Below are 130,264 nucleotides of genomic sequence, written 5' to 3'. Positions count from 1 at the left end.
GTTTGGCTATTCCGCCGCGCCTTGGTATCAACGACACCTTCCACGTTTCCCTCTTAAAGCCCGTCTATATGTCCCGGTTTTCTGAGTCATCTGCCGGGACATCGGGTTCGTCCACGGATGAGTACAAGGTGAATGCTATCGTGGGGTGCAAGGTTGTATGTGGCAAAAAATACTATCTGGTGGACTGGAAGGGCCACGGCCCTGAGGACAGAACCTGGAGAGCACATTCGGGCTCCGCTGCTCATTGCAGCCTTTGAGCGTAGCGGGGCCCATGTTAGGAGTCGAGTTCCCACTGCTGCACAGGGGGAATCTTGAACCATGTCTGCTGCGGTCTCTCATTCTGCATCAGCCACAGTGGAGCCTGCTCAGCGGAGACGTTGGTCCCAGCGTCTTGCTCAGTCTCACTCTGTGCAAAGCGTTACTGCTGCTTTTCCAGCTTCTGCCATTGAAGCCAGTGCTGGGCAGCGGCGAGCAGACGCTTTTGGGACTAAGTCCTGCTTTTCTCCTTCTGAGCATGCCCAGGGCAAGATCTCCCATTGGAGGTCGAGGGTCACATGCTCAGATACTGCAGCAGATCCCATTGATCCTCCAGGAAGGTCCTGAAGGTGCTCAACTTCTGTGGCAGCCTCCCATTGGTCCTTCTGGGAAGGTCCTGTACATGCTGCACCTATAAAAGGTTTGCATGGCCGCACGGCCATGCGCTAGTATACACTTGTGTGTTGTGAGTGAAAGTCGCTCATTAATCATCCCCTCCCTTGTGTTTGAATGCTCGCGTAAGGAGGATGATTGTAATCTAGCGCCCGACTTGTAACCAACACTGGTACACAAACAGCGTCTATTGCTGTGACCGCCAGTGCGGCGCCGTGCGCTATCACTGCGCTTTCCAAACCCAAGTCTGGGTGGTTAGTGGGTCCGCCAGTGCGGCATCGCATGCACTCTCATGATATTTAATTATTAGTTTTGTTACGTGCGGTACTGTGGCCCTGTGACGCGACAAGGTTTGCCTAATTCACACAGGGTGAAGCTAACCAGTGTGTATCCTCATTGTACCGCCATATAGTCCGTCATTGCTTAGCAGCAGGTTCCATCTCTGCACGGTGGACCCCGGGCTGCGAACGCACCTTATTCCTTTTCTCTAATTATTTGGTGCGTTCCGCTAGCCCTAACATTTGGCACCACCATTGGGACACCACTGGGACAGAGGCTGTGGTAGTGACCGTAGCCTCTGCCCTCTGATGAAGTCTGGTTTGAGCATCATCCCAGCATGCACTGGGATATCTTAAACTAGAGAGGGAACAGTGGGGAACTTTTAATTAAAATATATAGAACAGAGATGAGATTATGACATAACTGGCAGACATGTAATATTAAGGCCGCTTTCACATTTGCGGTTGTGTCCGCAGCGTTTCTTCCGCAAATATCCGCATGCGTTGTGTATTCCTATCTTTAACATTATCGACGCATGCGTTTTTGTTTGTTCGCGTTTTGCAGCGTTTGACGACGCATGCGTCGTCTAGTCGTTTGCGTCTTGGCGCGGAAATGCAACATGTAGTAATTTTTAGAGGCGTCATTTTGCCGCCTGGAAACGTATGCGGCTGATTGCGCAAGGTTTGCGCCAAAAAAACGCATTGTAGTCTATGTAGACGCATGCGTTTTTCTGCACATGCGTTTGCTTGCGTTTGCCGACGCATGCGTCTTAATTGAAAAAAACATGTCTAGACACTGATAAGCCACCCCCCACATACAAGGTGATAAAGGGAGGGAGTGGACATTTGCAGTTCACTACTCATAAGACTGTCTTGCAGACTAGACGCCTCACAACCTCTCGGAGCAGCAAACAAGCCTCCGAACTATGTGAGTATATCCTATCCAATGCATTTCTTTTCTATAATCTGTGTCTATATGCCCTAATTTCTGTCATTTCTTTCTTTCTGCACACATCAGAATGTCTTCTTCTTCTGATGAGGAAACGCCTGGGCCTGCACAAGGGGAACATGTCAGCGAAGTGAGTATTCACCTCCTCAGATTGGTAAGTATTCACTGTCACATCTACACATATGACAATGAATATTTTCCTTTTTTCAGACCACTTCTTCTACAGCGGAAGAGACTGGGCAGGAGACTGGGCAGGAGACTGGGCAGGAGCAGAGTAGTCACGGTCGGTTGGCACGGCGGCATCGTGTAAGTATACCTGGCTGACTGTTTATTGTATCCTCACTTTACAATTCTTGAATCTTCATTTCTTTCTACTTCTCTCTTTCTTTCCCTTTTGCTTCAGCACCAGTGTTTTTTTAATTTCAATATTCATGCCATTCCTCTGATTCTGTTTTCTGTCTTCCGTATGTGAATGCCTCCAATATTAATGTCCTTTTTGTTTTTAGGTTCCAGAAGGGGATGAGGACCTCATTGAGAATGAACACCTCATCTCCCTGGTCCATGAGCGAGTACCATTGTGGGACACCCGGGATCCACTGCACGCCAACAACGTGACGATCCAGAGGCTTTGGAATGAGGTGGCCACAGCGTTGTGGGATGGCTGGGCCAATGCCAGGGCTCGGGTCCGTTCTGCATTTGGTAAATATCGGAATGCAGTGTGATGTATTCAATACCTTGGCCATGCTCACACAACTGTGTATGATGAGAGAAAGTCATTACTTTTACACAGCACACACAGTTGTGTGACCACGTTCAAAAGACCATTGTCCTAACTATTATGTTTTGTTTTGTCAACAGTGTCAAAAGTCAAAACACGTTGGCGATCGATGAAGGACCGCTTCAACAAGGACCTGCGCCAAGAGAGCCGGCTTCCAAGTGGTTCTGGAGCAAGGATACGGAAATACAAGTACCACCGCATCCTTGCGTTTTTGAGACTGGTCCTTGCACGAAGAACGTAAGTACCGTATTTTCCGGCGTATAAGACGACTTTTTAACCCCTAAAAATTGTCCCAAAAGTCGGGGGTCGTCTTATACGCCAGGTACGGCATGTGCAGGGAGCGATCCTGGATGTTCCCAGGGTCTGAAGGAGAGGAGACTCTCCTTCAGGCCCTGGGATCCATATTCATGTTAAAAATAAAGAATAAAAATAAAAAATATGTACATACTCACCCTTCCGAGAAGCCTGGCTCTCACCGGTGTAAGCGTCTGCCTCCGTTCCTAAGAATTGCAGCGTGGAGGACCTTCGATGACGTCACGGTCAGGTGACTGGTCACATGAGCGGTCACGGACCAATCACAGGCCAGTCACCTGACCGTGACATCATCGAGGGTCCTTCATGCTGCATTTCTTAGGAACGGAGGCAGATGCTTACACCGGTAAGAGCCAGGCTTCTCGGAAGGGTGAGTATATACATATTTTTTATTTTTATTCTTTATTTTTAACATGAATATGGATCCCAGGGCCTGAAGGAGAGTCTCCTCTCCTTCAGACCCTGGGAACCACACGCTGTATAAGATGACTGGGCATATAAGATGACCCCAGTCTTATACAGCGGGCATATCCCAAATTCCATATTTTATATGGAAAAGTTGGGGGTCGTCTTATACGCCCAGTCGTCTTATACACCAGAAAATACGGTATATTGGTTAAAAAAGATTAAAAAAAAGTTTTGTATAATGCTAGCTTTTTTGGGTCACTATTTTGAATCAGTATTTGGAATCTAAAACCATTAGTGATTGATACATGCAGAAGTGGGGTACGTGTTCTTTGAATACTTTTCCTCACATAGTTCCTCTCCAGGTTTTGGCTTACCAATACTGATTTGAAATACAGAGCAAATACTGACAGTGTGACAGCAGCCTACACAACAGATCTATACTCATCAAGTCAGGTGTCAGAAATAATGAATTCAGGATGCCAATGGCTCCTCAATTCATTTTTCCTGGCACTTGTCCTGGTGAGTATACATGTGGCTTGTATAGAGATATGGCTTGTATCGCCTCCATCGTCTCTTCATATTTTACATCAGTTTTTTTAATCCATAACAAGGAGTGGTTGATGCATGCAGAAGTTGAGAATGTGGTTTTATGAAACATTTCTTCCTACTGTTGTACTCCTGGCTTGCAAATTCTGATGTAAAATTCACTCCAAATAGTGCTAGTGTGACCTTCCCTATCTGAATGTTTATATAACTCTTGAGTTATCTTTTTGTAAATGTTTTGTATTATTATTTTTTTTTTTCACAGCACTTGGAGCTCCACTGTTGGCCCAGGTTCTGGAGCGGTCCTTCATCAGTCAGCCACGGACCCGTCCCAGCCATCCTCCAGCGCTGCAGCAAGTGGGCCTGCCACACAACCTGGAGACCAGGAAGCTGGTCCAAAAGGTGTTCCCCTTCCCCAGTCCTCTGCCTCTAGCCAATTTTTTATGGGCTCCTCCCGGCAGCGGCAGAGGGCTGCGGACAGGTCACTCCTGCCCGAGTTTTTGCACTTGAGCTCGGTCTTCCACAAGGGACTCAAGGCGATGGGTGACCGACTGCATACTGCCATTAGTCATATGAGCACACGTATCCAGGAGGTTACCACAGCCCTTGCCCAAGTGAAAGCCGACCTCCAGAGGCCAGCACATCATTTTTTTAATCAGATAGAACAGGGCATGTCGGAACACCTTAGTCCCGAGCTCCAGATTACTGTTATGCAGGCCTGCAATGCTGCTTACGTGCAGGCTATGCAGCAGAGTCGGTATTTTCAGCAGACAGTGGGGGCATTTCCACCAGTGCCCACACTGTCACACTTTACGTCAATGCCGACATCTGCTGCATACCACTGCACGGCCACCTCCATTCCAAACACTGCCGGACCGTATTATAGCACCACCACCATGCCCAGTGCAGTGGGTCAGCCCACCGCCACCACCATGACAACTGCTGCTCCTGCTTGGGCCTCCTCCACTGCCACCACCATGCTGCCGCCACAGGACCCTGGCCTGGCGTTCCCCGTCACCACCACAAGAGTTCCGCCTCAGGACCCTGGCCTGGCGTTCCCCGCCACCACCACAAGAGTTCCGCCGCAGGACCCTGGCCGGGTGTTCCCCGCCACCACAAGACTGCCGTTGCCGGACCCTGCCCTGGCGTTCCCCGCCACCACAAGACTGCCGTTGCCGGACCCCGCCCTGGCGTTCCCCGCCACCACCACAAGACTGCCGTTGCCGGACCCCGCCCTGGCGTTCCCCGCCACCACCACAAGACTGCCGTTGCCGGACCCTGCCCTGGCATTCCCTGCCACCACAACAACTAACCCGCGCCAACCAAAGAAAGGGAAAGGCAAAACAAAGCAAAAAAAACCATAGCTATCCCTCCCCCCTCACCTCCCAATGTGTCTGTAATGTCTGGTTTGTCTCACCCTTCCAGTGTGTCTCAGCCCTCTCATGTGTCTAGCCCAATCCCTGAATTTCCTGACCCCAGCAGTTTTATAGCGCCTTCTCCTGCCACCCCTATGTCGGCTACAATAATTACAATAAGTTAATTTTTTTTGTGTGTGTTTAATAAACCTGTGTTTTGCCCCAATAAGGTTTGGTTAATTGTGTATTTCGTCGCCGTCACCACACACCGTGCGCCAATAACAAAAAATGCGTCGAACACTTTTTTGGGGGACACCTCCAACCTCCAGTACTTACTTAGCAGAACACTGAAGCTTGGTGTGTGTTTGGTTGAGAGATATGAGGTTGACCCCAAAAATAACACTTGTATTTTCTCCAAAAACAGTTCTTTGTTTACTCCGTGACTTTTGGTCGCACACAGAAGACAAAATGGTGGTAATACACAGCACAACTATACTCAACAGGTCGTGTCTTATCAGAAACATTATTTATGACCCCTGACCTGCTGATTTGAGAAATGCATTGTATTACCTCCATTTTATCTTCTTGGTACATACATATATTTAACAGAAAGTGAAGGAACAATGTAAGTCATACATGGCATATCTATACTCACCCGGACAAGTGTCAGGAAAAATGAATTCAAGAGCAATTAGCATCATGAATTCATTAGTTCAGACACCTGACTTGATGACTATAGATCTCTGGTGTAGGCTGCCGTCACACTCTCAGTATTTGCTCAGTATTTTACAGCACTATTTGTAAGCCAAAACCTGGAGTGGAACTATGAGATGAAAATTTCAATAAACACATATGCACCACTAAGCATTTAACTACCACTCCTGGTTTTGGCTTATAAATACTGATGTTAAGTACTGGACAAATACTGCGACACCCAACAGCCATCGTCTATACAGTCTGCGGCAAATAGCTACTGGTGAACCAAGACAGGACGCAATGACGTCAACAACCTAAGCCCAAAAACCCTAAGTGGTTTGTTAAGGAAATAGATAGGAGACATGGTGAAGAAAGTAAAACACAATTATTTTATTAGAAAAAACATTAACTATTTCAAACATAACTTTACAGACCCGAAGCCACCAGTACATTTTACACCATATTGTCCTGCCATGGCACACGCCCAATGTCAGAATAAAAAAAGGCAGCAAATTGGTCCCGCATGTGGCCTACTTCAACTGTTGACTGCAGCGGGTGATGACGGTAATCAGGCAAAGGGTTTGCAACAGGTTCATCAAGTTTTATGGTGGGTCGCTCCTTAGCCAGAATGAAATTGTGGAGAACTACACAGGCTTTAACCACCTCATCCACTGTCTCCATTTTTAGATTTATGGCAGTTGCTAGAATGCGCCATTTGGACACCATAATCCCAAAGGCACACTCTACTGTTCTGCGGGCCCTGGTTAGTCTGTAGTTATAGATCTGTTTTGTGCAGTTCAAGTCCCGACTTGAATAGGGCTTCAGGAGATTTTCACTCATCTGAAAGGCCTCATCCCCAACCATTACAAATGGCAGCTGTGGGCCTTGAGTGTAGGGGAGTGGTCGTGGCTGTGGGAAATTAAAATGTTTGCCATAAACACGTCGGCCCATATCAGAGTTTTTAAAAGTCTGTGAATCGTTGCCACGGCCAAAAGCACCAATGTCCACAGCAATGAAGCGACAGTCCGCCGCATCGGCTATTGCCATGAGAACTACTGAAAAATATTTCTTGTAGTTGAAGAACTGTGATCCCGTTCTGGCTGGTTTGATAATCCGGATGTGCTTCCCATCCACCGCACCCAAACAGTTGGGAAAATCACAGTCCAAAATTTGTCAGCAATATCTTTCCACATGTCCTCCGTGGGTATGGGTATAAATTCCATGACAAGCTCTCTCCAGTTGCTAGAAATCTGTAGAAAGAATAAATAATTTACAAAAATGCCAAAAATACATGTCAGACCTGCAAAAATTATGGCTAGCTTTTGTTTAGAATTATTACGTACCTTAAGGTAACCAGGAGACGTTCCTCTGGTGGAATGGCTCTACGGAGCTGTGTGTCCTGTCTCCGGATGGCTCCTTGGACACGATCAAGCAAATCCTGGAAAGAGTCTTGTGACATCCTTGTATATTCCGGAAATTTGTCCGGGTTCTCATTGAGCTCGCCATACAGGGATATGCACCACGGCTCTCCCGCAGTTCTACAATGGGGTGTTGCCAAAACCGCCTACGCCGTGTCCTTCTCTGTCTTTCCCGGTTTCGGTGTTGCTCCCAAGCAAACGCACACGCCAGAAAAATCTTGATGCTCAGATCCAGTTTGAAGTAAAAGCTATCCATGTGAAGATCCATCATGTCACAGGATACAGGAGCAAAATCTGAAGATTTCAGCTGTCCTAGGGTCTATATATAGATATCCCATAATACACGCCCTCTGTAGTCCCATTGGCTGGTTCTTGTGATCTAGATTTTTCTCCTGTAAATTTTTTCAACATGCGCACAAAAAACGCAAACGCATGGAAAACGCAAATGCATGGAAAACGCAAGCAAAAGCATGTAAACGCAGCGTTTTAATGACGCATGCGGTAACCGTAAGCGGTTTTAAAACGCTGCGTTTACACGCGTTTTCTTGCGTTTTTCGTGTCCTTGCGTTTGCGGATTAAACGCTGCAGATTAAAACGCAAATGTGAAAGTAGCCTAATGCTGCACTCTGATCTATGTGTCCGAGGTTCCTCCACAGGGAGGGCAATCACTGATTGGCTGCAGGGCTCACGTGGCCATCGTGTCCCGCAGCTCCAGGACCGCACGGCGCGGCCGCCTTCTTCTCATCTATTCACTGCCATTCAAGTCTCCCGCCTACATGAGATCACGTGGCTGCGATGGCGTCACTGCTGAGCCGGGTCACATGACCATGATGTCATCAAGTGTCCTTTAAGCCCTGGAAGGCAGCCTGTAGTGCGGTGGCCGCGGCAGCCGGCGGTATGGGCACCTGCTGAGAGGCGGGATCCGAGGGGTTTTGTTTCTTTTTTTTTTTTTCTCCTTTTTTTTCCCCTCCTTTCTCCACTTGTCTTTCTCCGCTGCGGCAGGTGGGACAGAGCAGGAGACCCCGGCAGAGGGGGATGAGGGCGGGCAGCCTGCTGACTGTGAGCGCACACAAAGCCTCCGTGACCGCAGGAGCAGCCGGTGCATTACCCGAGCCGCAGCGCCCGTGAGCCGCTCCGGGGGAAGCAGTCACCGGCGCTCCACAGCCCGGGGAGGCCCCATCGCGGCCTGTGTCTCACCCGCCGCCGGGGACATGCAGCGGTGACCGGCGGGGAAGATGGGAATGCGGAGCCCGCACGGAGGGAGGAGAAGACCCCGCCGCTGCCCGGATCCCACCAGCTCTCATCAGCGCCAGCCTCGGGCGGCTCCTGGGAGCCCGGCTACTGTCACCAGGGGCCCGCAGGGGCCACAGCGCTCTTGTCTCTGAGGACACAGACCTGCATGAGCGGGTGATGGTGGCAGTGTGACCTCCTCTGCTGCTGTGTGACCTCCTCTGCTGCTGTGTGACCTCCTCTGCTGCTGTGTGACCTCCTCTGCTGCTGTGTGACCTCCTCTGCTGCTGTGTGACCTCCTCTGCTGCTGTGTGACCTCCTCTGCTGGGTCCCGTCTGCTTGTCTTTATTTTGGTGATTTGCCCCCACCCCTGAGGCACTTGTTCAATGGAAGTATGTTACCAGCTGCCGGTGCTGCCCCTGGACAGGCCGGTCCCCAAGCACGTCCTGAGCCGCCGCGGTGCCATCAGCTTCAGCTCCAGCTCCGCGCTGTTCGGGTGTCCCAACCCCAGGCAGCTTTCTCAGGTAAGATGGCAGCCGCCCGCCGTACTGGCAGGCCGCTCACTAGGGTCGGTCTCCCTACGCTCGGCTATACGGGCCTGTTGTGTGCAGGTGGGGTCTTGTACCCCCCCATCATCACTCCTTGAGGTTTAGTAAGTTGCTGTTTATGGATCTCATTTAGAGTTGATGCAAATCAATTTGTAGGATCGGGGTCCACCGGCGACCAACGTCCTCTGGACGGGATCCCTGAGGACCACCTCTTACCCAACAGCATCTGCAGCGCTTCTTCTGCATCAACGGCAACAATGGCGCTGCGTAATCGTGGCGCTGCGTACGTCCCCCGTAATCAATGGCGTCTGGGAAGAGCCAGCTCTCGGGGTTCCCGTCACATCGCATTTTCTCATACCTCTCCTTGTACACTGCGACTTCTCTTTGGCTATGTTATGTTTCTTGGAAAGCTGGGTGGCCACCAGACTCCTGAATTTGGCCAGTGAGGCTATGTGCACACGTCAGGATTTTTCATCAGGATTTGTAGCCAAAACCAGGAGTGGAACAATCAGAGGAAAAGTATAATAGAAACATATGCTCCAATTCTGCATTTATCACCCACTCCTGGTTTTGGCTACAAAACCTGATGAAAAAGCCTAACAAAATCCTGACGTGTACACATACCCTCATACAGGTTTTACCTCTTTGGCTTGAAGTTGTAATGGTGGACACACTGGTAATCCAACGTCTCGCTACCTGACCGGGTCTGCGGGCTGTGATGGGCTTCTCCTTGTCTGCGGGCTCTGGTGGGCTTCTCCTTGTCTGCGGGCTCTGGTGGGCTTCGCCTTGTCTGCGGGCCATCCTCTTCCGGCCGCTCTGGTACCAGGTAGCGAGCACTGTTGGATGTTGTCCAGCTCATAGTGGATTGAACTGTTGTCTTGCATCACTGGGGGATTAGTCGCCCCGCACATTACATGTGTACCCGGACTGTCCAAACATCGTGTATGGACCGCACTCTCTTCCTGATGGATGATTTTGGGGAGAAGAGTCGGGCATGTCACATTTCAGCACCCAATCTTTTTGTTTATAGAGGAGATAAGCCACATGAACGCATTGTGCTGGCAGCAAGCAGAGGTTGGAAAACAGGCTATATTATTAGGATCTTCAATACATACATACCTACCTACCTCTGTCCCCATCGGGGCTCACAATTTCAGTTCCCTATTAGTGATAAGCGAATATACTCATTACTCGAGATTTCCCGAGCATGCTCAGGGGTCCTCCGAGTATTTTTTAGTGCTCGGAGATTGAGTTTTTATTGCCGCAGCTGAATGATTTACATCTGTTAGCCAGCATTTAGTACATGTGGGGGTTGCTAGGGAATCCCCACATGTAATCAATATACGGTATACATTGAAATATTTTATAGCACTCGTTCTGTAATGCATTTGTGGAAATCCAGGTCCTGAGACCCCCTGATCGCAGAGACCAAGGTGCAGCTGTGCTCAGATGGTCTGTATTGTAGAAAGTCTCGGGACCTGGATCCCCTCTAATGGGCACTGCTGACCGGGACCCTAAATGTTTAGTTACGGTACTTCCACACACTTCTGCTTATGGTGCCTCCACTACTTTATAGGTATATAGTATACCTTCTAGTGTCATTTGTTTTTGTCCTTTTTTGATATATTCACTATTTTTAAGTGATTTTGTTTTAATCACATTTCCTGTTTGATTCTGTAGTGTAAAGGTACCGTCACACTAAACGATATCGCTAGCGATCCGTGACGTTGCAGCGTCCTCGCTAAGCGATATCGTTTAGTTTGACACGCAGCAGCGATCAGGATCCTGCTGTGATATCGCTGGTCGCTGAATAAAGTCCAGAACTTTATTTGGTCGTCCGATCGCCGTGTATCGTTGTGTTTGACACCAAAAGCAACGATACCAGCGATGTTTTACACTGGTAACCAGGGTAAACATCGGGTTACTAAGCGCAGGGCCGCGCTTAGTAACCCGATGTTTACCCTGGTTACCAGCGTAAAAGTAAAAAAAACAAACAGTACATACTCACCTGCGCGTCCCCCAGCGTCTGCTTCCTGCTCTGACTGAGATCCGGCCCTAAAGTGAAAGTGAAAGCACAGCGGTGACGTCACCGCTGTGCTGTTGGGGCCGGAGCTCAGTCAGTGTCAGGAAGCAGACGCTGGGAGACGCGCAGGTGAGCATGTACTGTTTGTTTTTTTTACTTTTACGCTGGTAACCAGGGTAAACATCGGGTTACTAAGCGCGGCCCTGCGCTTAGCAACCCGATGTTTACCCTGGTTACCAGCGTAAAAGTAAAAAAAACAAACAGTACATACTCACCTGCGCGTCCCCCAGCGTCTGCTTCCTGCTCTGACTGAGATCCGGCCCTAAAGTGAAAGTGAAAGCACAGCGGTGACGTCACCGCTGTGCTGTTGGGGCCGGAGCTCAGTCAGTGTCAGGAAGCAGACGCTGGGGGGACGCGCAGGTGAGCATGTACTGTTTGTTTTTTTTACTTTTACGCTGGTAACCAGGGTAAACATCGGGTTACTAAGCGCGGCCCTGCGCTTAGCAACCCGATGTTTACCCTGGTTACCCGGGGACCTCGGCATCGTTGGTCGCTGGAGAGCGGTCTGTGTGACAGCTCTCCAGCGATCAAACAGCGACGCTGCAGCGATCGGCATCGTTGTCGCTATCGCTGCAGCGTCGCTTAATGTGACGGTACCTTAAAGGCCCCGTCTCACATAGCGATTTACCAACGATCACGACCAGCGATACGACCTGGCCGTGATCGTTGGTAAGTCGTTGTGTGGTCGCTGGGGAGTTGTCACACAGACAGCTCTCTCCAGCGACCAACGATCAGGGGAACGACTTCGGCATCGTTGAAACTGTCTTCAACGATGTCGAAGTCCCCCTGCAGCACCCGGGTAACCAGGGTAAACATCGGGTTACTAAGCGCAGGGCCGCGCTTAGTAACCCGATGTTTACCCTGGTTACCAAAAAAAACAAACAGTACATACTCGCCTTTCGGTGTCCAGGTCCCTTGCCGTCTGCTTCCTGCTCTGACTGAGCCGCCGTACACTGAGAGCAGAGCGCAGCGGTGACGTCAGCGGTGCTGCGCTCTCACTGTACGGCGGCACTCAGAGCAGGAAGCGGACGGCAAGGGACCTGGACACCGAAAGGCGAGTATGTACTGTTTGTTTTTTTTGGTAACCAGGGTAAACATCGGGTTACTAAGCGCGGCCCTGCGCTTAGTAACCCGATGTTTACCCTGGTTATCAGTGAAGACATCGCTGGATCGGTGTCACACACACCGATTCAGCGATGTCAGCGGGACCTCAACGACCAAAAAAAGGTCCAGGCCATTCCGACACGACCAGCGATCTCACAGCAGGGGCCTGATCGCTGGTACGTGTCACACATAGCGAGATCGCTACTGAGGTCGCTGTTGCGTCACAAAACTTGTGACTCAGCAGCGATCTCGCTAGCGATCTCGCTATGTGAGACGGGGCCTTAAGGCTAAGTTCACGTGTCCAGTAGTCCTCCTTTATAACTGATCCAGCAGCGATCAGTTGATAACGGTATGCAGACACAACTTTTTTTGTCTTCCTGGAAACAAAAAATGATTTCAATTGGATGTTTTTCTTTGTTTTTTTGTTTTTTTATAACACTGAAGTCTATGGAAAATGTATGCGTTAAATATACATCCATTTGAGAAGGATCCTTTTTTTCTTTTTTTTTTTTTTTTATTCATAGAGATGGGAAAAATTTTTAACATACTCTTTTACATGGGAACTTTCAAGTAATCATTTGAAACTGATCCAGTAAGCAAAAAAACAGATCCTTGTCAAATGGGAGAACAATGGATGGCTATTTAACGGATCCGTTTTCCATATTATGCAACTGATTGCTGCTTGATCTGTTCTATTTAATGATTATTGGATGTGCGAACACGGCCTAGTCTCTGTGGGCTAATTACATAAAATGGAAAAACCAACAGGTGTCCTGGCATTCTGGTCCTGACTGTTTGCTCAGCTGTCCTCTCACAAAGCTCAGTTACATTTTAATCATTTGGCAAGTAATCTGTATGGAAGTGTTGGGTTCATGCGCCCTGGCTATTTGGTGCAATGTTTTGGTGCCCTTTTTTTTTCTCTTTTTATGACTTGGATCAGATCCAGCAGCTAAGAGTTGTAAAGTTCTTCTTTATTCCCCTCAGTTCCAGTCCAAACTTTGTGGGACATTGGAAAACGAGTCAAGTCCCAACACAGAAGCTACATTGACCTACCTCTTAATCGCCTGCCCGTATTAAAGAGGTTGGCTATTGTATAGATAATGTTAACAAATGTGTTAAAGATGCATACAAGTAACTTTCTTATCTCCTTTTTTCAAGGCCTGCACCACTTTCTATATTTGCAAAGCCATATATCTTGTTTGGCCAGGATTTCCTCTTGTTGGAGGGGCATTTGGCCATACACTACATTACCTCCTCAAATTAAAAGGACTATATTTTCAATGGGTTTGTCTCGTTCTGGTCAAATGGCCTTTCACCTCTAGTTTCTATCAAATGGGTGAGGGTTGACAACCAGCACCACATACATCAGCTGTTTGCAGGTCCTTCGGCGGGTGGACATATACACTGTATGAAGCTGGAAGAATACAGATATGGACACTGTGCTGCTTCATTCTTGGTGTTGCAGCTCAGCTCCCATTCACTTCTGTAGGAGCCTTGCAGAACTCAAGATTGGCCACTACAGAGTGTGTAGCTGCTCTGCGACTTGCAAACGGGTGATTTGGTGAAGGTGGCAGTTGCCAGATCCCCATCATTCTGAAACTTATCACCTATCAAATGAGTAGGTCCTGAACCAACCTCATTTAAAACTTATTTTATTCTATTTTTTTAGGCTTTTTTTTTTTTTTTTTTTAAGTTCTATAGAGCTGCCAGAAAAACAGCCACATCCATGCATGCTGTGTTTTGAAAATGACCCCAGAGACACTAAAGGACTTCCTGGTTTTTTTGTTTTTTTTTTGCTATAATGGATTGTTTAAACTTGTTTATGTTGCCAAAACATGCATCTGTTGTGGGAATCCAATCTAATGGGAGTGCTTCCCTTGATTTATGACTGTCAGAAAACGCAAGCATGCTTTGGTATTTTATTCAGTTAGGAACAAAAGTAGTCTGTTAAAAAAATAAAAAAATATCATGGATCCTTTAAGGCCTCTGCACACGATGCTTATTTAGTGCGGTTCCACAGCGTTTTTTTTCCGCGCAGAAACACTGCAGATCCGCAAAGTGATTTACAGTACAATATAAATCAATAGGAGGAAAAATGCTGTGCTAATGGTGCAGAAAAATCTGCATGAAAAACGCTGCGGATCAAAAGAAGTAGCGTGTCACTTCTTTTGTGCGGATCTGCAGCTTTTCTGCACCCTTCCATTATAGAAATCCGCAGTGGTAAAAAACGCATGAAATCCGCATAAAAAAAACACGTCAAATCTGCACCTGCGTTTTCTGCCAGAAGATGCGGATTTTGTGCAAAAAATTCTTCTGCCCCCCAATCTGCAACGTGTGCACATAGCCTTTAGGCTCTGCACACAGTGCGTTTTTGTGGCTTTTTTTCTGCATGAAAATGGGCCAAAAACGGTATGGTATCCTTATGCTAGCTAATTCAAAGATAGTCCTGAAATGTTGTGCACGTGATCAGTAAATTTCATTTGAGTATTTGCAGTGCATTTTTATTTATTTTTTTAATTAAAGCAGCATGTTAATTTTTTGGGCGTTTCTTCAGCGTTTTTCACCCATTGACTTCAATTGAGTCAGTCAAATCCCCATCAAAAACACAAGTATAAAAATGTTTGTGTATTTGTTGAGTTTTTGTTTGCGTTCTTTACCGGCTTCCTATGGTGTTTCTCACACTGTCATTTGTGTGACAGCGTGAGAAACACCACCACGATGGTTCTTATCGGTGCTAACGCCAGTAAGACCGTCGGTCAGAGCGCTGCGGGGTTATTCTGTCACATGTCAGCGTGATCCCGCAGCTGTGACGCTGTAAAATGCTTACCGCAGGTCAGCAGGCATGGGCTGATGAGTCTACTCCCACCGGGCTACGTCTGTTTTTACTGATAACAGTGACAGCAGGTGCTGCTGATGGGAGACGTAGTCTCATCTGCCGTTGCTGTGCTCACAGTCAAGTAAAATAATTACATACATGTTCACATAAAAAAAATTATACTCACCTAACACTAAATCCCTGATGCCCTAGTCTCTACAAAAAATGTAAAATAATAAACCACTAGAATAGATCACCTGTCCGCCGTAGTGCACGTAATCCAGAGTGTCCCACGGCGATCTCACTTGTAGAACAGTCACATCGGGAGATGTGGCTGCTCTACCTGGCCGCCGGCTATACACTGACAGCAGGTACTCGCTCCCGCAGAGTATCACTGAGCTGCCGTGAGAGAGGTCACCGGAGTTCATCAGCTGCTCTCACTCACAGCACCGCTGCGGGAGAAATTTCTAACGGCAACTCAGTGCTATACACTGCCGGAGCCATTACCTCCTGTCTAGCGTATCGCCGGCTGTCTTTGAGAGTAGTCACATCAGTGACTGCTCTCAGTCATCGGATTGTAATGCGTAATGTTGCATGATCTTCTCTGCGGACAGGTGAAGAATATTGTGGTTTATTTTTGTTGCAGGAGACATTGACGTCAGTGGATTAGGCGTTCGGGGAGTATGGTTTAATTAAGATTCGTTAAAGGAGGCTGTCATCATTTCAAATATAGGACTTTATTGTGGGTTTCTGTGTTTTTATACAATATCACTATGGGGTTACTAATGGATAGGTGTCATATAGACGCCTCTCCATTACTAACCTGTGGGCTTGGTGTCACCTGACAATACAAAGGTGACATCAACCCCACAAATATGAACCCCACTTGCCACCTCTACAGGGCAAGTGGGAAGAGCAATGCCAAGTACCAGATTTGGCCCATCTTATAGATATGCCTCTTCTGGGGTGGCTGAGAGCTGATGTTTTTAGTCTGGGAGGAAGCTAATATTCATGGCCCCTTCCTGGGCTGTTACGCTCAGCCCAAAGCTGTCTGCCTAGCCTTTGCTGGTTAGATTTTTTTTCTTTGTCCCCCTGTAAACTAGCCAGTAAAGGCTAATCAAATGTCTGTGAGCTGATATTAATAGTCTGTGAACCTTAATGACTATTGGCTCCTTCCCAGAATATTAACATCAGCACTCAGCTGTCGGCTTTCCCCTTTGCTGGTTATTAAAATTACGCGAGAGCCCACACAATTTTTCCTTAAAATTTTTTTGTTTTTGTTTTCTTAAAAATTAACAGTTGTGGTTTGGTTATAGCCTATGTATGTTCGTTCTGTTAACGCTCCTACATAGGCTGTTGACAAGGTGTATGTAGGTTTGTGTTTGTGTGTATGTTTGTGTTTACTTATCGACTTAGTAATGAGGGTGTCGGGCTGACACCTTTTTATTACTAAGCCTAGGGCTAGGTGTCAATGACAGCTGCTGACACCAAGCCCTAATCCTATTACCCTGATGCTACTGCATCAGCATGAAAAAGGTGGTGTTGAATGAAGAAATTACATCACAATTTAAAAAAAAAAATAAAAAAAAAAAATCTTTATTTAGCTCAAAAAAAGCCTTCATTGTTCTACAAAAATGCAACAAAACCGTGTGTTTTTGCCGCAGTTTTTTTTTTCCTGCTAAGAGATGCAGGAACCTTGCAGAACTATTTGCAATCAAATGCTCAACGTGCACACAGCCTAAAACTAAAGCCGTGAGAACTGAGCTATTTGGGTATTTAAGAGGAGGAACATGGTACCAGACATCAGTATGTCCTGCATACAAGCAGAAGAGATGTTCTCCTGTGTTGTGCCTATGGAAGGAGAGGCTTCGATCACCCTGCGGTGACTTCCATCGCTCCACTGATTCTCTCTCCTGGACGGGCGGTAGGTGCTGGTGAAGGATCAGTGATGGCTGGGGCACAGGAGGATGGTGCCGAGGGCACAGGTGTCCCTTTTGTTGATGTAATGTTACAACTCACTGTGTAAATAATTGCTCATTTCAGTTCCTTTCGTAAAAGTAATGGTAAATAGTATCTGCATGTGACACGTGGGTGCAGACTGTGACCGCTCATAACTAGCGGTACTTCTAGATCCATATGGGCACAATACTTTATGAGAATACCACATCTGGTTACTTGTTCACAGTGGAATACTAATCATACTGTATAAAATGCTCAGAATTTTCTGTACTCCACATCCACTTTCTGCCAATCAATCATTGCTATGATCAGGGGGTTACCACTGATATATTTTTCTCCGGAGTAATCAAGGAGAATTCGATCAGCTGATAAAGTTATCAAAGTTGAGAAAATTGATGGAAAACCTCCCGATCGATTAAACAAAGTTGTAATATTATCCATACATTGATAGATTAGAAGTCGGAGTAGTAGGTAAACTTGGTGCTGCTGGTTTAATGCTGAAAGAAAGGGGGGAAAAAGCAGGTTTTTAGTGGGATGTGCATATGTGATGGGCATACTGTGGATTTTATAGGATGAAAATCTGCAGCATTACACAATATCAGCACAGTAGATACCACTTAACCGAATGATATATCCGCACTGTTGTTGGAAAAAATCTGGTAGGTCTCCTCACTAAAATTTAACCTGAGACAATTTTAAATCTACCTCGCTTCAATTTTTGGTGCAGATCTGCTACTCATTTGTTGTGCATTTGGAAGTCCAGAGCAGACAATAGGCCACTGCAGAGATCAATTGATCACTTTTCAGAACTGTAAATATTTACCTTGTGGCACCGTGGCCAGTCAGTGGCTTTCACGTGGCCTGTGACCATTGAGACCAGCCATTGGCTATTAATGTGTCGCTGAATTACCGTACTTAGGATTGTTGGGAAATGAGTGTTAGACGCAGTATATCTAGGAATATGCTGTAAATGTGTTCTGTGAGAAATCTCCTTTATGGGTAAGTTATTCCTAATATTGATACTGAACAAGTTGTTTCTTGAGTGCGGGATCCACTCTCGGAGTCACACATTCCACTACAAGTTCATTGCTGTCAGATATTATGCAGGGCTTCTGTGATTTACTGTATGTTCTCTCTAGTATATAACAGTTTATAATGTGTCTAACAAAAATACTCTAAAAGTGGAGGCCCTCTAGATATTCTCTGGGAACATTTGTGGTTGTCACCTGTTCCTAAATCATTTCATTTTAATGCTTTTTTTTTTTTTTTTTTTTAGAATTGAGCAACATGAAATAGTACATTCCTGTTACAAGTCAGTCTCTAGATCAAATAAAGATAAAACAAGAAAGGCACGTTAGCTTTACAACAGATCACATTATTTATAACCATTCATGTAGAACAAACTTTGGCCACTTGTTACAGAGTAGAAGAGTAATTGGGCAGAGGTTCAGTAAGGTGCCAGAAGGATTGGGCCACAAACTGCACCACTTTCTACTTTTATAAAAAAACAACAACTGTGCAACCTCTGTTGTAGACCATAGGGTCATAAGACGCTGTACAATTTATTTATTTTTTTCTGTAATTGGGATATAGAAGGGGGAATCGCTACATTGGGGATGCAAGTGAAATTTTTTTCTTTACTGTGTCCCCTTCTATTTTATCACCATTCAATATCTTTGTTTCATTCTGCCTAATATTTTATTATCTGAGCTAATCTCTCAATGTTTCCTCACGTGTACTCTCAGGCCCCCAAGATCTTTGTCTCCTTCACACTTGTACGCTCCTCACCCAATTACCTCCAAAACGTCTCCTGAATATTCCTCATTCTCTGGAATCTGTGTCCCAACATGTTTGATTACCTGCTAGATTTGGGGTAACGTTTCTCCTTATGGAGAGTGACATTCCAGCTGGCTTGTCAAGGTAAGGAGGCTTATTCGCCGTGCAATGCTCCTCTGGGAAATTAAATATGCAAATTGCCTCTTCTGAGAAAAAGAGGACTTAACTCTATAGCGCCACCTGCACGGCGAATAAGCCTCCTTACCTTGACAAGCCAGCTGGTATGTCACTCTCCATAAGGAGAAACCTTACCCCTTAGACCCCAGTCCAGAGCCTCTCACCTAGCCAAATCCGTTCTCATGCTTCGCACTGACGAGGGCCAACAGCCCGAAACACCGTGTCTGCGAATTGAGATACTGATTTGGCTTTTATCCTAAAGGTACCTTCACACGAAACGACTTTACAAAGAGAACGACAACGATCCGTGACGTTGCAGCGTCCTGGATATCGTTGAGTTTGACACGCAGCAGCGATCTGGATCCTGCTGTGATATCGCTGGTCGTTGATTAAAGTTCAGAACTTTCTTTGGTCGTCAGATCGGCGTGTATCGTCGTGTTTGACAGCAAAAGCAACGATGCCAGCGATGTTAAACATGGAGCTAACGACCTGTGAGAACGATAAGTGCGTCACCGCTACGTCACAGGATTGCTCCTGTGTCGTTCTGGAGCTGCTGTGTTTGACATCTCTACAGCGATGTAAACAGCGATGCTGCAGCGATCGGATCGTTGTCGTTCTCGTTGTAAAGTCGTTTCGTGTGAAGGTACCTTAAGTCATATTGCACGACTCGTTAGAGGGTCTATTGTGACTTGTAGGATCGCTACTTCCAACAGGTGGCGCTGTAGAGTTAAGTCCTCTTTTTCTCAGAAGAGGCAATTTGCACTGCTAGATTTGGAAATTTTAGGGTAAGTTCACACTAGGTGTTTAGATTTTGCTGCAGAAAAAAAAAAAAATCTCTTGGCAGGAAAGAAGCTGCAGAAAAACAGCTTTTGCTTAGTTTTCCTTGCATTTTTGTGTGCAGTTTTTGCAGCGGTTTTGGCATGCTAGATATGTCTCTTGGGCATGCTGATCAAGTTTAATGTTGGGGGAAAAATGTCCTATTCTATAGAATCAGGTTTTTGTCATTAAAAAAAAAAAAAAAAAAAAAAAAAAAATGCAGCAAAACCTGATACCTGAGTTTTTGGGGTGTTTAAACGGATGAAAAACACTGTAAGGGTATGTTTCCACGGTCAGGATGGCCGGCGGTATCGCCGCAGCGGCGAAGCCGCTCGGCGCTAAGCCCCGCCCCCTTTCTGGGACGCGATCATGCCGGATGTGTTAACTCTTCACATCCGGGATGATCGCTCTCTCCCATAGGGCCCTGTGATATGCCTTGCGGGGACGCTGCGTCCCCGCAAGGTGTACGGACATGCTGCGATCTGAAAAGACGCGCAGCATGTCCGGAGTCGCAGGGCCGCCGCGTGCGGGTTTCCACGCATAGTGGAGACGGGATTTCATCAAATCCCCTCCACTATGCTGGAACATCTGGACGCTGCTTGTTTGACGCTGCAGCGTCAAACAAGCAGCGTTTACTGACCGTGGAAACATACCCTAAGGGTATGTGTCCATGGTCAGTTTTGCTTCAGGCTTTGGTCAGGATTTTATGCAAGTAAAATCCTGACCAAAACTGCACCTGAGGTCACTGGCAGGTCACCTGCGGTGTTCCTGCGTGTTTTGCTCATTGTAGCAACATGCTGCGTTTTGAAAAACGCACCGCGCATGCGTTTTCGCGGCAAAAACGCATGCGTTTTTTTAACGCATAGTGGAGTTGGGATTTCATGAAATCCCCTCCACTATGCTGTAACATCTGGACGCTGCGTTTTTGACGCGGAAAAACGCAGCGTTTCCTGAACGTGGAAACATACCCTAAGAAGACACTTGCTCCATTGTGCAAAAAACCATGCAAAGCACAAAATCCTGATGACAAAAAAACCAAGCTGTGTGCATGAGATTTCTGAAATCTCATAGACTTTGCTAGTACTGTAAAGCTGAAAATTTGCATAAAAAAAAAACTGCAAAAACGCCTAGTGTGAACTTAACCTTAGACTGAAATTGAAAACCCACCTCTTCCAGAAAGCTTACAGCCTGCAATGACCACCACTGAAGCTGGTGACACTCCCCAACCTATTGTCTCCTCTACATTACCATGTAGACCAAGGGTGGGCAATTAATTTTCCCTAGGGGCAACATGAGACCATGACTGTTGTGGAGGGCCGAACTAATAGGGTGCAATTAATTCTGCTCAACATTAACATGCTGAAGTCAGTATGCTGACGTCCCCCTACGTACCGCATAAGCCCCATGTAGCCTCCCAATATACTGTATGAGCCTCACTCAGCCCCCTATATACGGTACACACAAATATCCCATCCACATGGGGGGGGACACATACCCACCTTGCTGTCTTTCCCACGGCGCTCTGCCTCTGCTCTCTCCGATGCACTGACTCTCCACGATGAAATGACCTCATCGCGACTGCTGGCTGAGTTTTGTAAACTGGAGCCATCCTCCACCAATGTATCCATGGCTGTCTGCATCCAGATGATGGGGAGATCAGTGACAGTGAGCTACAGATGGACATCAGGCGGGGGAGGGCACATTGCAACCCGTGGGCCACTTGGTCCGTGGCCTGAGCTGGAGCTGCTAGAAGGTTGGATGTGGTCCGTGGGCTGCTCTCTGCCCAGGCTTCCTGTATGTAGACTGTAGGCCAGCGAGGTCAGAGCCTTCTCCTCCTCCTCTGTTCAGTCTCACTGTTGCTCTTTTGATTGTAGTTTATATTTTGTATGTAAACACCTTTTACACATGGTACACTAAAAATAAATTATTCAGAACTCCACAAGAAACATCTGATATCAAACCCATCCAGAATTCACATTGAAAACGCGGGGTTCGATGCAATAAAGCTCTTATACCAGAACTCTGGCATAAACAGGTTTTGAAAAGTTGCAAAATGTTTGTGCTGCTGCACTAAAATTTGTGGCAATCTATCAAACTGTTTGCAATTGGATTGGGATGAGGGTGTGCAACCTTCGCGCATCAAATTAATTTCCTTACGCCATACATCTTACTCCAGTCCCCGACTAGAGTAAGATTTGTGGCGAGGCTACTTTTCAGAGACGCTGGATTCTTTAAGAGGTATTCGCCTCTTAATGAATGAGGAGCGTTAGCCTCCAGCACACCTCATTGTCAAGAAAGGCATGAAGAACACCGTTCTTGATGAATCGGGGGCCACAGTCTCCTCTTGACATATTGTGCCTCTACCACTTAGGCCTTGATCACACGTGAGAGAAACTCGCACGAGTCTCAATCTCAATACCCAGCACTGCCGCCGGCACTCGGGATTTCTTGTATTTCTATACATGCAACTGCATGCTCCAGTCCCGAGTGTCGGCGGCTGTGCCGGCTATTGAGATGCGAGAGACTCGTGCGAGTTTCTCGCATGTGTGATCCCAGCCATAAGCTGAATTTTGAACTAGCAAGTGTTGATTGATCTACGACAAAGTGATCGCCACCTATTTTATGGTCCTATTACACAGGCTGATGCAAACTCTATGGGGCCAAAAGATTATGATCGTTCTTTCCCTAAGCAGCATACACCATTTTCAACAATGCATTCCCTTTTTACATGGGGTTACTTACACTGCATTCTGAATTATTATGCCAGTTGGATTTAAGTGCCATAAAGATGTAAATTTTGTTTTTCAAATTCATGGATCATATTGTGATTTCAGTTATCCGAAGAGCCCTGAGACAGTCTCAAAGACCTGTGATGAGTTCACCAGGTGAACTAGTTAAAGGAAAACTACTTAAAGGGAAGGTGCCACCAGTTTTCTTGTAGTTTGTTTTTTTGTGAAATTAAGCTTAAAATAGTAAATAAAATGTATTAATGCAATGTTTGCACTGTTTGCAAACATTTCTATATGAAAAATATTATATATTTTCTTACAAATATGTATATTGACCACTAGGGGGAGCATTTTCCGTTTTAGACCTCAAGCAGCTATAGTAAGACTTACCAGCTTTACTGTTAGCTGGAAAATTGGGGCAGTAACTGCTGACATCAGCATTTCCCTCCCCTTTTGGGTGGTCTAGTATCCCTGGGGCAGAATGAAGAGCAGCATCACAGGGCAGCGCCGTTTTGTGTGTGACTGACCTGTGATCTGCTATCACCAGCAGTTACTGCATCAGAAACACAGCTACAGAGTTTACAGAAGAGCAGAACACAGTGGGCTCAGCAGCCATCCCCCCTTCCCCCACCTTAATCCCTGTTCTGTCAGCTGCCCTGCTCTTTCTCCAGGTGTCAGCTCCCTGTCTGCAGGCTGTAAACGCAGCTTCTTCCCAGACTGTGTGTGAGGGGGGAGGCGGAGACAGAGCAGGAGAAGCACACAGGGAGGGCAGCGTGTGAGGAGTAGAGGATGTCTGCTCAGAACGTGCAGTGCCTGGACTGGAGTACAGAGGAGCAGGGAGGTAAACCACCCGCACTCCCCACTCTCCATCCTCCCCACTCTCCATCCTCCGGCTCCAGTGCACTTCTGTCCTGTGATAGAGTAAGTGGAGCTGGGCAGATAGCACTGGGCTATAATAAAATGGTGGCCAGTCACACCTACAGCAGTGATTTGTGCAGCCCACAGAGGCGTGCCCAGCTCACTGCTAAAGCAGCTACAATGTGAGATATAGGGTCAGCACCGGTCTATTATCTCCTATGTCCATGGGGTGCCGTAAAATGACACTGATAGTGTCCTGCTACTGCTGTGAAACCAAGATGTCAGCCCCTAGTGCCTTCTTTAAACTCATATAACTCATGAAATATGTTTCACATGCATTTAAAACTTGGTTATAGCAGCATGTTATGCTACATTACAGTGATTTATTAATGATCTACAAACGCGGTACCTTCCCTTTAAGGAATTTTCACATTATTGAGCAGCCACAGGTTTCATGCAATATGAAAGACCTACATGAAGACTGGTTTTAAAACCAGTCTTGTTTACTGATGAGCGCTGTGCAACCCTGGAAGGTCAAGCTGGATGTTTGGTGGATGGCCATCATGCCCCTTGCTGGTTGCGACATTGTCAACAAGGAGGTGGCAGTTGTTTTGGGCCGGAATCATGGGGAAAGAGCCAGTAAGCCCCTTTTAGGGTCCTTGAAGGTGTGAAAGTGACCTCTGCAAAGTGTGTGTGTATGTAATCTATATGTAAAAAGTGCCATCCGTATCCTTTTCATGAATGGCATTGTTCCATATTGATTTGCAAAAAATACCTCTGAGTCATTGGCTGCTATGGGCATAAAAGGAGAGGAACTCCTGGTGTGGCCGCCATCCTTCCCTGACCTCAATCAACCCTATTGAGAACCTGTAATGTCATCAATCAAAACATCCATGAGGGTGGGAGACGGTTCACATTAAGCCAGCAGCTCTAGGAGGCTCTTCTGATGCCCTACAAAGAAATTCAAGCAGAAGCTCTCCAAAAACTCACAAGTTCAATGAATGCAAGAACTGTGAAGGAGAGATCACAGAAGGGGTTCTAAGTTAACATGTAACTTGGCCTGTTAAGATGCTTTTGATTTCAGTAAATATGGCCTTTTAATGCTGCAAATTCAACAGATGATCATTTTCAGTTCTTTACAATCTATGAAATGTTTGGAAACTCTGTGCTCAATAATTTGGAATACTGCATTTTGAGTTTTGTGGTGTTTTTGTTTTGAGCAAAATGTTATTTAAATGTTTGTCCAAAAGTTTGATTTATACTCCACAATTGATGATTTGAACATTATACGGACTCGTTTGCATTGAAAATTTAAGAACATCAGAGGAAAATGGCATTTGCATGATAATTTGGAACTTTGCATAAAATATGTGCTAAATTGTCAAACCTTTCAGCTCGTACTTTGGGTGATAGCTTTTTTTTATTTACCGTATTTTTTTTTTTTTTTATGGGCTAAAGATCAGGTATGGCTGTAAAGGGCGTTGCGTTTACATATACTGTCTTACTAGCACCTGATTCTTCACAGCTTTATAATATTTTTTCCCACAGATGAACATGAAAGCAAATGCACGTTTTAAAATCCAGTTCTGAGGTTGTGAAATGTATAATTAATAAGCTTCTGTAAGAAAGAAACTCTGAAGTACATCATTGTGGGGGAGGACGCCGGTGTCTCTGGTACAGATTTTTCCTGATTGCTGACGCAAGCTCTTATTTTAACATCCCTCTCTTTATTGAAAATTAAAAACATCAAGTATAGAGAGAGCAAAATGTTGGCAGAAATGTGCTAAAACGCCACGTCCCCCTCCCTGTCTGCACGTGTTATTTTAGTCTTTTCATCTGACTGCGTGGATGTCGTCAGCACACAATAGGAGAGCTATAGGAGCATAGTTCTTGTATGATCTAACGGGACCTTCTGTAGTCACTAGCAGACCCATGTACGTTTACCGGAGAGACAATGGCTGCTGAAATATCTGAGTCTGTTCCAGTCATCTGCAGCATATTTGCCTCCTATGAATATAGCCTTTTTTATACAATTACATCTGCTCATTCTGTATAGTACTGGTCAAATGTTAGGACACATCGGTCAATGCAATGGTTTTTTTTTTTTTTTTCCCTTTAAAGTAATGTACAGATTCATATTGAAGGCCGCCAAACTCTATGGCTTGCTGAATAAGCAGGGACCCAAACAAATTCACTCAACGCTCTTGTTGGCTATTTTCCACAAAGACACGGTGGTTGGAACCAAAGATCTCAAATTTGGACTCATCAGACCAAAGCACAGATTTCCACTGGTCTAATGTCCATTCCTTGTGTTCTTTAGCCCAAACAAGTCTCTTCTGCTTGCTGCCTGTCCTGAGCAGCGGTGTCCTGAGCAGCGGTTTCCTAGCAGCTATTTTACCATGAAGGCCTGCTGCACAAAGTCTCCTCTTAACAGTTGTTGTAGAGATGTGTCTGCTGCTAGAACTCTGTGTGGCATTGACCTGGTCTCTAATCTGAGCTGCTGTTAACCTGCGATTTCTGATGCTGGTGACTCGGATAAACTTATCCTCAGAAGCAGAGGTGACTCTTGGTCTTCCTTTCCTGGGGAGGTCCTCATGTGAGCCAGTTTCTTTGTTGCGCTTGATGGTTTATGCCACTGCACTTGGGGACACTTTCAAAGTTTTCCCGATTTTTTTTTTTTTTTTTTTTTTTTTTTTTTTTTTTTTTCCCCCCCCCCCATGTCAAAATTTTTATAAAAAAATTAGAACTCTTGACTGACACACTGACTGACTGCCATGCCTGCATGGGTGAATGTGGTTTTGTGGACCCATTGTGCCACAGGGCCTGTCTTGCCTAGGACTGGTAGATCATGTGTTATCAGCTGTGTATAGAGGTGTTGAGTCTGTGATCCTTCCTCTAAGGACAGGAAGTAGAAGTTTGAAGTCCAGTGGCCAATGTGAAAACTGGTAGGATTGCTAATAAAGATCATAAAACTGGGGGGGGGGGGGGCGGGGAGCATTCCCAAATGTTTTCTAAAAATATTTAACATGAAAAGTTGACTTAAAGGGAACTTGTCACCGGGTTTGGCCAATAAGAGATATGGTCATCACCTTTTAGGGCTGATATATAAGTCCCCAACCCGACCTGCAAGAGAACAAAAATAACTTTTACTATACTCCCCTGTAGGAGTATTCTTGCGATGCCGCGCTCCTGCTTGCTTCGTGTGGATGATGTGTCTCCTCGGCACCGCACTCCGGCGCAGGCGTATTTCTCTGCCTTGTTGAGGGCAGAGCAAAGTACTGCAGTGTGCAGGTACCAGGAAAGATCAAAGAGCCCGGCGCATGCACTGCAGTACTTTGCTCTGCCCTCGACAGACAAGAGAAGTACACCTGCACAGGAGCGCTGTGCCGAGGAGACTGTGGATTTTGAAGGGACACATCATCCACAGGAAGCAAGCAGGGGGACAGGGATTGTAAGATGGGAGGCATCGGACCAAGACCAGCGATGCCCATCGGCCCGGACCGCCCCGCAGGTCAGTATAATAAGTTATTTTTCTTCTCTTGCAGGTCGGGTTGGGGCTGATATTCAGCATTATTATAGAATGCTGTATATCAGCCCTGAAAGGTGATGGCCGTATCTCTTATTAGCCAAACCTGGTGACAGGTTCACTTTAAGCCATTTCTTTTTCTGACTATACATTTCCTTTTTAAAGGGGTTATCCAGTCAAAAATAAGTCTGCAGTCCCTCCTGTCAATGACTGAAGACTTATGAACCCCCAGCGCACTCACTGTGTGATGTGGAGATACGCTGGTTTCTGAGCCAGTAACTGAGGATATGTACGAGTTATACATACACCCGGCCGGAGCCCGGCTAGTGGGCGCAGCCTCCTTCCATACATGTGTATGAAGTGAGGCTGTGGGTGTGGTAGACTAGAGGCCGTGGCCTCGCTCCATACAAGTGTATGGAGGGATGCTGCACCCACTAGATGGGCTCTGGCCGGAAGTGTGTATAATGCATACATCACGGCCATTCCCAACTCCGTACAACCCCTTTTAAGGCCTCGTTCACACATTTAGTTTTTCATCAATATTTGTAAGCCAAACCAGAAGTGGATGAAAATGCAGAAGAGATGACGTACTTCTTTTATACTGTTCCTCTGTTTGCTCCTCTCCTGGTTTTGGCTTCCAAATACTGAGCTATGCAAATTGTCTCTTCAGAGAAGAAGAGGACTAGAAGGATAAATGGTACTTCTTAAATACTGAGCTAAAATGCTGCCCAAATGCTGAATCTGTGAATTTGACCTAAAGGCCCCGTCACACTTAGCGACGCTAAAGCGATCCCGACAACGATACGACCTGTCAGGGATCGTTGCTGCGTCGCTATGTGGTCGCTGGTGAGATGTCAAACAGTGAGATCTTCCCAACGACGCAGCAGCGATGCGGCGACCTGTACAACGATGTCGTTGTGACCCTGTCACATGGCAGCTATTATGACGATTCAGACCTCGATGAGGGACGTCCTGTGTGACGTTGTAGTCAACGAGGTCGTTGGTAAGGTGTCAAACACAGCGATGTGTGCTACCCAGCGGGACCTCAACGATCAAAAAAAGGTCCAGGCCATTCCGACACGACCAGCGATCTCACAGCAGGGGCCTGGTCGCTGCTACGTGTCACACATAGCGAGATCGCTACTGAGGTCGCTGTTGCGTCACAAAACTTGTGACTCAGCAGCGATCTCGCTAGCGACCTCACTTAGTGTGACGGGGGCTTAAGGCTGACTTCCAGCCCAACCCACCTCCCCATATGGATGTGAGTGGAGCCATAATACCGCTTTTACATCAGTGATTGGGGGGTCTGAGCTTTCAATTCAAACAGATTAGGTGATTATCTTGTTGACATCTGTAGGTTGCTACTTTTCACGCAGGGGTATTTCTCATCAGCCTTGGTGAGTGAAACCTAAATGAAGATATGGTAATTAATAACAGAAAGATCTGGACTTGGCACCAATGTTTAAGTAACCTTCAAGAAGTTTAGATTTATATGAAGGCATTGGTTACATGGATCGCTGATTATAGAAAGTGTATAAATATAATCAACCTTGGTGTCCTCAGATATGGAGATCTATGTGTAAAATGTTATATAAGCTGTGGTTGCTATAATACTGGGGGGCGCTGTGAGTGATGCACCTTGCACCTGAATCCTACGATGGACACCAATCAATAACCATAACCACCACCCTTTTATTGTGTAGGTCTCCCCTGTGCCCAAAAGCTACTCTGAACTCTTGATGCATGGACTTCTTCACAAGACATTGTAGTATCCAGCACAAAAGATGGTCGCAGCGGATTCTCCTATTTCTGAGATGGCCATCGCAGTGGCAGAAAGTCTACACCTTGCGCCCCTGCCTTTCTTATCCCACAGCACAGGAAGGTCGGGGACATGTGGTGTACATGCCACCGCTGCAGCCATCTTGGAAGCAGGAGGACCGTAATGCCGATCTGAGCAGAGGTGGATGGAGGGAACCAGGTAGGGTGATGAGACATGATGAATATATAGTCGTTCTTCAGTCCTAGGGTGGAGGGTGCCTTTTGATTCCAGTACAGTAAGAGCTCTTCCTAATGATTTTCAGTTTAATACTAAAATAATAAAGGATACCTATTAAGGAAAATTGTGTATCTATTTCTTGAGATCTTTCACAATAGAATTGTTTTGTAATCCTGTTTCTCCAGGATATGTGGTTATTGGTGCATACATGTCATTATGACCTGGTACATTACTTGACCGCTCCAGTAGGAAGACATTTGTTTAGTGGCTAGTAATTATTGTGTATTTGCATAGCCTTGAGATTGCGTAGAAGCGGTGAGCTAGATCCGCTTCTGTAGTGGTCCGCAGCCCATGATACTGGACACAGCCATTCAATGCTTATGAGATAGGGGGGAAACTAGAGAAACGTGGGAGCATTAGTTGTTGTATCTGCCTAGGAGGCAAGGGTTTCTCCACTGCTCTGTCTGTAGTGGAGACCAAGTAAGGCCACCACTAGCCTCTCAGCTGGTTCCTAAGTGCAAAAAACAAACCCTTTAAAGTGGCTCGTAGTAACACCAAGTATAGGTAGTGTAGTGACTAGTATATCAAGAAAGAAAACCTTCACAGAAAATACTATATCATTAGAAGACTATTCTTTATTAGATGTACGTAAAACAATTAATGGTAAACCCGTACTAAGTAATCCAACAACACAGACATATACTAGAGGTTGACCAACCAGCCACACTTTGAAACTGTTCTAAATCTAGGAATGAATTGTATGTGAATTTTACATCCTGTTTAATGAGCTCTACAGTGAGGCTCTGGATAGGTGCGGCCTGGATGTGACGTCCTCATAATGGCCGCACGTACCAGTATGGAACACCTAGTTCTGCACGTGCACACGGAGTACAGCACCGCTCTGAATTTCGTAGTCTTAGGCACTAGTATTTGGATATTATGATTGCTCTACCTTTGTATGACTGCAAGTGAGGCCGTATATGCTTGTTGTATTAATACGGCTACACATGGTCACTGTTACTATATGGTTCTTACAATAACATTGGTCATGTTCCTTAATTATAGATTTGATCTCTTAGGAATAGCTAGGGACAGTCCTCATTGAGCGGGGGCACCATTATGTTTTTAGGGTGCCAACCTCCGCTGTTAGTAGTGCCTCTAACCAGAGCTGCGGAGTTGGTAAGCCAAACCTCTGACTTCACAGCACGGCCTCACTACTGAGCATGTACATAAAGTGCAGCACAGATTCATCTCCGCTAAAAGCCCAGATCCTTAGATCAGGAACAGAACAGACATTTATAGGACATTTCGTAACTTTCCCAAATTCTTATGAAAAATAATTATAGCACATCCTGCATTGAGCTACTGAACCCAATTTATTATATATTGTTGGAGTTGGTCTCTCAGCACTGAGATCTCATCTCCCGAGATCTTGGTGCCGAGATCTCCATCTGCGCATGCGTCGCCGCCCCCCCCCCCCGGCGGCCATTTTCATGGAGTCCACTGCACCTGAAACCGAGGATCTGCGTGGGGCATTGGCCTTTCACAAAATGTCGGTAGAGCCCCCCGCAGCGGCGCGCCGCAGATCAGAGCACCCCCATGTAACAGCCTGCAGTCTGCAGCATCACCCCACTCCTGCCTCCTCCAGCAGCGACATGGGAACCCGCTTCACCGCAGCCACCATTGCCATTTTAAGCGATAAGATGCATGGATTATAAGAAGCACCACCATTTTATTGAAGAAAAAAAATTCTTTTTTTTCTCCTCAAAATTTGGGGTGCGTCTTATAATCCAAAAATACGATATGTAAAGATCATACAATGTGATTTTTCTGGTTTTTATTTTTAGTATGTCTCTCACAGATGAAGTGTACCTAGGATAACAATTACAGACCTCTCCATTCTTTGTAGGAGGGAAAACATGCAAAATCGTCAGTTTGTCAAATATTTATTTTCTCCACTGTACACTGTAACCCCAGACTACGTAGTTTGTTTTTTTTTTTTTTGGGTGTTGTGTACCAATTGGGGCTGGTCGCTCAGATTTTAGTGTATTTATATGTTGTTGGATTACTTGGTATGGTTTTAAACGTAATCGTTTCAGTGCACATCTAATAATGATGGTTTTCTTAATGGTGTAGAGTTTTCTGCAGATGCTGTCAAAGTGATACGTAGGAGTTTTCTTTTTGTTTTTGTCACTGTAAAGTTTAGTTATAGCAATATAAAGTTTACTGTTAGGCTGCCGTCACACTATCAGGATTTGAACAGTATTTTACATCAGTATTTGTAAGCCAAAACCAGGAGTGGGTGATAAATGCAGAAGTTGTGCATATGTTTCTATTATACTTTTCCTCTATTTTTTCCACTCCTGGTTTTGGCTTACAAATACTGATGTAAAATACTGACCAAATACTGCTAGTGTGACGGCAGCCTTAGATATTAGGGCACATTTTAGTAATGCTGCTGCACGATACACAGGTTCGGTGTGTAATCATGTCAGTATCTCAATGCCTGTTTTCTTTGCAGATAAGTTGGTACTTTTCTTTGCTTCTATTGTGCTATTTGTTGTATCAAACCAATATTTCCTTTTTCGACTTTGCCAGTGCTACAAAGAAACAAGACAAAAAAGTGTTGGTCTTAATGTATATGGCGTTTAACAGTGGTATTCCTCCTCCATCTCTTGATGCAGTAACTGCTCAGGCAGAGAAAGAATGGAGAAGGTGCTGTACATGCCCGGCCACCTCTCTACTTATTCTCTGGCTGGACGAGGCAGCCGGTGGGCCTGGGCCTTATCTATACAGTGGTGGGACCCTTACTTGTGAGTTATGGAAAATTTAAGGGCCATTTCATAACTTGAGTTGGGCAACTGGTGTGGTTGCAGCAATAAATGATACTTATTATTTTGGCAGTTTAATGACTTGGTAATTACACTTTCTTTGGAATTTTAATAAAGAAACTTGATTGGACAATTCCTGGCAGAGAACACAGAAAAAATTGCAAAACAAGTGTATAGACCACAGGCCGTACCATATTACTGACATCTGTCAACACAAATGCAAGGAGGGATGGGTATAGGGTTATACGCTGGAAATTTCCACTGCTTTCGATTTTAATGATATGGTTATGGTGCAATACAGTGTAACACATACTCAGAACAGTATTACTTTACCCACTGAGAGCCAAATGTGAGCTGGAGTAAACACAAAGGTTTCAGACCTGATGATTAGGTGAAACATCCCATTATATGGGGATGTCTAATCTGACATTGTCTTTACAACACTTTGGGTTGCAGTTGATGAAACCAGTTCATTTTGAGACCTTGAGATGCATATGTCAATCTCACTGAAACGGGCAAACTGGGTTGGAAAACTTGCAAGGAAAAGGTAAAAAAACAAAAACACAACTTGGTTTAAAGAGTAATGTTGAAAATGAAGAGAACTAAAAGTACTTCAAAGGTGTATTGAGTTTTAAAGGTAACCTGGCACCTTGCAGAAACACTACCTACTAATATAGGGATAATCTGCAGGTAAATGGCGTATCAACAATTCATGGCTGCCTTACTGGAGTAGCATCTACAGTGAGAAAATTGCACTATATCCCCTGTGCAGTTACTTGCTTCCAGTGATCGGGGCGGGGCAGGGAGCTTTCATAGTCACTGCTCACTATATAACAAGCGCTGTGATTGCTCCCCAAACATTGACAGCATGCTGTACACGTCCGCTGCAGAGCATACTGTCAATCAATGTGCCAGGGAGTGATTACCGATGCCATGATGACGAGAAGCAAGCAGCTGCAGGGAGAATAAGGTTAACTTCATTTTCTACCTGTAGCTGCTGCTCGATTAATGCAACCAGGCATGACTTACCTGCAGAAAACCACTATATCTCTAGATAAATGGTGTTTCTATAGATTACTGGTCCCCTTTTTAATAAGTTATACAACTGAAAAAAAAAATGTTGTTCATGACTGGTCAAAAAAAACCCAGCCTTCTGCTTGTTTTATAAAATGAACAGCACACTGATGAATGTAGGTTACCCGAAAGATGGTAGAACTTCGGGATCTCTATAGCCAGGCTTAGTTTGTGATCTGTACCTATGATCACATGTATGAGAGCTGTAATCACAAACTCTACTAGCCGGACGTGTGGGCCATTCCTGCAGCTCCATTATTTTCTGGCTTGGCTTCATTTACGGCTTATTGTAATCTTGAATTACAATAACTAAATTAGAAAAAACGACCGATGTACGGTTGATTGAATAAATAAAATGAGCAGCCCTGAGAGCGGTCTGCACTAATCTCTTCGGTGTAAGACTTTGACAGCGCCAAGGATCTCTCCTCGCTTTCTGAACATGTTCTGTACCTGTAAAGCTGGGGCCAGAACGACACTCCCTAACTCTTTGCTGTCCGTCTTTTTTTCATTTAAAAAAAACCCAAAGCCGTATATCAAGAAAATTACTTACAATTATTAAAAACTTTACCAGACAATAAGCACAGGCATTATTTAAAGGGGAGCTGTCGTATGGGTTAACGTCTTCTTTGGAGACAAAGACTGAGGTGGATCCAACGTGAAGAAGTCTTTCCTTTTTTATGTTCCCCCTTGAACAGCCTTTCTGCCTCTAAAAACTGCATGAAAAAAATACATCCGGAAGCAGGTGTAATTTCCATACAGCATTGGAGAAATTAAGTATGACAACTTTATATAATTCACAGATGTGCCGGGTATTTGAAGAGTAGCCTCGTGGTAGCCGCTTTCCTTTTTTTTTTTTTTTTTTTTAAGAGGGGGGGGGGGGGGGGGGGAGAGAGAGAGAAGGGTAAGGCTGTGTGCACACTTTCCGGATTTTTCGCCTATAAAAAAACGCATACATATGCATCCCATTTAGAATGCATTCCGCAATTTTTGTGCATATGTTGCGTTTTTTCCCGCGAAAAAACGCATCGCGGTAAAAAACACAGCATGTTCATTAATTTTGCGGATTTCCCACTATATTATTGTTATTGTATTCAGCAATATCCGCAAAAAAAGTGAGAAAAACGTAAAAAATAACGCATGCGGATTTCTTGCAGAAAATGTCCGGTTTTGTTCAGGAAATTTCTGCAAGAAATCCTGACGTGTGCACATAGCCTCATAAGCATGGTCACCTCTACCCCATATAGGTGGCAACTACCTGCATGTCATTTCTTACTGCCATGAGGAAAGCGTTCTGGATATCCCCTTTTAAGAAGTGGCAACATTGTGAAGATGTGCACAGCAATGTCAATGTCTGTGCATTATGCTCATTTTTGCAGCGGATTTCCAGGTGTGTTCCAGGCGGAATAAGGCTTTTAAAAAGACGTATGAAATTAGCCAGAGAAACCTATTTTTTTTTTTTTTTTTTTTTTTTTCAGGTTTTCTACTGCAAAGACACAAGTGTCATTAAAAACACTGATGTGAACATAATGACTACAATGGACACATTATGGCATTTTTTTTTTGTGCTTTGCCATCTCACAACCTGGAATTTCATTTTTGTTTTGTTTTTCAGGGTTTGCATCAGTTCATATAATATACATACAACTGTGAACATTTGTTTTTCTTTTTGCGAAGCAAACAACAACAAATAGTACAAAATAGCTGAAAACTCCAATGTGCATAACTATTCACTCCCCCCAAAGTCAGTAATTTGTATAGCCTCCTTTTGCAGCAATTACAGCTGCAAGTCGTTTTGGATAATTCTCTGAGCTTTGTACATCTTGCCACTGGGATTTTGCCCATTCTGCAAGGCAAAACTGTTCCAGCTCCTTCAAGTTAGATGATTTCCTCTGAAGAATAGCAATGTTAAAGTCTGACCACAGATTGTCAATTGGATTTAGATCTTGGCTTTGACTTGGCCACTCCAAGACTTTACACGTTTCTCCTTAGACCACTCGAGTGCTGCTTTAGCAGTATGCCTTGGGTGGTTGTCTTGTTGGCAAGTGAACCTCTGTCCCAGTCTTGGATCACTGACACACTGAAACAGGTTTTGAGCAAGATTATCAATGTATTTCGCACTATCAATCTTCCCTCTCACTCAGACAATGTTCCTTGTCCTTGCTGCCAAAAAACATCCCCATATCATGATGCTGCCACCACCATGTTTCACTGTGGGCATGGTGTTCTTGTAGTGATGAGTCGTGCTGGTTTGACTCCAGACATAGTGTTTACCTTGGTGGCCAAAAAGTTCAAATTTGGACTCATTTGACCACAGCACCTTCCTCCCCATTTATTTGGGGCATCTCTCATATATTTAATTTATGCCTATAACTTTTTTCTTCACCAATGGATTTGCCTTGTTAGATCAGGGAAGCCTTTCTCTTGTGATTTAGAAATCTAATGTCAATGTCAGTCTAACTAAATGAATCTGTGTGTAGTCCGCTGGAATATAAATGTACTTTGCTGTGCTTGGACATTTACAGGAAACCTTTTTAGCTGTAATTTAAAACAAAAAAAAAATCTTGTCCGATTAGCTTCTGCAGAGCTTCATTACTAGAGGCAGACCAAAAATTGGGGTGGTGCAGAAAGCAGCCCTGTTCTCTAATTCTAGAATTTTGGGTGGTCCACACCAGACAATATTCAACTCCAAAATCTGTATGAGCTACTTGTAGACTTTGTTGTGGATGGTCACCCTTTGCATTGCAAGAGCATCTTAGAAGATGCCAGGTCCTCGGTGCTGGCAATGTTGAGGTCATGGTTGACCCTTTTGGAAAGATATCTAGGTAGCTGTAAAAAGTTTTTGTTTTCTAGTTTTCTGTATTTTTCTGTAATGGACAACAAAGGATTTGGCAGCAGAATTACCTTATCCTAAAATGTGATGGTATCGCCTGCTTACTGCGGCTTTCTCTTTGTTATTAGTTGTTTGCCTTCCAATGTCTTTGTGGTTGCCAAATTCCAGCATATGCTTCTTATTTTCTTGTGCTCTTGTTTGGTCCTTCATAACTTTGTGTAACCCCCCCCTGGAATCAGATGAGTTAATGCTGCCGCTACGTGCGTCTCTATAATCTGCTGCTCCTCAACATTTCTTCTCTGGTTTCTTTCTATTGTCCTTGAAATAATAAAAGTGCGTCAGTAGAGACCCCCCAGCTTGGCATCCTACCCAGAATGGTTCAGGATAATCTGAAGGGCTCATCATTATGAGTTGTGGGGCTTTCTTTATTGTTGAGGAATTTGTGGTGAAATAGAGTTTGGTGCATTGAATAAGTATAGTGTCTGTATGTAGACATGTGCCATGTGCAGGTTTCTGTACAGCCTATTACAATTTATGGTATTCGCCAACTATTCATTAAGATAATCCAGACTGCTCGATGTCAGTTGTACCGAAGTTACATGCAAACATCAATGTTGAGGCCAGTGATTGACTGCAGAGGTCATGTCACTGATATGCAGGACCACAAACTAAGCGTAAGGCCTCAGTCAGGTGATTACTTTTCTTGCATATGAGAAAAACTGCCCTATGAGTTTGGTCAAGGTTTCTTGTGTGGAGAGAAGAATTCTCCATCTTCTCCTTTTGGACAGTATGCAAAAATCAGACTGCACTCAGATGCTGCTTGTGGTGGTGGTGGTTGTTTGTTGTCCCTTTGACTTGAATTGCTGAATTAGAGCTGACCCTCAGATGAAAATGTTAACGTGTCTGATTTTCTGCGGATCACTCTGTCCACAAAAGATCACAGACATGTGAATGGCTCCATAGACTGACAGGTACAAGTGCTATCCAGGAAGTCAACGAATAGCACTCGTATGCGAACATTGGACATCTCAATGAGGCCTAGAGGCAGGAACTACAAAAAGTTTAAAATACAGATCCAATCTAGGCTCCACACGTGTGGGAAATATCATGTGTCTCTCTTGCACGACAGGTGGCACATGGTCACTGTAGGAGCAGCGGAGATTACGTGTGACTTGGCTGGTGTATACCATACACGCCATCTGCCTCCTACTAGAAGGTACTTGTGCACACTTTGCCATTGCACATTAGTTGGGTGTTCTGCATCCATGTTGGGTGCTTATTCTTTGTAAAGGGAACCTGTCACTATATCCGTGCTGCCCGATCTATAGGCACCCTGAATCCCAGCCTGACAGCGCAATGTATAAAGACTGCCGGAAGTTCCTTCCCTCCCCAAACCTGCTGATTGTAAAGCCTTTGGAGAGATCTGTCAAACTACGGCCCAGATTCACCATTGCTTTGGTGCCTGTTTTTTGATTATACCCAATTCACTATTCTATTTACACCTTTTTTTCCAAGTCTATTTGCTCGCTTTCCCCCCCCCCCTATTTCTGCTTTGTGGGTGTAGTCTCTAGCCATTCCAGATGTTTTAACTTGTGGCGTCAAAAGTCGCAAAAACAGTTCAAGACAGGAAGAAAGCCCATTTTTGACTTTGCGCCAATTTGATGAATTTGGCAGCAAAAACAGCAACTAATCACACAAGATGAAAAAAAAAAAGTGACTTAAAAGCCCTGCAATTAATGACTCTGAACCTATGTTTATTTTTTTCTGCAGTGTTTCCGAGAAAGACAGACGTACCTGGCTGCAACCCCACAGGCAGGCCCTAATTCGTGCTGCCCGTGTCCCAGGGTTCCTTTAATTTCTCCCAGAAAAGAGCAGTTGTATGTTATTGTAATGATAAAATCAATATTTTATAACGCTACATGTTTCACTTGTGTACATTACTAGTGCAAATATCTCACCGTTGATAATGAGATAATACTCTTGTGTTTAACCCCGCAATACCAGAGCTGTGTGGCTCCTGCAGTGTAGAGGGTTATTCCCATCACTGAATGTGATCACCGATTCGATGGTCATTTTGTCACCAAGCACTGGGACCCCATCGATGCTGAGAACTGGGGTCTGAAATTAAGTGCAAACTAATATTTTCACCCATTATCAACAGTGGGCCACAGATATTTGCACTAATGTACATAGATGAAACGTGGCATTCTTATCAAATATTGATTTTTGTCCCTACAGTGTTGGGAATAACCTATTTAAAGGGAACCCGTCACCCCCAAAATCGAACGTGAGCTAAGCCCACCGGCATCAGGGGCTTATCTACAGCATTCTGTAATGCTGTAGGTAAGCCCCCGATGTAACCTGAAAGATAAGAAAAAGAGGTTAGATTATACTCACCCAGGGGCAGTCCCAGATCGGTTCTGGTCCGATGGGTGTCGAAGTCCAGTCCGGGGCCTCCCATCTTCTTACGATGACGTCCTCTTCTGGTCTTCATGCTGCAGCTCCGGCGCAGGCGTACTTTATATGCCCTGGTGAGGGCAGAGCAAAGTACTGCAGTGCGCAGGCGCCGGGAAAGGTCAGAGAGGCCCAGCACCTGCGCACTGCGCCGCGACAGAAGCAAGGAGGATGACGACATCACATGAAGATGGGAGGTGCCGGACCTGGGCCCCCCCCCCGGGTTAGTATAATCTAACTTGTTTTTCTTATCTTTCAGGTTACATCTTGGGCTTATCTACAGCATTACAGAATGCTGTAGATAAGCCCCTAATGGCGGTGGCCGCAGCTTATATGCGAAAAATGAGGTGACAGATTCCCTTTAAATGATTACAATACAAGTTATACACAATGGTTTCCTACAGGCTGTGGAGATGGAGATGGTGTCCATTTTGGTGGAGTCTGCATAAAATATATAATTGAGTACAGTAGTACAATGCAGGATGTGCTGTAATTATTTTCATAAGAATTTGGGAAAGTGATGAAATGTCCTATAAATGTCTGTTCTGTTCCTGGTGTAAGGATCCTGTGTTTTTTTTTTTTTTTTTTTTTGCTGATACGAATCTGTTCTGCACTTTATGCACATGCTCAGTAGTGAGGCCGAGCTTTGGAGTTGGGGAAACTGAGGAGTGGGAGGTTTGGTTTACCGACTCCATAGCCCTGGTTTATATATCATTATGCCCAGCTTCTCCTTCTCTATACCATGGTGTCCATAAACTGGGCTGAATGTATGATGTGACAGATTCCCTTTTTCGGCTATGTTCACATTACGCATCTTTTCAGCCTTTTTTTTAATGCAAATTGTCAGTTGCGTTAACCTGAGCTTTCTGAAATCTCATGCACGCAGCTTGTTTTTTTTGCTCTCAGTATTTTGTGACTTGCTTGTTTTTTGCACAATAGAGCATGTCACTCTCATTTTTTTCCAGTGTTTCACCCATTGAAATGGGTGGTGAAATATGGCCACCTCTCCTAACCATGTCCTGAGGATCTGTGCTGCTCATTTGCCACCCTGGACTCCCAGTCAGAGCTGGACTTGCGGCTGTAATACGCATTACTTCTGTCTGAATGAGGCCTAATGTCACATTTTGACCAGCCAGTAATTGGGGAAGGAGCGTTGGTAGGAATGTCCCTTCCTGACTACCGCCTGTATAAATATGGCAGCTATTGCCCTATTTTGAGCAAGGCATTTGTTCGTCAGGTGTGATGATCTTTGAGTAGACTTAGATTATGATATAGCGAATGATTCATTCTATGTGCACTGATCACATTAACTATTGCTCTGGGCGATTTGTTTACGGGCGGCCGGCATCTCTAAGCTGTATAGTGAACAACCATTGATTGACGTGCACATCAGTGTGCGTGTATACAGTTAGGTCCATATATATTTGGACAGAGACATCATTTTTCTAATTTTGGTCATAGACATTACCACAATGAATTTTAAACACAACAATTCAGATGCAGTTGAAGTTCAGACTTTCAGCTTTCATTTGAGGGTATCCACATTAAAATTGGATGAAGGGTTTAGGAGTTTCAGCTCCTTAACATGTGCCACCCTGTTTTTAAAGGGACCAGAAGTAATTGGACAGATTCAATAATTTTAAATAAAATGTTCATTTCTAGTACTTAGTTGAAAACCCTTTGTTGGCAATGACTGCCTGAAGTCTTGAACTCATGGACATCACCAGACGCTGTTTCCTCCTTTTTGATGCTCTGCCAGGCCTTCACTGCGGTGGTTTTCAGTTGCTGTTTGTTTGTGGGCCTTTCTGTCTGAAGTTTAGTCTTTAACAAGTGAAACGCATGCTCAATTGGGTTGAGATCAGGTGACTGACTTGGCCTTTCAAGAATATTCCACTTCTTTGCTTTAATAGACTCCTGGGTTGCTTTGGCTTTATGTTTTGGGTCATTGTCCATCGGTAGTATGAAACGATGACCAATCAGTTTGGCTGCATTTGGCTGGATCTGAGCACACAGTATGGCTCTGAATACCTCAGAATTCATTCGGCTGCTTCTGTCCTGTGTCACATCATCAATAAACACTAGTGACCCAGTGCCACTGGCAGCCATGCATGCCCAAGCCATCACACTGCCTCCACCGTGTTTTACAGATGATGTGGTATGCTTTGGATCATGAGCTGCACCAAGCCTTCGCCATACTTTTCTCTTTCCATCATTCTGGTAGAGGTTGATCTTGGTTTCATCTGTCCAAAGAATGTTCTTCCAGAACTGTGCTGGCTTTTTTAGATGTTTTTTAGCAAAGTCCAGTCTCGCCTTTTTATTCTTGATTCTTATGAGTGGCTTGCACCGTGCAGTGAACCCTCTGTAGTTACTTTCATGCAGTCTTCTCTTTATGGTAGATTTGGATATTGATACGCCGACCTCCGGGAGAGTGTTGGTCACTTGGTTGGCTGTTGTGAAGGGGTTTCTCTTCACCATGGAGATTATTCTGCGATCATCCACCACTGTTGTCTTCCGTGGGCGCCCAGGTCTTTTTGCATTGATGAGTTCACCAGTGCTTTCTTTCTTTCTCAGGATGTACCAAACTGTAGATTTTGCCACTCCTAATATTGTAGCAATTTCTCGGATGGGTTTTTTCTGTTTTCGCAGCTTAAGGATGGCTTGTTTCACCTGCATGGAGAGCTCCTTTGACCGCATGTTTACTTCACAGCAAAACCTTCCAAATGCAAGCACCACACCTCAAATCATCTCCAGGCCTTTTATCTGCTTAATTGAGAATGACATAACAAAGGGATTGCCCACACCTGTCCATGAAATAGCCTTGGAGTCAATTGTCCAATTACTTTTGGTCCCTTTAAAAACAGGGTGGCACATGTTAAAGAGCTGAAACTCCTAAACCCTTCATCCAATTTTAATGTGGATACCCTCAAATGAAAGCTGAAAGTCTGAACTTCAACTGCATCTGAATGGTTTTGTATAAAATTCATTGTGGTAATGTCTATAACCAAAATTAGAAAAATGTTGTGTCTGTCCAAATATATATGGACCTAACTGTATGTATATGCTAGATTAGGACAAGGCATTTATGACTGTAGGAAGGATTCAATGTACGGTACCCTATTTACTTGGAATAGTTGTAATTAAATTTCGATTGCGTTCAATGAGTGACGACAACATTGCAGTAGAACAGATTTGCTACAGCGCTGCCTCCTGTAGGACAGGGTCTGTTCTCGTGAAGATTAATTGGAATTTTCTTCCGTGTTTTTTTTTTTTTTTTTTCTTTAATGTTATGACTGTAGATTATATTTCATTTTCTGTGCAGGATTCTAGAGGCAGCCATCTTGCCCCAGCTTTTAGTGACAATCTTTAAAGATTTCCGTGCGGAATTTTGTGCACCATTAGCACAGCATTTTTTTTTTCCCATTGAGTTACATTGTACTGTAAATCACTTGCGGATCTGCAGCGAATCTGCATGGGGAAAAAAACGCTGCGGATCCGCGGGAAATGCGCAACGTGTGCACATAACATAACTGGTTCACTGGCTCAGAGTGGCCGGACCCTTGGGGATCTGCTTGTTGCAGTGGTCAGACCTGTGGGGATCTGCTTGTTGCATTGGCCGGACCCCTGGGGATCGGCTTGTTGTAGTGGCTGACAGTGGCCGGACCCTTGGGGATCTGCTTGTTGTAGTGGTCAGACCTGTGGGGATCTGCTTGTTGCATTGGCCGGACCCCTGGGGATCGGCTTGTTGTGGTGGCGGGACCCCTGGTGATCTGCTTGTTGCAGTGGCTGACAGTGGCCGGACCCTTGGGGATCTGCTTGTTGCAGTGGACGGACCCCTGGGGATCGGCTTGTTGCAGTGGCTGACAGTGGCTGGACCCCTGGGGATCTGCTTGTTGCATTGGCCGGACCCCTGGGGATCTGCTTGTTGCATTGGCCGGACCCCTGGGGATCGGCTTGTTGTAGTGGCTGAGGTGGCCGGACCCCTGGGGATCAGCTTGTTGCAGTGGCCGGACCCCTGGGGATCGGCTTGTTGCAGTGGCCGGACCCCTGGGGATCGGCTTGTTGTAGTGGCTGAGGTGGCCGGACCCCTGGGGATCGGCTTGTTGCAGTGGCTGACAGTGGCCGGACCCTTGGGGATCTGCTTGTTGCAGTGGACGGACCCCTGGGGATCGGCTTGTTGCAGTGGCTGACAGTGGCCGGACCCCTGGGGATCTGCTTGTTGCAGTGGACGGACCCCTGGGGATCGGCTTGTTGCAGTGGCCAAATTTAAAATTGAGTTTTGAGTCTGTGAGTGAATAGTAATTGGTGCTGTTTTCGCAGTGTTTCTGTTGACTTCTGAAGTGAGTATTCCAGTTGGCCTTGCCTTTGTTTTCACCTTTCACAGTCTAAATGAATAATAACAGGATTGCCCCGATTGTTTGCATAAGGGGGTACATTCACAGTGGCGCACACTGTGCGGATTTGCATGCAGTCGATCTGCTGTTCATTACAGTACCATGCGGAGACTTTACAAACAAACCATGATGCAAAGAAAGTTCAGAGGAAATTGACCTGTAGTGAGGAAATGGCAGAATGTCGATTTCTGGGGCAGACGTCAGCGCGGATGTCAGCCGTTGCAATGCAAGTCCCAACAAACCCCCAGCCTTGTGTATAGTTCCAGCTGCTTTGACGGCTGACAGATGAGGATTTCTCCTGTCCTCGGCTCACAGGAGTAAACATTCGCTGTAGACTTAGTGCAGGGTTGTGTGCGCAAGGTCATCACAGGCCACATCCTATTGTTACTCCATGACTGAGGGTAAATAGTACAACCTAATAGTGTGCTTACTACTGTCCCGATAACGGGTTAATCATTCCTCAGGCCCAACAGCGCCAACACTAATGATGGAACAAAGACGTAATCTGCCGTACGGTTTATTGTGTGATCCTGATATGCAAATATACAGCACAGTAGTTCCAGTCTCCAGCCAGACCTTGTGCTGGCAATAACACACGCCTGTACGAATCCGAGCCGTCGCTAGACGCAGACGTGTGAGGGACCTTAGACGGCTATGCAAAGCTAAGGCAGGCCATCCAAACCCATACAAAGGTCAGCGGATAATACCCATAGAATCTAAAGTCTGTGGGCTACACCTTCCTCGTTCTATGTGCTATTGTAACATGGCAGTAGACATGGGCGAGGTACTCTTCTCTTGTGCCCCAGCAGATTACATGAAGGTGGGGGTCCTGGCTGAGGGTGTGGACTTGTGCTTTGGAAACGCTATGCCCTTGTAGGCCACATGTAACCGATGGCTTGGTTTGGCCAGGACCAGGTCTTTGACCGTTGAGTGAGGGAGACCACCAATCAAAAATAAACTTTCTACTCAATGATCAAGCAATTTTGATTTTTCAGGAGAACTGAGGAGTCAAATCCATTGTCTGATTACGACTACTTGGATTGTGCCTAACAACCTAAAATATTCTGCAGCCGCGATCACTGAGGTAGCACGTGTGTATGGCAGCCTGTAGTGCAGTGTTCTGTGTGTATGGCAGCCTGTAGTGCAGTGTTCTGTGTGTGTGGCAGCCTATAGTGCGGTGTTCTGTGTGTATGGCAGCCTATAGTGCGGTGCTCTGTGTGTGTATGGCAGCCTATAGTGCAGTGTTCTGTGTGTATGGCAGCCTATAGTGCGGTGCTCTGTGTGTATGGCAGCCTGTAGTGCGGTGTTCTGTGTGTATGGCAGCCTATAGTGCGGTGCTCTGTGTGTGTATGGCAGCCTATAGTGCGGTGCTCTGTGTGTGTATGGCAGCCTGTAGTGCAGTGTTCTGTGTGTATGGCAGCCTGTAGTGCAGTGTTCTGTGTGTATGGCAGCCTGTAGTGCAGTGTTCTGTGTGTATGGCAGCCTGTAGTGCAGTGTTCTGTGTGCTGAGGAAGCGTGTGTGTATGGCAGCCTGTAGTGCAGTGTTCTGTGTGTATGGCAGCCTATAGTGCGGTGTTCTGTGTGTATGGCAGCCTGTAGTGCGGTGTTCTGTGTGCTGAGGAAGCGTGTGTGTATGGCAGCCTGTAGTTCAGTGTTCTGTGTATATGGCAGCCTGTAGTGCGGTGTTCTGTGTGTATGGCAGCCTATAGTGCAGTGTTCTGTGTATGGCAGCCTGTAGTGCAGTGTTCTGTGTGTATGGCAGCCTGTAGTGCAGTGTTCTGTGTGTATAGCAGCCTATAGTGCGGTGTTCTGTGTATGGCAGCCTGTAGTGCAGTGTTCTGTGTGTATGGCAGCCTATAGTGCAGTGTTCTGTGTGTATGGCAGCCTGTAGTGCGGTGTTCTGTGTGCTGAGGAAGCGTGTGTGTATGGCAGCCTGTAGTTCAGTGTTCTGTGTGTATGGCAGCCTGTAGTTCAGTGTTCTGTGTGTATGGCAGCCTGTAGTGCAGTGTTCTGTGTGTATAGCAGCCTATAGTGCGGTGTTCTGTGTATGGCAGCCTGTAGTGCAGTGTTCTGTGTGTATGGCAGCCTATAGTGCAGTGTTCTGTGTGTATGGCAGCCTGTAGTGCGGTGTTCTGTGTGCTGAGGAAGCGTGTGTGTATGGCAGCCTGTAGTTCAGTGTTCTGTGTGTATGGCAGCCTGTAGTTCAGTGTTCTGTGTGTATGGCAGCCTGTAGTGCGGTGTTCTGTGTGTATGGCAGCCTGTAGTGCGGTGTTCTGTGTGTATGGCAGCCTATAGTGCGGTGTTCTGTGTGTATGGCAGCCTATAGTGCAGTGTTCTGTGTGTATGGCAGCCTGTAGTGCGGTGTTCTGTGTGTATGGCAGCCTGTAGTGCGGTGTTCTGTGTGTATGGCAGCCTATAGCGCGGTGTTCTGTGTGTGTATAGCAGCCTATAGCGCGGTGTTGTGTGTGTATAGCAGCCTATAGCGCGGTGTTGTGTGTGTATAGCAGCCTATAGTGCGGTGTTCTGTGTGTGTATAGCAGCCTGTAGTGCGGTGTTCTGTGTGTGTATAGCAGCCTATAGTGCGGTGTTGTGTGTATGGCCGCCTATAGTGCGGTGTTCTGTGTGTGTATGGCAGCCTATAGTGTGGTGTTGTGTGTATGGCAGCCTATAGTGCGGTGTTCTGTGTGTGTATGGCAGCCTATAGTGCGGTGTTCTGTGTATGTATAGCAGCCTATAGTGCGGTGTTCTGTGTATGTATAGCAGCCTATAGTGCAGTGTTCTGTGTGCGTATAGCAGCCTATAGTGCGGTGTTGTGTGTATGGCAGCCTATAGTGCGGTGTTCTGTGTGTGTATGGCAGCCTATAGTGTGGTGTTGCGTGTACTGGGCCACTTTCGGCCTCCTTGTACGGTGTGACTTTGTGCCCCTGTGTGTTGGCTCTTGGTGCTGCCGTGCTGTGAGACTGGTGCCCACAGTAGTCAGGTGACTGCGATGTTGGTGCAGCTGCTGGCAGCTCGTGTTTCGTTCCTCGGGCAGCGCCATCATGCAGTGTTTTGTGTGATTCGATGGGAATTACATTACTCTGGTCAATAGCTCTGATACTTATCAGGTGGATCGCTTCTAAGGTAGGCAGATGCATGGCTGTCAGTTGTGTAGTGGCTGCCGATCCCTGTGTGAGCTATAAGGAAGAAATCCTGTGAATAAGCTCGTGCTTTATAGATCCTGTGCCGACACCTCTGTATATAACTTCTGTAAAGTTAGCGAACAAAGGCTTGTTGTGCTTATTACTAGGTGTGATCACCCTGATCAAGCTCTTTTCTTAGGAAAGGTGGTCATATAATGGCACAATGTTCAGGATGCCAGATGGTGAAACCCTGTAAAATGGAATATGTTTACAGCTTCTGTATTGCACCAGTTGGCACATTGCAGGCATGAAAATAAAATGATCACTTGACTTTCTGACAACTTGATCTCCTTTAGTAGATAATGTGCTAAATGTGAAATCTATAAATCATGTAAATAGAAATAAATAAAAAAAAATGTATGTATGTATATATATAATCACACACACACACACACACACACACACACACACACACACACACACACACACACACACACACACACACACACACACACACTACAGACCAAAAGTTTGGACACACTTTCTCATTTAAAGATTTTTCTGTATTTTCATGACTATGAAAATTGTACATTCACACTGAAGGCATCAAAACTTGAATTAACACATGTGGAATTATATACTTAACAAAAAAGTGTGAAACAACTGAAAATATGTCTTATATTCTAGGTTCTTCAAAGTAGCCACCTTTTGCTTTGATGACTGCTTTGCACACTCTTGGCATTCTCTTGATGAGCTTCTAGAGGTAGTCACCGGGAATGGTCTTCCAACAATCTTGAAGGAGTTCCCAGAGATGCTTAGCACTTGTTGGCCCTTTTGCCTTCACTCTGCGGTCCAGCTCACCCCAAACCATCTCGATTGGGTTCAGGTCTGGTGACTATGGAGGCCAGGTCATCTGGCGTAGCACCCCATCACTCTTCTTCTTGGTCACATAGCCCTTACACAGTCTGGAGATGTGTTTGGGGTCATTGTCCTGTTGAAAAATAAATGATGGTCCAACTAAACGCCATGCTTGTTCAGTATGCCTTCAATTTTGACTAAATCCCCAACAGTGTCACCAGCAAAGCACCCACACACCATCACACCTCCTCCTCCATGCTTCACGGTGGGAACCAGGCATGTAGAGTCCATCCGTTCACCTTTTCTGCGTCGCACAAAGACACAGTGGTTGGAACCAAAGATCTAAAATTTGAGCTCATCAGACCAAAGCACAGATTTCCACTGGTCTAATGTCCATTCCTTGTGTTCTTTAGCCCAAACAAGTCTCTTCTGCTTGTTGTCTGTCCTCGGCAGTGATTTCCTAGCAGCTATTTTACCATGAAGGCCTGCTGCACAAAGTCTCCTCTTAACAGTTGTTGTAGAGATGTGTCTGCTGCTAGAACTTTGTGGCATTGACCTGGTCTCTAATCTGAGCTGCTGTTAACCTGCGATTTCTGAGGCTGATGACTTGGATAAATTTATCCTCAGAAGCAGAGGTGACTCTTGGTCTTCCTTTCCTGGGGCGGTCCTCATGTGAGCCAGCTTCTTTGTAGCGCTTGATGGTTTTTGCAACTGCACTTGGGGACACTTTCAAAGTTTGCCCAATTTTTCGGACTGACTGACCTTCATTTCTTAAAGTAGTGATGTCCACTTGTTTTTCTTTACTTAGAATAGAATTTGTATTATGGCAAGAAAAAAGCAGCTAACCGTCTATTCAGTAGGACTATCAGCTGTGTATCCACCAGACTTCAGCACAACACAACTGATGGTCGCAACACCATTTATAAGGCAAGAAATCCCACTTATTAAACCTGACAGGGCACACCTGTGAAGTGAAAAACATTCCTGGTGACTACCTCTTGAAGCTCATCAAGAGAATGCCCAGAGTGTGCAAAGCAGTCATCAAAGCAAAAGGTGGCTACTTTGAAGAACCTAGAATATAAGACATAATTTCAGTTGTTTCACACTTTAAGTATATAATTCCACATATGTTAATTCATAGTTTTGATGCCTTCAGTGTGAATGTACAATTTTCATAGTCATGAAAATACAGAAAAATCTTTAAATGAGAAGGTGTGTCCAAACTTTTGGTCTGTACTGTATTTATTTTCTAATTTTTTTTTTATTGTTTTCTCAAATATTTGAGCCCATGAATCCATTATATGTCCATTTTGCAAGCCGGCGAGAAAATCTCGCCATACGGATGTTGCACGGATGCTTACATGCGAGAAAATTGCATCCTTGCATTGCATACGGATCACTGTTCAGGGAACATTTCTGCTATTCTTGTCCGTGTTAAACGGAATATATATATATATATATATATATATATATATATATATATATATATATATATATATATATATATATATATATATATATATATATATATATATATTGTAATATAATATTTTGTGTGTGACTCCAGCCTAAAGGAGATCCCCTGACATTAAACATAATGGTATTTTACTTACTGATCAGAAGGGGTCTGATTTTCCGGACCTTGCAAAAGAACAGGGGCAGCAGCATTTTTACCCCTCCGCTGCAGCACTGCCATCTATCTGCAGTGTAGGGATGTGCAACACAGCCCTATGTATGTGAACGGAGGAGCTCCCTGTACAGCAGTGCCACTTTGACAGTAAGAATGATGAAGAATTAACCCCATAACTGAGTGTATTTACACCATTGTATAGTTGGGAATATCCCTTTAAAGAAAAAAGGAAGATCTGCAGACTTTTACTCCCCCCCCCCCCCCCCCCCTAATTTTTGCAATCTCTCCCATTGGGAAACAATGTACAGTCTGAGTTATGTCCAATAATACCTTAGAAGGAAGATAGACTTTTCAATGACTGTCCAATAATATGGAAAATCTGATGGTTCAAAACCTGTCCGGTCCCTTTTAGGCTGCATTCATTTATATTTTCAGTTTTAAAGCTGAAGTCTTAAACCGTTTTACTTTTATTCTACTTCCACATATGTAGCAAATATTTTATATGTAAGGATAAAAAATCGATAAACCAGTGGCGCTAGCGTGACAGGGGCCCGTGCTGCAAATAGTGAGACAATACCACCCTGACACAATGTATAAAATCAAATGAAAAAGATATATTTGCGCTCGGATAAGCCCCTTACTACTACCGGTAGTTAATTGACTGATGAGACACGGTTGAGGAACCATGACAGCCTATAATGGTAGTGTGGCAATATAGCATTGGCTGACAGCAAAAGGTTAAAAACGTGCTCTGCCTGTAACCCACGTGGCAGGTAAATATCTGGAATACAGTTTTGGGTGAATCAGGGCACTTGAGTTTTAAGCTAAAAGTACCTGTTTCACAGCGGTGCTGTTCAGATCACTAAATTTTCCGGTGCCGCCATAGAATCCTTCCATGCTGTATGGTCGATAGTTCTGTATTTAGGTTGAAAGACCCCGGGCGCTTATCCGAGCGCAAATATATATGTCTTTTTCATTCAATATTTTATATGTAACCTGCCTGAAATCGGCTGGGCAAGGAGTTCAGCAAGCTGGAAAGCCCTCAAGGCAAATGTTAGGATTTGTTTCAGCCTTGTGGTATTATGCTTTGGGGTAGTGTGGTGCCACCTGCAGGTCACTTTTCCTTACTTCAGTTTTATTAAAATTAACTTGTGCAGGGAAAATTATGTATAACATGGCGCCCACTTGTGGATATGTAAGTAATATGTGGATGATTCAAGTCCTCCATTTACCTCTGCAGCAAGGAGCTTCATTGATGACCATCATGTGCCCTAGTAGAGCGTAGGCAAAAGAGTTGTCATTGTAATCCATGTGCAAGTTAATTTTTTTTTTCTCATTTATTTGCATGTGTTGACCTAAAGTGACCAACACACAGTGTAAAGAGAAAAAAAGTACAAGTGGTAATTGAGGGTTTTCTCTTGCAGTCGGAGGCGTAATGTCCCAGTGACAGCTGTACTGTACTGCCCCCTCCACCGACACTAGAGATGATGGCGTCACTGCTCCTCTCCACTTCTAGACTTGGTTGGCTCAGCTGCAGTTCCATGTGCCAAGGTTGATTCATTACAAAGCCACCGTAAAAAAAAAAAAAAAACAGCCCTTGGAGCCAGATCTAGGTTAGCAGACCTTCTACAAATAGACACTTTCAGCCACCATCTTTTAGCTGCTTTTGTCTCCTTTACTGAGTCCATTCAGATGTCTGGCCATACAGACCTCTCCTTTCTGGGGAAAAAAAAAGTTTTTGAAGTACGGCAACTTTTTAAACCAACAAAGATCACTTACATATTTGCTGTATTGTTTCTTTTTATTGTTGAGGGACATTTGAGCTGCTGCTTGTAGACATCGGGATTGTAGGAGGAAGTGACCTGTGGCTGCCTTCCTATTGGGGAGCTGCATTATTTTGTTTCTAATTTTTCTTATTAGTATTAATAAGAATTGGTCATGGGAGGAATGTGGTTCTCCAGATCTTATGGTTCAGTCCCTCAGGCGCTTGTCCGGAAGGTTTCCAAGTCTTTGGAGGAGGGTATGGACATGAGCGCTCTGCTTTGTGTGGCTTTTCCCCAGAGTTGTGATGACTTGCTGATAATATTTTGAATATTTTAAAGTAAATTCTGTGTAAGAGGTTAATCTTATTTGGGTTGTTATGTATTTTACCAAACAAAAATTTGACTTCCACGAAGGAAATCTTAGTTCTCAGGTCTTGATCCTATGCCTGAGTCTTCTGCAGCCTGGAGATTATGGCTAATATTCCTCCTTCTCTTTCCTGAGACTATGGTATGTATTCCTCCTAATTTTACTGGAGACTATTTATTTATTTTATAAATATTCTTCCTATTATTTCCGTTAATAAGCGTTAATAATGACTTGTACATTTGTGCACCATGTGGTGGTTATATTTATACCCACATGCTCGAGAGGCAATGACGTGTCCATTGCAGCATGGCAGCCAATTGTCAAGCACTGGGCTACACCAACAAGTGTGACTGTAGATATGAGGCTTCAGTAGCGCCCCTGGCCACGGGGCACGATGTCCTCAATGCCGGGCCAACCTGGCCATAGATGTAAGAGTTGATGAATATGACGACATCAGTGGCTTTTTTGCAGTTGACTATGCAGCATGTTGCCACAGTGAGAGAGGGATGAAGGACAACAAGAAACTGTTCAATGTTATCTTGATCTCTAAACGTAAAGTGTTCCTCTAATTATAAGTGAGGAATCGTATGCTGCTTGGATCGCTATAAACTCTTACTCTGCCATGTAGTAAATCAGCTCAATTGCAAAGTGTAAAAGTATGCTTAAGGATTGTCCCCCCCCCATGCTGAATACATTCTTAGGCCGGCGTCACACTGGCGAGTTTTACGGACGTATGAGCGCAGAAAATACACCCGTAAAATACGCATAACACAGGGCCCAATGATTCTCTATGTCCCAGCTCCTATCTGCCGTATTTTACTGATCCGTATTATACGGTCTTGTACGGCCGTACAAAATCGCAGCATGCTGCGTTTGTCACCGTATTGCGCAAAAAAAATCGCCAATGGAAGTCTATGGGGGCGAGAAAAATACGGATTACACACGGACCTGCAGTGTGACTTGCGAGAAATACGCAGCGGTGTTCTATAAAAAAGCCGGTAATTCAATTGCCGGCTTTTCATTTCTCCTTCCCAAACCCGACATATGAGACATGGTTTACATACAGTAAACCATCTCATATCCCTTTTTTTTTGCATATTCCACACTACTTAGTAGTGTGTATGTGCAAAATTTGGGCACTGTAGCTTGTAAAATAAAGGGTTAAATGGCGGAAAAAATTGGCGTGGGCTCCCGCGCAATTTTCTCCGCCAGAGTGGTAAAGCCAGTGACTGAGGGCAGATATTAATAGCCTAGAGAGGGTCCATAGTTATTGGCCCCCCCTGGCTACAAACATCTGCCCCCAGCCACCCCAGAAAAGGCACATCTGGAAGATGCGCCTATTCTGGCACTTGGCCTCTTTCTTCCCATTCCCGTGTAGCGGTGGGATATGGGGTAATGAAGGTTAATGTCACCTTGCTATTGTAAGGTGACATTAAGCCAGATTAATAATGGAGAGGCGTCAATTATGACACCTATCCATTATTAATCCAATAGTACGAAATGGTTAATAAAACACACACACATTATTTACAAAGTATTTTAATGAAATAAAGACACATGTTGTTGTAATATTTTATTATACTGGTAATCCACCTGAAGACCATCGTCCTGAAACAAAGTTAAAAAAACAAACAACAATATTCCATACCTTCCGTCGTTATGTCCCACGATGTAAATCCATCTGAAGGGGTTAAATCATTTTACAGCCAGGAGCTGTGCTAAAGCACTCGCTCCTGTCTGTAAAACCCCGGGTACTGAATGGAAAGCAGGGTGACCTGTAGTTACCTTGAGTCGCGGTGATGCGCCCTCTGCTGGATGTCCTCATATGAACTCGAGCGTGGGAACTTTTCCAAGGCTCCAGTTCATGAGGACATCCAGCAGAGGGCACATCACCGCAACTCAAGGTAACTACAGGTCACCCTGCTTTCCATTCAGTACCCGGGGTTTTACAGGCAGGAGCGAGTGCTTTAGCACAGCTCCTGGCTGTAAAATGATTTAACCCCTTCAGATGTATTTACATCGCGGGACATAACGACGGAAGGTATGGAATATTGTTTGTTTTTTTAACTTTGTTTCAGGACGATGGTCTTCAGGTGGATTAAGAGTCTAATAAAATATTACAACATGTGTCTTTATTTCATTAAAATACTTTGTAATAATGTGTGTGTTTTATTAACCATTTCGTACTATTGGATTAATAATGGATAGGTGTCATAATTGACGCCTCTCCATTATTAACCTGGCTTAATGTCACCTTACAATAGCAAGGTGACATTAACCCTTCATTACCCCATATCCCACCGCTACACGGGAGTGGGAAGAGAGTGGCCAAGTGCCAGAATAGGCGCATCTTCCAGATGTGCCTTTTCTGGGGTGGCTGGGGGCAGATGTTTGTAGCCAGGGAGGCCAATAACCATGGACCCTCTCTAGGCTATTAATATCTGCCCTCAGTCACTGGCTTTACCACTCTGGCGGAGAAAATTGCGCGGGAGCCCACGCCAATTTTTTCCGCGATTTAACCCTTTATTTTACAAGCTACAGTGCCCAAATTTTGCACATACACACTACTAACAGTAGTGTGGAATATGCAAAAAAAGGGATATGAGATGGTTTACTGTATGTAAACCATGTCTCATATCCTGTCGGGTTTGGGAAGGAGAAACGAAAAGCCGGCAATTGAATTACTGGCTTTTCTGCTATATCGCGCTGAAGTAAATCTAAGTAAGTATGTATGTATGTATGTATGTATGTATGTATGTATGTATGTATCTATCCAAAAAGCCATTAGATGTCGGTTTTGCAAGCCTGCGAGAAAATATCGCAGTACGGATTACATACGGAGGATGCCATGTGCAAAATACACTGACACACCCTGCCTACGGATGACATACGGATCACTATTTTGGGGACTTTTCTGCGTATTTTGGCCGTAAAAAACGGACCGTATTTACATACGCTGAGTGTGACGCCGGCCTTAAGAGGCTTTTACTTCCATGTGCCATGACTTTATTATCAGGGAGGGATCTATATTGTACACTGCGACGCCCTTCAGCCCCCCAACACACCAGGGAATTGTAAGTGGCCATATGACTTTGTTTAGAGCCGTGCTGTAGCTCCCTGCACAGCGGGTGGACTGGGCACCGCCATACAGTAGGGGACACATTCATGGGTTTGGTGGCAGGCCCCTTTATATTTTCAGAACAGTAATCTTCTGTAGAAATGTAAATTGACTATATTTGGGTATACAAATGATTGTTCTGTAAAAGACCCTGCTTTTGGGTGAAATTCATCTTTTTCTGTTGGACATCACTTTCGGTAACATGCCGGCCATTACTTGTCCGATTGAACGTATGTGGCCACTTTGAACATTAGCGAGAGCATCGGATGCAATATGGTAATGACAGTCTGCTGCGAGCGGGAGCAGAGTGTCCGTGCCCTGTGCTCCAACCTTCTCGCATGTGACCATCTGAAGTTAATCTCTTCATCTTCTCCAATGTCAGTCTTGGCGTATATTGGACTGCACTCAGATGACAGTGCAGTCTGATGTTTTGCACATGCCCTTAAACTTGATTGGGTGCGCGCCATGCAATATATGCTGCGAATATGAATATATATACACTCACTGGCCACTTTATTAGGTACACCTGTCCAACTTCTTGTTAACACTTAATTTCTAATCAGCCAATCACATGGCGGCAACTCAGTGCATTTAGGCATGTAGACATGGTCAAGACAATCTCCTGCAGTTCAAACCGAGCATCAGTATGGGGAAGAAAGGTGATTTGAGTGCCTTTGAACGTGGCATGGTTGTTGGTGCCAGAAGGGCTGGTCTGAGTATTTCAGAAACTGCTGATCTACTGGGATTTTCACACACAACCATCTCTAGGGTTTACAGAGAATGGTCCGAAAAAGAAAAAAAATCCAGTGAGCGGCAGTTCTGTGGGCGGAAATGCCTTGTTGATGCCAGAGGTCAGAGGAGAATGGGCAGACTGGTTCGAGCTGATAGAAAGGCAACAGTGACTCAAATCGCCACCCGTTACAACCAAGGTAGGCCTAAGAGCATCTCTGAACGCACAGTGCGTCGAACTTTGAGGCAGATGGGCTACAGCAGCAGAAGACCACACCGGGTACCACTCCTTTCAGCTAAGAACAGGAAACTGAGGCTACAATTTGCACAAGCTCATCGAAATTGGACAGTAGAAGATTGGAAAAACGTTGCTTGGTCTGATGAGTCTCCGATTTCTGCTGCGACATTCGGATGGTAGGGTCAGAATTTGGCGTAAACAACATGAAATCTTTGGGATGTGGTGGAACGGGAGATTCGCATCAGGGATGTGCAGCCGACAAATCTGCGGCAACTGTGTGATGCCATCATGTCAATATGGACCAAAATCTCTGAGGAATGCTACCAGCACCTTGTTGAATCTATGCCACGAAGAATTGAGGCAGTTCTGAAGGCAAAAGGGGTCCAACCCGTTACTAGCATGGTGTACCTAATAAAGTGGCCAGTGAGTGTGTGTGTATGTGTGTGTGTATATATATATATATATATGTGTGTATATATATATATATATATATCAGTGAGACATCTATATATGTATATTTATATTTAATGCAGCGCTAGGTAGCATAAAAGCCGCTAATTCAATTGCCGGCTTTTGCTCTCTTTCACAAACCCGACAGGATATGAGACATGGCTTACATATAGTAAACCATCTCATATCCCTTTTTTTTTTTTGCATATTGCACACTACTAATGTTAGTAGTGTGTATGTGCAAAATTTGGCCGCTGTAGCTGCTAAAATAAAGGGTTAAATGGCGGAAAAAATTGGAGTGGGCTCCCGCGCAATTTTCTCCGCCAGAGTGGTAAAGCCAGTGACTGAGGGCAGATACGGTATTAATAGCCTAGAGAGGGTCCATGGTTATTGCCCCCCCCCCCCCGGCTAAAAACATCTGCCCCCAGCCACCCCAGAAAAGGCACATCTGGAAGATGCGCCTATTCTGGCACTTGGCCACTCTCTTCCCATTCCCGTGTAGCGGTGGGATATGGGGTAATGAAGGGTTAATGTCACCTTGCTATTGTAAGGTGACATTAAGCCAGGTTAATAATGGAGAGGCGTCAATTATGACACCTATCCATTATTAATCCAATTGTATCAAAGGGTTAAAAAAACACACACATTATTAAAAAGTATTTTAATGAAATAAACACACAGGTTGTTGTAATATTTTATTGCTCTCTCAATCCACCTGAAGACCCTCGCTTGGAAAAATAATAAACCAACAATATACATACCTTCCGTAGATCTGTGACGTCCCACGATGTAAATCCATCTGAAGGGGTTAAAATATTTTACAGGCAGGAGCTCTGCTATAATGCAGCTGTGCTCGTGCCTGTAAAACCCAGGGAATGAAGGTAATGTAGGTCAATGACCTATAGTTACCTTCAGTCGCGGTGAGGCGCCCCCTGCTGGATGTCCTCATATGATGTCGAGCGTGGGAAAAAGTTCCCAGGCTGCAGTTCATAAGGACATCCAGCAGAGGGCGCCTCACCACGACTGAAGGTAACTATAGGTCATTGACCTTCATTACCTTCAGGTCTTCAGGTGGATTGAGAGAGCAATAAAATATTACAACAACCTGTGTGTTTATTTCATTAAAATACTTTTTAATAATGTGTGTTTTTTTAACCCTCTCATACAATTGGATTAATAATGGATAGGTGTCATAATTGACGCCTCTCCATTATTAATCTGGCTTAATGTCACCTTACAATAGCAAGGTGACATTAACCCTTCATTACCCCATATCCCACCGCTACACGGGAATGGGAAGAGAGTGGCCAAGTGCCAGAATAGGCGCATCTTACAGATGTGCCTTTTCTGGGGTGGCTGGGGGCAGATGTTTTTAGCCAGGGGGGGCCAATAACCATGGACCCTCTCTAGGCTATTAATATCTGCCCTCAGTCACTGGCTTTACCACTCTGGCGGAGAAAATTGCGCGGGAGCCCACGACAATTTTTTCCGCCATTTAACCCTTTATTTTAGCAGCTACAGCAGCCAAATTTTGCACATACACACTAACATTAGTAGTGTGCAATATGCAAAAAAAAAGGGATATGAGATGGTTTACTGTATGTAAGCCATGTCTCATATCCTGTCGGGTTTGTGAAGGAGAGAGCAAAAGCCGGCAATTGAATTAGCGGCTTTGTTATAGAACAGCGCTGCATTAAATATACTGATTATATATATATATATATATATATATATATATATATATATATATATATATATATATATATATATATATATATATATATATATATATATATATATATATATAATTTTACACATTCTGTGTGTATATATCTATTCTATTCTAACCTGTCAGTGTGATTTTACTGTACACAGCACTGATTTGCCGGCTTTTCAATCGGACAGCAATACGGATGTCATACGGATGTTGCGATAAAAAAATCGCATGACACTCGCACGATTTTCCTCCGTTTTTTCGGTCCTTTTATCGAACCATTTTTTCTCTCGCAAGTGGAAAGGGGCCCTTACTCTTTCTATTGTGTGCGGCAATCCCACAGGCCCGTGCAATGATTTCCACACTTGAGCTACACGCTCTGCTGCGCTGTATTACTATTAGCTGGAGAGCGTTTGATTCTCCTAAAGGTACCTTCACACTAAACGACTTTGCAGCGATATCGCTAGCGATCCGTGACGTTGCAGCGTCCTGGATAGCGATATCGTTGTGTTTGACACGCAGCAGCAATCTGGATCCTGCTGTGATATCGCTGATCGTTGCTGAAAGTTCAGAACTTTATTTGGTCGTCAGATCGGCGTGTATCGTTGTTTGACAGCAAAAGCAACGATGCCAGCGATGTTTTACAATGGTAACCAGGGTAAATATCGGGTTACTAAGCGCAGGGCTGCACTTAGTATCCCGATATTTACCCTGGTTACCATTGTAAAAAAAAAAAAAAACACTACATACTCACCCTCTGATGTCTGTCACGTCCCCCGGCGTCCGCTCTGCTGCTCAGAGCTTCCTGCACTGAATGTGTCAGTGCCGGCCGGAAAGCAAAGCACAGCGGTGCGTCACTGCTCTGCTTTAGGGCCGGCGCTTACACAGTGCAGGGAAGCGGACGCCGGGGGACGCGAATGTAAGTATATAGTTTGTTTTTTTACGTTTACACTGGTAACCAGGGTAAACATCGGGTTACTAAGCGCGGCCCTGCGCTTAGTAACCCGATGGTTACCCTGGTTACCCGGGGACTTCGGCATCGTTGGTCGCTGGAGAGCGGTCTGTGTGACAGCTCTCCAGCGACCACACAGCGACGCTGCAGCGATCGGCATCGTTGTCGATATCGCTGCAGTGTCGCTTAGTGTGAAGGTACCTTTAGAGATGTGAAACCTGTAGGAATGGGGACAGACATGTCTATCTCCTATCTTGTTACATTTCTTCCTTGAAGACCTTGATGGCGGGTTCAACCCCTTCCAGTAGGAGATTGTGTAATGATGTGCTAGCTTGGGGAGGACTGACTTGAATTAAAAGGACTGCAATTCTTTAATGAAAATTGAATTTTCTGTTAAACACAATGATCTCTGAATATACAGAGGTGGAAGTCATCGGCACGTGAGCGCTCTGATGATCTGATGGGGCTATAAAGCACCTTTTTTCATAAAGCTTGGAAGGTCACGTGCATGTAGCATGAGGCCACGTGCCCATGATCAGGACACTGGAGCGCATTTTCATTGCATTCAAATCGCTTAATTCTTTTCACGCAGGTAAATGTGATCACTGAACCATGCCGATTCACCGCGTCCAATACATTCTATCAGTGTAATTTCTGTTGCGGAGACTGGCGGTGTCCACGGGTGAGCCGCAGGTGCACATAGACACAGTGGGCATGGGATTTCTAGAAATCCCATCCACTATACTGTAACGTTTGGCCACTGTGTTTTTTACAGTGCATAAATACGCAGCATCTAAACCGCATCAACTCCTGGACATGGGAACGTAGCCTCAGATTAAGCAGATTCTCTCGCAGACCTAGTGCCCATACACACTAGTCACGCATCAACCGAAAAGTAGCTCTCCTCTCCCATACACCTGCACACTGAAGACAGTGGACGAGCATGCATGCCTGCTTCATTGGGGAGAGGGGAACAGGCCCATGACATAACTTCTATGGACTGTAGACTGGCATCTGAACATACATATCTGATCTTGTATCTACATTTGCCGTGTAATCGGAAGTTAATATAAGAGGCTAATCGGTCAGTATTGGTGTAAGGCTACTTGTGTGATGGCAGCTGAGGGACAATAGTGTCATGTGCAAAATGAGCTGGATCTTCGGCAAACTACTTCCCCTCGCCCACACTGTGACCCGTATGGCCAATTACTCAGACCCCGACCTACTGTAGAACCTATTGTGCCCTATATAGTAACATGGAGGACCGTAAAGACTAACGAACCGATAAGAAAAAGAGGGATCCTCCAAACGCAAAATAATGTCTAAAAAAATAATGCTTTTTCTTAAAAAATTATTTTTGAAAAGGACATAATTAAAAGAAAGGAGCTGTCAACACCTACACACAGAAAACGAAAAATAAACTGTGCAGAGGTTATAATAAAAATCACTCCATTTATAGTGGTTTATACATATGGAGCCTGTAAGCTAGTAAATGCCTAATATTGATGATGGAGATGTATGCTGCAGTCCTAATCGCACTAGCAATGCAACATGCATCATAATGAACATCCAAGACAGTAAGGGTTAATGAGCAATAGACAAGGTGCTGAGTGGTTAAGTCTATGTGCACATGTTGCGGATTTGCCCCTCAAATTTTTTGTGCGGATTCTGCATCTCTTGGCAGAAAACACAGGTGCGGATTTGATGTGGTTTTTTTAATGCGGATTTTGTACGGATTTCTTACGTTTTTACCCCTGCGGATTTCTATAATGGAATGGGTACAAAAACGCTGCAGATCCACACAAAAGTGACCTGCTCCTTCTTTTAATCCGCAGCTTTTTTGTGCGGAATTTTCCGTACCATTAGCACAGCATTTTATTTTTTCCATTGATTTCCATTGTACTGTAAATCACTTGTGGATCTGCAGTGTTTCTGCACGGAAAAAAACGCTGCGGATCCGCAGGAAATCTGCAATGTGTGCACATAGCCTAATACATATATGTGATGCTGGAGAGTGTCCCAGGTGAGTGGTGCAGATCAGACAGCTTGGATATTAGAAATAAGGCTGTAATAGCATGACTGCAAACTATCTGCTAGCAGCCAGACCAGGGGCAGTGACACAAATCTGGTTTACTAAGCAGATATCTAAGCCACGCTCAGTATAGGCAGACCGGCATATTTACCAGAGCTCCAACCTGCAACAGTGGACCTCAGGAACCCACGATTCGGCAGTTCTTCCTCAGAATACCCCCCTTCTGAGGAAGATCTACCTCCTGATTCTTGGCAGAACGCTACGGGTGTTTCTAATCAAGGCCTCGCAGAGCTGGGATTTAAGGACAATGGAGATTTGTGGCTGAAGTCCGCGCTGCTGAATAAGATATAGGACCAGGCGAATTTGAAATAAAAGATGGCGTTTATTCAACGTGTTTCAGGGCTCAGATGACTTCTTCCTCAGGACCCATCCACATGTATACAGACAGAGAGGGATTGCCTGTTCTTTTTTTCACATCTGTAAAATGGAGAACGTTGTTACAATCATAGGAATACTAATGAGAATTTTATCTATTTTTGCACGTTAAATTTCTTAACATGTCGTGTGTCATACCATGTGTCAGTTCTATGAACTCTGATGACACGGTTTGTCACGTGGTTTCCTTTGGCGCCCGATTTTAATTTTTGATCTATTTAAATAACAATGCCTCCCTATCTCTGTATACATGTGGTTGTGTCCTGAGGAAGTCGTCATCTGAGCTTGGACACTTGGTGAATAAACACCATCTTTTATTTCACATTTTCTTTGTACCTGATAGTCCTTTGTTGACCCGTGGATCTGCTGCAGCTGATATCTCCACTAGATCTATACACTTAGGTTAGTAGAATCTGAGTGTATTTTTTTCAATATCCACCAGATAAGATCCTATTTGCACTGATCTCCTGCGGTTGTTTCAAGAGCTGGGATTTAACCATGTCCTTCCCAGCTGTGCTACAGTAACATTTTCATGTGTTTCTATATTTTTTTTTTCTTGATGTTGATAACATTATTTATTTCTTCTTCTCTGATGACCCCTGCATGATATTAAAACGTTCTCTTGTCTGTCTTGTTTTCAGAGACGTGGGGCTATATCGTATGACAGCTCTGACCAAACTGCTTTGTACATCCGTATGCTCGGTAAGTATATATTCCTATATAGGAGAACTGCAGTGTCGTGCATAAAGTGTGTGCTTACAGCCATTGGATGTTGGATCTGTCATACGTGTACTCACCTGATCTCTGAGATAAGTGTCATATCCGATGTGTGTGGCTTTAATAACAGCTGTAGGTCTCTTGATCCTTTTGACCTCACCTTCTCCTTCTTAGGCCATGTTCACACTTTGCAGGTTTTACCGCGGATCCGCGGCGATTTTGATGCTGCGGGTCCGCAGCAGTTTCCATAGCGTTTACATTTTACATGTAAACCCTATGGAAACTGCAATCCGCTGTGCACATGCTGCGGGAAAAACCGCGCAGAAACGCAGTGGTTTACATTCCACAGCATTTCACTTCTTTGTGCAGAATCGCTGCGATTCTGCACACATAGGAATGCATTGATCCGCTAACTTCCCGCTTGGGGCTGTGCCCACGATGCGGGAAGTAAGCGGATCATGTGCAGATGGTACCCGGGGTGGAGGAGAGGAGACTCTCCTCCAGGCCCTGGGAACCATATTAGTGTAAAAAAAAAAAGAATAAAAATAAAAAATGCTATACTCACCTCTCAGCGCTGCACGCGGCTGTCCGGTCTCAGTTGCTGTGCGAGCAGGACCTGCGATGACGTCGCGGTCACATGACCGTGACGACGCCGCGGTCACATGACCGTGACGTCACTAAGCTCCTTCTCGGCACAGCATCTTTGGAACCGGACCGCCGCGTGCAGCGCCGAGGAGATCGCAATGTCAGAGGGTAAGTATAACCATTTTTTATTATTTTTTACCTTACTATTGATGCTGCATATTGCTGCATATGCAGCATCAATAGTATAGGAGTAATCCCGCAGCGGAAACCGCAAAACTAACCGCGATAAATCTGCAAGGATAACACAGCGGTTTTGCCCTGCAGATTTATCAAATCCGCTGCGGGAGAACCCGCAGAGGGACGCCGCAAAGTGTGCACATAGCCTTAGGCTTCGCTCTTCTCTCCTTTTCCCACATTGCTTGTTATATAATCTATATAAGATGTTCCTGATGTGCTTTTTTTTATGTATCAAAGATCCACTTCTGATTTTTAGTCTTGGTTGTCACAAAGACCGATAACTGATGACGTCTAGGGGATTTACAGAAGAGCGAAGCCTTGTAGTTTTGGCGTTGGGATTTACTTTTAGTCTTTCTTCAATAGTTTTCTGTATCCTAGATTTTAATGGATTTGGTACTTTTTAAATGACTAGAACTCTAGCGCCACCTATAGGCAGTAGCAATCCTAAAACTCATTGGCAACCCTTTAACGAGCCTTGTCACATGACTTAGGATAAAAGCCAAAACCAGTATCTCTATTTGCAGACACTGTGTGTTTTGGGGTACTGCCCCTCGTCAGTGCAAAGTGTGAGATCTGGTTTGGCTAAGTGAGCGGAGTCTGACCAGGATCCAAGGGGTAACATTTCTCCTTGCGGAAAGTGACATGTCAAGCCTGCCATGTCAAGGTGAGGAGACTTTCAAGCCTTGCAATGTTCCTCTGGAAAATCAGTTATGCAAATTGTCCCTTCAGAGAGGAAGAAAACTAGACGTCACTCACGCAGCCAAACCAGATCTCACACTTTGCGCTGACGAGGGGCAGTACCCCAAAACGGTGCCTGCAAATTGAGATTCTGGTTTTGGCTTTTATCCTAAATCATGTGACAAGGCTCGTTAAAGGGTCGATATTGACTTTTAGGATCGCTGCTTCCAATAGGTGGCACTAGAGTTTTAGTCCTCTTCCTCTCTGAGGAGAGACTTTGCATATTTCTCAGAGGAGCATTGCGGCTTACAAGTCTCCTCATCTCTGCATGCTTAACATGTCGCTCTCCGCAAGAAGAAACGTTACACCTTGGATCCCAGTACTTTTAAAATTAAACTGCATGCTCTAGCTCCAATATAGTGTAAAAAGCTCCTAATTGCCCTATAGATCTCCCATCACTCTAGCTTTGCCAGTATCTCCACCGCTGGTCTGTCTTCACCTCGCAGAAGAGTTGACATCCCGCCTGTGACTTGATTGCTGTGTGTGGTTTTGTTTGTTTAAAAAGGTCCACATTTATGTGCCGATTAGTTCTAGTATGTTATTTTATATATGATTTATGAATAAACTCTATCGTGCCTGATTCGTCCTCTCCAGGAAGGGTCTCCCTGATGCACATGTCCGATCCTTATTTTCACAAACGCCACGATACCCATACACATAGGGTCTGCCCTGCTGAAGTTGGCAGATTTAGTTGACTTTGCATTAAATGTGTTCAGCACCTTTTTAGAAGGGTTTTGACATCTGCTACAGGTTTTTTGTAGCCCCTCTATTGGCATTATACGCTTACCAAGGCGTGGACTCTTTATGTAATATGATATATTGGTCACGCTTACAAACTTATTGGAGGTGCGGGAGAATGGACAGATTTATCGACAGGACTCGTACGCAATTAGCTTTTACTGCCAGAAAGACACAAACTAAGTATTAATTTTATGCGATTACCTGGTTCTTACATTATACCTAGTACTGTATTATCATATCTTTGTATCTGGTCTTTGCTCTACTTTCTTGGCTTTGTATCACCTGTCCACAGGACTGGCTCATTGGGTGTCCCAACTGCTGAGACCCGCACCAATCGTCAGAACGGGGGATTTTGTATCCCCAAAGGGAAACTTTTATGTCAATTACAAAATGAAGCCGCAGGTTGGACACCCGACCACTGTCCCATTCATCTTATGTTCACTGCCCTCCATTCCACCAGGGAGAAGTTTCCTGTTCTGCCGTTTGTTGCAGGTCCTGCGTATTCTGATCCCGACTGATCACCAATCTTGTGGACATAACTTTTCACCTAGCAAAGCAGATGTATCTAAAGCATAAAAGGTTTGTCTCGTTTTCAGGCTCCCTGTTTAGCTGTGTTCTCCTGGAAGCCTCAAGGTCTCCCCGTTTACTCCAGTGTGTAATGTATGGACCCCCGTGTCTGATGAGCTGCTTACTGGGGTCCAGATGTTAGACACCGATAATCACCAGTTATTACCGAGGGCACTAGCGGCCAGGCGAAGATCTAGAAACACATGCTGTCACGCTCGGGGTCAGGAGAGCCGCCGGCCAGTCCGAGCATTGCGATAGTTGTCTGTGTTATGCCACTGTTTACTGCGCCCTAATAATGATCAGTCACAATATAAATATATAAATAAAAAAAATGTATTAAAATAATATAATATATAATAGATCGGTGCCGGCTATAGCCATAAAATCATAGTGACAAACTCCTCTCCACCCAGTATATTTACGATCTCTTAATCGAGAATGTATGTTTGTCACTGGGGAGAAGACTTGGGTTAACTATCCCGGCTGAATGAACGTATAGCGTCTGTTGAAATCAGAAATTTTTTTTGTTTTTTAGCAGAAATATTTTTGTGCACATTAACTAAAGCCTTTGTTGATCTTTTGACAACCACGTTACGGGTCACGAAATCACTTGTGTGTGCAATAATTTTTCTTTATTTTACAATCTGTTTTGCTGACCAGAAGCTGCATTAACATTTCCGCAGCCTTCAGAGCTGTAATCGCTCAGCATTCCTTCCTTGCTGGCTGGCTGAATTTAAAGTAATGTAATGTCAGAAAAACAAAAGTTGATTATACAAATTAAATGGAGGAAGCCTGATATTTGGCTTGAGAGGGAAACTATGATGGGACATATTGACTTTCAGCATGCTTGATCTTTTGATCTCCACCTTGCTCTGTCGTATATTGCAGCGAGCTGTCGTGCACATTGGCGTTGGTACACGTGTTCTGTCTGTCTGAACATTCATGTACATGTGGGGTCCAGCTTACAGGATTACATCCATGTCACTTATTTACCTGCGGTCAGTTTATTACATGTGTAATACACATCTCCTGTGTTATAAAGCCGTCAGATGTAATCTGTAATAGGCTTGACAGGCGACCTGCAATGGATGACTCCTGGTTTCCCATTATTATGTGTTAATACTGAGTTTTGGTATTTTGATAGGCTCTTGTGTAATATTCAAACAGCTGAGTGCAAGTAAGTAACTGCTAGTGGGCCCATCCGCCATGTTTTCTGATTAGTGGGCACATGAGCTGACCTGCTGGAAGCTGCCATCTCTGGGGCTTAGGCTTGTACACTTGTTGGCATCCCTGCAGGCCTGGTGGTAATGAATGGCACCTCGTACCACTATACTGGCAGCGTGCAGCTCAGGCTCATCTGAATGCTTGGCACATGCTTTGACCTGGTTTGCGCAGGCTATAGTCGGACTCTATAGGAGCATGCAGCTGCATGTCTGGAAACGTTGGAATTGTGTAACCTGCTGATGGGTGGGTGCCATGTGCAGGAGTCGCCCCGCTCCGCCTGTAACCATTTATTATCTTTATTACAGGAGATGTCAGAGTAAGAAGCAGAGCTGGCTTTGAATCCGAAAGACGAGGCTCTCATCCTTACATAGATTTCCGTATTTTGCACTGTAAGTAATTTATCACATTAAAGGAATACTCCGCCTAAACCTGAAATGTCAGCTTTAATGATCTCTCTGCCCTGCCACACTTGGAGTAGCATTCTAGTTTTTGATGTAATTTACAGACAGTGTCAGGTCGGCGCCATTTTAGAGGAGGACATTTTTTTTTTTTTTTTTCTATAGCAAGATGTTGGCACCTGCGCAGTAGCAGCTGTCGGATCACCAATAGCTGGTGCTGCGCAGGCTCGGTAAGCGCCATTTTCAAATGGATTTAATTTTATTTTATTTTTTAATAGGATGACCTCAAATATATTATATACACAGTACACATGCGATTATGCTGCAGCGCAGATACCACAGCTGGTGCCGGCCTGCAGAAGGGTTTTTTTTTTTCCTCAATATGTGTATATATAATATTATGTAAACTAGGGGGCAGGTCAGTGAGGGATCAGCGACCTGTCAGAAGCCATCAGTATGAATAGCTAAGCAGAGCACCACATGAAGACCCCCACAGACATCCCTGGAACACGAGCATATCATTAACTCGAAACTGAAAATACAGATTACACAACAACCACAAGACGGATTTCATCACCAGGTATCACTGTAATCAGTATAACGGCGCCAACCTGACACTGTCTGTAGGTTACTGTGCACAAGCCTGCTGACAGGGGCACTTTAAATGGGTAAAATTGCAAAGTATTGATAAAAACAAGCAACTTTGCAATTTACCTCTTGTTAAAAATCCTCTGCATTCTCACATTAAAAATGCCCAATTATTAACAGCGTACAGCTTACTGTCTCCTTCCGGTCTTGGTGACCAGTTACCCAGGCGTGGCACACGCTCTCTCTGAAGGCTTCATGTTTTGGACCCTGTGCACACTGCTCCGAAGCTGGCCAGATCATCGAATCCGAGAAGCTTCAGTCCTCTACCCTTCTCCAATGCTACAAAGGCAAAGCGGCTTCTGCTTACAGCATAAGAGAGAACACTGTTTGCACAAACGGCACAAACTCGCCTCTGGTCCGATCTGTCAAATTTCAGAAGGCCACCTTCCATGGTACCAAGGAAACCAGAGGCAGAAGTGGTGCACTCCTGAGGAAACAATGAGAAAACCCCTTTAAGTTCTCCACAGCTGGAGGGAGCAGGTCGAAAGACAGACCTCATATTAAAGATAATGATGATGACTGCACAGTGCCTTTCACGCACTTATTCTATCAGATCACAGGTCCACATACTGACTCTATTCTTACAATGTAGAGGGGAGGATCGTCACACTCGCTCCACTGTAGGCACAAGAGGCTGTAGCGGGTACCTGATGCCACCTGTGATTGATGGCAGAGTATAGCGTAATAACATGCAGGATGAAAAACTAGGAATTAAGATGAAGGGAATGAAACAGGAGGTTGAACAACATGTATGATTTAGGGCTCTCCAGCACTGACTTCTGCCTGCTCTTCCCTCCCTTCTTTTAGTGTTAGAGATATCAGGAGGGAGAGGGGAAAGTATCTAAAGTTTTAGCTCAGTAGATTTGCAGCGCTGGGTTCAAATCCCACCAAGGACTACATCTGCAAGGAGTTTGTATGTTCTCCCCGTGTTTGTTCGTTTCCTCCCAAACTCCAGACATACTGATAGGGAGTTTAGATTGTGAGCCCCAATGGGAACAGCAGTGACAGTATCTGTAAAGCGCTGCAGAATGTGCTGGCGCTATATAGGCAAGGGTAATAATAAGGAGAAAAGCATAGGCAAAGGAAATGAGTGGAGGATAGAAGCTGAACTTATGCAAGAAAACAAATACACAGCAGCACCCAAGAAAAACACAAAGCTCCCATCCAGCCTATATTACTGGGAGAGTCCGACCCACTAGAGAAAGATTTGGATCAGCCCCGAGTCAGGCTGCAATTTAATTATGAAACTGGGTCTGAAAAGGAAATTACAGAAGTAACATTGCAGACTGAAACTCCCAGAATGACATGTGCTCGGTGCACCCTTAATGTGGGCAGAGTTCAGCGCACCTTCCCATCTGCTGCTCTTCCATCTATCTCCACCCTTCTCTCGCTCTATAAAGTTACAGCTGTCAATCAAAGAGGAGGGGAGTGGAGAGGAAAAACGAGGTGGGAAGGTGAGGTAAGGTGCACTTACATTTTTGGCCACTCCAAGGTTGCAGTGAGTGCCCGTACTTGGTTTGAACAGTCATTTTCTGCTGACAGACTTCCCTTTTAAATAGGTTGTTAGTGACTAGTGGGTAGGAAATGTATTTCACTATCAAATAAGCAGTTCTCTCCTAGTCTTCCCATTTTCGCTCTGCGGATCCTCGGCAGACATTGATGGTCACGTCTGTCATTCCTACAGTAGCTGGTCACAGCAGGCAGGTGCAATGCTTGCCAGAATGGCCGCTGAGGTCACTGATTGCATCAGTCATGTGATAGATGTGAGGGATGTGTAGGGATGACCTGAGTGATGGGATTTAATAGGGAATATCCCATTACTGAAAGTATTACTTCTGTCTTTGACCACTGGGTGTCACCGTTGTTGCATTTCTTTTCCTTCATATAACACATGGGCTCCATGACAACAAATAACTTGCATCCATCATATTGTCATTGACTTCTTGGCAAATATTATTTTAAGCTTCTAAAATGTTTGCTTTGTGATCGTATCACAGTGAATGTACAAGCAAGCCATTGTGATATTACTGTGTACCATTTTCTGATGCCACGTGCGATAGCATGCACCTTATATGTCCACCTCTGAACATCGTTTTCCTGTTTCTTATAGTTTTATGTATAGAGATGGGGCCAGCCTGGAATGTGGCGAGATTGTCTTTGTATAATGCAGAATTGTGAATGCAGCTCTGCAGTAATAATATAGGCTGGAAATCCTGATCGGCAAAATGTACATGCAAAGTTAGTGCTGCCATGCAGATTACAGGTCTTAATACAGTCCTAACCGTTGGTTGCCAGTTGCTTTTTTTAATTTTTTTTTATTTTTTACAAACAAAGTGATTATTCCTGCTTCTGAAATCCCATGGTGGTCAGGAATGATTGTGGAGGAAACGTGCAGCCAGTCATATACACTAATCAGCAGTAACATTAAAACCACGTGCCTAATAGTGTGCAGGTCTCCCTCCTGCTGCTCGATGAGGGATTTCTAGGCATCAGGTGGCACCAGAACATTAGCAGCAGATCATTTTATAAGGGTTGTCCCTGGCTCTCCTGCCTGATCAAGTGGGAAGAGGCCCTGCTGGACGCCAGGCAGGAATATCTTCTAGGAAACTGCTCAATACCAAGCAGGAGCATGCAAGTCTCTCCTAATTTCATTCCTGCAGTGGCCTTAAAGGGAATTTTTCAGAAAGATCAACCCTCCTAAGCCATCTGTATGGGTATGCAGAGCCTAGAAAGGTGAATAAAATGATGCCTTCATATCTGCGCTCCAAGATCTATGGGTGCAGATCTGCATGAGAATCTGCCTCCAGAGCTTAAAAAAGGGAGTTACCAGTGTGAGACATGGAATGACTGACTGCTCTCCTGGTTTCGCTGCCGAGCTGTCTGTGATTACAAAGCTGAGCTTTGTCTCATTACAAACACACGTACAGCTTTCCTCTCCTTGTGCGATCAGCTCAGCTGTACTGCCCATCTAGCTACACTAAATGTAGGGAGTTGAAAGCATATACGGTAAGTGTTAGTGCTGTACAGGTGTGTCTGATCACATCTATGAGAGGAGAGCTGCAAAGGTGTTCGTAATGACAGTTCAGTTCTGTCGCACTGTGTTCTGATCTTGGTGCACAGCTGTGTGTGATTATGAGAGAAAAAGGTCAGTCATTACATGTCTCACACTGGTAACACCCCCTATAATTTATAATAATCCCTGGAGGCAGATTCTCACGTCGATCGGTCTCTGGCTCATAGATCTTAACAGCTCATTTACATATTAAGGAAAAAGTGGATTTAGCTAGGATAAGACATTGGATCGCAGATATCAAGGTATCCTTTATTCGGCTTCCTATGACCTACATGCCCATATAGATGACTTAGGAGGGGTGATCCTACTACCTGATTCCTTTTACGTCACCAGTTTTGGAAAAACCCAGCTAATTTCTGCTCCCAATTCCTATGTATGAATACACATCAACAGCACTTGCCTTTGTATGTAGGTGACCTACTCCTACTCCACTCCTGTGTGAGTGCAGCCCAGGCAGAATCTTCCAGGTCTGCCTGTATGGTACATAGTGCAGCCCCCATCTATTATATGTCGTCCACTCCAGTCATAGCGATTTCAAGCCTTTAAACAATATGGTTAGGGTTTGTACACATTTGTTTTCTGCTGAGTTTTCAGAGTAAGAATTTTGCAAAAACCACATGGAATTCAAAAGGTAAGAGTTTGTCCTGAAAACGCAGCAAAAAAGCTGTGTGAACGCAACCTTACAGTGCTATGACGAAGAATATAGGCTCCAAACGTGTGTGTGTGTGTGTGTGTGTGTTTTCAGTTGTAAATGCCTGTTGGTCTTACACAGCCAGGATTATTGTCTCACTGGGCACATCAGTCTATACACATTTGCGGTTAAAAGCCCCTGCATGATTTTTGGAACAAAAAAATGAGTTTCCTTTAAACAGGCAAGCAGAGGTATGGGACATGGGATTGTATTGGTGCGAGTGGACTTTCTAGTGTATTCATCTAGACTGGCGATGTTATGCCATCTTGATGGAGGGGGGTTTTGAGTCGGATGCTTTGGATTCATAGAGGTGCACACTTCTGAATGAATCCGGAGTGTCTGATGAGAGCTGTGTGCCTCCGTGCCCCACGTCACAAATCTTACACACAGACCTCATTAGGAAGGACCACCGCACCTCATCATGACTTGGCCTACCTGTGGCATCATGCCCCCGTCCCACCCGCAACTCTACCCATTTTGGCATAACCGGGCGAAAAACGTCAAGAAATCACAACATTTTTGTGCAACTCCGTGTTGCGCAAAAATGTGGCGACTTTTTAAAGCAATTTAGTCCAGATCTGTGGAATAGTTCTTTAATGAATTGGAGCCTTTTGTATCATGTGTTTAGCTCCGGATGCCTAGCACTGAGGAATATTACACCGTTTCACATGAGGACCATTTGGGCACTAGAAGATGTTGGCTCCATAAAAGTTGGGGTTTAAAGCGCCACTCCAGCAGGGTTTTTTGTTTTTATTGCAGCGCTGGAGTGGTGCTACTAATCTAAGGTCCCTGCTCTTAGTCTTATACTTACCAGCTGCCGTCTGCAGCGGTTCCTGGTCAGTCTCCATCAGTTTGTAACCTGCTGCATCGCCCTAGCGTTTGCTATTGTGTTTTGCAAGTCACAGCTCAATGTACCGGTAAGTCTATAACAAGTCAGAACACGGCTCTGACTTCCATTGAGAGCTTGTGACCATTACCTCGGACTTCGGTCAGTCAGAAGTTTTGGTCACAAGATGGCGCCACGTGACCGGAGTGGAACCGGTTAGAGCTGAAGATGGCGGCTGGAAAGTATAAGACTAGGCTCAGGGAACTTAGATTAGTAGCACCACTCCAGTGCTGAAATGAAGAAAAAAAAAACAAAACACTGGAGTGTGTGCTTTAAACATCACATCATTTGCGCTGATGTCTAGGATCTGAAAAGTTAATGGTTGTTTTGTTACTACTAGTGATGAGTTGAACCTGACCAGACCTGTGATCAGAGCAGTTCGTGTGCTAACCGATGGTCTTTGGCGTGCTCGAAAAATGTTTGAAGTTCCCGTGGCTGTTAGACAGCTGAAACACATGCAGGGATTGCCTGTTTGTGAGACATGCAACAGCGAGGACTCAAACATACAGTTGTGGCCAAATGTATGGACACCCCTGCAATTCTGTCAGATAATACTCAGTTTCTTCCTGAAAATGCAATCACAAATTCTTTGGTATGATTATCAATCTTCATTTAATTTGTCTTAAATGAGAAAAACACACAAGAGAATGAAGCAAAAGGCAAAACATTGATCATTTCACACAACTCCAAAAATGGGCCAGACAAAAGTATTGGCACCCTCAGCCTAATACTTGGTTGCACAACCTTTAGCCAAAATAACTGCGACCAACCGCTTCCGGTAACCATCAATGAGTTTCTTACAAAGCTCTGCTGGAATTTTAGACCATTCTTCTTTGGCAAACTGCTCCAGGTCCCTGATATTTGAAGGGTGCCTTCTCCATTCTGCCATTTTTAGATCTCTCCACAGGTGTTCTATGGGATTCAGGTCTGGACTCATTGCTGGCCTCCTTAGAAGTCTCCAGTGCTTTCTCTCAAACCATTTTCTAGTGCTTTTTGAAGTGTGTTTTGGGTCATTGTCCTGCTGGAAGACCCATGACCTCTGAGGGAGACCCAGCTTTCTCACACTGGGCCCTACATTATGCTGCAAAATTTGTTGGTAGTCTTCAGACTTCATAATGCAATGCACACGGTCAAGCAGTCCAGTGCCAGAGGCAGAAAAGCAACCCCAAAACATCAGGGAACCTCCACCATGTTTGACTGTAGGGACTGTGTTCTTTTCTTTGAATGCCTCTTTTTTTCTCCTGTAAACTCTATGTTGATGCCTTTGCCCAAAAAGCTCTACTTTTGTCTCATCTGACCAGAGAACATTCTTCCAAAATGTTTTTGGCTTTTTCAGGTAAGTTTTGGCACTCTCCAGCCTGGCTTTTTTATGTCTCGGGGTAAGAAGTGGGGTCTTCCTGGGTCTCCTACCATACAGTCCGTTTTCATTCAGACGCCGACGGATAGTATGGGTTGACACTGTTGTACCCTCGGACTGCAGGGCAGCTTGAACTTGTTTGGATGTTAGTCGAGGTTCTTTATCCAACATCCGCACAATCTTGCGTTGAAATCTCTTATCAATTATTCTTTTCCGTCCACATGTAGGGAGGTTAGCCACAGTGCCATGGGCTTTAAACTTCATGATGACACTGCGCACGGTAGACACAGGAACATTCAGGTCTTTGGAGATGGACTTGTAGCCTTGAGATTGCTCATGCTTCCTCACAATGTGGTTTCTCAAGTCCTCAGACAGTTCTTTGGTCTTCTTTCTTTTCTCCATGCTCAATGTGGTACACACAAGGACACAGGACAGAGGTTGAGTCAACTTTAATCCATGTCAACTGGCTGCAAGTGTGATTTAGTTATTGCCAACACCTGTTAGGTGCCACAGGTCAGTTACAGGTGCTGTTAATTACACAAATTAGAGAAGCATCACATGATTTTTCAAACAGTGCCAATACTTTTGTCCACCCCCTTTTTTATGTTTGGTGTGGAATTATATCCAATTTGGCTTTAGGACAATTCTTCTTGTGTTTTTTCATTTAAGACAAATTAAATGAAGATAATACCAAAGAATTTGTGTTTGCAATCATTTTCAGGAAGAAACTGAGTATTATCTGACAGAATTGCAGGGGTGTCAATACTTTTGGCCACAACTGTATATTTTGAGCATGCCCCAGACACTTGGTTAGCACATGAGCATGCTCAGATAACGCCTTATCCCAGCACGTTCGCTCATCACTAGTTGCTACCCATCTGCAGTGTTTGCATCCAGTCTGATCCCACTTTGATATTCTTCTTTCTATTCAGCACACTCCGAAATCGAACTCTCCTTGTCTGCAAGAAATATCCGCAGGTTGTTAAGTTTTCAGCGGTACTTAAGGTCTTCACGATTTTTCCGGGGTGTCACTGCACAGAATTCATTGTACATCTTGGATGATGATTACAATGGACAAGCCAAGGTAGGTGCAAACATTGAATGATATATTTCCAGTATGTCACGACCCTGCCGCTCCCATAACATACACCCCCGTTAGTTGCTCTGTATATCTTGCCTATGTCCCCTCTCTGTTCTGGTTCTCGGGTGGTTAATTCTTCTTTCTTCTTTTCAGTGTATGCTGGAGAAAGTCGGGAACTGGAATTTTGATATATTTCTTTTTGATAGATTGACTAATGGTAAGGAAATGTCATGAAGAAATGTGTATGATTGCTTAGAATTGCTTTTTGAGGTTAATATAACAGCAATTTTACAATCTGCTCCTTGTAGAGAATCTTTGAACCTTTAGGGTATGTGCACACGTCAGGATTTCTTCAGGAATTTTTGCGGGTTTTTTTTGCGGATTTCCCCGATAAAAACGCTATAATACCGCATAAAAAACGCATACATTATGCATCCTATCATTTAGAATGCATTCCGCATTTTTTGTGCACATGTTGCGTTTTTTTCCGCCAAAAAAACGCATTCCGGAAAAAGAATCAACATGTTCATTATTTTTGCTGATTTCTTTTGTGGATTTCCCATTAAATTGGAGTGTCCGGAAAAAAATGCAAAAAATCCGCAAAAAAAACGCACAAAAAACAGGTAAAAACCGCAAAAAAGTATGCGAATTTCTGGCAGAAATGTCCGGATTTTGTCAGGAAAATTTCTGCAAGAAATCCTGACGTGTGCACATACCCTCAATTGCCAAGGACACATGTAACCTGCTGTGACTTTAACCCCTTCCCGACATCGGACGTACTATACCGTCCGATGTCGGGTCCTCTGCTTTGATGTGCGCTCCGGCGGTGAGCGCACATCAAAGTCGCGACATGTCAGCTGTTTTTTACAGCTGACATGTGCGCGCAATAGCGGCGGGTGAAATCGCGATCACCCGCCGCTATTAACTAGTTAAATGCCGCTGTCAAACGCAGACAGCGGCATTTAACTACCGCATCTGGCCGGGCGGCCGGAAATGAGCGCATCGCCGACCCCCGTCACATGATCGGGGGTCGGCGATGAGTCAGGAAGGTAACCATAGAGGTCCTTGAGACCTCTATGGTTACTGATCGCCGGTGGCTGTGAGCGCCCCCCTGTGGTCGGCGCTCACAGCACACCTGCATTTTAGCTACATAACAGCGATCTGATGATCGCTGTTATGTAGCAGAGCCGATCGGGCTGTGCCTGCTTCTAGCCTCCCATGGAGGCTATAGAAGCATGGCAAAAGTTAAAAAAAAAAATGTGAAAAAAATATAAAAGTTTAAATCACCGTCCTTTCGCCCCAATCAAAATAAATCAATAAAAAAAAATCAAATCTACACATATTTGGTATCGCCGCGTTCAGAATCGCCCGATCTATCAATAAAAAAAAAAAGCATTAACCTGATCGCAAAACGGCGTAACGAGAAAAAAAATCGAAACGCCAGAATTACGTTTTTTTGGTCGCCGCGACATTGCATTAAAATGCAATAACGGGCGATCAAAAGAACGTATCTGCACCGAAATGCTATTATTAAAAACGCCAGCTCGGCACGCAAAAAATAAGCCCTCACCCGACCCCAGATCACGAAAAATGGAGACGCTACGGGTATCGGAAAATGGCGCAATTTTATTTATTTATGTTTTTGCAAAGTTTGGAATTTTTTTTCACCACTTAGGTAAAACATAACCTAGACATGCGAGGTGTCTATGAACTCGTACTGACCTGGAGAATCATAATGGCAGGTCAGTTTTATCATTTAGTGAACCTAGCAAAAAAAAACAAACAAAAAACAAGTGTGGGATTGCACTTTTTTTGCAATTTCACCGCACTTGGAATTTTTTTCCCGTTTTCTAGTACACGCCATGGTAAAACCAATGGTGTCATTCAAAAGTACAACTCGTCCCGCAAAAAATAAGCCCTCACATGGCCAAATTGACGGAAAAATAAAAAAGTTATGGCTCTGGGAAGGAGGGGAGGGAAAAACAAAAATGGAAAAACGAAAAATCCCACGGTCATGAAGGGGTTAAATTTTGTGTAGAAAAGGGAATCTATCCGTAGGATCAACCCTCTGAAGCCATCTCTATGGGCATTTAGGTCATAGAAAGTTGAATAAAATGATACTTGATACCCGAGATCCGATGTCTTATTCCAGAGAAATCCACATTTTACTTAATATGTAATGAACTGTTCACGTTCAGGATGGCATCAGGATTTGGTCAGTATTTTACATCAGTATTTGTAGCCAAAACCAGGAGTGGGTGATAAATGCAGAAGTGGTGCATATGTTTCTATTATACTTTTCCTCTAATTGTTCCACGCCTGGTTTTAGCTTACAAATACTGATGAAAAATCCTGACCAAATCCTGATGCAATCCTGAACGTGGACACATACCCTTACGATCTATGGGCCGGACCTAGATCTCCCTGAGAATCTGTCTCCAGAGCATTTTTTATATGAAAGGGGGCATTAGCAGTGTGAGACATGGAGTGACTGACAGTCTGCCCACCTGATTTCTCTGCAGAGCTGAGTGTGATTATAACTAACACCGTATAGCAGAATTGAGCTTTTTCTCATTACACACACATTTGCAGCTGCAGTTGTCCTCTTAGTGCTTCAGCTACCATCTCACGGGTAGCCAGTGAATGGGGAGAGCAGTACAGCAAAGCTAACCTCACTGAGAAGACAACTGCTAACATGTTTGTAATGAAGCAAGGTACACGTCAGCTGTACTGTTAGTTCTAGTCAGACACAGCTCTGCAGTGAGATCGGGAGAGCAGCCGGTCGTCATTACACACCACACTGGTAACGCCACCTTTCATTTCGAGTAAGGCAAGTTCTCAGGGAGATTTGTGTCCGGCCCATAGATCTTAAAGTGGTTGTGCCACAAACAAAAGTGTTAGTTTTAATCAACAGATCTTGGAATAAAAATAATCTCTACAATTGGATGTTTAAAAAAAAAAAAAAAAAAAGTTAATGTCCTGAGATAATCTTATAAATGTGTCCGACCGTGCAGGAACATGGTCGGATGTGCCACAGTGACAGGAGAGGAAACAATATACTGTACAGACACTACAGCATGGGATCACAGCTGATTTTCTTTCTTTGAGGTAAAATATTGTTTAAAAACAGGCCTGGAAATGTTTTACTCACAATAAGAATCATCTGCCCAGGAGATGATCAGACAATGTTCCTGTACGGTCAGACACGGCCATTACACCGTACACAGCAGTGGCACATTTATACGATTCTCAGAGCAGGAACATTATTTTTTTTTAACTCCACAGCCCATTTTCGTTTTTGAGTTTGTTTTTTTTGCTCCCCTGTTTCCCAGAGCCATATTTTTTTAAATTTTTTTTTCTGTCAATATGGCCATGTGAGGGCATATTTTTTTTTGTGTGCTGAGCTGACATGTTTAATGATACCATTTTGGTGTAGATACAATTTTTTGATCGCCCATTATTGCATTTTAATGCAATGTTGAGGCAAACAAAAAAAAGTAATTGAGGCGTTTTAACCTTTTTTTTTTTTTTTTTTCGCTATGCCATTTGCCCATCGGATTCTCTTTATAACTTGATAGATCGGGCAATTCTGAACGTGGCAATACCAAATATGTGGGTGTGTTTTTTTTTTTTTTTTGTTTTTTTTTAACTTTTCACTTGCTTCAATAGTTTCCATGGAAGACTAGAAGCTACAATCTTCTGATCGCCTCTGCTACACACAGACAATGATCACATCGCCTATGTGTAGCCGAAATGCTCACTTACTATGAGCGCTGACCGCTGGGTGGTGCTCATAGTAATCCGGAAAGGACAACCACATGGGTCTGCTACAGATTCCGGGTTGTCATGCCAACCCATCGGCGACCTGTGGTCATGTGACATGGGCACCGATGGGAGGGGTTAGTGGCACACTTCCGGCGCAATCGCATTAAATGGCGCTGTCAGAGATTGACAGCGGCATTTAACAGGTTAACTGCCGGTGGTGGATCGGGATCCACCCATGGCTGTTAGAGGCACATTTCAGCTGTTCAAAACAGCTGACATGTGCCAGGAAAGATGTCTGCTCAGCGCCAGAGCCCACATCCAAGGGAGAGACACAACATGCGCTGTACATTTACGGCACATGTCGTCAAAGTGGTTAAACACATCCAGTAGTGGAATTTATTTTTATTCCAAAAGCTGTTGGTTTTGAAATACATTTTTGTTGGTGGCACAACCCCTTAAGCAGCTCATTTACATATTAAGAAAAAAATGTGGATTTCTCTGGAATAAAACATTTAATCTCAGATATCACGGTATCATTGTGTTCAACTTTCTGTGGCCTACATATGTACAAAAAGAGAAACTCTAGAATGCGTCGCTTTCATAGTAAGGGGTGATATTGGTAGGATGATAGTCGTTCACCTCTAAAGGCTAGGCTGCATTGTGAGCGATGAGGATAACCACTGATGTTCCTCCTAAAGCCGTCGGTCTTCTAGCCTACCGTATGGTAAGTGAACCCCAGGTGGATAAGTGATGCCGGAGTTTGAGCACTCTGTCTCCCGAGGATGAAATAGATAACTTATTTTCACAACTAAAATGATCATGTTTGTAAATCTCAGTATAAAAGTTCACAGCATAAATCGTTTTTTCTGCTTCGGACTGGAGCTCTTTCCAGGTGATGAACTTACACTGTAAAACAGGATTAGGTTTTTAAAGTGGGAAGTTGGCGATACATTTCCGGTAGAGGGGCAGTGATTAAAAAGCAGTGAAGAAAAACAGAACACTTAATATACTGTAGTGTAAGGCTCTGTGCACCCGTTGTGGATTTTGATGCGTTTCAGCAGCGTTTTTGGACGCACGGAATTTTCATCAAATCTGCAGTGTAGTGCACCACCAATGTTAGTCAATGGGAAATTGAGAATTGTTGTGCACATGCTGTGGAAAAATACGCGCGGATTTGCAGCGTTTTCTGCAGTATGTCAAATTTTTTTTTTTTGCGGTTCTGCAGCGTTTCTGCACCCATTGACTACCATTTAGTCAGGCAAAACCGCAGGTTTAAATAGATCTGCAGTTTTGCTGTGGAGTTGCCTGCGACAAACGCTGCAGATCAGGAGGAGGAAGAGTGTGTTGGCGGAGATTTGTGTGTGTGGAGAAGGTGTGTGTCTGTCTGTATGTAGGCAGGCATCGTCCGATGGGACTACTAGTCCCATCTGGCTATGCCTGCTACAGTGACAGCTAGCCAGATGATGGGACAGTAGTAATCCCATCATCCTGCTACTGTGGGAAAAAAAAAATTAAATAATAAACCAACAGTGTACTCCCTGTTCCAATGTAATCCATTTAATAACGAGTGTCCCTTGATGATCTCCCGTGTAGAGCTGTCACATTGGCAGATGTGACCGCTCTCCAGGGGCTCTGGTGATACACTGACGGCAGGTATCCTCCCGCAGTGGATCACTCCGCTGTCAGAGGTCACTGGAGTTCATGCTGTCACTGGCAACACTGTGAGAAAATTCTCACGCAGTAGTGCCGTAAAGTGAGAACATGAACTCCATTGAACCCTCAGTGTCTCCTGTCAGTGTGTCACTGGAGGCCCTGTAGAGCGGTCACATCTCCTGATGTGACAATTCTATAGGGGAGATCGTTGTGGGACACTCGTTATTAAATGCCCTACGTTGGACCAGGGAGTATTTGTGTTGGTTTATTAATTTTATTTTTTTTTGCAGGAGATCGAGGGTGTCACAGGAATTAGGCGTAACAATAAAGATGGGAAACTGTTTAGTTTTGTATTTTATTAAAATACTTTATTCTGACTGTGTGTTTATTAGTCCCCTTTAACATCTATAGGATTAGTAATGGATAGGTGTCTTATCGACACTTCTCCATTACTAAGCTGGCTTGTTGTCTCCTTACAGTACAAAGGTGATATCAACCCCACAAATATTACCCCATATGCCACCTCTACAAGGCAGTGGGAAGAGAGGCTAAGTGCCGGAATTGGCGCATCTTAGAGATGCGCCATTTCTGAGGCAGCTGAGTGCTGGTGTTTGTAGCTGGGGGGGGGGGGGCGGCAATATCCATGGCCCCCTCCCTAAGCTATGAATATCAGCCTGCAGCTGTTTGCATAGCCTTTTTTTGGCTATTAATTATAGGGGGACCCCACATCTATTTTTTTTCTTGGGTGCGGGGGCAGCCTATTTTAATAGCTAGTAAAGGCTAATTATACAATTCGGGATGATATTCATAGCCTGGGGAGATCCATCGGTATTAACCCCATCCAAGGTTATAAACATCGGCCCCCAGTCACTGGCTTTCCCTCTCTGGTGCAGAAAATTGTGCCGGAGGCCACACCACTTTTTTTATTTATTTAAATTATACAGATATTGCGTTTAAGGCTAGCGTCACACTTGTGAAAATCTCGCACCTCAATACCCGACACTGCTGCCAGCACTCGGGACTGGAGTGTGCGGCTGTATGTATTTCTATGCAACAGAACGCTCTGGTCCGAGTGCCGGCGGCAGTGCCGGGTATTTATGCAAGAGACTCCTGCGAGTTTCTCGCAAGTGTGACCCCAGCCTAACGCAGATTTTGTGTGTCATTATTTAACTCTTTATGTACCATTTTATTATGTTTATTACTAAACATCGGGCTTGGTATTATCGATATATCTATCCATCTCTGTATAGATATCGATAGATATATTTTTACCTACGTTTTCAGCCAAGAGATGCAGAATCTGCCGAACATGCCACAGGCAAATCTGCAACGTGTGCACATACCCTACGTAGATAAAAATACAGTAGTGAATGTAAAAGCAGTAGATCCAACACGACCATAATATTACAGGATATTGGGGATCTAGGTGAATACCACAAACATTATTATAATTCATTTATAATGCAAAAATAAAACTGAAACATCGGGGCTGACTAATAATGAAAGCCCTCTATACCAGTTCAGGGCTGGACACTCCTGGCGTCCTTAGTCCCGGAGCGTTCACCCCGCTACTATGTGTTTGTTATAAATGTTTTAGTTTAGTTATTTTTACATTTGCTATGGAATCTTTTATGTGGTGTTCATCTAGATCCCCACGTAATGTAATCATATGATTGTTTAGGATTTATTGCCTTTACACTCACTTTTGTTCTTTAGCTACTTACACCAGTCTATGACATGTTTTTCATACACATCGAATACTGTTCAAAATATATGATGGAGCCAGGATAGCCATGTAGTATGTTACCGACACGTGATTTACTTTTATTCACTGCCTTTCCTATTTTTTTTTCCTCCCTATTAATTCTATAACTGTTTGTTGTTGGTTTTTTTTTTTTCTGACATAATTTAGCAGTGAAGGTGTTGATAGGTTTTTCCATAACAGACTTTTATTATTCAAACTAGATGGCAGCCCGATTCTAAAGAATCGGGAGTCTAGAATCCATATATACTTTATTTATTCAAATGTAAGAATAATACAATTAATAAATAATAGTAAGAAAGAACAAAAAATGGCTGCACTCACCAGCTCTTGACAATTCTTGTTATTTAATGTACAGTTACACAGGATCCATGAACATGCTTATGAGGGGAGTGATGAAAGACATCAGACAACTTTGCGTGTTGTGGCAAATGCCACAACAACGGTTCTTTGCTTAAGAACAATAATGTAAATAATAAATATGTATCAATAACTATGTATATTGGTATGTTCTATGACATTTTAAAATATTTCATTATTATGTGGAAAAGCTCTTAGTACCCATACTGGCGCATACTTGTGTGCCCATCAGGTATTTTCACAGTAAAATTTTCACAGGTGGGGCCCCTCGTCCTCCGATTTGGTGGGCGGGGACCCTCGGCCTCCGATTTGGTGGGCGGGGACCCTCGGCCTCCGATTTGGTGGGCGGGGACCCTCGGCCTCCGATTTGGTGGGCGGGGACCCTCGGCCTCCGATTTGGTGGGCGGGGACCCTCGGCCTCCGATTTGGTGGGCGGGGACCCTCGGCCTCCGATTTGGTGGGCGGGGACCCTCGGCCTCCGATTTGGTGGGCGGGGACCCTCGGCCTCCGATTTGGTGGGCGGGGACCCTCGGCCTCCGATTTGGTGGGCGGGGACCCTCGGCCTCCGATTTGGTGGGCGGGGACCCTCGGCCTCCGATTTGGTGGGCGGGGACCCTCGGCCTCCGATTTGGTGGGCGGGGACCCTCGGCCTCCGATTTGGTGGGCGGGGACCCTCGGCCTCCGATTTGGTGGGCGGGGACCCTCGGCCTCCGATTTGGTGGGCGGGGACCCTCGGCCTCCGATTTGGTGGGCGGGGACCCTCGGCCTCCGATTTGGTGGGCGGGGACCCTCGGCCTCCGATTTGGTGGGCGGGGACCCTCGGCCTCCGATTTGGTGGGCGGGGACCCTCGGCCTCCGATTTGGTGGGCGGGGACCCTCGGCCTCCGATTTGGTGGGCGGGGACCCTCGGCCTCCGATTTGGTGGGCGGGGACCCTCGGCCTCCGATTTGGTGGGCGGGGACCCTCGGCCTCCGATTTGGTGGGCGGGGACCCTCGGCCTCCGATTTGGTGGGCGGGGACCCTCGGCCTCCGATTTGGTGGGCGGGGACCCTCGGCCTCCGATTTGGTGGGCGGGGACCCTCGGCCTCCGATTTGGTGGGCGGGGACCCTCGGCCTCCGATTTGGTGGGCGGGGACCCTCGGCCTCCGATTTGGTGGGCGGGGACCCTCGGCCTCCGATTTGGTGGGCGGGGACCCTCGGCCTCCGATTTGGTGGGCGGGGACCCTCGGCCTCCGATTTGGTGGGCGGGGACCCTCGGCCTCCGATTTGGTGGGCGGGGACCCTCGGCCTCCGATTTGGTGGGCGGGGACCCTCGGCCTCCGATTTGGTGGGCGGGGACCCTCGGCCTCCGATTTGGTGGGCGGGGACCCTCGGCCTCCGATTTGGTGGGCGGGGACCCTCGGCCTCCGATTTGGTGGGCGGGGACCCTCGGCCTCCGATTTGGTGGGCGGGGACCCTCGGCCTCCGATTTGGTGGGCGGGGACCCTCGGCCTCCGATTTGGTGGGCGGGGACCCTCGGCCTCCGATTTGGTGGGCGGGGACCCTCGGCCTCCGATTTGGTGGGCGGGGACCCTCGGCCTCCGATTTGGTGGGCGGGGACCCTCGGCCTCCGATTTGGTGGGCGGGGACCCTCGGCCTCCGATTTGGTGGGCGGGGACCCTCGGCCTCCGATTTGGTGGGCGGGGACCCTCGGCCTCCGATTTGGTGGGCGGGGACCCTCGGCCTCCGATTTGGTGGGCGGGGACCCTCGGCCTCCGATTTGGTGGGCGGGGACCCTCGGCCTCCGATTTGGTGGGCGGGGACCCTCGGCCTCCGATTTGGTGGGCGGGGACCCTCGGCCTCCGATTTGGTGGGCGGGGACCCTCGGCCTCCGATTTGGTGGGCGGGGACCCTCGGCCTCCGATTTGGTGGGCGGGGACCCTCGGCCTCCGATTTGGTGGGCGGGGACCCTCGGCCTCCGATTTGGTGGGCGGGGACCCTCGGCCTCCGATTTGGTGGGCGGGGACCCTCGGCCTCCGATTTGGTGGGCGGGGACCCTCGGCCTCCGATTTGGTGGGCGGGGACCCTCGGCCTCCGATTTGGTGGGCGGGGACCCTCGGCCTCCGATTTGGTGGGCGGGGACCCTCGGCCTCCGATTTGGTGGGCGGGGACCCTCGGCCTCCGATTTGGTGGGCGGGGACCCTCGGCCTCCGATTTGGTGGGCGGGGACCCTCGGCCTCCGATTTGGTGGGCGGGGACCCTCGGCCTCCGATTTGGTGGGCGGGGACCCTCGGCCTCCGATTTGGTGGGCGGGGACCCTCGGCCTCCGATTTGGTGGGCGGGGACCCTCGGCCTCCGATTTGGTGGGCGGGGACCCTCGGCCTCCGATTTGGTGGGCGGGGACCCTCGGCCTCCGATTTGGTGGGCGGGGACCCTCGGCCTTCGATTTGGTGGGCGGGGACCCTCGGCCTTCGATTTGGTGGGCGGGGCTCCTCGGCCTCCGATTTGGTTGGCGGGGCCCCTCGGCCTCCGATTTGGTTGGCGGGGCCCCTCGGCCTCCGATTTGGTGTGTGCTCTGCCTGGGGCCCCTGTGCTCTGCCTGGGGCCCCTGTGCTCTGCCTGGGGCCCCATGTTCTACCTGGGGCCCCTGTGCTCTGCCTGGGGCCCCTGTGCTCTGCCTGGGGCCCCATATGCTGCCTGGGGCCCCTGTGCTCTGCCTGGGGCCCCTGTGCTCTGCCTGGGGCCCCATATGCTGCCTGGGGCCCCTGTGCTCTGCCTGGGGCCCCTGTGCTCTGCCTGGGGCCCCTGTGCTCTGCCTGGGGCCCCATATGCTGCCTGGGGCCCCAGTGCTCTGCCTGGGGCCCCTGTGCTCTGCCTGGGACCCCTGTGCTCTGCCTTGGGCCCCTGTGCTCTGCCTTGGGCCCCTGTGCTCTGCCTGGGGCCCCATATGCTGCCTGGGGCCCCATATGCTGCCTGGGGCCCCATATGCTGCCTGGGGCCCCATATGCTGCCTGGGGCCCCTGTGCTCTGCCTGGGGCCACTGTGCTCTGCCTGGGGCCCCATAGGCTGCCTGGGGCCCCTGTGCTCTGCCTGGGGCCCCATATGCTGCCTGGGGCCCCTGTGCTCTGCCTGGGGCCCCATATGCTGCCTGGGGCCACTGTGCTCTGCCTGGGGCCCCATATGCTGCCTGGGGCCCCTGTGCTCTGCCTGGGGCCCCATATGCTGCCTGGGGCCACTGTGCTCTGCTTGGGGCCCCATATGCTGCCTGGGGCCCCTGTGCTCTGCCCGGGGCCCCATATGCTGCCCGGGGCCCCTGTGCTCTGCCCGGGGCCCCTGTGCTCTGCCCGGGGCCCCTGTGCTCTGCCCGGGGCCCCTGTGCTCTGCCCGGGGCCCCTGTGCTCTGCCCGGGGCCCCTGTGCTCTGCCCGGGGCCCCATATGCTGCCTGGGGCCACTGTGCTCTGCTTGGGGCCCCATATGCTGCCTGGGGCCCCTGTGCTCTGCCTGGGGCCCCATATGCTGCCCGGGGCCCCTGTGCTCTGCCTGGGGCCCCTGTGCTCTGCCTGGGGCCCCATATGCTGCCTGGGGCCCCAGTGCTCTGCCTGGGGCCCCTGTGCTCTGCCTGGGACCCCTGTGCTCTGCCTGGGACCCCTGTGCTCTGCCTGGGACCCCTGTGCTCTGCCTTGGGCCCCTGTGTTCTGCCTTGGGCCCCTGTGCTCTGCCTGGGGCCCCATATGCTGCCTGGGGCCCCTGTGCTCTGCCTGGGGCCACTGTGCTCTGCCTGGGGCCCCATAGGCTGCCTGGGGCCCCTGTGCTCTGCCTGGGGCCCCATATGCTGCCTGGGGCCCCTGTGCTCTGCCTGGGGCCCCATATGCTGCCTGGGGCCACTGTGCTCTGCCTGGGGCCCCATATGCTGCCTGGGGCCCCTGTGCTCTGCCTGGGGCCCCATATGCTGCCTGGGGCCACTGTGCTCTGCTTGGGGCCCCATATGCTGCCTGGGGCCCCTGTGCTCTGCCTGGGGCCCCATATGCTGCCCGGGGCCCCTGTGCTCTGCCTGGGGCCCCATGTTCTCTGCCTGGGGCCCCATGTTCTCTGCCTGGGGCCCCATGTTCTCTGCCTGGGGCCCCATGTTCTCTGCCTGGGGCCCCATGTTCTCTGCCTGGGGCCCCATGTTCTCTGCCTGGGGCCCCATGTTCTCTGCCTGGGGCCCCATGTTCTCTGCCTGGGGCCCCATGTTCTCTGCCTGGGGCCCCATGTTCTCTGCCTGGGGCCCCATGTTCTCTGCCTGGGGCCCCATGTTCTCTGCCTGGGGCCCCATGTTCTCTGCCTGGGGCCCCATGTTCTCTGCCTGGGGCCCCATGTTCTCTGCCTGGGGCCCCATGTTCTCTGCCTGGGGCCCCATGTTCTCTGCCTGGGGCCCCATGTTCTCTGCCTGGGGCCCCTGTGCTCTGCCTGGGGCCCCATGTTCTCTGCCTGGGGCCCCATAGGCTGCCTGGGGCCCCTGTGCTCTGCCTGGGACCACTGTGCTCTGCCTGGGGCCCCATATGCTGCCTGGGGCCCCTGTGCTCTGCCTGGGGCCCCTGTGCTCTGCCTGGGGCCCCATATGCTGCCTGGGGCCCCTGTGCTCTGCCTGGGTGTAGGACACTGGTGACGTCACTTATCTCCGGACATTATCTCCGGACATTAGCTCCGGACATTAGCTCCGGACATTAGCTCCGGACATTAGCTCCGGACAAAGCCACGGAAGTTGGCACAAATTGCAGGAAGTAGTATTCTAGGCAATTATATATTAGATATACATCCGACAGCCTTTTCTGCTAGATCCAGTCTACATGCCATAAGTATATGTAGTGGGGAAGATCCCATTAAGTACTTGCTCACACTGGCGTATAAATCCGATGAGTTCAATGCAAGAAAATATCACATTGCACTCTGACCAATGTTATACAATGAGTCTATACTGTGATTGTCTACGAGAATCTGATTGCACACGCCAATGCAAGTCAGTAGGTGCAAGGGAAAAAAAAACAGCTGAGAGAAAGCAGACAGCTGGTGGTGTTATGCTGAGAAGGGGTCAATGTCCATGGAGCTTCCAAGCTTAATAATAACGGCTCACAGCTGTCTGCATAGCCTTTACTGCTTATTAAAAAGGGGGACCCCAAAAAAAAATTACGTGTAGTCCCCCTTATTTTTAGTAAGCAGCAAAGCGTAGCTGAGGACTGATATTAATAGGCTGGGAAGGGACATGGATATTGGTGCCTTCCCAGACTAATAAAACAACCTTCAGTCCCAGAAATGGTGCTTCCATTAGATGTGCCAATTCTGGCGCTTAGCCTCGGCTTTTCCTGCTTGTTCTGGTGCGGTGGCATTTGGGGTAATGGTTTTGGGGTTGTCAGCTGTGTAATGTTCGCTGACATAAAGTCCCAGGGATTAGTAATGGAGAAGTGTCCGTCAGACACCCCCCATTACTGACCCCGTAGTCAAAAGAAAGAAACACACACACACAGAAATGTCCTTTTAATTGAAAGAGGCACTCCCTGACAGTTACCCTCTTTTACCCATTTTTCATTACCATAAAAAAGTGATCCCAGGGGTCCTTAGTAATCCATAATATTGAGGTCCCACAACTATCTCGGTTTTCTTGGTCCAGTCTGTGGAGCACTGTTCAGAGAACGCAGCTCCATAGACTGGAGCAGCATCCACTGGAGGTTCTCGCACTGTGCTGCGTGAGAACTCTGCTGCTGTGACGAGCGGTGACATCAATAGTGTTACCGCAGTTCATTCAACCGGGCTCCATAGACTGGACGAAGAGGACTGGGATCGTCGTGGGACCTACGTATTGCATCAGACCCCTGTGGATTACTTTTTTATGGTAACAAATGGGTAGAAGATGGTAATTGTCGGGGTGTGCTTTTTCCAGTTAAAGCACTTTTCTGTGTTTCTTTCTTTTGACTATAGAGTTAGTAATGGGGAGTCTGATACACCTCTCCATTACTAGTCCCTGGGCTTGATGTCAGTGGACATTACACAACTGACATCAATCCCAAAACCATTACCTCTATTGCCACTGCACAAGGGCAATCGGGAAGAACCAAGGCTAAGCGCCAGAATTGGCACATCTAATAAATGTGCCATCTGTGGGGTAGCTGAAAGCTAGACTTATTAGTCTGGGAACGGGCCAATATCCATGGCCCTTCCCAGCATGTTCATATCGGCCTGCAACTGTCTGCTTTACCTTTGCTTATGAAAAATAGGTGGCACCCCACCACTTTTTTTTTTTTTTGCTGGGGGGGGGGGGGATCGCCCCTTTTTACTAAGCAGTAAGGGCTATGCAGACAGCTGTGACCTGTTATTAATAAGCTGGCAAGCTCCATGGATATTGGCCCCTTCCCAGCATAAGGGTACTGTCACACAGTACCATTTTGATCGCTACGACGGTACGATTCGTGACGTTCTAGCGATATCGTTACGATATCGCAGTGTCTGACACGCAGCAGCGATCAGGGATCCTGCTGAGAATCGTACGTCGTAGCAGATCGTTTGGAACTTTCTTTCGTCGCTTGATCATCCGCTGACATCGTTGGATCGTTGTGTGTGACAGCGATCCAGCGATGTGTTCGCTTGTAACCAGGGTAAACATCGGGTAACTAAGCGCAGGGCCGCGCTTAGTAACCCGATGTTTACCCTGGTTACCAGCGTAAACGTAAAAAAACCAAACAGTACATACTTACATTCCGGTGTCTGTCCTCCGGCGTCTCAGCTTCTCTGCAGTGTGAGCGCTGGCCAGCCGGAAAGCGAGCACAGCGGTGACGTCTGACGTCACCGCTCTGCTTTCCGGCTATGGCGCTTACACAGTGCAGAGAAGCAGAACGCCGGGGACAGACACCGGAATGTGAGTATGTACTGTTTGTTTTTTTTACGTTTCCGCTGGTAACCAGGGTAAACATCGGGTTACTAAGCGCGGCCCTGCGCTTAGTTACCCGATGTTTACCCTGGTTACCCGGGGACTTCGGCATCGCTCCAGCGCCGTGATTGCAACGTGTGACCGCAGTCTACGACGCTGGAGCGATAATCATACGATCGCTGCGACGTCACGGATCGTGCCGTCGTAGCGATTAAAATGGTACTGTGTGACGGTACCCTAACACCAAACGCCAGTTGTTTGCTTTCCCTCAGCTGGTTAAAAAAAATAGCATGGGGTCTCCCCTTATTTTAATTTATTTAATAGGTTAAATAAGACAAAGCCACCCTTTTTAGTGCCACATGAAAAGCATTAAAGGGTACTAGTTTATTATATGTAAGGGGCTTGTGACAATAAATATCTACAGGACATTTATACTATTTATTCTATTTCTCAATCTATCCCTTTTATACAAAATTGCTTTATTAGTTTGTAAACTAGCTTTAAATTACATAGAGAATTACAGCATGTAGAAGATGATAAAAACACATTGTATAGAGATTGTATGCAGATGCTAGGTGAAGAAAAAATTGCACTCTCTCGTAGCACTCTTCCAGCTTTTCAGGAGCAACATCGGAGCTATTTTTTTACGCTAATGATTGTGAGCCCTAACTTTCAATACACTTATCATTGACTTTATATCTCGCCTTTATAGGCTTTGTGCATACACCTGAGCCATTTGGGTGCAGGTGTTTTAAAGCGGGGGTCCACTTCTTGGTCAACCCCCAGTCACCATGTTATTCTCCAACCACCCCCCCCCCTTCTACTCCCCCCCCCCCCCCCCCCCCTTCTACTCCAACAGTAAAATAATAGCAGCTGTACACCTCTCTGGTGTCGGCACTTTACCAGTGGTGTAGACACTGACCCTCACTTCCTCCAGATGTCCATTGTGGCCGATGGAGCGATCAGTGAAGCAGCTGCTGATTTGCCGCAGGAATCATGTGACCTATTGTGACACAAGCCCCGGGAGAGTCATTTCCGACACCGTGTAAATGATCATTTTACCTGGGGGGAGAAACCTAGTGATTGAATTGAAGGCGTTGTGCACTAGTAGCCAAGCCCCTTCTTATTCACATCCCCCCCTCTTTTCTGGATGGAGGTGCTGACATTTCCTGCATGATTGCTTTATGATGTTGTTTTAGTTAGTGATTCATCCTTTGCTGATCCATGGTCCCCACAATAACTTATGATTGTGTTTTTTTAGGAAACAGTCTGGTTTCCCTAACCTTTCACCTCTTGAGTCATAATGGTCTAATAGATCACTTTCACTTGGATATGGTGAAACTGCGTAGATTTCTAGGTAAGCTCTGAAACTTGTCATGATCTACATATGTAAACCTGTCATCAGTTTGTTGGCGTTCTCTACTAATTGGTCAGGATGCTGCAAATAGTGTAACAAATGTGTGTGTATATTTCTGCCACAGCTCTGGTCTCTGTACTTGTTGGGTGGCTCAGTGGTTAGCACTGCAGCCTTGCAGCGCTGGAGTCCTGGGTTCAAATCCCACCAAGGACAACATCTGCAAGGAGTTTGTATGTTCTCCCTGTGTTTGCATGGGTTTCCTCCGGGTTCTACGGTTTCCTCCCACATTCCAAAGACTTACTGATAGGGAATCTAGATTGTGAGCCCCATCAGGGACAGCAATGATAATGTGTGCAAACTGTAAAGCGCTGCGGAATATGTTAGCGCTATATAAAAATAAAGATTATTAGATCACCACCACTGCAGCCAGTTACTGAGCTCAGCAGCTTGTGCTGTGTATAATAGCAGAGCCACTGAGCTCCGTGATTGGCTGCAGCAGTGATGTGCGCTGTACTTGTGACATCGCTTCCCCGGCTCTAAACCCCAGGAAGGTGAATGCCTGCTTTGTATGTTCTATTATATGCATAAGTCATTTGGGGCCATGTTTTTTGGAAGTGGAAAAATACCTTTTAAGGACATGGAAAACTTACATGTTTTTCTTTCTAGCCCTATCTAAGGAAAGACAATGTAGCTATATATTATTAGTGGCTTTTTAATGGCTTCACTTTGGTTGAGCAATGTGAAAAATAATGGGCAGAATAATTTTCCTGAATATTTTCTGTGCCATCCACATAATAGGTATACTAAAATGGCAGATGCTGATGTGCCCCAATCTGCGGTAGCAGTGGGGTGATAAAGGACTCTTCCTCTGCTTTACCAATTAGGTGATGCATTTAATAGTGACCATAGGATCTAAGGGGTTAAATGTCCAGGAATAGCAGATGACACAGGCCCAGCTCCTGGCTCCATTCCGGCAATCCCGTTCATACTTTTAACAAGTGATGGGCTAACCCGAACAGTAAAGTTTGGGGTCCATACGGAACACCTTGTGACCATGCACGGATACTGTACACTGACTTCTCCCGGAAGTTGGTGTTACTGTTTGGGTTCGGCACTCCGAAGATTGGATGTTTCGCACACTGTCATCTGTGACCGCACAAGAAACATCGGCGGCTCTGATCGGCGGTAAGATCGTTACCCCTGGTCAGAGAGCAGCGGTTCCCACGCTGGCAGATGACTGCATGAGCGTATTCAGCATTTTTTTTTACATTATAAATTAAATAATTAGAAAAAAACGGCGTGGGGTCACCCCATTTTTTGACAACCATCGAAGCTAAAATAGACAGCTGGGGAACTGGTATTCTCAGACTAAGAAGGTCCACAAGCGAAGAAAAAAAAAAAAGCAATCTGTACCGCTGCACTACCTGTTCCAAAACACTCGACTTGGGGGTCAACACCGCTGTAAGCATAAGTGCCCGGGCTCTCATTTTCTTCTGTAGTCTGTGCAAAAGAAGAATGAGGGTGGCACTCGCCGTCCTATAAAATCCAGTTTATTGAAACCGTTTAAGGCCACGTTCACACTTTGCGGCGTCCCTCTGCGGGTTCTCCCGCAGCGGAATTGATAAATCTGCAGGGCAAAACCGCTGCAGTTATCCCTGCAGATTTATCGCGGTTTGTTTTGCGATTTCCGCTGCGGGTTTACTCCTATACTATTGATGCTGCATATGCATCAATATGCAGCATCAATAGTAATGTTAAAAATAATTAAAATTGGTTATACTCACCCTCCGATGTCCGGATCTCCTCGGCGCTGCACGCGGCGCTCCGGTTCCAAAGATGCTGTGCCGAGAAGGACCTTCGTGACGTCACGGTCATGTGACCGCGACGTCACCGCAGGTCCTGTTCGCACAGCAACTGAGACTGGACGGCCGCGTGCAGCGCTGAGAGGTGAGTATAGCATCATTTTTTATTTTAATTCTTTTTTTTTTTTTTTTTTTACGCTATTTATTCTTCCCAGGGCCTGGAGGAGAGTCTCCTCTCCTCCACCCCGGGTACCATCTGCACATGATCTGCTTACTTCCTGCATCGTGGGCACAGCCCCATGCGGGAAGTTAGCTGTTCAATGCTTTCCTATGGGTGCAGAATCGCAGCGATTCTGCACAAAGAAGTGACATGCTGCGGGTTTTAAACCGCTGCGTTTCTGCGCGGTTTTTCCCGCAGCATGTGCACTGCGGTTTGCGGTTTCCATAGGGTTTACATGTTAATGTAAACGCTATGGAAACTGCTGCGGACCCGCAGCATCAAAATCGCCGCGGATCCGCGGGAAAAACCGCAAAGTGTGAACGTGGCCTAAGACATCCTCGGCAGGGGAGTCATGTGGAGTGCAATGGATGACGGCCGTTTGGCACAACTGTGCTACGGATCCTTCTACGTGACCCGTAGAAGCGCAGCATGAATAAACGTGGAATAATGTAGGAGATTGTATGTAGATGGCACGCTAATATCATCCATCTAACATAATATTAATCTTCTGTTAATGTTGCATCAGGGGAATCCTAATGTACTTACTTTAATTTTGGTAAATAATATACTGTTTTTGTCATTCATGTTTTTTTTCTTTAGTTATGGTTCAAGAAGACTACCATAGTCAGAACCCCTATCACAATGCAGTGCACGCTGCTGATGTGACTCAGGCCATGTACTGTTATTTAAGAGAACCCAAGGTAAGGAAAGCCTCTGTGACCATCTGGCTGCTCTTCTCTGGTGATTGATCTCTTCAGAGTACCAGTATGTGAAGCATTCCCGGTCTTGCCGCTGTCTAATAGAGCTGGGCTCTCCAGTTTCATCATTATTCTGGAGTAACTTGAGGGTTAGGAGCTGCCGATGAATGCCATCATGCCGATTTTGTGAGTGGTGACTCTCGATGGGCTTTTGCTCCATTGAAATTGGTGTGATAATGGAGGTATTAGGGCATTAGTCGGGATACAGGTCCCTAAGAACTCTAAACTGGACATATTTGCTAACTATGACCATTCAATCAGGGCCACAAGGTTCTTATTAATGACTCTATGTTGAAATGGGGTCTTGTGCTCTTTATCGACATGTATTAAGAGATCTAGAACCATTCAGGTTTGGACCCTTACAGAACGCTGGTATCACTCGGAGCAGACAACAGTGGGGTCACAGTTTAAACAGGTATTCCTATCTCCAAGATCCTATTCAAATATGTCGTAGGTGTGAAATGTAGTATAGTTTTTCAGATTCACTAGGTCACTTGCCTTATGTGCAGGGCATTGCAGTAGCTTAGGTATCCATGGTTACGACCAATGAGAGCTGTGTGTCTGTCAGAGTGGTCGTAACCATGGATCTCTAAGCTACTGCAATGCCTGCACATGAGGCGAGTGACAGAGAAAATCTAGAGAACTATACTACGTATATAATTGGTTATATATTACCCCTTAGTGACAGAGCCAATTTTGTACTTAATGACAAGGCCTATTTTTACAATTCTGACCACTGTCACTTTATGAGGTTATAGCTCTGGAACACTTCAACGGATCCCAGTGATTCTGAGAATGTTTTCTCATGACATATTGTACCTCATGTTAGTGGTAACATTTCTTCAATATGACTTGCGTTTATTCATGAAAAAAGTGCAACATTTTCAAAATATTTGCCAGATTTCAATTTTCAAACTTTTAATTTTTGTACCCTTAAATCAGATATGTCACACAAAATAGTTAATAACTAACATTTCCCACGTGTCAACTTTACATCAGCACAATTTTGGAAACAAATATATATTTTTTTCTTCTTAGGACGTTATAAGGGTTAAAAGATGACCAGCGATTTCTCATTTTTCTAACAAAATTTACAAAACCATTTTTTTTTTTTTTTTAGGGACCACCTCACATTTGAAGTAAATTTGGGGGGTCAATATAACAGAAAATACCTAAAAGTGACATCATTCTAATAACTGTACCCCTCAAGGTGCGCAAAATCACATTCAAGAAGTTTAATTAACCCTTCAGGTGCTTCATGAGAACTAAATCAATGTGTAAGGAAAAAAATAACATTTTACTTTTTTCACAAAAAAATTACTTTGGAATCAAACTTTATTATTTTCACAAGGGTCTCAGGAGAAAATGGAACACAAAAATTTGTTGTGCAATTTCTCCTGAGTACCATTTTATTTTATTTTTTTTTTTTTAACGCAAAATTGGCTGGAATCAATGGCGGGCACCATGTCGCGTTTGGAGACACCCCCACCCCCCTAACACAGCCATAACCCCAACACACCTCTAATCCAAACCCCAATGCCACAACCAACCGTAACCATAACCCCTAACGCACCCCTAATCCAAACTCCAACGCCTCGTAACCGGCCGTGACCCCAGCAGACCATAACCCCAACTGCAAAGAATGGGAAAAAAATACATTTTTTTTTTTAATGTTGGTTAGGTAAAAATAATAAGGGGGTGACAAAGGGGGGGTTTGATTTGCTATATATATATATATATATATATATATATATATATATATATATATATATTTTTTTTATTTTTTATTTTGATCACTGTGATTAATCCCTATCACAGTGATCAAAATGAACCAATAGTTAAAATCCCCTATTGGTGCCGGACGGCAGATCTCTGCGGGCGCATGCACCCGCCATTTCTCTTGCGGAAAAACTACACTGAGGGCTGGGGGACGGAGCCGGAGGGTCCAGGTATGCTGGAGGTATGGGGGCGTGGGGCTCAGGGGACCCAGTTTCTCTCTTCTCTGGTATTCTGTATCATATCAGAGGACTGAGAAATTAATGTAAAATCAAATTTATTTATTTTTATTTTTTTTTGCGATCACCTTTTTTCAGTGAATGATGGTGATCACAAAACTGGGGATGGTAAAAACTGACCTGAATCATGTTCCCTGGGGTCTCGGCTATCCCTTGGTAGCTGAGACCCCGGAGATTTTCCGACGCTGGGAGGCGCCATAACCTTATTTCTCAGCACCATTAAAAAGCGCTGAGAATTAAGTACCCTTAACGGCCGCAGTTAAAAGGCGTATCAGCGGTCGTTAAGGGGTTAATATTAATACACCTACTACATATTGGAATAGGATTGTGATGGAAATGCCATAAAAAAAAAAAACAACTCCACAATATGTTCTGCCATTTCTGAATATTCTCAGAATGTTTTTTTCTCAGTCGCCCATGACAGCACACCACACCAGAGAGAGGGGATCCGCCCTTCAGGGACAGGAAACCTACAGGATAAAAGGGCGGTACCTCTCCCCTGCATCAGTTTGGTTTCCTGTCCCTGACGGGGAACCTTCTGGACGGTACCTGAGAAGCTGGAACCGTGAAGAAGCCTGGAATCCGGAGCCGGCCAGTCCGAGTCCTGGCAGCGGGGAGGCCCCTGCCACGGCTGGTGCGGTGTCCGAAGCCGCCACGGCTGCGACCGACGGGCCGTCAGCGTGAGCGGGAGGAAGTGTAGCCGCCACTCCGGATAGGAGGCTGGGGCTCCCGATACTCTGCCACACTCAGGACGCCGGCATTTCCAAAATGGCGCCGCACCGGAGGTAGTATGTGGCTTCCGGTTCAGGGGCAGCGCTGTAACTAAGGTGTACCAAGATGGCGCTGCCCCGGAACTGGATTGCTTCATTTCCGGGTCCCTGACGGCGCGCGCATGCGCAGTAGCATGACAGAGGGAAAAAAAAAAAAAAAAAAAAAGGACGCTTCCTCCTTCACGCAGCCACAGAGGAGGGGCTATTAAGAAGCGCTCTGTTTAAAAGATGGTGCGCATAGGAAACTCCTTGCTGCATGCCGTCCCAAGCTAATAGAGCCATGGAAGACAGCGACCAGCAGCTCCAGCCGCCGCCGCCACCGCAGCAGCAGCAGCGCCACCACCAACGACCGAAACCGGACGCACAGAAGAAGCGAACCTCTGTGGGCACCCGGAGTTCTCGGTCTGGTAGCCATTCCACACAACGTAGCAAGAGTTCCAGTGTGGTGAATCAGCTACCATCTACGGATCTCTCTCTTCAAGATCCTACCCCTCCTCCAGAACCGGTACCTGTGGCTGCGTCTGATTGGTGAGTGATCTTCGTGAAAGCTCATTTGTTTGTAACTGGGGTCCCTCTTCTCCTTTATCCTAGGCAAGGAAGAGAACGGCAAAAACAAAGCACAGAACCTGCCCATTATGCGATATAGAATTACCGCAATCTTGGGATAAAAAGTTATGTGATTCGTGTATTGGTCAAGTCCTCTGCGAGGAGACACCAAACTTTGCCTCTGAGTTACGCTCCGTAATCAAAACAGAGGTAGAGTCTGTTTTTAAAACCCTTAAAGGAGGAAAGAAAGTCAGTAAAGAAAAACCTAATCCCTATAGGAACTCCGATTCCTCCAGCTCTGATGTCGTAAACTCAGATACACAGGACTCCTCCTTCTCTTCTTCAGATGACGAAAGGGGAGGTCGTCATTGTTTTCCCTTAGACGAGGTTGACGGCCTTGTTAAAGCAGTGAGGTCGACAATGGGTGTATTGGACCCTCGTCCTGACAAAACCGTTCAGGATGTCATGTTCGGAGGACTATGCCAAAAAAAGCGGAAAGTTTTTCCCCTAAATGAAAATATACAAACCTTAATCAAAAGAGAGTGGGAAAAACCAGAGAGGAAAAATGCATCAGTTCCCTCTATTAAAAGAAAATATCCATTTGAAGAGGAATCCTCCTCTTCATGGGATAAGGCTCCCAAACTCGACGTGGCGGTAGCTAAAGCCTCAAAAAGATACGCGTTACCATTTGAAGATATGGGAACCCTAAAGGATCCTCTTGACAAGAGAGCCGACACCTTTCTCAAAGGTGCCTGGGAGTCGGCGGGGGGATGCCTGAGACCGGCCATAGCAGCGGCTTGCACGTCACGCTCCCTTATGATCTGGATTGACAACTTAGAGAAACAACTGAGGGATGGGGTACCCAGAAATAAGGTGTTAGACTCTATTCCCATGATTAGAGGTGCCGCGGCATTTCTAGCCGATTCGTCTGCCGATTCGATTAAATTAACGTCTAAATCTGCAGCCCTCTCGAATGCCGCACGCAGAACCCTGTGGCTCAAAAGCTGGCCAGGAGATTTACAAACTAAACACAAACTGTGTTCTATTCCGTGTGAAGGCAAGTTTCTCTTTGGAGAGACTCTAGACGACATCCTGCAAAAAGCAGGCGATAAAAAGAAAGGGTTCCCCATCCTACCTCAAACGTTCAATAAACGGCCCTTTCGGAGTAGGAAATTCTTTAGAAGAAGACCGCCAAGAGAACAAAACCGCTGGGAAGATGGGAAAAGAAGAGAAAGAGGTTTCCTCTTCGGTAGTTCCCCACGAGATAAGAAACCCCCCCCTAAGTGACATCTCCCCCAGGGTGGGAGGGAGGTTGTCTCAATTCCTCCCGGCCTGGGAAAAAATCACTACCAGCCCCTGGATACTAAATCTAATACACGCGGGTCTTCAAATAGAATTTTTTTCCCTACCCCCCCGACATTATGTAGTAACTTCACCGAGGTCTTCTCCCCAACAACAAGAAGCTCTAGAACTCGAAATCCTAAAATTATTGGACAAAAATGTCATTCTGGAAGTTCCCCCTCTGGAGAGGAAGAAAGGTTTCTACTCCCCATTATTTCTGGTTCCCAAACCAGACGGGTCTTTCCGGACCATAATAAACTTACGGAAACTAAACACTTACGTAAAAAACAAACGATTCAAAATGGAATCAATAAAGTCGACAATAAAAAACCTGTTTCCGAACTGTTTCATGGTAGTTCTAGATCTCAGCGACGCGTATTATCACGTCCCCATCCACAAGAATTCTCAAAAATTCCTCAGACTGGCAGTGGTCATGAAAGGGCAGATAAGGGAATACCAATACAGAGCCCTTCCCTTTGGCATATCAATCGCACCTCGCATCTTCACCAAATTGGTAGCAGAGATGATGGCACATCTAAGGGAAGAGGACATCTTAATCGTTCCATATTTGGACGACTTTTTGATTGTCAGCAGCTCGGCCCAACTCTGCAGTCAGCATTGCCAAAGAGTGATAGACATTTTGGGAAAACTAGGCTGGTTGGTGAACCTTCAAAAATCAAAACTGGAACCAACCAGGGTTCAGGAATTTCTGGGTCTTACTTTGGACTCAAGTTCCCAAGAATGTCGCCTCCCAGTTCAGAAAAGACAAAAGATATTACATCTAGTGTCGGAAGCTTGCTCAAAACCATCCATGTCTCTGAGGAGGGCGATGTCGTTACTAGGGTCCCTCTCTGCTTGCCTTCCAGCAGTTCAGTGGGCGCAGCTCCACACGAGACCCCTCCAGTGGGACATTTTAAAAAACCAGAGTTTACTGAGAGGTCGGTTAGAGGGTCGCATGACTCTAAGTTCGCCTGTTATTCATTCCCTAAACTGGTGGTTAAATCCCACCAATCTATCAAAAGGGATTCCATGGGTAATAGAAAACCCTCAGATAGTAACAACAGACGCAAGTCCCACAGGGTGGGGGGCTCACCTGAACAACAAAGTCGCTCAGGGGGTATGGTCAAGTCAGGAACTCGAGACTTCCTCAAACCAAAAAGAGCTGAGAGCGGTGAATCATGCACTACGTTTTTTCCTAAGAGAATTACAAGGGCATCACGTCCGAATTTTTTCAGACAACAAAGTAGTTGTAGCTTACTTGAATCACCAGGGGGGTACCAGGTCTCAAACACTAATGGAAACTACCTCCGAAATTCTCAGCCTAGTGCAGAACAGTTTTCTATCCATATCAGCCCTACACATAAAAGGGGTAGAGAACCAGGAAGCGGACTTTCTAAGTCGTACCCAACTAAAACAAGGGGAATGGTCCTTGAATCAGGGAATCTTCAAAAAAATCACAGACTTATGGGGCATCCCTGTAATAGACCTCTTTGCAAACAGGCACAACAAGAAGGTGAAAACCTTTTGCTCCTTAGATCCCAGAGGGAATCCTCGGGCAGTAGACGCATTTACGATCCCCTGGACACACACTCTTGCATACGCATTTCCCCCCATCATCCTCATCCCAGCAGTTCTGCGAAAAATCAGGCAGGACAAATCCAGACTTATCCTAATAGCCCCCTTCTGGCCCAAAAGGGCCTGGTTCTCCTGGCTGAGGATGCTATCGATCACAGATCCCTGGGTCCTTCCGGATCTTCCGGACCTTCTGTCTCAGGGACCGGTGTTCCACCCCCAGTCAGAGAATCTCCACTTAACAGCGTGGAATTTGAGAGGTCACTATTGAGGGATAGAGGTTTTTCTAACAAACTAGTTTCTACACTAATGAAAAGTAGAAAACCAGTGACCACAAAAATATATGGTAAAACTTGGCAAAAATTTTTATCCTCCTCCGGGGTCAGGTTACAAGACGGGGTTCCAGTGACTGAAATATTAGAATTTCTACAAAAGGGGTTAGACCTGGGCCTTTCAATAAGTACCTTAAAAGTACAAATATCAGCTCTAGGAGCACTTTACTGTGAAAACATAGCAGCAAACCCTTGGGTGATGCGGTTTATCAGAGCAGCCGCAAGGTCTAAACCTGTAACAGTAAAAAAATTACCAACTTGGGACTTGAACCTGGTCTTGTCAGCCCTGACAGAACCCCCGTTTGAACCTGTAGAGTCAATACCTCTTAGGATTCTATCACTTAAAACTGCCCTCCTAATAGCCCTGACATCGGCCCGCAGAATAAGTGATCTCCAAGCCCTGTCCGCAAACCCTCCCTTTACACAAATCCTGGATGATAAGGTTGTACTAAAAACAGACCCTGCCTATCTACCCAAAGTAGCATCCATATTTCACAGATCCCAGGAAATAATCCTTCCTTCCTTCTGTCCAGACCCTAAAAATAGGAAAGAAGAAAAATTCCACACACTAGATGTGAGAAGGTGTCTAATCCAATATATTAAATCCACCCAACAGTGTAGGAAGGAAGGGTCTCTTTTTATCTGTTTCCAGGGGCCTAGGAAAGGACTCAAAGCTTCTAAGAGCACTATAGCACGATGGGTAACAGACGCAATAGCCTTGGCCTACTCATCCACCGGGAACGCCGTCCCACAAGGACTGAAGGCCCACTCTACAAGGGCTATGGCGACCTCCTGGGCCGAAAGGTCAGAGGTACCATTAGACCAAATCTGTAAGGCGGCCACCTGGTCTTCACCTTCAACCTTTTTCAGACACTATCGCCTAGACCTAGCCTCCTCGTCTGACCTAACCTTCGGAAGAAGGGTTCTACAGGCTGTGGTCCCTCCCTAACCAATATATCTCTGCAATTCTCTCTGGTGTGCTGTCATGGGCGACTGAGAAAGTCATAGTTACTCACCGATAACGGTGTTTCTCAGAGCCCATGACAGCACCTACTTATTCCCCCCCTCATCACGTGTGCGGTGAGCACATTATTTTGTGTGAAGTGCCTTTTTATATAGACACGGTGTTTACCTGTTAAGCAATATGATAAATTGTACTTTTTCTGTTGTTGTAACTAACCTGGAGGACCTCCGATGCTCTGTAAACAAAACTGATGCAGGGGAGAGGTACCGCCCTTTTATCCTGTAGGTTTCCTGTCCCTGAAGGGCGGATCCCCTCTCTCTGGTGTGGTGTGCTGTCATGGGCTCTGAGAAACACCGTTATCGGTGAGTAACTATGACTTTTTTTTTTGGGGGGGAGGGGGGGGGGAGGGGTTATATTTTGTGGTTGTGTGAAAACTAAATGCGCTAAACTGACCCATGTCCCATAATAATGAGTCTTGTTACTATTTACTTGAGTTTCATTCAAAACATCTGTTCTTTCCATATATGTTCTGTCACTGTTTTCACAGAGAGGACACGTACCCCATTATGATATATGGAGTTTTTCACAAAAAAGTTAGACATGTCCAGTTTTTTTTTTTTTTTTTTTTTAATGCTAAAGGCTCGGCTCAAAATTACCCTAGTCTATAGGTTTCTAAATAATCACTGATGGCGCCTCCGTGATTCGCATTATAATGGATAGGAGAAGCTTTTGCAATTTTATTTTATATTTTTTTTTCCATACAAGAAAAACGCTGATGGTAAAAAAGAAACAAAAAAACCTGAAACATTTACCAAACAGTCATGAAAATGGATCAAAAACACAGATGAAACATGGGACTGTTTTTTTTGGGTATTCTAAGAATCATTGGTGTCTGAATGACGCCTTAAAGGGCACCTGTCACCCCGTTTTTTTGAAGATGAGCTAAAAATAGCGTTAAATAGGGGCAGAGCTGGGCGTTACATTAGTGTCTGTGTGCCTTTATTACCCACCTATGCTGCCGAAATACCTTTGTAAAGTCGCCGTTTTCTGCTGTCACTCACGCTGGTCTGGTCATATGGGTGTGGTGACAGCGCTGTTTCTCCCCCAGAAACCTGCTCATCATTACGTTGGTGGCGTAGTGGTGTGCGCATGTCCAAAAGGCTAATCCACTGCCCAGGTGATGAAAAACAGCGCGATCTGTGCTATTCAGCCGTTTACCGGTGGGCGCGGCCATCTTTCCTGTGGCCGCGCGTGCGCAGATGAAGCGCTCTGCTGCCCGGGGCTTCAGGAAAATGGCCGCGGGATTCAGCGCGAGCGCAGATGGAGATCGCGGCGGCCATTTTCCTGAAGCCCTGGGCAGCAGAGCGCTCCATCTGCGCACGCGCCGCCACAGGAAAGATGGCCGCGCCCACCGGTAAACGGCTGAATAGCGAAGACCGCGCTGTTTTTCATCACCTGGGCAGTGGATTAGTCTTTTGGACAGGCGCACACCACTACGCCACCAACGTAATGATGAGCAGGATTCTGGGGGAGAAACAGCGCTGTCACCACACCCATATGACCAGACCAGCGTGAGTGACAGCAGAAAACGGCGACTTTACAAAGGTATTTCGGCAGCATAGGTGGGTAATAAAGGCACACAAAGACACTAATGTAACGCCCAGCTCTGCCCTTATTTAACGCTGTTTTTAGCTCATCTTCAAAAAACGGGGTGACAGGTTCCCTTTAATTATTAATGTTATACTACCAAGATCGTGCTCTTTCGGAAGCTGCTTTGAACTGCTGCTCTATCAAGAATCTGTACTCTGCAGACACTATTTGCAAACACACTCAGTGGATTATTGCTACAGCAGCAATTCAAAGCCTCTTCCAAAAATGAGAACCATGCGGAGCGTTCTAAAAAAGGAAGCAAAATGAAATAATGATGTGCGGTATATTATGAAGATTTCTAACTTTACAAAGACTGATCAATAATTTATATAAAGCAAAAAAAGTTACCGTAGTCTTGAAATATTCCCATCTCATAAAGCATTGTTGCTCTGATATGCCAACGTTTAGTCCCCTGACTGTTCTCCTTGAACAGTTGCTCACCACTGTGGCTTTGCAGGGAACCATTCCTTTTGGCTCTATGCTGCAGTTCCCTGGCACAGTGTGCTGGTGTGCCAGTGTACAGGGCAAGACTAAAGTGCTGTTACTGAGATGGAAATATTGCCTGCAGGTAAGAACAGAATGGAGAAAAATGAGCTCTTGTTTTTGCTGTGGAGATGGACGCAGAACCGTGCTGCCATCGCTCCTCTGGGGGCATTGCATGTAATGCCGGTCATGGCTTCTGTTTCAGCTTGCCAAGTCTCTCACTCCATGGGATATCCTGTTGGGTTTAATCGCAGCTGCAACACATGATCTGGATCATCCCGGTGTGAATCAGTCTTTTTTAATAAACACAAACCACTACTTAGCAACTTTATACAAGGTAAGTGGACAGATTTCTGTTCTCCCCAAATTGTTGCTAGTTCAATAATGAAAAGGAACACTGAGCACTCAAAGTGGAGATGAAAGACAAGCGAGAGAGAACGTTTCACTCTTTGAATTGGGAACTTGCACAAAATTCTGCATGCGTATAGAAAACCGGTTATTAATTTATATAGCACCATTGATTCCATGGTGCTGTACATGAGAAGGGGTTACATACACGTTACAGATATCACTTACAGTAAGCAAACTAGCAATGACAGACTGATACAGAGGGGCGAGGACCCTGCCCTTGCGGGCTTACATTCTACAGGATGGTGGGGAAGGAGACCGTAGGTTGGGGGGTCGCAGCAGCTCTGATGTTGGTGAGGAGGCAGCGGGGTCATTACAGGCTGTAAGGGTGCGGAGGAATTGCTGAGGGTGCAATGACCTCATAGAGATCTGTGCCCTAACGCAGATATGCCACAGCATGGAGTCCCCTGCTGTAGCTAGTTGTCTTACAACCACACACAAGACAGGGAGCAGGCGGAGGGGAATGTGTTTCAGCTCCTGGGAAAATGTCTTTATATATTTCTCTGATCTTATTTTATCTAATACTATAAACAAAACAAAGGAAAAATGAGATTAAAGGGAATCTGTCAGCAGGCTTTTGCTATGTAATCTGAGGGCAGTATAAGGTAGGGATTAAAACCCTGAATTCAGTGATGTGTTACTGATCAGGCTGTGTGCTGTTGTTTACTTACGGGGGAGGTTTTATCACCAGGACATTATCTTTGCTTAGACTAGCTGGCCCCTGCTTGCTAATCCAACTCCGCCCCCTCCTGTGATAAGCAGCTCTTTTTCAATAGACAATGTACATACAGAGCCTGGGGTGGGCAGGGTTAGATTTCTAAGCTCTGCTTCATGCTGCACCTACTTTACTAGGGGAAGCTGTTCTAACACACAGTTTTTAAGTGATACATTGTTGGATTCAGGGTTTCTCTTCCTTACCAATGCTGCTCTAAAATGAGGTAGCAAACACCTGGAGTCAGATTCCATTTAAGGGATGAAGATCTCAAATTTAATGCTTTTTTTTTTTTTTTTTTTTATTTATTTATTTTTTTTTAAATCCCCACATTTTCTATGTTTTGTGTTCCTTTAAGGAAATATTGCAGTGTAAGCTGTCATCTAATAAATTTATAACCTTATTGAAGTGAGCTGAGAAATCCTACAACTAATAATGGGGTTCAACGAGTAATCCGCTTCTATACAAGAATTTAGTGATTTCTGCTGACTCCAATGAGGCATTGAAGGGGCTTCCTCACAAAATGCAATAATCTCAATGATAAATGTATGGCTGCGGTGAGGAGCATTGGACATGAAGGTCGTGGATTCCCCATAGTCTATGAAGCACAACATTCAGTTCATGATCGTTTTTACTAATTAAAGAATATTTGGATGCTAACCCTTGTACTTGAGTCTTGGACCCCAACTACCTGCATCTCTGTGCTGCTTTAATTCCCGGCATACTGATGGTTTCCAACTCTGCTTCCGGTCTCTCTGTTCTTGCCTAGAATACCTCAGTATTAGAAAACCACCACTGGAGGTCAGCAGTGGGCTTGCTGCGGGAATCTGGTTTGTTTGCACACCTGACTTTGGAGGAAAGGTAAGTTATCCTGACTGATCTACATGAGGCCTTACACATACAAATGCACACTTAAGATATGGGTCTCACAGAGCGTGTACCCATTTAAGTCTATCGGGCTGTTCACATGCTTTTGTTTTTGGTGAAAAAAAAAATTGTCTACAGAAAAACTAGACATGTCTATTTATGACTGGATTTGTGGCTCAAACTTTCTCTTTCAAGTGAATGGGCATGAAAAAGAAACAAACAAAAAAAAAACCTGCACTCTGATGCCGTCCATGAGTATCCATGAGTATCCGAGTGCATTTCTTACTGTTTTTAATAGGTAGCAGAAGCCTGTGTGTTTTTTTTCTATAGTAGAAACACCACAGTGATGGTAAGAACGGACCATAAATGAAAATCAAACCAGGACACTGATAAACAGTTAAAGAATGAAAATATATATAAATATACTGTACTACATACAGATGTCTGAATGAGGCCAAATCCAGAATTGTAAATTTTCTCTGTTTTGGGCTAATGTGTATCTCGTGTATGGCTGCCTAGACAGGGTGTAATGGTAACCGAGATTTAGATGCTGTACAGACAAATTGCTTATATACAAGATGGCGATAAGCTCCTGCATTGTATATCCAGGGGCAGCCATGTCTGTTCGAGTGTGGCTTTGCCAGTTACTGCAGCTTAAAGGGGTTGTCTAGGCTCATGGTCAATGAGTTTCCACCACCCGACACCTATTACCTCCAGAAGCAAATAGTGAGTGGTGTGCGCCACCTGTGCACGGTAGTGCCATCATCGGGGGCTGCCGCTTACTGACTACTATAGGAGCGGGGCTGCAGGACAAGTCACCAGGGTCCTGAGCTCACACAACCCCTTTATCACTGTTACCTTTATGAGGCTGAGCTGCAGCAGAAAACACATACGGGGCCTTGTTGTACAGAACAGCGGGGGTCCTAATAACTGCACGCTCCCCATCACAGCGTGGGTGTAGTATTTTCTTGCTGTGGGGGGGGTTGTGGACTGTGCATAGAATTGTTTGGTTATTTTGTGTTTTAGGCAACACATGGAAAGCCAGCTCGGATCAATTATTCTGGCTACAGACATTAGTCGACAAAATGAATACCTGTCACAGTTCAGGACCCACCTGGACAGAGGCGACTTATGTCTGGAGAATGCTGGGCATCGGCATTTCATTCTGCAGGTAAGGCCACAGATGACGCGTATCTGGCTGCTGCCTGCAGAGTGCTGCCTGCAGAGTGCTGCCTGCAGAGTGCTGCCTGCAGAGTGCTGCCTGCAGAGTGCTGCCTGCAGAGTGCTGCCTGCAGAGTGCTGCCTGCAGAGTGCTGCCTTGTAACCAGCCTCCTCTTCTGATAGATGGCGTTAAAGTGTGCAGACATCTGTAACCCATGTCGGACTTGGGAGCTCAGCAAGCAGTGGAGCGAGAAAGTAACAGAAGAATTCTTCTACCAAGGCAAGACGAGGGTTAACGCTGAAATGTTTTAATGACATTTACGAAAGCAATGTTCAAATATGATCCCCCCCTGATGTGTTGGGGACCCCTCTATCAGCCAGCACGAGAGGGGATACAAGTGTCTGGTGCTCCGCAGGACCTGGTCCGTCCATTGCATTACAGGGACAGCGCATGGTGTTTGACCCCAACATCTGCCGTGCCAGTGAGGCAGGTGTATGGAGTGGGCTCAGCGCTGAGTCTGCACAATGCACAGTAGATGCCGGCGGTGTGATACCCCCCTATAACAGCAGCACTCGGATATAGCCCGATCGCTGCTGTTTAACTGCAAATATTAGAGATTGATGGCAGCATTTAAGTAGGGTAATGAGGCGTCCATTGCTAACTTCACTATGTACTTCAATACTGACGTATATCGGCAAAGTCCGATCTATCATAACATACATTTATGTAACCCATATGGTAAACTGCATTCCAAAAATCTAAATATCTGAATTGCATTTTTTTTTTCTATCAACTAAACAAGTTTTCGAATCGCCGTAATCCTACATGAAGAAAGCATCATATTGCCAGGTCATTTTACTGCACAATTTGCACTGGAAAGGAAAAAAACACCAAAAAACAATGGCGGAATTCTGGTGGTAACTTTTTTTTTTTTCTTTACATTTCACTTCACTTTGATTTTTTTTTTTTCAATTATTCAGCATATTATGTGGTTAAAATAAATAGTGCCATCCAGAACTACAACCTGTCCTGCAAACAAAAAACCTAAAAAAACCAAGCCCTCATATGTTTGTCAATGGAAAAAATAAAGAGGGTGTCGCTCATGGAGGTAGAGGAGGAAAAGACAAAAGTGCAAAAATGAAAATTTGTTGCCGCCTTAAGGGGTTACTGGGAAATGTGATCCTTCCTTGTAGTGCCCCAGAGGAATGAGGACATATTTCCCGTCAGATGATTCTACGTGTCATTCCTTACTTTAATGGAAAAGTCCAGCAACACAAGTTTACCATTTAAGAAGTCCTGTAGACCCTCTAGTATGTGTGTATAAAGCCTTTATGTATAAATAGCGGTGGATTGTGCTGGCCTGGCAGCTAACCTCTCAAAAACATGGAGAGATGACTGTGTCCTCTACAACAGAGGTGTCAAACTGCATTCCTCGAGGGCCGCAAACCATGAGTGTTTTCAAGATTTCCTTCGCATTCCACAAGGTGCTGGAATCATTCTGTGCAGGTGATGAAATGATCACCTGTGCAATACAAGGAAATCCTGAAAACATGACCTGTTTGCGGCCCTCGAGGAATGCAGTTTGACACGTCTGCTCTACAAAGTGTTCTCTCCCCCCTAATCTTGACCATGTTTGGTTAATTAGTGATATCCTCAGTTAGATCTCCCATATACTTTAGCTAGCCCAGGGCCGAACAATCATCCGGCTGACTGCTTACCCTTGGCTTCCCCATGTCCACGAACATTTGGCTGTGCTCCTATGTTAGCCGCTCTACCACGGAGATCAGACTCTTGACCACCTGGATAATGAAAGGATCTCCTACTACTTGGATGTCTCTCCCACAATATCACCTGTCGGAGAGTCAGGAGGCGCCCACACTTTACAGTTGGCCGATATCAGTGTGTTGGCATGATTTTAGTCTGCTGAGCAGTATAAAGACCCTCTACATACACCGTGCATTTTCTGGTACATCATTACTGCGTGGATCATTGGGAAATTAACATACGTGTCTTTCTTTCTTAGGGGATGTGGAGAGGAAGTGTAACCTGGATATCAGTCCTCTGTGCGATCGCAACTCCTCAAACATAGCGAACATTCAGATTGGTAAGGAGGAGCCATGACTGTACTGAGCATGAGTTATCATTACCCAGGGACCCCAAATACAGGAGGAAAGATACAATGCCCCTCGTAAACTGGTGCACAGGCAGAAAAGCTGCAGGAAAGTGCAGAAAATATATTTGTATCACTTTAGCCAGTAGATAGAAAAATATTAAATGTGCGAGTCCTCAGTTATTGCTGCATACTTGTATCAGCCTACTGGAAAGTAGAAATGCGGTTGAACAGCAGATGCAGGAAAATGCTGCAAAGTAAGAAGGCTTTATAAAATACAAGTGATAAATTATTGCAGTCAATTAATAAAATGCAATGAGAAGGGGGGAAAAAAGGAATCTGTCAAATCAATATTTGGTGTGATCGCCATTTGCCTTTAAAACATCATCAATTCTTCTAAGTAATTATACACCTTACTATAATCCTACAAAATGACTTTGAGTATGAATAACCAGTTATACCAAATAGAATATAGAAGATAATGATTATCATTTTTATATGTAGGTTGTAACCGTGGTTGACAGACAGTCGTCCAGGGCGCTTAAAGGGAACCTGTCACCTCTTTTGGCCGATATAAGATACAGTCACAGCCTTTCAGGGCTTATCTACAGAATTCTATAATATTGTAGATAAGCCCCCGATCCGACCTGCAAGATGAGAAAAATAAATTTTATTATAGTCAACCAGGGGGCGGTCCGATGGGTGTCACAGGTCCAGGTCCGGCGCCTCCCATCTTCTTGTGATGCCGCCCTCCTGCTTGCTTCATTGCTCCCTGGCATCGCACTCCTGCGCAGGCTTACTTCTCTGCCCTGTTGAGGGCAGGGTAAAGTACTGCAGTGGGAAGGCGCTGGGCCTCTCTGACCTTTCCTGACGCCTGTGCTCTGCAGTCAGTACTTTACTCTGTAGGACCGCCACCCCCCCCCCCCCCCAGGTGAATATAATAAAACTTATTATTCTTATCTTGCAGGTCGGATCGAGGGCTTATCTACAGCATTATAGAATGCTGTAGATAAGCCCTGAAAGACAGTGGCCGCATCTTATAGCGGCCAAACCTGGTGACAGGTTTGCTTTAAAACTGGACGAGGAACTGTTTTCCACAACCTCACCTTTGCAGCTGAGTTTTGCCTATTTTCACCCAGTTTTAAGCCTTCTTGCACAGCTGATTCAGTTACTGACTTTTAACTTTCATATGAAAATGTTGATCATTTTCACCTGCTAGGTGAATTAGTGACTAATTACACCAGACAATAGTCCTATAAAACCCTGGACTTTATGGACGTATACCTAGAAGAATCAATGCTATCTTGAAGGCAAAAGGTGGTTACAGCAAATATAGATTTGATTTAATTTCTCTTTTGTTCATCCCCTTTAGCACTTTATTGCTAAAAATAAACTATTAACCCTTTTAGATTTTTTTTTTAGATCATTCTTTGCATTTGCTCAATATATAAAAACAAATATTCTGATGCTTGCGTGTCTTATTTTGACCATATTTCCTCCTGTGTATCTCATGCTGCTTTCTTCTGTCCTCAGGGTTTATCACCTACCTGGTGGAGCCATTGTTTGTGGAGTGGGCCAGATTCAGCAACACCAGGCTGTCGCAGACCATGCTGGGCCACGTGGGGCTAAACAAAGCCAGCTGGAAGGGAATGCTGCAGGAGCGGTCCAGTAGTGAAGAGGCCGACCCTGCCTTTGATGACTGACCTATGTGTACTTTTTTTTTTTTAACCTCAGGAAGACTGCACACCATGACCTAGAGCATGCATGACAACAGCTTTTTGGTGGGAGGTTTTTAGCGAGCGATCAGAAGAGGTCTTGGTGAGAGAGAATTTATCCTGATTGCCAAGGTTACGTTGTAAAAGAAAAAAAAATATGCCAGCATTCTTTATCTCCAATGTTTCCTTTAACATGCTCCCATTTTTTGTCACTTTTTTTTTTTTTTTTTCCTTGTATACGCAGCCTGAACATAGAGCAATATGCACATACCTCAGTTGGGTTTTATTTTTCTGAAAGCTTGAATATGCAAAGCACAGCATTGACTGAAAACTGCAGGAAGCTTTTCATGTGCCACAGGTGTTGTTTTTTTTTTTTTTTTTTTTTTTTCCCCCTTTATTTTATTTTCATATTTTTTTTAACCCGTCAAAGGAAACCTCTCTTATAATAATTGGAAGACTCCTTTTTTTTTCCAGCTACTGGTGGGAATTTGCCAGACTTTGAAGACTGATGTCCTAACTTCCACTTTTGTGTTGACTTCTCGTTTGGAAATGTGAAGTGCCCGCACAGCTCTGCTGCCTCGGCAAGAAATGCTGTTTACAAATACACTGAAAATACTGACTGACACTTGCCTTGAAGCATAGTCGTGAAGGAACCACTGAATGGATCTTTTAAAAAACAATTTTTGTATGGTTATTTAAGAGAACAAATGTTGCAACCCTTCCTCTCCCTCACTGCGCCACTCACTTTTCACATTTTGCAATATTTTCACTAGCATACAGCCAGGCTTCAATCCTTTCATGGTTGGAATATGTGTCAGCATCCTTTTTTTATTTTTATTTTTTATGGCAGAATGCAAGGACTTTGTTCCTGGTTGTTTTGCTAGTCTATAGTGAAATGCATTGCATGCTGGGTTATTTTTATTACAATTTTCCACTACTGAACACTTGAACTGCACGGAAAGGGTGGAATTTCTGTAAAACACCATATTCAGCTCAGGGTATTTGCCAATCTGAAATAAAAGAGGGAAGGGAAACATTTTTCGCTCGGACAAGGGTACAAATGCCTTTTTTGCTGCAGCGTGCCTGTGAGTTTGAATGAGGGGACTGAATTGCGTGCGTGTGAGTGTGTGCATGCGATTGGTTACACGTCTGCCCCGCGGGCTTGGAGAGCTGCGCGCTATGGCTTTTTGCTGGACGACAAATTTCCTGACGTTTATCAGACCTGTATAGATATTGGGAGTCGTAGGTCAACAAAAGCGGATATTCCGGCTCTCCAATCCCGCGGCCTATCTCATTGTCACAGATAAAGGATGAGTGAAATGTAACGAATTGCTAAAATGCCTTAATCTATGCACAAAGCTAAGTGACCAAACGTGTTGTGTATTGTTTTTATTTTTTATTACTATTATTATTATTTTCTTTATTTCCTCCCCTAGATTTTGTTTTATTTAGTGAACTAGTTTTGTGAGATTTCGTTGTATGATACGTTGTTTTTAGGACCAGTTCCAGGACTAATTTTAAACTTAAACATTCCATTATTTTGTAATTTTTGTTTTGAGTATAGTGAGCACAACTGTTATCTAGATAAAAAGAAAAAAAAAATGGTGCTTTTTTAGCTGATTTGTATTTTCCTTGGTATTGCTGTTAAAGACTGTTTATCATCTGTTTACAGTTTGTTGCAACAGACCTTTTTTTGGGAGACGGCTTAAGCGTAAAGCCATTTGTACACGGCTTTGCCATACTCATTTTAATACGTGCCTGTTGCTGTTCAGTTTTGATGAATAAAAATAAAACAAAGGGTTTCTTTGTGTTTTTAACTTTTAAAATGTCACAAATTCTAGTCTACCATTAACCTCTTGGTGCATGTATCGGTTGAGGCTGATGATTGTGCGAGTTGAAACAACTACTGGACAGCTCTATTGGACAACTGAATTAAGAATAAAAAGTCTGTTTTTTTTTTTTAATTTCTCTAATACTCTTAAGACCCATCCATGACTCCCCTTCAATCTTCTTACTGAGGGAAAGATGATGTTGGCCAGAATCTCAAAATACATGACCCCATCCATCGTCCCTTCAATATGGTGCAGTCGTCCAGTCCTTTTTGCTGAAAAGCACCCCCGAAAGTGTCATGTTTTCCCCACCATGCTTCACAGTTGGGATGGTGTTCGTGGGGTTGTACTCATCATTCTTCCTCCAAACGTGGCGAATGGAGTTGAAACCAAAAAATTCTGTTTTGGTCTCATCTGACCACATGACCTTCTCACATGCCTCCTCTGGATCGTCCAGATGGTCAATGACAAACTTCAAACGGGCCCGGACATGTGGATTTTAATCCATGATGGACTAGTGTTATTAACAGTAATGTTTGAAACTGTTGTCCCAGCTCTCTTCAGGTCATTGACCAGGTCCTCCCATGTAGGTCTGGGCTGATTCTTGACCTTTCTCAAAATCTTCCTTACCCCACAAGGAAAAATCTTGAATGTGGAGCCCCAGACCGAGGAAGATTGATTTAGTGCTTTTTCCATTTTCTAATTGTGGACACAGTTGTTGCCTTCTCACCAAGCTGCTTTCCTATTGTCCTATAGCCCATCCCAGCCTTTTGTAGGTCTACAATTTTGTCCCTGGTGTCCTTAGACAGCTTTTTGTTCCTGGCCATAGAGGAGAGGTTAGTGTGACTGTGTGGACAGGTGTCTTTTATACAGGTAACAAGTTCAAACGGGTGCAGTAAAATAATACAGGTAATGAGTGCACAGTAGGAGGGTTTCTTAAAGAAAAACTAACAGGCCTGTGAGAGCCATAATTCTTGCTGGTTAGTAGATGATCAAATACTTATTTCATGCAATAAAATGCAATTTAATTATTTAAAAATCATACAATGTGGTTTTTATTTTGTCTCTTGGGGTATGTGCACACAATTCTGAAGTGATAGCGTTTTGGAAGGAGCACATGTTCGCTGCGTCCAAAGCGCTGCTATCTATTGAACGCAGGTGAATCCACATGTGATCACTGAACTGTGCGGATTCACCACCTCCAATACATTCTATTGGTGAAATTTCTCCAGGGATCATCACAGATTGGGATATTTTGTTTTATAGCCCAACCCTGAGCTGGACTTCCCAAAAACTTTGTCTCTGACTTGTTTGGAGATCTCCTTGGTCTTCATGGTGGTGTTTGGTTAGTGGCACCTCTTGCTTAATGGTATTGCAGCCTGAGAAAAGGTGTGTGAGTGTATATACTGACAGACTGTGACACTTAGCTTGCACACAGGTCGACTTCCTTTCACCAAGCATGTGAATTATGAAGGTAATTGCCACAAAAAAATGTTTAGGGGCTTCATTGCGAAAGGGGTGAATACATATATAAAAGCTGGCTGAAAAGGGGTTGATTACAGCTGTGAATTGTCAATAATCAGATATGGCATCAAGTCCTGTGGTTAGTAATGGAGAGGTATCTATCAGTCGCACCCATTACTAACCCACTAAAAAAAAAATACAGAAAAATTTATTATTTGAAAAAAAAACACTCACCACTTTTCCTGGTCCACCAATTTATTTTTGAAATAATAAAAAAAAACGATGAAAGTCCGCCGTAGTCCACAAATGGAAACCTGAAAAACCTAGAAATAAAGACAAGACACTGTCCATTTTTCTGCAATTTATTAGAAAACAAAAAGTTCCCATACAGGTCCAACATAGTCCAAGGGGTTCCCACGATGATCCCCCGAATCCGACGTCCAAAGGCTTTGGAGCTTAGTTCGGAGAATGACGCTCCATAAGCTGTAGCAGCAGCCACTCCAGGTCCCGCTGCGCTCCACGACACCCAGCGGCTGTGATGAGCGGTGACATTGGTAACTATAAGGGTATGTTTCCACGTTCAGGAAACGCTGCGTTTTTGACGCTGCGTTTTTCTGCTGCGTCAAAAACGCAGCGTCCAGATGTTACAGCATAGTGGATGGGATTTTATGAAATCCAGACTCCACTATGCGTTTAAAAACGCATGCGTTTTTGCCGCGAAAACGCATGCGTTGTGCGTTTTTTCAAAACGCTGCATGTTGCTACTATGAGCAAAACACGCAGGTACACCGCAGGTGACCTGCCAGTGACCTCAGGTGCAGTTTTGGTCAGGATTTTACTTGCATAAAATCCTGACCGAAGACTGATGCAATCCTGAACGTGGAAACATACCCTAAGGGTATGTGCACACGTTGCGGAAATTGCTGCAGATCCGCAGCTGTGGGTCCGCAGCAGTTTCCCATGAGTTTACAGTACAATTTAAACCTATGGGAAACCGAAAACGCAGTGCCCATGCTGTGGAAAAAACCACGCGGAAAAGCAGCGGTTTACATGCCGCAGCATGTCAATTCTTAGTGCAGATTCCGCAGCGGTTTTACACCTGCTCCATAATAGAAAACTGCAGTGGAATCCGCACAAAAACCGCGATAAAGCCGCAGCAAAAAGTGGTGTTTTTGCCCTGCGGATTTATCTAATCCGCTGTGGAAAAATCCGCAGAGGGCCATTCTACGTGTGCACATAGCCTTTCGCTCATCAGAGTTGCCGAGCCCTCTGTATAATGGCCCCATATAGTCCAGCACACTATACACTGTGTTCCAAATTATTATGCAAATAACATTTCCTCATATTTTCTCTAAATTACCTATCTGAATTACAGTCATTGTTATTTTCCAGTCATCTACTATTCTAGTATAATTGCAATGTTTTGGAACAAACTGCCTATGAAAACAGAATCTTTTAAAAAAAAAAAACACTCAGAATGCATGTTCCAAATTATTATGCACAGCAGAGTTTTCAACCTTTTTTTTATCTTGTTTTGAACAAAAAAATGGCCAATTGTGAAGTTATAAGCATTATCAGCTTATTAAAAAATGAAATCAAACAGTTTTCAAGTGAAAACTTTATTGTAGGTGATGTTACATTTGCACATAGGACCCCTTGTTTGAAAGAAGCTTCTGAACTCTCATCCATTGAATTTGTCAGTTTTTGGATGGTTTCTGCTTCAATTGTTTTGCATGTGGACAGAATACCCTCCCAGAGCTGTTGCTTGGATGTGAACTGCCTCCCGCCATCATAGACACTCCTTTTGATGATGCTTCAGAGGTTCTCAATGGGGTTGAGGTCAGGGGAAGATGGTGGCCACACCATAAGTTTGTCCTCTTTTATGCCCATAGCAGCCAGAGATGCAGAAGTGTTTTTTGCAGCATGAGACGGTGCATTATCATGCATGAAAATGATCTTGCTGCGGAAAGCACGGTTCTTCCTCTTGAACCATGGCAGGAAGTGTTGTTTTAGAAACTCCACATAGATTATGGAGTTCATCTTTACCCCTTCAGGGATCATAAAGGGGCCGACAATCTCTCTCCCCATGATTCCAGCCCAAAACATTACTCCACCTCCTCCTTGTTGGCGCCTTAGCCATGTTTTCATGGGGTGTCCATCAACCAGTCATCCTCCACTCCATCCATCTGGACTGTCGAGCGTTGCACGGCACTAATCGGTGAACAAAACAGTTTGGAAGTCAGTCTTCATGTATCGTTTGGCCCACTGGAGCCGTTTCTGCTTGTGTGCAGTGGATAGAGGTGGTCAACAGGATGGCTTACGCACCTCTGAAGGACCTTGCATCTTGTTGTTCTGAGAACGTTGGAGGCACCAGGAGCTTCAAAAACTTGTCTGCTGCTATGACAAGGCATTTTTGCAGCTGCTCTTTTAACCTTACACAATTGCCTGTTGGAAAGAGTCCTCAATTTTTCCTTATCAGCACGCACACATGTGTGCTGGGAATCAGCTACATACTTCTTGATTGTGCGATGATAACGATGAAGTGTCTTGGCAATGTTGATTGTAGTCATGCCTTGACCCAAATACTCTACAATTTGTTGCTTCTCAGCAGCCGACACATCCTTTTTCTTTCCCATTTTGGCAAAAAATGTAGGCTGCTTAATAATGTGGAACAGCCTTCTTAAGTAGTCTTGCCTTTATTTGGACACACCTGCCAAACTAATTTGCACAGGTGTCTGCAATTGCTTTCAGTGATATAAAGAGCCCTGACACACATCACCATCTATGAGTTTAAATGACAAACAAAAAAATTCTAACCTTATCACTCCTAAACTCTTTGTAACCCATATTATAACGGCCTCTGGGGGTGGGGGGGTGCTTGAGGGGCCATAGGTTATATGCTGACACTAAAAATATTTTTGAAAAAAAACAAACCTGACTCCTCCCCAATAGCCTACTCCTAGCCAGTGTCTTAGTGTCATTTTAGAGGCAAACACAATTCTCCGTTTCAGACTGGTCTTTGCCTGAATTTGTTGACTTTTTTTTTTTTTTTTTTCCCCTCTAAGACAGGTGACAGAGCAGAATTGTGCCACTCTGTTTCTCACCACTGAGCTATGGAGAGTACAACCTGTACTGATCAGCCTGTGTCTTCTTTCATCGGGGTGGTAGGACCTTGTACCACAATACAGCCGGCGATCAGGTACCTTGGGCAGGGTACCACAGCATTATCAGAGCTTCCTGCACTACTGGGACTCCTAATTAAGTCCTTGGCTTTCCTGCAACACAGCCAGCAATATCGCCTTGCGCAGGCGTGTACTCCGGAGGACAGAGAATGAACTTCAATCCAATATTGCGGCCAGCATGCAGCCAGCGGGTAAGGAAAGGGTGAATCAAACACCTGAAAACCCCACCCATATGACCCAAAACTGGTCCCGCCAAATTCAGGTGACAGGTTCCCTTTAAGCTTCTACCCAACGGAGGATCGGTCCCTTCCAGTGGACTGGGCAGCACCATTTTCCCAGTGGCTGTTCTGGACACTGCCACAGTCTCTTCGGCTCTGCAATTAGACTGTCAGCAGTAGTACTATGTAGTTAATGCCACACTATCATGGACACCTGCAGTCTTTCAAGTGCACCTAGCCTCCAGTGTCAACACAGGCACCATCTGGCCTTGTAAGGCTGACATCCTTCCTCGCTAACCAGGCGCATGATGTAAGCTTGCTGCCTCACTTCAGGCCTCCCACAGCTATGCAAAGTTACTCTGAAGGACCAGGTATGATGATGGTGGAGCTGGTGACCAACACTAGTTGTGCCCCAGCAGCTCCTATAAGGTTCAAACCCACTAGCGATATTGTTCCTACCATTTTATTTAGAAAAGTCTCCACTTATGGAAAAGAGCCTATTGGCAGCACTTCTTTGACATTTTTGATTTTTGCAGGCCTGTCATGAGGCAGGGTTGACTACCAAGAGCCACGTTCTTGGCTTGGCTATCCTTGTACAGCAGAACCTGATTTGTAGGCTGTAAGTAAGGGCAGGGCAAACATGGGGCCACTGTATTAGACCCCCCTGGATCCTGGAGACCTCAATCTGGTCTTGGACACCCTTCAGATATATATCTCCATTTCGTCAAGGTGACTTATTTTTCTTAGCGATCTCTTCCATGAGCTGAGACTTCGAATGGAATGGTGGCTCTCACCTGTCTCTCTCCTTCTTCGGGACAAAGTGGTCTTGCATTTGGTACTCTCCCTTCTCTCTAGTGGACAATCTGGCTATGCTAGGGCACAGATTACTTCCCCCCCCCCCCCATGTGGTAGAAGTCTCCTGGGTCATATAGCTCCAGGCATCTATTCTTCTATTACACAGTCTTCAGTCTACATCTTTGAGGAGCTGTTATCTTTGCATCTATGGATGCAAGTATTAGCAAATGGATATTTACAAGCAGCAGATGCTTGGCTAGTAACCTGAGAGATTACTATGCGTCCTTGTGCAGTACTGGCATTACATTTCCCATCCCAGGGATTGCTTTAGTACTCACCATAAAATCTCAAAAAAGCGCTTGTCAGTAAGCCCCTTTCCTCCTTTGACCGGGTTGCGATAGTCTTGGGTGCTTCGGTGCCCAAGGACTGCAGCTTCAAGTGCTGTACGCAGATCTTGGGCCACATGTTTAAGAACCCTGTTGTAGATGATGTGGAAATCAGTGACAGTTGGTGGTGAATTAATATCACAACAAAGGGTATGCTGTAGTCCTTAACTGTATTTTACTCAAGTTTTGCGTGACAAAAATAGAAATAGACTGAAATAAAAACAGGTGTCCGGAAGGCGCTGCCCGAAAACTGAATAAATTTGCAGCAAATATGATGATGAAAACCACCCTATTCATCAAGTGATAAACACTGTAAGAGATATACAACAAAGGGTATGCTGTAGTCCTTAACTGTATTTTACTCAAGTTTTGCGTGACAAAAATAGAAATAGACTTACTGGTAATTTTGGTTTCTATGACCCTCCATGACAGCACCACATGAGGTTGCCTCCCTATCCTACTTGGAATAGCAAACACAAAGAGGTTAAATAGCCCCTACCCACCCTCTGTGTTTTTTTTAAAGGACCACGCAGGTATGAATGCTTCAAATATTGAACACCAAGTAATAACTATATAGAACAGAAGAGTGGGAAAATACCCTTGCTTTTGTGGAGAGTATTAGAAGCCAAATTACTGGTAAGTTTAATTCTATTTTCTCTAATCATCTCCATGACAGCACCACAGGAGGAATACCAATAAATAATGCTAGGGAGGGACAATTGCCCTGAGGACTTTACTTCCAAAGGCCAAATCTTTATTTTACATCAAATATATAGTGCTTTGGGAAGGTATGGACTGAGGACCAGTTGGCAGCTCTGTAGATCTACTCAATGGAGGCACTAGCCCTTTCAGCCTAGGAGACAGACATGGCTCTTGTGGAATGAGCTTTCAGCTATTTTGGAGGAGATAAATTCTGACTCTTGCATGATTCACAAATTGCTTTATTAATCCAGTTCGCTAACTTACTTTTTGAAATATTCCCTTTTAGTAGGTCCACGGTATTGAATAAAGAGATTTTGATCCTTTCTCCATGACTGTCTGTTGTAGGTAGTAAAGGATAGCTCTCCGGACGTCCAAAGAATAGAATTCTTTGATTTTGACAAAAGGAAGGGAGGACTATCTTCTGAGACATATTGAACTCTGTTGTCACCTTGGGCAGGAATGATGGGTTTAAGTGGAGCATCACCCTATCTTCTAGGATCTTTAGATAGGGTTTCCTAATAGAGAGGGAGCTCACTTTAGTCTTCTAGCTATTGTTATGGCTACTAGCAACACTGCTTTCAAGATGGTTCACCTATATGGACCAGGGACATTGGTTTGAAAGGAAGCATAGTTAGATAGACCCTTGAGTACAATATTCAGATTCCAAGGTGGGATTGCATTGGATCTTCTTGGGTGCATCCGAAAGACTACCAGCATAAATCTCCTTATCCATCTATGATCCGCCAGATTTTGGTCAAAACAGAAGCTTAAGAAAGATACATGGACTTTAAGGATGCCAGGTTTTAAACATCTCAAAAATCCATCCTGCAAGAAGTCTAATATTTTGGCTATGTCTGGACGAAATGGAACCAGGGGAATAAACCCTAACATAAACTGAAGGTTTACCATATTTCTCCATAGATGGCATTTGTTTCCTGCTTTCCTGGAGGGTATCTGAGAGGGCTCTAGCCCTTAGGATTGAGGCTTCAGAAGCCAAGCAGCCAGACAGACTCTGGGGAGCAGGATGATAGTTTTACCTTGATGTGGAATGTCATAAGTCGTAAGGAAGTACCAGTGGATCCTCCAACTTCAAGCTGTTTAAGGTCCCAAACCATCCCCTTTTTGGACCCAGAGGTACTATAAGGATAGTCTTTCTCTGTTCTGATTTTTTTTTTTTTAGAGCCTCCTTGGTAGTAAAGGAATCTGAGGAAATGCATAGGCTAGTTTGAACTCCCAAGGATGGGTGAAAACATCTACAATTGCTGGAGTGTTGTTTGGATCCAGAGAAAAGTATAGTTTTACTTTTGCGCTCTGATAATTTTAAAATAGGTCTATTTCTGGATAACCCCATCTGCTGTAATGTGGACATACACACCCTCTAAAAACAATATACTTTAATGTGTGGTATGGAAATAGATTACCCAATGAGGACCACCATACGAATCAAAGAAGAAAAATTTATATACCAACTATAAACTATTTTAGAGAAAAAAAACGATAGGGTGTTTCCAGTACTTCCATCCAGTTTGGATAAGTTTTCTTTATTGGAACAGTTAAAAAGTAGGAGACTCTCAACCTATGTTCATTTATATGTGAAAAATATCTATGTATTAGGATAGGCTGTCACTCATTTTTTGGCTATAGCTCACTATACCAGGGCATACAAGGGAGAGTGAGGGAAAGGAGGAGCGGGGGCCCCAATCCGTTTGCACTAGGGTGCCAATCTCCGCATTAGGCAGTATCCGCTCAAGCAAAGAGTAGGGACTAATATGTTTATAGTTAGTATTATCAGAATTAAATTTTGAATATTTGTTTGATACGGTGGTCCTCATTCAATGGTTTTCTATTTAAGCACCACATAGGATATGGTGTTTTTTAATCAAGCATATTAAAGTATATTTTAAAGGGTATATGTTCACATCACACTTTGGTTTCTTTACAATTTGGATAGTTCTTCTTTCTTAACCCCATCTGCAAGATATCATCTGAAAGATATCAGTATTCAGACTCCATCTGCTGGCATGCATTTCTGTCCTGCTTAGGACATCTGCTTGAATGTTGTCAGAGCCTCTTATGTGGTCATGTTGTTGGAATAAACTCTGACGTGGGTCCCATGAAGTAAAGAGGTTGCTGTCTTAAGGGCTTCCTCTACTGCTTTAACTCTCCGAAGTTTGAGGATTGACTGGCAATCTTTTGCGGCCAGATTCCCTGAAATGTGACCTGGGAAACAGATCCCAAATCTCTTTTGCTGGCATCAGTCATTGCCGATGTTAGGGGATGCTGAATCTGAGATGTTCCTTTTGCCATATTTCCCACAGAGAGCCACCAGCTCAGGGACACTTTTACCTGGTAGGCCAGGTGGATTCTTCTGTTGAGGAAATCTGGAGATCTGTGCCAGCATGAAAGAATGAAATTTTGATGAATCCGTTTATGGGCCTGAGGCTAAGATAATGCTTGGATACAAGAGGTCATGGACCCCAAGATTGACATTGAAAATTTGATAGATACCATCCTCTGGTTCCTCAAAGTATAGATTCCGGATCTTATCTGTACCTGCTTGTTTTTTGGTAAGAAAGAGATCTGTTCTTGGGAGTAAGAATTCCTAGGAAGACCTTTTACGGTGGAAGGATTCAATTCTGATTTCTGCACATTTACTATCCAAGCTAGAGATGCCAGTACTTGGGAGTTGTCTGTAGATGTTATTTGAGTCATAAAACACAGCCATAATTTAAAAAATTGTCTAAATAGGGAATTATACACGTCCTGCTTTCTTATGAACGCTAACATCTCCACCTGAATATTCTGGGAGCTGAAGAAATCTCAAAACAAAGGACAATGAATTGGGAGTGAAGAACTTTGAGTGACCACAAATTTCATGAATTTCCAATATGCTGGAAGTATGGGAACATGGCAATACGTGTCGTATAGATCAATGGTCGCCATGACAGTCTTTCCCTATTATTGGGACCGTAGATCTTGTATTCCATTTTGAACTTTCTGTATGTAATATGGTGATCCAGTCATTTCAAATTAATGATAATTCTGTAGGCCCCGTTTTTTAAAAAAATCTGGAACAAACGAGAATAAGAAAAATTTATATACCAACTATAAACTATATTAGAGAAAAAAAACGATAGGGTCCTGGTCCTGGCCCATTCTATTTCTATAACCGAAGAGATCATTCCTGACTCTTGTAAGTCCTGGAGCCCCGATTTCAGGATTTCTTGTAATCTTGTGGATGACAGAATTTATTTCTAGCCTCAGCGGGGAATAGTGCGAGAACTCAATGTTTGTCCCCCACTCTGACAGAATCATTTGATCTCCAGAGATTTTTTTTTTTGCCACTGTGAGAGAAAACAAGAAATTTCGCCTCTCAATCATTTGGGGTCATTGCCTTTCTTGCTGCTAGTTCTGAAAAACATTTCTTTCTCCTTTAGGATAAACTCCAGCTTCCCGATTTCCCTTTCCCTCTGTACTGCAGGGTTTGGGCTTGTGAAGGATGAAAGGATCTTAAGATTTTTGACTCGGGTAGTGATTTTTTTTCCTATCAGATGCCTTTTCTAGATCATCCAAAGCCAGATCAAATGCATATTCTCTAAAAAGGATAGAACAAAGTTTGGATTCGGATACAATATTAGAGATGGGCGAACCCGAACAGTAAAGTTCGACGTCCGTATCGAACACCTACTATTTGGGCACAGAAACCAAGCACGGACTTCACCAGGAAGTCCGTGTTACTGTTCGGGTTCGGCTGCCCGAACACTGGGTGTTTGTTGTGCTGTCAAGTGCATGATAGCGCAGCAAACACCGCTTCTGATCGACGGTGAAATCATCCCCGCCGGTCAGAGAGCCGCGGTTCCCGCGCTGTCAAAAGACAGTGTGAGCGCTCAGCTGTGATCAGAGGTATAAAGTTTATCTCCAGTAGCTGGTGTCAGCTGATGGGACTACTGCTCCCATCATCCGACACTTGCTGCTGCTAATAATAGCGAGAGCACGAGCGGCGGATGGAAGTATTCATCAGCCGCTGCTGCGCTGTAAATGAATTAAAAAAAAAACAACTCAGTATGGGTTTCCCTGTATTTTTGTTAACCAGCCAGGCGAATCTCACAGCTGGGGGCTGCAACCCTCAGATGTCAGCTTCAGCAAGGCTAGTTATCGAGAATAGAGGGGACCCCACGCCGTATTTTTTAATTTAAATAGTTTAACAAAACAGCATGGGGATCCCCCCCATTTTAGTCAACCAGCCTTCCTAAATCAGACAGCTGGGGGCTGGTATTCTCAGACTGGAAAAGGGCCATTGATATAGGCCCCCCCCAGCCTAAAAATAGCCAGCAGCCGCCCAGAAAAGGCACATTTATTAGATGTGCCAATTCTGGTGCTTTGCCCGGCTCTTCCCACTTGCCCTGTAGCAGTGGCAAGTAAGGTGATAGTTGATGTCACCTTTGTATGGTCCGGTGACATCAAGCCCCAAGGTTAGTAATGGAGAGGCATCAATAAGACGCCCCATTACTAATCCCATAGTCACACTGTATGAAAACACAGACACCAAGAATAAAGTCCTTTACTTGAAGAAATGACACAGACTCCTTTAATAATCTCAATTAAACCATACTTATGACCATGCCTAAATCTTCCGAAGCCCACATTCTCCTGTAATAAACCAAAAATAAAAAACAACAGTATCGCTCACCTGTCAGTCGTTCTGTCCCATGCCGTAATCCATGTCTGGGGGAAAAACAATTTTCAACCTGGATGGTGCCGAAATGCGACCGTCCAGGCTGAGAACCACTGGTGACTGAACTGCTGCGAGCGCAGCCTCAGTGTCTGGAGGTGACCTCATCGAGATTACCTACGGTCACTGAGGCTCTGTTTCCAGTCGGGCTGAACTGCCGTGACATCCCCGCTAGCACCGTGAGAGTTCTTCGGCTGATAAGGGGCCATGGATATTGACCCCCCACAGCCTAAAAATAGCAGCCCGCAGCCTTCCAGAAAAGGCACATCTATTAGATGCGCCAATTCTGGCGCTTTGTCCGGCTCTTACCACTTGCCCTATAGCAGTGGCAAGTGCGATAGTTGGAGGAGGTTGATGTCACCTTTGTATTGTCCGGTGACATCAACTCCCCCCTCCCCAACTGGGCATCTGCGGCTAGTTGTCAAAAATGGGGGACCCCTCTATTCTGGATAACTAGCCTTGCTGAAGCTGACAGCTGAGGGTTGCAGCCCCCAGCTGTGAGTTTTGCCTTGGTGGTTACCAGAAATCAGGGGAACCCACGTCACTTTATTTACAGCGCAGTAGCGGCTAATGAATACTCCCATCCGCCGCTCTCACTGACCCCTCAACTGACACCAGTGACCGGAGGTAAACTTTATACCTTCGATCACAGCTGAACACTCTCGCAGTCTTTTGGACAGCGTGGGAACCGTGGCTCTCTGAGCGGCGCTGATGGTTTCACCGCCGATCAAAATCGGTGTTTGGATGTTTGGGCCCCCCATTCAAGTGAATGGGGTTCGGGTCCAGATACTCCTCTGGTACCCGAACCAGAACTTTTTGTAACTGTTCGGCCAAACCAATCAGACCTGAACATCCAGGTGTCCGTCCATCTCTATACAATATCTCTGCGCCACATTTTCAACCTGAGTGCTTTCCCCAGGCTGTGTGCACATGTAGCAGATTTTTCGCGTTTTTTTTCACAGTTTTTCACTATAAAAACGCTATAAAACCGCGAAAAAAACGCTCACATTAAGCATCCTATTTAATAGAATGCAATCCGCATTTTTTGTGCACATGCTGCATTTTTTTCCTGAGCGGAATTGCATTCCAGAAAAAAATGCAGCATGTTCATTAAATTTGCGGAATCGCGGGGATTCCGCACACCTAGGAATGCATTGATCTGCTTACTTCCCGCATGGGGCTATGCCCACCATGCGGGAAGTAAGCAGATCATGTGCGATTGGTACCCAGGGTGGAGGAGAGGAGACTCTCCTCCACGGACTGGGCACCATATAATTGTTAAAAAAAAAAAAGAATTAAAATAAAAAATCGTGATATACTCACCCTCTGATGGCCCCTGAGCCTTCCCGCCTCTCAGCGGTGCACGTGCCCGCTTCCGTTCCTATAGATGGAGTGTGTGAAGGACCTGCTATCCCTCGGTTTTGGCACAGGATCCTTGTCCCCCTAAAACAAAAGAGGGGAGATGCCCCAATTTGGGATCCGGATCGCAAAAGAGTTGAAAAGTTCTCATTAAGTAAGTCTACTGGGGAAAATACGCAGAGGAGACTAAGCGTCTCCGCTACAGAAATTCACATGCTGTGGCTCGGAAACCCGCATCTAGGTGAGTTGACGCAGCGTTATGAAGAAGCACAGTGGACACGGGATTTCTATAAATCCCATCCACTGTGCTTGTAATGTTCAACGCAGCATTTTGTAAGCAGCGAAAATAAGCTGCGTCCAAAACGCTATTTCTGATCGTGGGCACGCAGCTGAACAGTACCTTTACAGATAGAGGCAGTAGAACGAACGCGGCAGCACTCACCAATCCTGCAGTTCAAGTGTCCTTTATTGACACGAACTGCAGGATTGGTGAGTGCTGCCGTGTTCGTTCTACTGCCTCTACATGATTCATACTTTATATCACGCGAGCACCTCCATTCATTCTCGGACGGCCATTTGCCTTGTGCATTTCACGCTATTGTTAATCTCTGGACATTTAGGTTGTGCTGCTCTCTTTGCTCTTTTTATATAGTACCTTTACAGATCTAACCCCAAATCCCATGCAACTGTAGAAAAGCTGTAATTTGCTATTAAATGACAGAATATTTTAGAATATTCTCATATATAAGACTTATGTGAAATAAACCGAAGAGACTAGGTAGACGAGCCATCATTTTATTGTATTGGCATACATAGTTGACCGACACATGCAATGAATGCGTGAACACGGTTTTAGTGTTATTATCAATATTTCAGTTCAAGTGATAAAATCAATACAAAACACAAAGTACAATAAAATATTTAACAGCTCATCCCTTAAAATATACAAGAGGGTTTCCAGTTACATTTTGCTCTAATGGTAAAATCAGTCCAACTATTCTAGTTTTAAGCATTTAAAACTGTAAGAACTACGAAAGGAAATTATAGATTGTAAGTGCTTCAAGGCATAAAGTTGAGTAATGTGATATGACGCAGAAACTAACCCTTTTTGTCAGCTCAGAAAAAAAAAAAGCATAGATCATGGGGCAATTTTTTTTATTTCCCAAACAGAAAAATTCTAATCCGTTGCTCCCCGGTCTGTGAAATAATGGAGCGCATGGATGGATTGAACTGAACATTGAGGAACCATTATGTGGGTTGTCCAGTTACCGTAGTTGTAAATAAAGTCAATTAAAATAAAAAACGCACCATAGGCATCATACATTACTGCATTTGTGCCTTTGCTTTGTGCTTTATTTTGTGCCTTATTCATCTATTTCCGTCCTTCTTGAGGTCTAATTTATTCATTTACATTGCTTTGTCTGGCTTTTTTTTTTTCATGTCCGTCTTTTGGAGCAAAAAAGGTTAAAAGACAAAAGACCATTTTTTACTTTGGGCAAAACTCAAACCACATGAGCCATTTTGAAGAATTTGAAACATCAACAAATACTACAAGCCAAAAAAAACAACTTAAAGCAACTTAAAAAACATCCTCAAATGACGACTAGGACGGACCCATTGTGCTTCGGCTTTCTTTTCTATTCTTTTCATTACTTCAGATCAGAGCTCAGGGACTGTGGCATCAAGCACAACACTGTTACAAACAATAAATCTATGATCTGGCCTTTGATCGAAAGCCAATGTCGTCACAGATCAGTCTTGGGAAATAACCTCTTATATTGCAATGTATGGCTCTTCATTCACGCCACCCATTGTCATCAAAAGACGCACTATACGTCCTCAATCTATAGCGACACATTCAGAAGTCCTTCATTGTAACAAACACTTCCATGAACAATCCTTCAAGCCTTTATACCCTGTGGTTTACTATAATTGTATATGTAGTATTAGCATTTACAGCACTATATCTTATATATATATATATATATATATATATATATATATATATATATATACACACACACACACACACACACTAAGAGCGTTGTTGGAAATTACATCTACAAGTCGTCCCCCTCACATTGTTTTTCCAACGTTTATAACAAGCCATACGTTTATGGGTCTTATGACTTATTTTGTAACATTTAAAACATGAGACCTATGAAGAAGTCTAGGCAGACGAAGAACATGCTGCACTTTGACCAAAAGCTGGAAATAAAAAACTGTAATTGTAGACTTTAAAAGTAAAATCTTACTGATAAAATGCTTTGTGTGAATCCACCAGAATCCCCGCTAAAGTGCAAGTGTCAGCAAAGACATCCTACAGAAAACAATGTGCCACATAGCAAGACGGTAAGAGAAAGGCACAGCCATAGGTTCGCTCTGTGGAATCTTCCAACAAGCATCATACACAACATTACAATGGTTCTGCCCGGCCTGACTATAAAATTAATCTTTAAAACATAGAACTGATCAAATCCTCACTCGCATCTCTGTTAGGATGCATTTAGTTGTCCGTGCAAATTGGTCCAAGACCGGACAGTGATGCACGGAGTGGCCGCGGCTCTCCAGACCCGAGTGGTACTACTTCATGGAGATACAATCAAGCCGTCATCCTCGAGTTGTGAGCGCCACAGCCAGTCCGTGCATTGCGGTCCGATCTCAGACCGATATGAAAAGGAGATTTTTGTGTACTCATCGTAAAATCTTTTTCTCCGAGCCAATCATTTGGGGACACAGGACCATGGGTGTTATGCTGCTTGCCACTAGGAGGACACTAAGTAAACACAAAGAATTAACTCCTCCTCTGCAGTATACACCCCTTGACTGGCCAGTAACGACCTAGTTCGGTGGTAAAGCAGTAGGAGTAAAACCAAGACAAGTAAACTATGTCCAAAACTAAGTAACAAAATATCAACAACAACCAGCCAATAGGCTAACAGGGCGGGTGCTGTGTCCCCCAATGATTGGCTAGGAGAAAAAGATTTTACGGTGAGTACACAAAAATCTCCTTTTCTCCTACGCCTCAGTGGGGGACACAGGACCATGGGACGTCCAAAAGCAGTCCCTGGGTGGGGAGCAATTGCACTGCTAAAACCCCATGTACCACTGGCTTACTGAGGTACCACTGTCTGCAGAATGCGCCTGCCGAGGGCAGCGTCTGCCGAAGCCTGGGTGTGGATGTGATAGTGCTTCGTGAAGGTATGCAGACTGGACCAAGTCGCAGCTTTACAAAGCTGTTGTGCGGACGCCTGGTGCCGAATGGCCCAGGAAGTACCGACCAAACGAGTCGAATGCGCCGTAATCCCTGCTGGGACAGGAGTGTTCCTGACGCGATAGGAGTCCTGAATGGTGGAACGAATCCACTTGGCTAGAGTGGCCTTTGAGGCAGGTAGACCTTTCCTGTGTCCTTCCGGAAGCATGAACAGGACATCCGACTTACGGAAGGGAGCCGTGCGAGATATGTACCTCCGAAGGGCTCTAACCACGTCCAGAGTATGGAGAGCCTTCTCGATACGATGGGTTGGTGCCGGACAGAATGACGGCAAGACAATGTCCTCATTTAGATGAAAGGAGGAGACGACCTTCGGTAGGAAAGAGGGAGAGGTCCTCAAAACTACCTTGTCTGAGTGGAAAATCAGGAAGGGGGGTCGGCAAGAGAGAGCCGTCAACTCAGAAACTCTCCTGATTGACGTAATCGCCACGAGAAAGACCACCTTCCAAGAAAGGAGGGTGAGAGAGATGTCCTGCAATGGTTTGAAAGGGGCCTCCTGAAGAACTCCGAGAACCAAGTTAAGATCCCATGACGCCAAAGGCATTCTATAGGGAGGGACCACCCGGGAGACTCCTTGGATAAACGTCTTAACCAGCAGTCTGGAAGCGATCTTTCGTTGAAAAAGAACAGACAATGCGGACACTTGTCCCTTGAACGAGCTTAGGGCGAGGCCTGACTCTAGACCTGCTTGGAAAAACTGCAGAATGGACGGAATGGAAAAGACCAAGGGAGAACGTCCATGGGTATTGCACCATGAAAAGAAGATGCGCCAGGTGCGATAAATGCGCATGGATACGGGTTTCCTGGCGCGAATCATGGTAGAAGAAACTCTTGGAGAGAATCCGGCTTGGGCTAAAATCCAGGATTCAACGGCCACGCCGTCAAAGACAGGGCCCCGGAGTTCTGGTGGTAAAACGGGCCCTGTGAGAGAAGGTCCGGTCCGTGCGATCTGGAAGGCACCAGGGGGTGTCGGCGACCATTTGGATGAGTTCCACCTACCAAGCTCGGCGCGGCCAGTCGGGCGCGACGAGAATCACCAGTCTCCCCTCTGCTCTGATCTTCTTGATGACTCTCGGGAGCAGAGGAAGAGGCGGAAATATGTATGGCAGCTGGAACCGATGCCACGACAGGACCAGGGCATCTGCCTCGACGGCGCAAGGATCGAGCAATGAACTGGGGAACCTGGTTGTTGAACCTCGAGGCCATGAGATCCACATCCGGCGTCCCCCAGCGAAGGCAAATCTGCTGGAAGACTTCCGGATGGAGAGACCACTCGCCCGAGGCAAGACCTTGGCGACTGAGGAAGTCCGCTTCCCAATTCTCCACACCCGGTATGTGGATCGCCGAGATGAGCGAGTGATTGGTCTCGGCCCAGCGCAGGATGTGGGAGACTTCGAGCATGGCTGCTGTGCTGCGGGTTCCCCCTTGTCGGTTGATGTACGCCATGGCTGTGGCGTTGTCGGATTGGATTCTGATGGGATGGCCTGCGAGAAGGTGGTGAAAGTGTAAGGCAAGAGTGATCGCTCGAATTTCCAAGATATTGATTGGGAGACGCAACTCTCTTGTGGACCAACGACCCTGTGCCGTGTGGTGATTGAAAACTGCACCCCAGCCCAAGAGGCTGGCATCGGTGGTCACCACTAACCAACGCACAGGAAGAAAGGACTTCCCTTGGTTCAGGGAGGACTGTAGCATCCACCACCTGAGGGTCTGCCTGACCTGTGGGGGCAGGCGAAAACGACGGTCGAGGGAAGTCGGGCTCCTGTCCCAGGCTAGCAGGAGCGCCTGTTGCAAAGGACGGAGATGGAACTGCGCTAATGGAACAGCTTCCATCGCCGCAACCATTTTCCCCAGGATGCGCATCGCGAAGCGAATGGAGTGAGGGACTGGGCGGGAGAGCTCGCGTGCTCCCTGTTGTAAGGATACAACCTTCTCTGGAGGGAGAATGACCAACCCGCGGGAAGAGTCCAAAATCATGCCCAGGAAGCAGATTTGCTGAGCCGGCACTGGAGATGATTTCTCGAAGTTGATCTTCCAACCCAGGCGAGAAAGAGAATCCACGGTGATGCTGACGGACTCCTCGCAGGCAGACTGGGACGGACCTTTGATTAATAGGTCGTCTAGATAGGGCAGGACTACCACTCCCCGAGCGTGAAGAATGGCCATGACAGCCGCCATGACCTTCGTGAAGACTCTGGGGGCGGTGGCAAGTCCGAAGGGCAAGGCCACAAACTGGAAGTGTTCGTCTTGGACTGCGAAGCGCAGGAACTGCTGATGAGAGGGAAAAATTGGAATATGTAGATAAGCATCCTTGATGTCTATGGATGCAAGGAACTCTCCTTTTTCCAGGGACGCGACAACAGAACGGAGCGAGTCCATCCTGAAGTGTCGGACCCGTACGAACTTGTTCAGCAGTTTGAGGTCCAGTATGGGCCGTAAAGTCCCATCCTTTCTTTGGGACCACGAAAAGGTTGGAGTAAAACCCCTTGAACCTTTGGTCTCGAGGGACCGGAGCGATGACACCGTCCCTTTGAAGCGCCTGTATGGCCTGAAGGAGATGTGGCACCCTTGATTTGGGGGGACAAGACTGGAAGAAACGTGGAGGGGGGATGGAGGAAAACTCGATTTTGTATCCGGAAGACACTAGCTCTCTGACCCACTCGTCGTGAACGACCGAGAGCCAATTTTGACAGAACGAAAGAAGGCGTCCGCCTACTCTGTCGGCGTCCGCCGGACACGCCAACGAGTCATTGTGTAGAAGGTTTGAGGGGTGCGGACGGCTTAGGGGCAGACGGTCTCAGTCTGGGTTTCCAGGAACGGTTTGGTCTGTATGAGACCTGGGAAGTTCTGTTGTCCCGTCGTCCCGAACCAGGGGAAGAGGAGGACCAGCAGGAGTTGTTACGAAAGGACCTGAATCGAAACTGCTGTTGATTCCGAAAAGGCCGGGCTGGTTTTTGCTGGGGAAGAAATTTACTCTTCCCTCTGGTAGCGTCAGAAATGATTTGGTCTAGTTTCTCCCCGAATAAACGACCCGCTTGGTAAGGTAGAGAAGTCAGCGACTTTTTATAAGCAGAATCTGCTCGCCAATCGCGGAGAAATAAGGCACTCCTGATGGAAATCGCGTTTGCAGCCGCTTGCGCTGCGCAATTAGCCGCATCTATGGAAGCGTTAACAACGAAGTCTCTGGCCTGAGCTATCTGGTTAGCTAGTCTGGCCACCTCTGGGGGAAGATTACTGCCGTGGACGGTAGAGGTTAACACCTCTGCCCAGGCCACCATAGCCTTAGCTACCCAGGTAGCTGCAAAGGATGGAAAAAGAGCTGCTCCTGAGAATTCAAAAACTGAGCGAGCCAAATAATCAATTTGACGGTCAGAAGGATTTTTGACTGATGAACCGTCTGACAGGGATAAGACCGTTTTGGATGCGAGTCGCGATACAGCCGGATCCACAGAATGAGAGAGAAGCAACCCCTTCACCAGATCCTTTGAGAAGGGATATTTTGCTTCCGTGGCTTTTTGAGCCGTGAAACGCTTCTCGGGGTGCTCCCTGTGTTTTTGGATGTCCTGAAACTCAGGGTGATTAGCAAATATCTTTTGGACGAGTTTAGTCTTTTTAAAAGATACGACATGTTCCTGAGAGGAAGCAGATTCGTCGTCCACCATTAATGTTTTGTTTACTGCAATAAGGGAGTCAAGTGTCTCCTGCCCAATATAGGAGTCTTAGGTTAAAGATTCCTCCGACTCATATACTGAGTCCTGTACGCTGCGACCCTCAGGGGAGGGGGAGCGAGAAGATGAGCTCGCAGAAGCTGAAGCTCGAGCGTGTACGGGAGATGAGGGAAGGGTCCGTTTCCTAGAACCCCGGGAGTCCCGTAGAACGGTACGCCCCCTGTGGTCGGACGGCCCCGCACCGTCACCAGATTCCGTCGCAGCCGACGGAGGTGAGTTCTGGCTTAAGGAGGACCCTCAGAAAGAGTCCAATGCCTTGACTAAGGATTCCATTGAACGTGACAGGGACGTGGCCCACGCAGGAGGGTTAGGCTTGGCGGGGTCGGTGGCGACATTGGAGGTAGCGGCAGAAGGCGGCTGCGCACAGGCCGGGTCACAGTTCTGGCACAAGCAGGTACTGTGGGCACGCGGCAAAGAAGAATTGCAAGTGGCACATACGGTATAAAAGACAGTGTGC

The 130,264-nt window shown here is 45.5% G+C and overlaps 1 protein-coding gene across 1 annotated transcript; it reads left to right on the top strand.

Moving 5' to 3' along the window:
• Positions 1–8,736: 8,736 nt before the first annotated feature.
• PDE7A (phosphodiesterase 7A) lies at positions 8,737–109,940 on the top strand. The gene is made up of 13 exons (XM_077270586.1): positions 8,737–9,139; positions 60,632–60,692; positions 65,105–65,188; positions 72,785–72,936; positions 73,087–73,150; positions 88,616–88,711; positions 91,334–91,434; positions 101,370–101,501; positions 103,054–103,145; positions 104,178–104,322; positions 104,496–104,592; positions 106,337–106,417; positions 107,957–109,940. The coding sequence occupies exons 1-13, from the start codon at positions 9,002–9,004 to the stop codon at positions 108,124–108,126; spliced, it is 1,413 nt and encodes a 470-aa protein (XP_077126701.1). The 5' UTR covers positions 8,737–9,001; the 3' UTR covers positions 108,127–109,940.
• Positions 109,941–130,264: the final 20,324 nt, after the last annotated feature.

Source organism: Ranitomeya variabilis, chromosome 6, assembly GCF_051348905.1.
Source record: "Ranitomeya variabilis isolate aRanVar5 chromosome 6, aRanVar5.hap1, whole genome shotgun sequence".
Classification (NCBI taxonomy): domain Eukaryota; kingdom Metazoa; phylum Chordata; class Amphibia; order Anura; family Dendrobatidae; genus Ranitomeya; species Ranitomeya variabilis.
Note: the sequence above shows the minus strand (reverse complement) of the source record. Positions and strands in the feature narration are given on the sequence as shown.

Excerpts from the sequence above, each read along its gene's own strand:
- PDE7A (XM_077270586.1), top strand. The coding sequence starts at position 9,002 with ATGGAAGTATGTTACCAGCTGCCGGTGCTGCCCCTGGACAGGCCGGTC. Across the intron at positions 72,937-73,086 it reads ATTACAATGGACAAGCCAAG|TGTATGCTGGAGAAAGTCGG; the intron begins GTAGGTGCAAAC and ends TCTTCTTTTCAG. Across the intron at positions 101,502-103,053 it reads ACTTAGCAACTTTATACAAG|AATACCTCAGTATTAGAAAA; the intron begins GTAAGTGGACAG and ends GTTCTTGCCTAG.